Below are 144,179 nucleotides of genomic sequence, written 5' to 3'. Positions count from 1 at the left end.
CCACTATCTTTTAGGGAAAAGAAAGATTATAGGTAATTCGATTAAAAAAACAGTATATTTTGTTTGTTTGTACTTTTGTGCTAGCCCATTCCTCAGTGCTGTAGAGTGTATAGATAAGGGGTTCTTACCTTGACAGCTTTGTGCATATCCTGGCCCTCTTATACAACCTCAGCCCCACTGTGTCAGGAGCCATAATGGGACAAGCTAATAACTAGCAGGTGATCATCCTGAAGCTGCCTCGGATTATTATATAATCTTTGACAGGTGAGCCCTCACTAAGCAAGGCTGTGAGGGACTCATTTTAGGAAAGTTTCCTGCTACTAATATGCTTTTCCTGTTATTAATAAACATATATAACTACCACTAAGTAGCAGCACGTCCCTTGGAGCAGATCTCTGCAGATCCACGGAGGTGCACTATCTCATAGTGATGCGATATAGACAAATAGATGACTTAAGTCTTAATGATGATCCTATAATAATTCCTAAAATTATATCTGTGATTATTAACCTCTTTTTTTTTTTTTGAGACAGGGTTTCTCTGTATAGCCCTGGCTGTCTTGGAACTCACTGTATAGACCAGGCTGGCCTCGAACGAACTCAGAAATCCGCCTGCCTCTGCCTCCCAAGTGCTGGGATTAAAGGCGTGGGCCACTACCGCCTGGCTGTTGTAAACTTTTATTTCAATTTATGATTTGATTTTCTGTGTGAACTTGTGATGACCTTTTTAACATGTGATCATGTATTCTGAATGATGTTTAAGGGCTGAGGACAGAGAGAAGAGTCAGAACTGAGGGACTGGGGTGAGAGGAACGGAGGTGAGAAGAACTGAGCTGAGGGAGGAACTGAGCTGAGGAGAAGTTTTTAGACAGAACACTTTTTAGAGTAGAAGAAAAATGCAGAGTGGAGTAGCTTAGAAATTATAGGTAACATAAAATACTAAGAGAGCAATGTGCAGAATGCAGAGGGAAAGAGGAGAAAAGAAGATGTCGCAGGGAGCAGAAGGAGCAGGCAGACTTCTCCTAACCATAGGATAGATCAGGTGCCATGGTAAGGACAAGGCAGGTTTAATCTTACTAAAAGAAACTGAAAGATCCTGACAGAATGTAAAAGGACACAGAAGCCCTGAAATTGGCAAGATAGATGTCAGTGTTAGCAAAACTAGCTTCACTGATTTAGAAAAATAGAGGATTTAGACAATGCTCTGGCCACTCCTTGAACCTGTGTGTCTGCCAATGTTTTGACTGTTCCTTGAACCCATGTGTGTGCCCACTGATGAAGCCCATTGCCAGGTGTTTGTGATATTGGTTGCTGAGAAAGAGTCAGAAAATCTTCCCAGCAAGCACAGCCCGGCCAATCCTGAGTTGCTATACCTGCACCAGACTCTTTCCTTGTACCCCTCCCATACCCATTTCTTGAGAATAGACATTGTTTAGATCTGGAAATCCCCTACTCCCCCTCCCCCTTCTCCTTTCTCCCCTGAGGGCCTATAAAAACTAGGACCTCTTTCCCCTCGAGGTCGACTCCTCTACCCCTGCATGGGATATGAGTCATCCCCAGAGCTCTGGCTTTCCCCGAATAAAGCCTCATGTGGTTTGCAGCAAGCTCGGTCTATTATGAGTTCTTGGATGTCCGCTATTGTCCTGAGGCCTGAGCGAGGGGCTCCTCTCGGAGTCTTTCAGAACAAAGCTTTTTTCTTACAAACATGGGTTTAATTCATTTAGCATTAAAAAGGTAGAAGCCTTTTCTTTCTCTATGTAATAAAGATTGGAACACATTTTTTTTTTTTTTCATCCAGAATGAGTGAATCCTGGCTGCACCCATGCTTGGTCTTTTGCTCCATATGCATATGTAAGTATGGATGTGTGTGTATAAGTATGTAATTGTGAGAATGTCTGCTTGTGTGTGTGTAAGTATGTTGTTGTGAGAATGTATAAAAGATGGGCCTATCTGGATTTGAATAAAAATGAATAAATGAGCATGAATGAAGCTGAATATGAATTTATGTGAGATTATGCATAATTGCTTATGTAAAAGTTTTTCCTTCTGGGAGTGTTTTCTCTTCTCCTGACTCAATAGAAGTCTATTGCTCTAAACTCCCTCCTAGCCCCACAAGCAGGAGGCATCTGGACAATAGGGGAAAGGGTCTAGCAATTAATCCTTTACTGAATCTCCTGCTGTTTTAGGATGAGGTGCTGAGTGCCAGAAACAGCAGTTTCTGACCTCAGAGGATCACAGAGGGCAGGTCACCTACAACATCATAGTAACTTAGACTTAGATAAGTAAACTTTTTATTATGCAGCAACCCTAAATTTTTGGTAAGACTTTGTCTTACCCCAGAATCTCCTAAGACAAAGTCTTACCCTCCGCTTATGCTCTTCCCCCTCCTCTGCCTCAAGAAGAACCTACAAGAAGGAACAATCACCCCACGCTGGGGCTTAGCCATGGCACAACTGCATCCTTCTCAACTGATCATTAAAGATTTAAGCAAAAATAAATTACACTATGAATATAACAAACCAGAAATTAATAAGCCCATTCATTTCTATAAACTATTGTTTTCCAAAATTTCTCTTTAATTGTTAATTTCCTGGGCACCCTTCTGCTTGTGGGACAGATTAATAAATCCCCTGCAAGTTGAGTAATGGGCTATGCAAGCTCCCTACCTAAATTCCAGGAGGGAGAAGGCAAACAGCTTACTGAGGGAGGGAAGCTCAGGCTGAAGTCAGGCCCTGGTCAGCACAGGGTCACTGCCCACCTAGGGGAGGAGCAAGCAGCTGAGCGGTGGCAGTGGAGTGGTGGGGCCTCCCTGGAGCTGCGCAGGGAGAAAGATGGGTGGGCTATTGGAGGACCTACACAAATACTACAGAAATGCAAATCCCTGTAGATCTGGAAAAGGTTGGGCATTGGAGTTGAAGTTTAGGCTGAGAACCTCTACACTGTGTGCCTTCAGCTCTCTCTAACCCTAAGGGAGGTGCTCGAGTCACTCAAGACTTACTGGCCAATCAGAGCCTTTAGGCGCACCTGCCAGTCAGAGGGGAAGGCGGGTTTTTCCGGGTGCCTTAGTGCCGGTTTCACTTAGTAGCTGAGCAGTCTTGAATGGTCCCATATTCTGTGCTCTGTGTCCTGCCGTTGCATGCTGTGAATCGTGTTCAGGCAAGGTCTGAAGTTGCGACATGGTGAGCACAGGGTCACTGCCAACAATTGGGAGCAGCGCGAGCTGCTGTGGTGGGTCTTTCCCAGGACTGAGTGGGAATAGGCGGCCACTTGTGAGGTCCCCTCAGGTTCTAGCCACTCGGGACCCAGCTGTAGCGTCTGAATAACTTCCCTGTGGGGGCTGCATCTGTGCAGAGCATTTGGCTTGTGTGTAGAAAGATCCTTGGCGTTATTACAAACTTAGAGAGTCCTAGTTTCTACAAATTCTGTTGTTAGCATTTGACATTAAGGTGGACAATCCATTTGGAGTTAATTTTGTGGAGGTTGTAAAAGGCATCTCATGTGCTGGGTAGCAATCCAATATCAAGCTGTGATGTAAAAGTGCAGGATTGATGATGTAAAGGATTTACTAAAGCTTAGGAGATAGTAAGGCACACCAAGTAGAATTTAACTGAGAGGGAACTGCCTATAAAACACCCCACAGATGAATAATATGCTAACCAGGCCTGTTAGAGATTAGGATGTTAGGATACACATGCTTGTTCACCAGCCTTGTCCAGAAATCATAACAATGGAATCAAATTAGATTTACAACCAGCATCTAGGCCCATCTCCATATTAAAGAGCAGGCCTCTAACCAGCTGCTCAATGGGGCATTAGAGGATCACAATCTACAGTAAGGCCTGGTGTGCCATAAACGTTCTGTTTTCTTCTTGAGAAAAGCATAGTTACAACACATGGGCAAGATGACACGTAGTGACAGCCATGTGAAAAGGGAAAAAGTAAAAGGTAAGAAAAGTAAAGAAAGGAAAAGGAAAGAAAAGAAAAGAGAAAAGAAGAGAAAAGAAAAGAAAACTGTTGTTTTGAGTGCAGGCCTGATCCAGCTACACTTTTCCTGAGGTCCCCATGTCTAGAGCAGGACACAACTCCTTCTGAAACCCAGGAACATGCTTGGCAGAGCCAGTCACAGCCTGGTGCCTAGTCCTTGGGAGCTTTCCCTGAGGCCCTGGGTATAGAGAGAAAACAGGGCTCCTTTTCTAAAACCTGGAATATGCTTGGGAGAGCGGTTAATGGTCTGGGGCAGGGCCTTTGGGAGGGGTTGAATCAGATTCCGAGAGCACAACTTCCCACCATATGGGGCTGTGGTTATCAGTTCCAAGGCCACTAGAAGTTTGGTCAGAAATGTTTTTGAGAAACACTGAGTTCCCCTTGTGCAGCAGTGTTTGATTAGCCTTCTCCTGAGTGCGTCCCATTGTCTGATGCTTCTGCCGACTTCATACTTTCTTCATCTTCCTGCTGACTTCAGAGGTGTCTCCCATCTCCTTCCTTTTCCCTCATGTCAATCGTGTACAAGATGGTATTCTTAAGAAGCTGACTTAGCATAAGCCATAGCTTGTGTAAGACCTCCCCACCCCAGCTTTCATACTCTCTACCTTTTCCTTTTCCCATGTTTTTCATCATCTGCAACCTTCCACTTAGGACACTGTCAGTAACCTGTTGTGGTAGGGCACTGGTGTCCTTAAGAGATGATCCTGGAATATGCTTGCTGTGCAAATTTCCCATGTGTCTTAGTGACTAGATTTGCAGTCTCCAGTCTGTGTTTAAGTTGTTCAAAACTTAACCTGGAACCTGAACCTAAAAGAGACTTAAGGGTGGCAGCATATGTGGAATGCAAAATCCATCCTAGTCTGGCTCCTCTTTTAGCCTTAATCAGTGTAGCTGGTCTTTGCTACTTTATGGTTTCTTTTTCCCCTCCCTTAATCCCCTTCCCCTGAAGTCACAACTCCCACCTCCATATTTCACCCCCTACCACCAGATAGGAAAGAAACAGGGATGGAGGAGAAAGAGATCCTTGAATCTAGTTTCTTTCCATTTACTGGACCCCCCAGCATGAGTCAAACAGTCTCTGATGCCCAGAGCAAAGATTAAAGATAGGAAAGGCAGAAAGAAGATGCAAAGCCAAGAGTTAGATTTGGGGAGACTGCTGGTTAGTAATGCTGCAGCAGCAGCCAGCAGCAACCAGAGCCTTGAGTTTATTTTTTGTAGTGTTTTTAAACCCCACAGTATTATCAAAAGGAAAGCCACAAGCAAATAGAAACAATTTCCTGAAATATACATAGAATATCTGTTCTTATCCAAAGGTACCTCCCTTTAGCCTCAGGTGTACCTCCTCTTATAGTTCCATGCCTATCAGGCTGGGGAATCTGCCAACCTTGACTGCCTGGGTACATAGAAGACTAGGGTCAGTTCTAAGCATAAACATAGGAGTCAAGGAACAAAAAAGGTGCAAACAAAGTTTCCTTGCTCACTGAATCAGGGTCTTATCAAGATGGTCAAGATATGAGAAGTCGTGAGGGACACATTCCTCAGCTGTATTTATTTATTTATTTATTTATTTTTGGTTTTTCAAGACAGGATTTCTCTGGGGAGCCCTGGAGCTGTATTTTTTTTTTTTTTTTAAGAGCTACTTTCTTGTCCTAGCCCAGTGTAAAATATTCTGGCCATTTTCCTAGAAGGGGTACCAAGAGCTGCCCTCACCTGGGAGAGTAGAAGATTCTATTAAAATACACATTTACCATACTAGGGCTCTGTCTGCCCCTAGGGTGGGTTGGAAGGGCAGAGCTGGGAAGGCCTGTGCTGTCTGAGTCATTTAATCTCTACTCCTGCAGTAGGAGAGCTGCTACTGTCTGCCCTCTGGGCAGCCTAGCAATCAGGAGGAGCACCAGTGGGAGGTAGCTTGCAGGTTTGTTCCATATTCTCCTCTGATGCAGTTCATCAGCTAGCTGTGAGGGAGACCACAAACCGTGCCACTGTGATTGTGGCAGCCACCAGGAAGAACAGGTTGGCTAAGCAATCACAGTCCAGTCTGATTGGACTGTGATTGACTGGGAACCAGACTGTGTTTCTTTTGGATGATGTGGTGGCCTGGGCAAAGGGTCTTGGCCTCTGAGCCTGCCTGAGTGTGGATTCCCTGGGGGGGAGGAGGTTCTGCAGCTCTGGCCATAGGAAGCTGGGTTGCCTATAATATCACTGCCTAGTGTGTACTGCGTTTTCTTTTTCGTGTGCAGAAGACAGATTTCAAAACTGAAAACCTGTTTTCTAGAAGTTCTGAACATTGCATTGTAAATTCAGTTTTGTGCGATATTTTTTACAAACAGTTTAGAAAGTGGTAGAGATGAGGTTATGGGGATCATCCTTCGGCCATATTTGATTAAAATCCTTTTTCCTCTCCACTATCACCAGTCAAAATGAATGGAGTGATTCAGGGAAATTCAGTCCCAGGGTCGCCAAGGAGTTTCTGAGATGCAGAGGATTTTCAAGTGTGCCTGGTGGTGTGCAGGTGGGTAGGGCAGATACTACATCATGTGCTATAATCCATGTGGCAGGAAGCAGACATTAAATTATTCTTCAACCTTGGTTTGTGTGTGGGCTCAGTGGGGCTGGGTTTGTGTGAGATCATGAGGGGGCATTAGGTGCTGCAGAGCCCTAGCTCAGCTTTCTGATCACCTCCATACAGCGAGAGAGAGAGAGCTCTAGAGCCTCTGTTTGGAAGTGAGGTCAGTAGTGGCTGGAGGGTCAGAAATGTACCAGTTAGGGGTCACTTTGGGTTATTTTTGTGGGAGTTGTGAAGTCTGTGTTCATTCCATTTGTATACATATGCAGTCATGGGTAATATTGGTCATGATTACATTTTTCCTGGCTGAGTTTCTTTAAGTCTTTTGATTGAAACTTGACTATAATTTGGGGCTTATGTTCTTGGCTTTTTTCTCTACATCTCATTATTTTTTCACAAATGTTGTAAAGCTTTGGATTATTGTAGCTCTGTGATAAGTAGGGATCCAATTTACATTTTGCCAATATGTGTACTATTTCTTCATAATCATAATGACAATTCTGAGGTTTTTCACATGGCAGGTAGCTTTGGAATCAGCTTCCTCGTTAGGAATTTTCTTTAGATTGATTTGAATTTATGCTGCAAATTAATCCTACCCAACATCCCTTTTCTTTTTTTTTGAAAACCTCCCTATAATGGTGTTGTTTACAGTTCTAAGTTTGTGAAACTGAAGTGAAATAATGTACAAAGCCATAGAAAGAGGACTTTAGCATAGACTTTAGGAACACAGAATACATTTTTAGGGTCACATAAATAGTACCTACATATAATTTAATTGAAAAAACAAAAAGAGTGAAAAGAAGACATTATCCAGAATTGAACAATGAATATGTATGTGATCCACGATCATGTATTAGGTATAAATTCTGATAGCAGTAGGTTAGTATTTCATAGATATCAACTACAATCAGTTAAGACCAAGTTGTGTTATAGTTGATATAAAATTGCACATATTTAATGTATGTATTCTGATACATTTGGACATAATACCTACACCCAAGCAACCCCATTCACCGAGTTCTCATACAAATGATAGAGTTGCCATGGATCCCAGCAGTCTTCTCAGTGTAGTTTCCATGCACTTGAGATTAGTTTTAAGAAGAACCAGAATTCTCATGTTCACTGCAGTTGTATTATGGTAGCCTAAATATGAGAATTACCTCAGTGCTCATTTGTCGAGGACAAGCTGGGTGCCTCAAGGGGACATTGTGAATGAAGGCAATAGCAATGGTTAAAGGATTAAGTTCTTGTAAAGACTCTCACTGTCAGTGCTGCATTGGTCATAAAAAGTGCATGTAATTATAGCTTAAGCATTGTCAACCCATTCCTTTTTCCTATATAATTTTATCTTTACTGCACTTTTATTGTCAGGTGGATATGAGACCTTGAACCATTTTGTCTACCTTGCAGGGTGACCATTCAGCTCAGTCAGTCAACAGGATCTCAAGGGAGAGTGAGGATTGAAAAGAAAAAGACAGGGGGCTGGTGAGATGGCTCAGCGGTTAAGAGTACCGACTGCTCTTCCAAAGGTCCTGAGTTCAAATCCCATCAACCACATGGTGGCTTACAACCATCCATAACAAAATCTGATGCTCTCTTCTGGAGTGTCTGAAGACAGCTACAGTGTACTTACATATAATAAATAAATAAATATTAAAAAAAAAAGAAAAGAAGACAATTAGACAACACTGTAACATGACTCCAGCCAGTGCTGAGGCTGAAGCAGGTCTATTTTTCTCAAGCCTGCTTTTATACCATTTTAAGTACATGCCAATAATAAGGTCAGTTCTAGGTCAAGGAATATACAAGGCAATAAACCAAGTCCAGGAATCATTGTTTTTAGGGGCTTATCAGCGTGACTTAGATAAAAGGAATGCCACACATTCCTTGGCTTAGTTTACCTGGAGCTTTGTATTAGCCCAAATGTAACTATTCTATTCTGAGCCTACTTCCTAAGTCCTAGTCCAAAGGCAGATTCCTATAGGAGACTACTTCTACATCCTTGTTCAATGTCAAATTCCTGCCAACTCCCTACAGAATGGCAGAAAGCCCAGAATCTAGCTGAAGCAATCTCCTTCAAAGGATTTTTCTCATGTTCATTTAGCATATTATATGGAGAAGAGAAATGAACTATCAAGCTTTCTGTAGCAAGAGTTGTTATAGATGGGAAGCAAATGTGGTATTATAGTATACTGTACAAATGCAGAGAGTGGCTGTATTTGGATGGCAAGAAAGCTTTCTGCCCATGAGTCATACTGCATAAAAAAGTAAAAATGAGTTTAAGAAACAGACTGACTGTTTTCTTTGAATTTAAATACTGATGATACATTACAATTGAACACACATATAATAGTCTTAAATAACTGATTCATTTCTTTATTTTCTCTGCATTAAGTAACTTATCTTCGATGGTAACCCTTTCATTTTTGCTTTGGAGAATGTGTTTAAACATTTAACATTTTTATACATCAGTGTATTTATTCTTTTTTTTTTTTTTTTTTTTTTTTTTTGGTTTTTCAAGACAGGGTTTCTTTGTGTAGCCCTGGCTGTCCTGGAACTCACTCTGTAGACCAGGCTGGCCTCGAACTCAGAAATCTGCCTGCCTCTGCCTCCCAAGTGCTGGGATTAAAGGTGTGTGCCACCACTGCCGGGCCACATAGTTATTTTTATTGAATAGTTATTTATTTAAACATTGTTTTTTCTTGACAACAATCAAGAGTATGCTTTTGGAATGAAATGAGAAGCATTTTAATTCCACATTTCAAACTAGTGAAAGCTAACACAAGAAAATGACTGCTTTCGTTTCCTACACGATATATATTTCACATTGCTGAGAGCAAAACTTCTGATTTCACAGATATAGACTGGGCCCAAGATGAGTTTATCATGAACTCCTGTGTTGCAGGGCATTTGATCACTGTGTACCCAGAGAATATCCAATTTACATTGGGGTGGGGTGGGGTAGGGAAGCTGTTTCTAATTGTGGTGTGGCTTAGCCCTTAGACCACATGTTTGCTGCCAAACGATGAAGATAAAGTTAGTTTTAGAAGGAAGCACTCATGTTTGAAAGCAATGTCTAAATGTGTGGCTGACAAAATGGTGAATTAGAGAAAGATCTGACAGAATAGGATATGCTCAACTCTCAAGAGAAGACAGAGGGAAGAGAGGCAACTTGAGAGGGTGAGAGGAGGAGGCAGTTTTACCTGGAGAGTTTTACAGAGACAGGCTAAAGCTAGACACAAGTGAAGAAAGAAAGAGCCTGAGAATTAGAATGTGCCAGGAGATGAGAATAGATTGCTAGAGTTCATTTGAGGCCAAGCACAGCAATTCAGTCAGAAGTGAAAGAAGCCAGTTTGAATCTGTTAGCATGAAGAGGAGTTAGAGTCAGAACAGCTGAGTTGACCAGCCGGCCAAAGTTCAGAAAGAAAAAGAAAGAGTGATTTTATTCAGCAGTTAAGTCTCAGATGCCCCAAAATGTTCTAGACTTAGATAAGATTGTACAGAGGTTAGAAGCTTTCTGGACTGATTGGAGAGATGGTTCAGCGGGTAAGAGCACTGACTACTCTTCTAGAAGTCCTGAGTTCAATTCCCAGCAACCACATGGTGGCTCACAACCATCTGTAATGGGATCTGATGCCTTCTTCTGGAGTGTCTGAAGAGAGTGACAGTGTACTCACATACATAAAATAAATAAATCTTTTTTTTTTTTTTAAGGAAAAAATAAAAGAAGCTTTCTGGACTAGGTCTAGATGATCAGAAGGAGGAATTGAGTCTCTAAGATATTTTTACACTCCTGTGTGATGGTCACCATCTACAAAAACAAAATGAAAACTGTATCTGTCATAATTATATTGTCCCTGTCTTCACTATTTTGCTTTTCTTTGTAATTATTGCTTACCTTTTTGGCATTTTTATGTAAGCAGTATTGAATTAATCTTTATTTGAAAATAGATTCTCGCTGGACGTGGTGGCGCATGCCTTTAATCCCAGCACTTGGGAGGCAGAGGCAGGCGGGTTTCTGAGTTCGAGGCCAGCCTGGTCTACAAAGTGAGTTCCAGGACAGCCTGGGCTACACAGAGAAACCCTGTCTTGAGGAAAAAAAAAAGATGCTAGATTCTCTCTCATTCAATATATCCTTAGCACTGTTTTTCCTCACTCTACTCTTCCCAGCTACCGCCCCTCCCCAATTTCACCTATCATCCTTTCCCCAAGATCCAATAACCCCCTGCCCTAATTCTTCTTCATAAAGACCTCCAAGAGAGGACAGCCTAAGAGGACAAAACAAGATAGAAAAAGACAAGGTGAAAGCCTTCGTATTGGACAAGGCAACCTGATAGGAGGAAAAGTCTCAATATCAAGCAAAAGAATCAGAATTATACCTGCTCCCACTGTTAGGAGTCCCACAAAAACACCAAGCTAACAACCATAACATAACAGCAGAGGACATGGCCCATGCTGTCTCTATGCTTGCCATTTAAGTCTCTGTAACATTCCTAAAATCAGTGTTATTCATGGGTTCCCTCTCAGGTCAAGCATCTCAAGTTAAACCAAACATTGGTTTGCCACTCAAACAATTTTGTTACCATCATGCGCCGGAACATCTTGTAGGATGGACTAAATGTAGGTGTGTGTGTGTGTGTGTGTGTGTGTGTGTGTGTGCATGTGTGCATGTGTGTAAGGGATGGGAGTCCAGGTTTCTCTTTCTGTAGCCTGTAGAGTGCCTTCTCTCCTCAAAGAGACATAGGGGTGAAGGCTCCAAGCCTGTACCAGCTGGATTTCTGTATTCAGTGAATTGTGTGGAATTTGTCCTAGCGTCAGCATGGATTGTTTAAGGGTTTCCAAGGGACTACCTTGGCCAACAGCTTAACCAAATGTAACCCATTTCCAACACTGAAGCCCTGGCTGGCTACAGAGGATGGTCAGTTCAGACTCCATATTCTCCACTACTTGGAGACTTCCTTAGGGTCACCCTATAGCATCCAGGAAGTTGCTATCGTACTGGGTTTTTACACTAGCCTCCTAATGCCCCCTAATTCCAGCTGTTCCTCTCTGCATTGTACTTTACCCCTGCATTCCTCCAACTGATCCCTCCCACTCCTGTTCCCATCAAACCCCAGTCTACTCACAGAAACTACTCTATTTCCCTTTAGAAGGAGATCTGTGCTTTCCCCTATAGCCCACCTCTACCTAGCCTTTCTGGGTTTGTAGAGTACGGCTTGATTATTATTTACCCAGTAGGTATTGTCATTCTGGGTGTGAGTTACCTCACTTAGGGTGTTTTTTTTGGTATTTCTTTCCCCAAAACAGCTAAGTGATACTCCATGGTAAGAATGTAAAACATTTTGTTTATCCATTCTGCAGTTGAGGTACCTCTAGGTTGTTTCCAGTTTCTGGCTCGGATGAGTAAATGTGCTATGAATCTAGTTGAGCAAATGTCCTTGTGGTAGGGCAGAGCACCTTTTGGATAGATTCCCAAGAGCACTGTAGCTGGGTTTTGGGTAGATGGATTCTCACTGTTGTGAGGAACCACGATTCTGAGGAAATACTGATGTCTATAGAGATGGTATTAGTTTGTACCCACGATTCTGAGGAAATACTGATCTCTATAGGGATGGTATTAGTTTGTATCCCACGATTCTGAGGAAATACTGATGTCTATAGAGATGGTATTAGTTTGTACCCACGATTCTGAGGAAATACTGATGTCTATAGAGATGGTATTAGTTTGTACCCACGATTCTGAGGAAATACTGATGTCTATAGAGATGGTATTAGTTTGTACCCACGATTCTGAGGAAATACTGATGTCTATAGAGATGGTATTAGTTTGTACCCACGATTCTGAGGAAATACTGATGTCTATAGAGATGGTATTAGTTTGTACCCACGATTCTGAGGAAATACTGATCTCTATAGAGATGGTATTAGTTTGTATCCCACGATTCTGAGGAAATACTGATGTCTATAGAGATGGTATTAGTTTGTACCCACGATTCTGAGGAAATACTGATCTCTATAGAGATGGTATTAGTTTGTATCCCACGATTCTGAGGAAATACTGATGTCTATAGAGATGGTATTAGTTTGTACCCACGATTCTGAGGAAATACTGATCTCTATAGAGATGGTATTAGTTTGTACCCACAAGGAGTTGGGGTTTGTTCCCCTTTCTCCACATCCTTGCCAGCATGAGCTGTCACTTGTATTATTGATCTCAACCCTTCTGACTTCTACAAGACAGATGCTCAAAGTAATTTTGATTTGCAGTTCCCTGATGGCTAAGATGGCGATGGTTTCATTAAGTATTTCTCAGCTTTTTGAGACTCCTCTGTTGAGAATTCTGTTTAGATCTATACCACATTATAAATTGAATTTTTTGCTTTGGAAGGTCTAATTTCTTGAGGTCATTATTCATTTTGTATATTAGGCCTGTATAATATGTGAATTTGGTTTAAAAAAAAAAACTCTTCCCATTCCTTAGGCTGCCTCTATATCCAATTGACCAGGTTTTTGCCACTTTTAATCTATTTTCTTTTATTGGCAAAGAAGAGAAACAGAATACACAGGATGAGTATTGGCCTGTAATTTCTTAATTTTTTTATTATGGTCATTTTTAAAATACTTATACATCTGTCTTTCGGTCTCTTTTTATTTGTGGTGCTATCTATATTGTGTGGTTTTATTCACTATAATCTAATTATATTGTTGTTTCTTTGGAAAATGATAGGCCTTCACCTATTTTTGTCTTCTGAAAATTTACAATGAGCTGGGCATGGTGGCTCACGCCTTTAATCCCAGCACTTGGGAGGCAGAGAAGGGAGGATTTCTGAGTTCGAGGCCAGCCTGGTCTACAAAGTGAGTTCCAGGACAGCCAGGGCTATACAGAGAAACCCTGTCTTGAAAAACCAAAAAACCAAAAAAACAAAACAAAACAAAAAATAAAAAAAAAAAACAAAAACAAACAAAAAAACAAAACAAAACAAAATAAAACAAAAACCTGTTTCCCAAATTATCAAAAACTCAAGAAACTCGTAATAAATTTTCTTTTGTTTGTTTGTTTTTTGAGACAGGGTTTCTCTGTGTAGTCCTGGGTGTCCTAGAACTCACTTTGTAGACCAGGCTGGCCTCAAAACTCAGAAATCCATCTGCCTCTGCCTTTCAAGTGCTGGGATTAAAGGCGTGCACCACCATGCCCATCTGGGAAACACTTTTAGTTTGCTCTTTTTGATCCTGAAGGCTTGCCTCTCCTCATTTCTTGTCAACTCTGTCTTCCTGTTGATGCAATCAGCAATTTTTGCGGTTTTGCTACTTAAGTGATTGATATGGTTAACACATTAGATTTGGATTTTTAAAACTTTCTGATATATTATTGTCTGTGTGTCCTAATTAGCTTCAGTTGTCAACACTTTGGAGCCTACACTCATCTGAGAGTCCCTCACTTGAGCTCATGCCCTTACTAAAATGCCTGGATGCTGGGTTAATGAGAGATTGTGATGACTGATGTGGGAAGGGTCTTCCGCTGAGGGTGGCAGGATCCCTAAGCAAGTGGGCCTGGGCTACATAAGAGAGCTAGCTGAGCATGAGACAGTGACCAAACCAGAGGGCAAGGCAGGAAACAATGTTCATCCATGGTTTTGCCTTATTTTCTTGAAGCTTGAGTTTCTATCCTTAGCTCACAAAATGATGGATTGTGATCTGACAGGACCAAACAAGTGAACCCGTTCACTACCTGAGATGCTTTTAGTTAGAGGATTAAATCAAAGTAACAGAGTAGCAAGTTAGAACCAAGAAAAGAAAAGAAAAGAAAAGAAAAGAAAAGAAAAGAAAAGAAAAGAAAAGAAAAGAAAAAAAAAAGCACAAAAAGTGATTTTGTTGCTGGACAGAAACTGCACATGTTCTCCTTTGAAGGAATGTGGGAGATAGCAGGACTTGAGATGGCATACAGCATAGAAAGCTATACTTAGAGCTTAATTGGCTGTTGTTGTAGCATCTGGAAGATTGGAGTATTGCAAGTAATGCAGACAGAAGTTGAGGTCATAGGATTTCAGTTGAAAACAGACTCCATGAAAAATTTAGCTAGAGGTGATTTGTGTGGTAATTTGACCCCAAATCTTTCTTATTCTTCCTGTGCTCTTACAGGTTGAGTAAGGCAGAATTAAAAAATAACTGGCTGTATTTTGTAGATGGAATATAGAATCTGTTGGGTTGGGGGGGAGGGTATGGGGGACTTTTGGGATAGCATTGGAAATGTAAGTGAGGAAAATACCTAATCAAAAAAAAAAAAAAAGAATCTGTTGGGTGATTATTAGTAGTAACTCATTCAGGACTAAAAAGGAAAAAAGCAAGTTGGGCAGAAATTAAAGCAAAGTCTGTGGCTTGTAGAGCAAACCAGCACTGGGTAGTTTCAAATGGCAGCTGAATGCTGAGAAAGCAGACTGAATTCAGGATTGAAAGCCTAAGGTGTCCTGAGAGAAACCCACCCTCCTGCTAAGCCTTCAATGAATGGAAAGGGGGGTGGGTAGGCAAAGTGATTCCTAGTCCCTGGAAGGATCTTCATAGAAAACCTGCTATCACTGTGGTCCAAGCATGGGGGAGATCATCCCAATTTAGAATCCAAACTTGACAGGAGCACCCAAGTTCTGGAAATAAGAAAGATGTAAAATTTAAGGTCGTGGATTCTTCCCCGTGGTTTCAGTTCAGCACTATTCCAGCCAGAGTCAGAGCCCCAGTAAGGAAGGATACTGTGAGAGTGCATTGCATGAACCTGTGAGGATGAAGCCTGAGTTGCATTTTGAGACCACAAGGTGTTGAGATACCTAAGCTATGAGACACCTGCCATGGAGAGCTGCATAGAGCGAGTGCAAGTAACTAAACTGAGAGATGTATGAGAAGTTCCAGCCATAGGGCCATCTAATCCTTTTGAGACTGAGTCCCCTTGTGTCTGAGACAGAGCTGCAGGATGTGGTCTGTGTCCTGCTGGGTTTCCTGCCTTGGTCCAGTCTTCCCTCACTATGTACACATTCCTCTCTATTGGGATGGGAAGGGGCATTCTGTGCTTTCCTATGTTGTAAAGATATAACATATATTTTGATTTTACAAGTTGTAGCAATCTAGAGTGTCAGAAGAGGGGATGTAGAGATGGCTCAGCTCCTAAGAGCACTGTCTGCTTGCTCTTCCAGAGGTCCTGAGTTCAATTCCCAGTAACCACATGGTGGCTCACAACCATATGTAATGGAATCTTATGCCCTCTTTTGGTGTGTCTGAAGACAGCTACAGTATACTCACATGAAATTAATAAATAAATCTTGAAAAAAGAAGTCTCATAAGAGACTTTGAACATTTGAATGGGGTCTGGCAAGATGGCTCAGCAAGTAAGAGCACTGACTGCTCCTCTGAAGGTCCTGAGTTAAAATCCCAGTAACCACATGGTGGCTCACAACCACCTGTAATGAGATCTGACGCCCTCTTCTAGTGCTGTTTGAAGACAGCTACAGTGAATTTATTTATTAAAATAAATAAATCTTTGGGCCCGAGGGAGCAGAGTTCCTAAATTCAATTCCCAGCAACCACATGAAGGCTCATAACCATCTGTATAGCTACAGTGTACTCATACACATAAAATAAATGAATAAGTCCTTTTTGTTTTTTGTTTTTGGTTTTTTGAGACAGGGTTTCTCTGTATAGCCCTGGCTGTCCTAGAACTCACTCTGTAGACCAGGCTGGCCTCGAACTCAGAAATTCGCCTGCCTCTGCCTCCCAAATGCTGGGATTAAAGGTGTGCGCCAACATGCCCAGCTTCCTTTCTTTAAAAATAAATTTTAGGCAGTTTATTTTATTTTTTAAAAGATTTATTTATTATTATACATAACTACACTGTAGCTGGCTTCAGATGCCACCAGAAGAGGGCATCAGATTTTATTACAGGTGGTTGTGAGCCACCATGTGGTTGCTGGGATTTGAACACAGGAACTTCAGAAGAACAGTTAGTGCTCTTAACCACTGAGTCATCTCGACAGCCCGAATAATTTTTTTTTTTTTTTTTAAAGAAAGAACATTTGAACAGTGTATGGGCTGCTGCAGACTATTAGGGTCATTGAAGTTAAATCAGTGCATTTTCATCATGGATGACTGTAATCAGAATGTAGTTGATTGAGTCAAAAAGCTCACAGATAGGGTGATGTCTTTGAACATTTGTTTCTCCTTTGTGGCTTTCTTTGGGAGACCTTATAATGTTAGGGTCCAAGAATCACTGAAGGAAGCCCCCAACTCAAATGGTATGCAAAAGTGTTTTATTTTGGATACAGAAATGTGAGCTTTGCAAGCTCAATTTAAAGCCAGCTAGGGGGATTCCAGGGAGGAGTAGGTGAACATTATTCTGATTGGTTGGCTCAGTTTCCAGGGGTATGGGTGTCTTTGGGATTGGTTAAATTTTGGGGAATTTCCATAACCAATGCTGACTAAGTATTCTTGGTTTAGGGTTGGGTCAGGCCTGGTGGCAGGTGCAGCTCCTGGGGGCTCCTGATTGGCAGTCTGTGAGGGTAGTTTTCCTGGAATTGACTTGTTTGGACTTTTCCAGTTCTAGGAAATAGCAACTTAGACCTAGTCTCCCAAACTGTCAGTTTGCAGCCTGTTATGGAGTCAGCCTGGCTCTGGCCAACTCAGTCTTCTCAATCTTTTGGAGGAGGGAACTTTCTAGATTGCTTATTGGGGATGAAATTTGAGTGCCTATAGATTCAACCCATTTCCTGTGTGCACGTGTGTGTGTGAACTGTGTTGTGGTTGGACTTGATTAGTCATCTTCCTTCTTATGTTCTCTTGTCTTCACCATTATAGACTGTCCCTAAATCACATAAGATGAAGTTGAAGAAATTGTTATTCAGTGCTAAGCTATTTTGCAAGCCTGGTATTTTATAATTTTAATTTTGTTGTTTTTGTCTTTGAGGACATCATTTCTCTGTGTAGCCCCAGCTGTCCTGAAAGTAGGTGTATAGCACATGTGGCCTCAAACTTAAAAGTCCACCTGACTCTGGCTCCAGAGTGCTGGGATTAAATGTGGGCCAACATGCCTAGCATTTTGTTTGTTTGTTTGTTTGTCTTTATATTATTGGCTGATGGGCTAGAATGTAGGTTTTTGTACATGTCAAGCATATGGTGTTGTGCTGATCTTCATCCACGTTGTGAATTTTGAAATTTGGCAGAGAGAATATTCTGTTTCTCAGGATGGCGAGTATTCATGACATTGATTCTGACTGAGCTTTACTGCCTGAGCTTTCTGAGTTGTTGAATTGCAGGTGCATAACATTCTTCTTACTTGTTGTGTTTGTTTTGATTTTTTAAATGAATATGAATATTTGACTCTATGCATGAATATGTACATTATGTATGTCTGGTTACCATCCTAAAAGATGGTAAACAATGCCACTGCGCAGGAGCTAGCTTTGTTGCATCTAACTCGGCCAGCAAGGAAAACACAACCACCGGTTCTTCTTAAAGCAGTTTACTCAGGCAGCTTCTCTCTTCAAATCACCCATGCCTCGGGGTACAAGTGTATCCACTCAAGCCACAACCATGCCTCAACCAATCACCACAGGTCACATCACCTTACCAGGCAGGCTTGCTCAGCCAATCAGGGATTAAGGGCGAGCCATCCACCAAATATGGGCTTGTTTACTGCCTGGCATAGATTTCTGTCCGGCTGGCTAGGGAGTCCGGAATGGCTGGACGAGGTGAGTGCAACAGTTCCCATAGTAGTGAGAAGATGGGTTTAGAATTCCTGAACTTGAAGTAATTGATAGTTGTGAAGCCCCTTAGAAGTACTGGCAATTGAGCCCAATTATTTGGAAGACCAACAAGAGTCCTTCACTTGTGAGCCAGTTCCTGTCCAATGTAGGATCAACATTTTTTCTGTCCTTTTGTATCTGTTCAAAGATGCATCCCCTTTAAATAAGATCTCACTATTGTTACAGATTAAACTGGGACACTTCAGGATTCTGGAAGATGAATAGAGAACTGGAGTGAATGTGTAATTCTTTGTAGGAACTCCAGTAAAAACCTCTGAGTCCTTTCTCTCTTTGTTGTTTGTTTGTTTGATTATTACAGGGCAGAAAGGGTCTTAATATGTACCTCTGGCTGTCCTGGGTAGAACAGAGATATACCTGCTTCTGCCTCCTTTTTGTAGGTAGTAATTGTTCATACAATTTTTCTGATGTGTGCTCTACTACTACTACTACTACCTCTTGTTCTTCTTCTTCTTGTTCTTGTTCTTCTTGTTGTTGTTGTTGTTCTTCTTCTTCTCCTCCTCCTCTTCCTTCTCCTCCTCCTTCTTCTTCTTCTTCCTTCTCTGTCTCTGTCTCTGTCTCTCTCTGTTATTTAACATTCCTCTTGCAAGGCTATATCCTTTCAAGTATATTCAAAGAGCAAAGAAATTTCAGAATTGAACCTTATTACTCAGTTTCCTTCTAAGATGACTTGGTAGAACTTCTTGGTCATGAAATAAGTAGGGGAAGCACCAGAATCATACAAATATATTGTCAACTAAGCATACATTTACAGTGATATCGGTGTCATGGTTTCTGTTGTACACATATATGGAATATTTTAGGATGCACTGACCTATGATGATGTGTATGTGAACTTCACTCAAGAAGAATGGGCTTTGCTGAATGCTTCACAGAAGAGTCTCTACAAAGATGTGATGTTGGAGACCTACAGGAACCTCAATGCTGTAGGTAAGACTGAATTTTCTTTTCTTAAAATGAGGAAACAACTGTTCCTTTGTTATTGATGCTTTTCTGTAATTTCACTTGAGAATGAGGAAGAATGAGGTGAATAAATCAGGCTTACTAAAGATAGTAACTTAAATTTGCCTAATTTCCAATGATATATCATACATTTTCTGGTACTATATTTTAGGCTACAATTTGGAAGACCGTAATATTGAAGAAGATTGTAAAAGTTTCAGAAGACATGGAAGGTAATTTTCATGTGTAGGTTGTTCTGAATTTGCCTCTGAAGAAATGTTAATGTGTCCAGGAACTTAAAAAAAAAATCAACAGTGTAAAAAAAAAAACAAAAAACCACTTCTTTTAGTGTATTGATTATTAAATTCTCACAAGTCGACGTACTTCAGTGTAAAGTGCCTGATATGTGGTTACAGGTATTCCTCTATGAAAGAAGACAAGGAAACAATGCCTTAACTGATATTTCCATTTGAATTATAGCCACGTTGCAGCTACTCTGTAGAACTGCCAATCTAGTCTCACACCACTCACATATTGCCAAAGATATATATTAAGTGATAAGTGTATGTTTCTTTCTCTTTTAAAAATATTTATTTATTTACTTATTTATTATATATAAGTACACTGTAGCTATCTTCAGACACTTCAGAAGATGGCATCAGATTTCATTACGGATGGTTGTGAGCCACAATGTGGTTGCTGGGATTTGAACTCAGTACCTTTGAAAAAGCAGTACCTTTGAAAAACACTCTTAACCTCTAAGCCATCTCACCAGCCCCCAAGTGTATGTTTATAATAAGCAAATATTCCATAGTAAAGCTGGTTACTCATATAGTAACATTTCTAAGTTTAAGTGAGAGGGGTAGATTATGAGAGTCAGGAATGTTGTTGAGGAGACACCTTAATTCCTATACCATATGTCTATGATGAACAAACAGCCAAACTGCGTGAATCTTTTATTTGTTATTCTTTTTAATAGGTATATCCTGTGTCACAATGTATACAAGCCATGTGAGCATAGGGATATTGAAATAAGCAATGTAACTCTATCTCTCCCAGAACAATTGAAATGTATGTAGTAGTCCATATTTAGCAAACTTTCTCAGTGTGATACAAGTTTATAGTTAGTTGGTTTTCCAACTTCAATGGGAATATATCCATAAACTCACACTGCAGAAAATCCCTATGAGTACTAGGATTATGGGAATTCTTTTATGTTTGTCCTGGTTTACTTTGCCAATGTAGTGTGAAAATGTAGTGTATTTCACAATATAGGAAATTTACGAATATACTCAGTGTGGTAAAGGTCTAAGCTCTTGCATTTCCCTCCAAATGTGTGAAATAGCTCAAGCAGAAATAGGAAGCTATAAATGTAAGCCATGTAATAACACTCTTACCATTACAGGCATGCAAAACAACCTATAATGAAGGGAAACCCATGAATGTAAACAAAGTGATAAAAATCTTAAGATGTGACTCCTCTTTACAATTAGACCAAATTATAAAATTAATTCCTACAGATAAATATATTCATGAGTTTAGTGAATGTGGTAAAGTTTTCACATGTGCCAATTACCTTTGCAGGCATGAAAGAAGTCATACTGGAGAGAAACCCTATGAAGGCATTCAGTATGGTAAAGCCTTTCTACATCACAGTAGTCTCCAAATGCAGAAAATAATACATACTGGAGAGAAATGCTACAAATGCAGTCAATGTGGTAAAGTCTTTGCAGGACACCACACTCTCCAAATACATGAAAGAACATCTAATGGATTGAAAACCTATGAATGTAAGCAATGTAGTAAATCCTTTGCCTCTCATGATCAATTTCAAAAACATGAAAGAATTCATACTCGAGGGAAATCTTACAAATGTGATCAATGTGGTAAAGCCTTTGCACAACACAGTCATCTCAAAAAGCATAAAATCACACATACTGGAGAGAAACCTTACAAATGTAATCAGTGTGGTAAAGGCTTTGCATATCATAAAAACTTCCGAATACATAAAAGAACACATACTGGAGAGAAGCCCTATGAATGTAATCAATGTGGCAAAGCCTTTGCATATCAAAGTTCTTTCCAAGTACATAAAAGAATACATACTGGAGAGAAACCTTATAAATGTAATGAATGTGGTAAAGCCTTTGCCTGTAACAGTCAACTTCGAAAACATGAAAGAATTCATACTGGAGAGAAACCTTACAAGTGTAATCAATGTGGTAAACCCTTTGTATGTCAGAATGCTCTTCAAAGACATGAAAGAATTCATACTAGAGTGAAACATTATGAATGTAATCAATGCAGTAAATCTTTTGCTTCTCGTGCTCAACTTCGAAAACATGAAAGAATTCATTCTGGAGAGAAACCTTACACATGTAGTCAATGTGGTAAAGCCTTTGTACGTCAATATGATCTTCAAAGACATGAAAGAATACATAGTGGAGACAAACCCTATGAATGTAAGCAATGTAATAAATCCTTTGCCTCTCATAATCAACTTCGACTACATGAAAGAATTCATACTGGAGAGAAACCTTACAAGTGTAATCAATGTGGTAAAGCCTATGCACAACTTGGTCCTCTCAAAATGCATAAAATAACACATACTGGAGAGAAACCCTATGAATGTAAGCAATGTGGTAAAGCCTTTGCTTATCGTGATCAACTTCGAATACATGAAAGAATTCATACTGGAGAGAAACCCTATGAATGTAATCAATGTAGTAAAACCTTTGCTTCTCATGGTCAACTTCGAATACATGAAAGAATTCATACTGGGGAGAAACCTTACAATTGTAATCAATGCGGTAAAGCCTTTGCACGACATGGTCATCTCAAAATGCATAAAATAACACATACTGAAGAGAAACCTTACAAATGTAATCAGTGTGGTAAAGGCTTTGCCTATCATAGAACTTTCCAAGTACATAAAAGGACACATACTGGAGAGAAGCCCTATGAATGTAATCAATGTGGCAAAGCCTTTGCATATCAAAATTATTTCCAAGTACATAAAAGAATACATACTGGAGAAAAGCCCTATGAATGTAAGCAATGTAATAAGTCCTTTATTTCTCATGCTTCACTTCGAAAACATGAAAGAATTCATACTGGAGAGAAAACTTAAAAATATAGATATGATAAAGCATATTTACAATGAAGTCATCTCCAACTACATAAAAGAACACACACCGAAAGTAACGGTACGAATATAAACAATGTAATCTTAAAAAGTGTGGTGGTTTAAATGTACTTGGCCCTTGGTAAGTGGCAGTATTAGTGAGTATGGCCTTTCTGGAGTAGATGTGGCATTTGAGAAAGTCTGTCACTGTGGGGTTGGACTCTGAGATCCTATGCTTAAGCTCCACCCAGGGCAGAAGAGTCTTCTGGCTGCCTTCTGATCAAGATGTCGAATTCTTGTCTCCTCCAGCACCGTGTCTGCTTAGACACTGATATTTTTTTTAACCTTGATGATAACAGACTGAACCTCTGCATCTATACACTCCTCTCAATTAAATGTTCTTTATAAGAGTTGTCTTGGTCATGGTGTCTTTTCACAGCAATAAAACCCAAATTAAGACAAACAGCATAAAAGATACCACACTGGAGAGAAACTGACAAGCAGATAGTTCTCTGCATGTTTGATAAGAGACATAATGTGTTTTAAATAGTCTATTCCATCTCCTCTTCTCCCCTTCAACTTTTCCTCATCTATATTCTTCTACATCTCCTTTTCCTTGCCATTTCTTTTTTCTTCCCCATGAGGACAGTGATGTAGTAAGGTAGAATCTCACATGTATTCCAGAGTAGTCTTGAATTAAAAATCCTCTTACCTCCACCTCTTGAAGGGTGAGATTATAGTTGTGTATATCATGCCCATGTTTTTCAAGCAGTAATCCATGGATGTGGAACCCTGAGCTAGAAAATAACTGTCTAATCTTTGGGAAATTGCTAAGGTGATGGCAATATTGAGGAGTAAACCTAGCGAGTACAGTCATGCCTCCACTTCTGTTAGCTCTTGGAAGCCCACTACTGTAGGGATTTGGAGTAAGATTAGGCATAATTATAAAGCTGCCTGTTTCACTTGAGACAATAAGAGGCAACAAAATGACCAAGAAGGACTAGAGCTTAAAACACAGTAAAGGCCTTCTTAAGCCAGACAAGGATTCCAGGAGATGCTCTAACAGATTCATTGATCCTTGACCTGAGACTACCAACCCCATTGTGGTAGGAGGTGTATGAGAGGGTTCCAAGGTGCTTCCTTCTAGCTTCAGGTAGTGTTTATTTTATTTAAACACTAGTGTTTCTTTAAACCCAAACACATATTGGGATAGAGTAGTGATGAGTTTCTTTAAGATGGCAGCCTTTCTAGACCATCATCCAAGTCCAAAGAGCATCAGAACATGGGATCTGCTGCTGATGCATTGAAGCAATTCCAGAGAGATCCCTGGTATGCGACTATTAGTTTTTGAAATGTTTAATTCCAAGCTTCGTCAGAATTTGGAAAGCTCATAGGAAGAACACACAGTGACTAGAGTGCATTTGGCTATGTTACTGATTGGCAGGGAAAGGAACATCTTGTGGGTTTTCCTTAAAGGTTTTCTTTCTGAGTTCCTCTACATCATGCAAAGCATGAACTATGATTGGCTCTGAGGTCTTGCACTGTTTCTCCTTGGTAATGTTGCCTGATGATCAGTTAATGATTTCTGGCCTTTACTGTGCATGCAGAGATCAAGATTTCCTAATAATTCAAATGTGTTTTCTTAGAATCAACATTGTATTGAATATGTAAAACATCTAAACTGATTTACAGTGTAAGGAGGATTTGTCTGTGTTCTGTGCTGGTACTACACAATTCTATATGCATTGAGTGTAGTTTAACTCCACTACATTGTTGTGGCTGCTCACTATCACTTACTGACCATCTAACTCCCAGGAAGCACATTATACAGTGAAACTATTCATTCAATGTGTTATTTCCTGAAATTTGCACTAGCAAACATTAAACTAAAAAGTGTTATTTCTCTGGAGTGTGCTCAGTAATTAATTTTGTATCAGGAAATTAAGAGAGCGGCTTTCAGATGCACACATTCACAGTTAACAGAGTCTGCTATTGCAAAATGTTGTCAAGTGCAATGCATATTTCTTCCTTCTAGTTATCTTGATCTACTACAAATTTGTTCATTCTCAGAAAATTAAATTTAAGTAATTAACTAAAGTATGGATATGGTGATATTGGGAAATTATCTTAAGAATAAAAATGCACTGGAGAGATGGCTTAGAGTTTGAATGGACTGACTGTGCTTCCAGAGGTCCTGAATTCAATTCCCAGCAAGCACATGGTGGCTCACAAGTATTTGTAACATGATCTTGGTGCCCTCTTCTGGCGTGCAGGCAGAACACTGAACAGAATAAAGGAATAAATCTTTAATAATAATAATAAAATAAAAATGCCATTGCCCAAAAAAAGGGAGAGTTCTTGTCTTCCCTTTCTAAGAAGGTAGGTGAAATTTATTTGAAATGACAAAAGGCTCTATGACTATTTGAAGAAGATGGTATGTTATCTAGATGCTTTATTAGCACCTATCCTAAAGTACAGATCATAGTATTCCCTTTTGTCTGGGAGGACAGTCATGTAAAATACATGTAAATGAGCAAGTTTGCACATCCTATCCTCCAGCTAGAGTGCTGATCACATTGTAATAGACTACTGAAAATGTCGTTCAAATACTCACCCAGAAACAATTTCTCTTTTAAAATTAAAGACTGTGAAAACTTGTTTTTCTTTTTTTAAAAAAGACTTTTAAATTTATTTTATACACATGAGTACACTATAGCTGTCTTCAGACACATCAGACGAGGGTATGGGATCCCATTATAGATGGTTGGGAGCCACCATGTGGGTGCTGGGATTTGAACTCAGGAATTCTGGAAGAACAGTCATTGCTCTTAACCACTGAGCCATCTCTCCAGCCCCCCCCCTTTTTTTTTTTGTTTTTTGTTTTTGGTTTTTCTTTTTTTTTTTTTTAAAGATTTATTTATTATATGTAAGTACACTGTAGCTGTCTTCAGACACTCCAGAAGAGGGCGCCAGATCTCACTACGGATGGTTGTGAGCCATCATGTGGTTGCTGGGATTTGAACTCTGGACCTTTGGAAGAGCAGTCGGGTGCTCTTACCCACTGAGCCATCTCACCAGCCCCGGTTTTTGGTTTTTCGAGACAGTGTTTCTCTGTATAGCCCTGGCTGTCCTGGAACTCACTTTGTAGACCAGGCTGGCATCGAACTCAGTAATCTGCCTGCCTCTGCCTCCCGAGTGCTGGGATTAAAGGCATGTGCCACCACACCCGGCTGTGTGTTTGTTTTTCAAGACAGGGTTTCTCTGTATAGCCCTGGCTGTCCTGGAACTCACTTTGTAGACCAGGCTGGCCTCGAACTCAGACATCTTTCTGTCTCTGCCTCCCAAGTGCTGGGATTAAAGGAGTGCACCACCACTGTCCGGTGAAACTTTTTTTTAAAGACTTATATATTATTATATCTAAGTACACTGTAGCTGTCCTCAGATGCACCAGAAGAGGTTGTCAGATCTCATTATGGATGGTTGTGAGCCACCATGTGGCTGCTGGGGTTTGAACTCAGGACCTTCGGAAGAGCAGTCGGTGCTCTCAACCACTGAGCCATTTCTCCAGCCCGTGAAAACCTTTTTCAATTTTTATTTTAAATCTTTTATTTTTAAAATGTATTTATATATGTATATTATATAACCATTAAATTACTTATAAAGTTCTTATGAAATTTTTTCTAATAAAATAAGCATCACACATGTCTTAGTCAGGGTTTCTATTCCTGCACAAACATCATGACCAAGAAGCAAGTTGGGGAGGAAAGGGTTTATTTGGCTTACACTTCCATGCTGCTGTTCATCACCAAAGGAAGTCAGGACTGGAACTCAAGCAGGTCAGAAAGCAGGAGCTGATGCAGAGGCCATGGAGGGATGTTCTTTACTGGCTTGCCTCCCCTGGCTTGCTCAGCCTGCTCTCTTATAGAACCCAAGACTACCAGCCCAGAGATGGTCCCACCCACAAGGGGCCTTTCCCCCTTGATCACTAATTGAGAAAATGCCTTACAGTTGGATCTCATGGAGGCATTTCCTCAACTGAAGCTCCTTTCTCTGTGATAACTCCAGCTGTGTCAAGTTGACACAAAAATAGCCAGTACAATTGACCCCTTGTCAACTTGACACACAAACACATCACTAGTAAGCCTCAACCCTTACATTCTTATTCATCCCCAAGATCTAAATAACTTTAAAAGTCCCACAGTCTTTACATATTCTTAAAATTTCAATCTCTTTAAAATATCCATCTCTTTTAAAATCCAAAGTCTTTTTACAATTAAAAGTCTCTTAACTGTGGGCTCCACTAAAACAGTTTCTTCCTTCAAGAGGGAAAATATCAGGGCACAGTCACAATCAAAGCAAAAATCAATCTCCAACTGTCCAACGTCTGGGATCCAACTCACGATCTTCTGGGCTCCTCCAAGGGCTTGGGTCACTTCTCCAGCCATGCCCTTTGTAGCACACATGTCGTCCTCTGGGCTCCAGATGCCTGTACTCCACTGCTGCTGCTGCTCTTGGTGGTCATCTCATGGTACTGGCATCTCCAAAACACTGCATGACCCCTTCAGTCCTGGGCCTTCAATTACAACTGAGGCTGCACCTTCACCAATGGCCTTCCATGGCCTCTCACAGTGCCGAGCCTCAGCTGCTCTGCATGACCCCTTCATGCCTTCAAAACCAGTACCACCTGGGTGACCCTTACACATTACCAAGTCCCGCTGCAGAAGGAGTACAACCTTGCCTATCTCTGGAACACAGCCTCTTTGTGCTTTCAGAAAACACTTCCCAGAAGATGTCACCTCAACGATGCTGGTCTCTTCTTAATCACCGCTAATTTCTTAGCTCCAGCTAACCAGCATCAATAGTCCCAGTAATGCAAAGTTTTTGCTTTAGTAGTTCTGGTATCTTGTTAATCACAGATGATTCTTCAGCCCCAGCTAACCAGAACTACAAAATCTTCACAATCAAAACAGCAACGGCCCTGAAAAGAGTCTTTAATTTTCCCTCTGAAATTTCACAAACCAGACCTCCATCTTCTGCACTGTTCTCAACATTATCTTCCAAGCTCCTACACAACATCTGACAGAGCTCTTAACAACGAATGGATCTTCAAGCCCAAAGTTCCAAAGTCCTTCCACAGTCCTCCCCAAAACATGGTCAGGTTGTCACAGGAATACCCCACTCTGCTGGTACCAATTTGTCTTAGTCAGGGTTTCTATTCCTGCACAAACATCATGACCAAGAAGCAAGTTGGGGAGGAAAGGGTTTATTTGGCTTACACTTCCATGCTGCTGTTCATCACCAAAGGAAGTCAGGACTGGAACTCAAGCAGGTCAGAAAGCAGGAGCTGATGCAGAGGCCATGGAGGGATGTTCTTTACTGGCTTGCCTCCCCTGGCTTGCTCAGCCTGCTCTCTTATAGAACCCAAGACTACCAGCCCAGAGATGGTCCCACCCACAAGGGGCCTTTCCCCCTTGATCACTAATTGAGAAAATGCCTTACAGTTGGATCTCATGGAGGCATTTCCTCAACTGAAGCTCCTTTCTCTGTGATAACTCCAGCTGTGTCAAGTTGACACAAAAATAGCCAGTACAACACATGAACATTTGATTAAAGGAAATTTACTGTACACATTATAGCACCTTTCTTAGAGTTAGACTTTCATCATCATCTCAATGCTGTCTTTCACTTGTGTTCTACTTAAGGTGTCCTGGACACAAGGTAACACTAGAAAATAGACTTCTCTAGGAATGATGCACATTATTCGACAAGTTCAACAGAAAAAAACAAACTTTTAAAAAATATTTATTTATTTATTTATTTATTTATTTAATGTATGTGAATACACTGTTGCTGTCTTCAGACACACCAGAAGAGGACATCTGATCCCATTACAGATGGTTGTGAGCCACCATGTGGTTGCTGGGAATTGAACTCAGGACCTCTGGAAGAGCAGTCAGTGCTCTTAATCACTGAGCCATCTCTCCAGCCCCCAGAACAAAACAAACTTTAACAAAGAGGAAATGAAACAGTGGTAATGAATTATTCAGTACAGTGGAGGAAAAATAGAAATAGAGATCCTGGTGAAGACAAGAGACTGTATCCCTTAATATTTGTTACATCCTGTCTTATTGTTGAGACCACTACTTCTAAGACATTAACCTTTGCCTCCAATTTTTTATCTACAATAAATTGCTCTGACAAGGCTCTTCTACAGCAAATCTTTATTGATGAGGTAGACAAAGAGCCTCAGAAAGGCACTGCTTATATACACCCTAGCTTGGCGTGTCCACACCTGACTGGTTGCTTACCCACAATCTCATAGACACGCCCTGGGGTGGGCTATGACTTGCCACACATTACTCCTAGCGCATGCGCACCATAACTTGTTCTTTCTTTAAGTGGCATAAGGCACTGCGGAAGCCGGCGCCATCTTGTGATGGCAAATGTTATGGCGGCTCTCCACACCAGAGCTGTGTAATATCTGTGGAGACTTTGGAAATTGGACTAAATGTGCATTTTTAATTATGCTATGGCTAGTTGTGGTCCCAATAGAATCATGTATTTCAAAAAGCCTATGAGGGCCAAGGAGTGGAATGTGATGCTCTGTATATGCTTGGCCCAGGGAGTGGCACTATGAGGAGGTGTAGCCTTGTTGGAGTAGGTGTGTCACTGTGGAGGTGGGCTTTAAGACCCCAGTCCCAGGTGCCTGTAAGTTGATCTTCACCTAGCAGCCTTCAGGTGAAGATGTAGAACTCAGCTCCTTCTGCACTACGTGTGCCATGCTCCCACCTTTATAATAATGGAATGAACCTCTGAACCTGTAAGCCAGCCACAATGAAATGTTGTCCTTATAAGTGTTGTCTTGGTCATGGTGGCGGTTCATAGCAGTAAAACCCTAACTAAGACAGTAATCTGAGATGTCATCTGTAGTTTCTTAGAGTCTGTAGCACATGTGTTCAAGCCCTTCTGGGGGCTGGAGTCTACATTACAAAGACAGGAATAATTCTAATAGGTTTCCTTTGATATGTTATTTGATTATTTTGTTGTTATTTTATTTTTCTATTGCAGATTTCCTATTCTTTCTTTGTTCTCTATGTTTTGTGTTTTGATATTATGTGACAAAGGGACTTTTTTCCCCAGTCCAATCTATTTAGTATTGTTCATGCTTCTTGTACCTTGATAGGCATCTTTTTATTTCTTTTCAAAATTTTATTTTGTGATTTTGTTGAATATATTTTCTGGACCCTTGAACTAGTATTCTTCCTCTGTTCCATTAATTCAGTTTTTCTCTTTTCTTAATGTCCCAGATTTCCTGAATGTTTTAAGCCAGAGAACTTTTAGATCTAATGTTATTTTGACCCATGTATCCATGTTTTCTGTGCCTGAGGTTCTCTCTCCCATCTCTATTATGTGGGTGAAGCTTGCCTCTGTAGTTCTTAGTATACAGGCCATTCCATTGGTCTACTCTCGGGGACCTAACAACTGATTATATCATCATGTGCCAGGTCCCTGTTCGGGCACCAAACTGTTGCGAGCCCACCCGTTGCTCACATGGACTGGGGTACACCTGGGAGGCAGACTGGAGCTGAAAGAGAGAGAACTAGACTGTCGAGAGAAAAATGGAGCTAAGTCAAGATTCCTGATCAAAGCTCAAATGTTTAATAGAAAACTGTGCTTATAAAGGGGAGGAGGCCCATCAACACCCCCCACCCCCACTAATCTATTCTTGGAGCCTGGAACCAGCTGCAGGTGATGATGTGCAGGATAGGGTGTAGTCTCCGGAATAGCTCTGGGGCCTCTCAGCAGGTAGCAGTGTCTTGAAGGAGAACAGAGGCAGTGGCTGGACAATAGAGTCATCTAGGCAGAAAGGCTCCACCCTAGGTACTCTCCACCCTAGGTACTCTCCTCAGTGGCAGTCAAGGTCTGGATCAGCCTGTTTCAGGCTGGGGACTTACTAGACTCGTGTAGCCACTTCATTTGGTTTTTTACTGGTCTTAGAGGTGTAATATGCTCTGTGTGTCTTCATCGTAGAGTATTAGCTTATAAGTTATTGGGTCTGATCAAAAAGGCGTAACACTGGTTACTAGAAAGTTAGCTTTAAATTGGTCACTCAGGTTTGGAGTCTTTCCAACACTTGGCATAAGGCAGGCCAAGAGGCTGGGCCTCTAAGGATACTTCTAGTTGACATAATGTGTGATTCTTATCCTAGAAAGTAGAATTAAAGGTAAGATTTAAAGTAATGTCTCTTTAATGAAGCATTAAAATTTGCACTGTCATGCATTCATAGGTATAAATTGGAAGCCAAATTTCATAACGTGATAGTGAAGTTTTGATGTTTATTCTAAGGTGATAAATTGTTTTGAAATTGGGTTTTGCTTTCCCAAGGTTGTAGTTATAGTCTAATATTGCAAAAGAAACTTAAAAATTCTAAAATCTGTCCTCACAGCAAGAGGAACAAAGCTCAGAGCAGCCTCTTCAGGGCTTGTGTGACTTTCTTTTGTGCCTAAAGAAGCTATTGAAACTTGCCTCTCCTTGCCTTCAGGGAAAATTCCTTTTAGCTAAAAGAACACTGTTGCAGATCTATCCAGATGTTGTTCTAAATAAAGTTTAGATTCAAAGTTTATAAAAGGTCAATCAGGCTGTAGAATTTATCAGGACATTGCGATTTGACTTGCCTACTTCATACAAAGTTATTATAGGTTTAAAAGTTTGGTTTTTTTCCTTTGCATTCTGATAATTGCAAAGGATTTTGCTTCTAGTGAACTGGTGATCACTGGAAAATTTTGCCTCTAGGTATGACTTATATAGCTTTACCTCGTGTAAGAGAAATTCTTACTGTCTTTGCTTCAATACAAGAAGCTAAGAGTTTGAATCCTTCAGTGTATATTGTTTCCTAAGTGAAAAGTATTTTATTAGCTAATGCTTTTAAGGAGAAGTTTACTTTAAGTCTTTGCTCTCACACAAGGAGCTTTTAAACTCTGGGGAGTAGCTGTTGCTCCAAAAAGATTCAGAGGCAATATCTTTTTAATATTTAGGGTTTTAGTTATACTATAAAATTGCGGTACAGAAAATCTAAGAACGAAAAATTGATTTGCTTCAAAATTTTATTTTCAAAAGCTTCCAGGAGATGTTAATTGGCTAAGACCTCACCTTAAACTCACCACAGGAGAACTTAAGCCTTTGTTAGGTGCTATTAAGTGAGACACAAATTAACTGGCAAAGAACAAAAGGCTTTGCAGAAAATAAAGAAAGCTTTTATAATTGTTATCAATTATAATCAATGGTAATTAAATATTAACTGCCTATTTTAGTTATGGTTATTAAATGTGCCACAGCAATTCTTTGATAAGAGAAAACATTAATGTAAAATCATCTTTCTTTGCCTCAAAGCAAAGTTTTAACATCCTATTAAGGCTGCTGTGGTGCTAATAAAGAATTGTAAGATAAATCCATACATCCTATTAAGGCTGCTGTGGTGCTAATAAAGAATTGTAAGATAAACTTGTATATTTTAGAAAACCTATAACAAAAATTGTGTCTTAAAAACCTGACAAAGTGTCTGTTCCTTGTTCCAAACAGCAATTAATTTGGTTATTACAGAATATTGATATTTGGCCTATTGCATACCATCATTTTAAATAAAATTGATAATCATTATCCTAAAGATAAGTTTAAAATTATGCATACTTTTTACCTTCTATAAATTCATGCTTGCATGCATCCCATTTACTGTGCTTAAAAACAGCCCTTCTATGGGAGAAAAGTATATGTGAATTGGATCACAGGCTTATTCTTTTGAGTCTCCTCCTGTTTCAACACAGATAATTAAATTGTGTGCTGTAGATGGTGTTTTAAATGTTGAATAATCAAGCTTTAATTTGTATATTTGCCAATATATGTATCTCAGAGCTTACAAATTGCTTAAAATTTTTCATCCCTCAGATACTATAAATTCTCAAATTTGCAATTGTTTATGCATATACAACTCATAAGAAAAAATACTGTTCCTTTAAGAAGACTGTTTTTGTTTTTATTTTTGTTTTTGTTTTTGTTTTTGTTTTTTAAGAAGACTGTTTTTGGACAGTTAAGAATTTGTCCTGGGTTGCCTGGAAAAGACCCCAAGGATTTGCTTTTGTGTTATAGAGATTTACAAAAAGCTTTAGCTGATAAAGGAGTACAGATAGCTCCTGAAAAGATACAAACTCAGTATTCTTATAATTATTTTGGTTTTAGACTTACTAATCAAGATATTTTCCCCCAGAAGATAGTTATTCTCAGAGACAACTTAAGGACTTTGAATGATTTTCAAAAATTGTTAGGTGATATTAATTGGCTTCACCCCTATTTAAAGCTTACTACAAGGAAGTTGAAACCTTTATTTGATATTCTTTTTTTTTTTTTTTTTTTTTTTGGTTTTTTGAGACAGGGTTTCTCTGTATAGCTCTGGCTGTCCTGGAGCTCACTTTGTAGACCAGGCTGGCCTCAAACTCAGAAATCCGCCTGCCTCCGCCTCCTGAGTGCTGGGATTAAAGGAGTGCGCCACCACGCCCGGCTCTTTATTTGATATTCTTAAAGGGAGTTCTGATCTTACCTCCCCTAGATCTTTAACCTCAGAAGGATTGCTGGCCTTACAACTAGTGAGAAAAACTATTGAAGAACAATTTGTCACTTATATAGATTACTCTTTGTCTTTACATCTGTTAATTTTTAATACGATTCATATGCCTACAGGATTGTTATGAAAAAAGTCTCCTCTAATGTGGATACATTCGAGGATTTCTCCTAAACATAATATCTTGCCATATTATGAAGCAGTAGCTCAGATGATTATCCTTGGAAGTAAGCAGGCATTATTTTGGCCGAGAGCCAGATATTATTGTTCAGCCTCACAGCGTAGGTAAGATACTTGGCTGAAACAGCACAGTACAGATAGGTTCCTTGCTCAAATAAGGTTTAAAGGAACTATAGACAACCACTACCCTCAAGATAGGTTGATAAAATTTTTAAAGGTACATGAGGTGATATTTCCTAATATGGCCTCTTTACAACCCTTACACAATGCTTTTCTGGTGTTTACTGATGGTTCCTTTAAAGGGCAAGCTGGATATCTTATAAATAATCAACAGATAATCATAAAGACTCCTGGCATCTCAGCTCAATTAGCAGAATTAACAGCAGTACTAAATGTCTTTCAGTCTGTGAATGAGGCTTTTAATATTTTTACTGATAGTTTATATGTTGCACAATTGGTACTCTTATTGGAGACTTGTGGTACGTTTAACCTAAATACGCCAGCAGGATCCTTGTTTTCACAATTGCAAAACATCATTCTTGCCCGAAAAGACCAGTTCTATATTGGCCACATATGATCTCATTCTGGTTTTCCTAGACCTTTAGCTGAAGGCAATGATTGCATCGACAGAGCTCTAATAGGAGAAGCCTTAATTTCAGATCCTGTTGCTTTGGCCAAACGTGATCATGAAAAAAATTTCATCTCTCTAGCGGTACCTTAAGGCTCCGACATAAGATCACTAAGGAGCAGGCAAGAATGATTGTAAAACAATGTCCTAAATGTATTACATTATTTCCAGTGCCACATTTAGGAGTTAATCCACAAGGTCTTATGCCTAATCATATTTTGCAAATGGATGTAACTCATTATGCAGAATTTGGAAAATTAAAATATATACGTGTTTGTATTGACAATTGTTCAGTATTTCTTTTTGCTTCTCTACATACTGGAGCGGCATCTAGAACTGTAATTGATCATTGCCTCCAAGCCTTTAATGCTATGGGATTGCCCAAACTCATTAAGACAGATAACGGGCCATCCTATTCTAGCAAAAATTTTACTTCATTTTGTAAGGAATTTGGTATCAAACATAAAACGGGAATTCCTTATAACCCCATGGGACAAGGAATAGTTGAACGTGCTCATCGCACTTTAAAAATTTGGCTTTTAAAAACAAAACAGGGGCAGTTATATCCCCCAAGGTCACCAAAGGCACATCTTTTGCTTTATTTGTTCTAAATTTTTTGCAAACTGATGTTACAAGTTAGTCTGCAGCGGATCACCACTGGCATCCAGTTACTTCTAGTTCTTCAGAATTATATAAATATATTGTCATTGAAGCATACATTTACAATGATGTCGGTATCATGGTTTCTGTTGTACACATGTATGGAATATTTTAGGATGCACTGACTTATGATGATGTGTATGTGAACTTCACTGGAGAAGAATGGGCTTTGCTGAATCCTTCACAGAAGAGTCTCTACAAAGATGTGATACTGGACACCTACAGGAACCTCACTGCTATAGGTAAGATAGTGAATTTTCTTTCACTTTTTAAAATACGGGAATAACTGTTTTTTTGTTACTGATGCTTTTCTGTAATTTCAATTGAGAATGAGGAACAATGACATAATAAATCAGGTTCACTAAGGATAGTAACTTAAATTTTGTCTAATTTTCAATAATATATTTATACATTTTCTGGTACTATATCTTAGGTTATAATTGGAAAGACCATAATATTGAAGAACATTGTCAAAGTTGCAGAAGACATGGAAGGTAATTTTCATGTGCAAGTTGCTATGAATATGCCTTTGAAGAAATGTTAATGTGTCCTGGAACTTTTAAAGAAAAGCAAAAGTGTAAAAAAAAAAAAGCACTTCTTTAAGTGTATCGATTAGTATTAAATTCTAACAAATCTATGTACCTCAATGTCAGGTGTCTGAATTGTGTTTGCAAGGCATTCCTTTATGAAAGAAGACAAGGAAACAATGCCTTATCACATATTACCATTTGAATCATAGCCACATTACAGCTACTCTGTAGAAATGCCCATCTATTTAGTCTCACTTCAGTCATACATTGCAAAAGATATATATCTATATCTTATATATCTATATATTATAAGTATATGTTTTTAATAAGCACATATTATATAGTAAAACTGATTTCTCATATAGTAACATTGCTAAGTTTAAGTGAGAGGGACAGTTTATGGGAGTCAAGAGTGTTGTTGGGGAGAAACTTTAATCCCTATACTATATGTCTTTGATGAACAAAACACAAACTGTGTGAATGCAATGTGGAAATCTTTCATTTCTTATTCTTTTAATAGGTATATCATGTGTCACAATGTGACAAACCATGTGAGCATAGGTATATTGAAATAAGCAATGTACCTTTCTCTCTCCCAGAACAATTGAAATGTATGTAGTAGTCCACACTTGAGCAAACTTTCTCAGTGTGATACAAGTTTACAATTAGTTTTCCAACTTCAGTGGGAATATATCCATAAACTCACACTGGAGAAAATCCCTGTGAGTACTAGGATTATGGAAATTCTTTTCTGTTTGTCCTGGTTTACTTTGCCAATGTAGTGTGAAAATGTAGTGTATTTCACGATATAGGAACATTTATGTATGTACTCAGTGTGGTAAAGCTCTGAGCTCTTCCATTTCCCTTCAAATTTGTGAAAAATCTCAGAGAAAAAGGATGCTACAAATGAGAGCCATGTAATAACACTCTTACCATTACAGGTATGCAAAACAACCTATAATGAAGGCGAAACCATGAATGTAAACAAAGTGATAATTTTTTTTTGTTTTTGTTTTTGTTTTTCGAGACAGGGTTTCTCTGTATAGCTCTGACTGTCCTGGAACTCACTCTGTAGACCAGGCTGGCCTCGAACTTAGAAATCCACCTGCCTCTGCCTCCCAAGTGCTGGGATTAAAGGTGTGCGTCACCACGCCCGGCTGTGATAAAAATTTTAAGATGTGATTCCTCTTTACAATTAGACCAAATTGTAAAATTAATTCCTACAGATAAAAGGTTCACTGGTATATAGAATGTGGTAAAGCTTCACATGTGCCAATTATTTTTGCAGGCATAAAAGAAGTCTAACTGGAGAGAAACCCTATGAATATACTCAGTATGGTAAAGCCTTTGCATGTCACAGTTATCCTCAAAGGTATGAAAGAATTCATATTGGAGAGAAACCCTATGGTGAATCCTTTGCACATCTACAAATTTGTAAGATAATTCATACTGGAGAGAAACCCTACAAATGCAATCAGTGTGGTAAAGCCTTTGCACGACTCAGTTACCTCCAAATGCATAAAATAACACATTCTGGAGAGAAAACTTACAAATGTGATCAATGTGGTAAGGCCTTTGCATATCCTGGTTATCTCCAAGTACATAAAAGAACACATACCGGAGAGAAACCCTATGAATGTAAGCAATGTGGCAAAGCCTTTGCATTTCCTGGTCATCTTCAAAGACATGAAAAAATTCATACTGGAGAGAAACCTTACAAATGTAGTGATTGTGGTAAAGCCTTTGCATTTAATACTAATCTCCGAGTACATAAAGCAACACATACTGGAGAGAAACCCTATGAATGTAAGCAGTGCAGTAAATCCTTTGCCTCTCATGGTCAACTTCATTATCATGAAAGAATTCATACCGGAGAGAAACCGTACAAATGTAATCAATGTGGTAAAGCCTTTAAAGAATACATACTGGGGAAAGACCCTATGAATGTAATCAGTGTGGCAAAGCCTTTGTATGTCCTGGTCATCTTCAAAGACATAAAAGAACACATACTGGAGAGAAACCCTATGAATGTAATCAATGTGGTAAAGCCTTTACATATCATGGTCATCTTCAAATACATAAAAGAACACATACTGGAGAGAAACCCTATGAATGTGATCAATGTGGTAAGGCCTTTGCATATCCTAGATATCTCCAAGTACATAAAAGAACACATACTGGAGAGAAACCCTATGAATGTGATCAATGTGGTAAGGACTTTGCATCTCATGGTTATCTCCAAGTACATAAAAGAACACATACCAGAGAGACACCCTATGAATGTGATCAATGTGGTAAGGCCTTTGCATATCCTAGATATCTCCAAGTACATAAAAGAACACATACCGGAGAGAAACCCTATGAATGTGATCAATGTGGTAAGGCCTTTGCATATCCTAGATATCTCCAAGTACATAAAAGAACACATACCAGAGAGAAACCCTATGAATGTGATCAATGTGGTAAAGCCTTTGCAGGTCAGAATGTTCTTAAAAGACATAAAAGAATTCATACTGGAGAGAAACCTTACAAATGTAATGAATGTGGTAAAACCTTTGCATTTAACACTAAGCTTCAAATACATAAAACAACACATACTGGAGAGAAATCCTATGAATATAAGCTATGTAGTAAATCCTTTGCCTCTCATGGTCAACTTCAATATCATGAAAGAATTCATACTGGAGAAAAACTCTACAAATGTAATCAATGTGGTAAAGCCTATTCACAATCAAGTGACCTCCAAGTACATAAAAGAACACATACTAGAATGTAACCCTATGAATGTACCCAATGTGGTAAAGCCTTTACAGGTCAGTGATCTTTAAAGGTGTGGTGGTTGGCCCACAGCCAGGTGGCACTATTTGGAGGTGTGGCCTTTTATAAGGAAGTGTGTCACTGTGGGGGTCGGCTTTGAGATCCTGTGCTTAAGCTCCACCCAGGGCAGAAGAGTCTTCTGGCTGTCTTCTAATCAAGATGTAGAACTTTCAGCTCCTCCAGCACCGTGTTTGGTTGGTCACTGCCATTCTTGATGGTAATAGACTGAATCTGTATACCACCCAGCAATTAAAGGTTGTCCTTTACAAGAGTTGCTTTGGTCATGATACCTTTTCACAGCAATAAAACCCAAATTAAGACAAAAGGCACAAAAGATATCACACTGGAAGGGAACCCTATGAATGTATTAAATATGGTGAAGCCTTTGCACATTTCAATAGTCCTCATTATAACAAAATTATTCACACTTCCATTCACTGAAACCCTGTGAATGGAAGCAATGTACAGCCTTTGCGCTTCACAGTTATTGCCAAATGCACAAAAAAATTATGAATATGCTCAGTGTGGTAAAGTCTTTGTGTTTTGAAATCTGTATAGATCCATAACAATTCAAGCACCTGATCAAAGTAAATGCCAAGAATTTATTGTGATAAGCTGTTAGGGTTAGAAGATTAGGGTTTAAGGTGGTTGGGGTTACAGTTAATATTACAAAGTTAAGGGTTAGGATTAGAGGGTTAGAGGGACAGGGTTAGGCGGTTTAGGCTGAGGCTGAGTTTAGGGATAGGTTAGGGTTGGGGGTTTATGGTTGGGGCATTAGGGTTAGTGTTAGGATCAGGAGCCAACAAGCTATTAACTACCAGGTGATCTTCCTGAGATGGTCTGCTTCAGATTATAAAAATCCATGGCAGATTTGCTCCCATAGGCAAGGCCCAGTAGAAAATCATTTTAGGAAAGATCCTTGCTATTAATATTCTTTTACTGTTATTAAATATATATGACAATCACTAGGTATTAGCTCACCCTTTTGAGCAGATCTACAAAGATGTACTGTTTTGTAGTGATGCTATTTAGACAAATAGATGATTTCTTAGTGATGATCCTATAAGAATTCCTAAAATTATATTAGTGTTTATTAAGATCTTTTATAGCAGGACTGCTACTAGGTCCTTTCTGATAGTCAAAACTGCAGTGAGAATTCTCCCAGTCTCCCATGTGTCAACTGTTACTTGCTCTTAGATGGTAACCAGACTTTCTCCTACTCAGAGCACATTCCAAGAGGTTGTAAAACAATTAACCAAAGGTCATAAAAAGGTAACTAATGATTTATTATAGGTTCTAGGACAGAAGTTAAAATATTGACTGGGTTTATCTATACAAAGCTTCACTAATAACTTAGTCATATGGTTTTTAACTCTTGATGTGAAAGACTCCAAAACTCCCAAAGGGAGGCACTTACTCAAGCCTCGGGTCAGCCGCGCACCCAAGAAGACACTGAGACCGGTACTTAAGATGTATAGGGAGTAAGATTTAATACAGCAACGACAAGAAAGCAAACAAAACAAACAAAAAGCACATATACCAGATATCTGGGGTCGGACCTCATGCAGCCTGCAAGGTGCAGAGGAGATCCGGCCATTAGCCCAAACTTTTCACAAGCTTTTATAGGTAGGAGGCAAGGGGGGGAGCAGGGCAGGGAAAATACAGTTTTTACGTCACTAAGTGATTCAACCAAGGGTTTTTCCAAAGTGCTTTTGCAACCGCGTCCCACACTTTGGCCATGTACTTGATTCATTAGAACTGAGGTTTTTACTCACACCCTTATCTCAAAAATGTCCCTGGCACAGTCCTTAGTTGGGAGGGGTAGGACTGGGTTCGTTCCAGGAGGCCCTTATCTCAGAAATGTCCCCGGAACAGTTTTCATTTGAAAGGGGGTCTGACTCTGGTGTGAGAGTTCAGAATGTACTCTGGGGTGAGAATTCTGGTGGTCAGTAATTTTCCTCTTTCAGATGAACTTGTGGAGCTGTCACAGGTGATGAATGTTTAGCCAGATAAATATTCCTAATGGATATGCTTGTAAACATTCACTGATTTAAACAACTTATTTGATTTATGATTTAAATTTATGTGTAAACTTGTGTTGAACTTTTAAACATGTGATCATGTGTTCTGAAAGATGCATAAATGCTGAGGACAAAGAGGAAAGTGAATTTTTTCCCCTTATCCTCCTTTTTCATTCATTCTGTTTTCCCCCTTTTTCTTAGAGAGCTTTCATAGGAAACTTTGTAGAACTTAGTAATAAATGCTAAAAATCACTATTCAAAGTGTCCCTTTTTCTTCCTGCGCCTTCGACTAGCAGGCTGAAAGAGTCACGCAGTTCCTGCTGAGATAGAACAAAGACTACATCAAAGTCTTAGTCAGGGTTTGTATAACTGCAGAAAACATCATGACCAAGTGCTGAGGCCAGCCAGCGGCTCACATGTCCAGGTTCGAGCCTGGAAGGCATCTTGGAATCTGGAAGAAAAGAGGGAATCTAGGCAGCGTGAGAAAGATGGAGCTAAGACAAGATCCTGATCAAAGCTCAATTTTACTATTCGGAAACAGGGGGGTTATGAAGAAGGGGGAGGGGCCCATTCCCACCAAATCATCTTCAGAGTCCAGCTGCCAGTGACCACGTGAATACTCTGGAACAGCTAGGCTGCAGGTAGCAGCGGTGGGAGTGGCAGAATGATAGGGTGGCAGACTCCACCCCTGATGATCTCCTGGTGATAACAGTCAAGCCTGATCAGCCAGATTTCAGGCTGGGGCGGGGGGAGATTACATCTCCTCCCTGTTGTTAATATAAAAAAGGAAGGCTGGACTGAGGCATAAAATTTATGCTCTATAGTTCTGCCTGAATTCTTAGGGCCTAATGAAGAAACCTGTCTCAGTGGGATTCCCTAAGTTTTCTCATGGTAAACCCTTATTTGGTTAAGACTGTCCTTTATGTCCTGATAAACATTTTGCAGACTAGCCCTGAGCTGTTGGCTCTGTCTTTTGTAATGCTAATTAGTTACTGAATAGGTAACTTCCTTGCTGAAGTCCTACTGAATTCCAAGTAGTTAGCTACACTGTCTTTCTAGGAAGTTGGAACACTGGCAAAGACTTAACTATATCAGGATTCAATTTTAAAAGGCACTATAGTAAGATAACACTAAAGGAGAGTACTTGGATCCTCCTTAACAGCCTTGGGTGACAAGCAGGGAACAGATAGGAGGGGGTGACGACCAGCTCCTTAGCACAAGGCCATTTGACTTGTTAGGGTGGGAGACTGTGAAGGGCTTGCCTTTTCACTGTATGGTCTCCAACCTCTCTTCCCCCCTTTGAATTAAAATTAATAAGGCCACACTTAACTGAAGTGATCAAATGATCTTCTCATCCTTGGATGAGCAGGCATTAACCATGGCTGGGGGAGCATTGACCTGATTCCTCCCGTGGGTGCTGTCACGACCCACAATCATGGCTTTTGGTATCTTTTTGGGAGGGGAGGCAGAGCCTTAGAAAGATACTTTTGGTTGTAACTGGAACTAGATACCAACCTCCATCCAAACCGGGTGTGTCTATCAGGGAACTCAGAAATGGTCAAGTTGGACCTTCCCCTGCAATGCTTAGCCTCGTACCCACGCTGGTGCCCATATTGGATTCGTATTATCATGAACCAGCATGCACAGCTCTGAGTACTGTGCAGTTCCCAAGGGAGAATTGTCAACCTCAGATTCAGCAAGGCCTCTACAAGAATTATGCCACTTGTGTAACACCACAATTTGTGGCTCTTAGGCTATATTAAGAGCTGGAGGTCACTCTCCTCATCCCTAATATCTCCACAGCCTGAGGAACCAAGGGGACCTTGCATTAGCAGCAAGGGTGGAAGAAAACTGGAGATCAGCTAAGAGACTAAGCCTGTCTTATCAGAATAAAACCAACATTCTTCTAATATCTGAAATTTCCGCCTTTCTAGCCCTCATAGCAAACCTTAATCTCAAATCAGACCGAAGGCCACAATATGTGCTGGAATGCTTTTAGAATGAAAAGGAATGCCACCTGCATGTTCTTGGGGGCAGGGATGCATGCCCACCGAAGTCAGGCTGAAGTTGTTGTGCCACGGCACTCCAGTGGAGTCAGCCTGTCAGGCAGAGATGCCTAAAAGCTGTTCACGAGGAAAAGAGTTTCAAGGAAGCTCTCCTCCTGGAGTCTGACGAAAGCCAGCTCTCCAGTTGGGTCAGCTTGACAAGCAAAAGCTTGGAAGCTGCCCACGAGGAAAAGAGTTCCATGGAAATTCCCTCCTGGAGTTTGGCGTTTTCCCTAACCCATAAAATTAATTTTCCACTCCCGAGTTAGTCTAGTGTATGGATCCACGTGTTCTCTATTTAGTATTACCTTATTGTAAATGCCTTTTAAGATTGTATTCTGAATTAGCTAAAGCCTCTCCCAGTGTTCCAAGATCCCAGATAGCAGCAAGGAGCTTAACCTATTCAGTAACTAATTAAGCACTACAATAAATCACAGCCATTACTCAGTTGTCTGCAGAAAGAGACAAAAATCCTCACTGAGATAGAAATCTTTACTACAGGCTACATTCCACGTCAAGAGCATGTTGATATACTATCCTGATAAAGGGGGAATTCTCCAGACAAGATAAAGTTTTACAAGACCTAAGAATTTAGAGCTCCGTGATACCACATTATTCTTGAGGCCTGTCAAGAGTTAAAACCCCCTGGTGCTATTAACACTAAAGTGTGAAATTCTTGCCTGGCATTAGGCTGACCTTAGGCAGGGCTTGTTATCCCTAATGTAAACATTTAATTAGTTCCTGCAAATTCTTTTCTGTTGTATCTGGTAAATTTCAGTGTACCTTGTCTTATTTGTGATTTGTAGCTCCTGATAATTCTCTGTATTATAAAAAGTCTGATGCTCAACCAGAAAATTACATTCAGATTCAACACCTCTCCTGTGTGTGTCTCTGTTTGTCAAATTAATCCTAAGCTTTGCCCACCTACTCTAGAGACCCGTTTTATGCAGACACAGGGACCCAGAGGGTCTGTGGCAGTGTTGATTGACCTGCTTGAAAAACAAAATCCAGACAGTGAAAGGTAACAGTACAATGCTTCTTTTGGGGGAAGTCCAGGTACTTTATTCAGTTGCAAATTAGCAAGGCTCAAGCTCAGTCTCCGGCCCCCTTTTGGGCAGGCTGGCTTTGAGAATTGCAGGAAGACCGCAGCTTCTCTGGGAATGAAGGCTGTGCTCTGAATTAACTTTGCTAGGTAATTAAGAATTTTAGCTATCTACAATAGGACTCTTAATATTGGACTTAATATTAGACCAGTCCAAGATTGAGTTAGAATAACTGGTCACATTGAAGAAAAGAGAAAAATCATTATGACTCTATTAAATGACTAATCTTACTAAGTCTTGAAGCAAGACAGCTTCACTAGTCCAAATTGGAAAAATGGCAAGAAAGGATGGGTCAAAAACATGTACCCAATTTAGCTTCCTTGTCACTTCAGTCACACGAATTAACCATCATGCTTCTGCAGCATTCTGTGGAGAGAACCTATGTTTTTCCCTTCCCTAATAAGGTAGCTGTTTAGGATCAAACCATATGCCAATAAGTAGATCCTTTTACGATACTATAAAGCATTTATTAAATTCTTTGACATCCAAATTTCAAAATTCTAAATAAAAGTATGATTTAAATAGTGTGCACGGGAATGCACTAAATAATATGCATGGGGATATAATTCACCCCTTCTTTGTCTTTTAAGAAGTTAAAGTTTTAAAGTTCCACAATATTTTGTCCTTTAGAATTAATAACTTGTTGACAAAACATCTCAAATACTTAACTGTTATAGTCAGTATTCATGTAACAAGGGCAGTGACTAATTTCACTTTCAATTGTTTCTCTTAAGGAGTGGTTGTAACTAGAAAACTTGAAAAGTTATTAATAGTCACATGTGCATAATTTATTTATTAACTTAGAAATAAGAGTATTTATTTGTAGCAATTTATTAAGTATAAGTCCTCAAGAATTAACACTATTATGTGGAAACAAGTAGTAACTGAGGACGCTAATAGCAGAAATTGACATGCACACTTTCTAAGATTGTTAAAATATTATCTTAAACCATAACTGTTATGAATATATAAAGAACAAGATTATATATCTAATCTATCTTATATGTACAACCTATAGACTGTCTGAGATATAAATCCAGCATGGCATTGCTTTAAGATGTCTAGGCAATCTAGAACAATTTATTAAATGTCTAAAAACCGCCTTCTTAAAAGGAAAGCATTTTTTTATAAGTTGTATATGCATAAGAAATTGCAAATTTGAGAATTAATAGCATCTGAGGGACGAACAATCTTAAGCAATTGTGAGCGCTGAGATATAACATTGACTATTAATATACAAATTAAGGTTTGATTGTTCAGCTTTCTAAAACACCATCTACAGCATACAATTATCTGTGCTTAAACAAGGGGAAACTCAAAGAATAAATGTGATCCAATTCACTTGTACTTGTTTCCCATAGAGGGGTTGTTTTCAAACACAATAATTGGGATATATACATGCATGAATTTATGAAGAAGAGGGAGGGGCCCATTCCCTCCAAATCATCTTCGGAGTCCAGCTGCAGGTGACCACGTGAATACTCTGGAACAGCTAGGCAGCAGGTAGCAGCGGTGGGAGTGGCAAAACGATAGGGTGGCAGACTCCACCCCCCCATGATCTCCTGGTGATAACAGTCAAGCCTGATCAGCCAGATTTCAGGCTGGGGGGGGGAGGGGGGAGGTTACAACCAAGAAGCAAGTTGGGGAGGAAAGGATTTACTGAGTTTACACTTCTACATTGCTGTTCATCACCAATTGAAGTCAGGACAGGAACTCATACAGGTCAGGAACTTGGAGGCAGGAGCTGATGCAGAAGCCATGGAGGAGTGCTGCTTACTGGCTTGCTTCCTCTGGCTTGCTCCCCCTGGCTAGCTTAGCTTGCTTTCTTATAGAGCAGCCCAGGGTTGGCACCACCCGAAATGGGCTAGGCCTTTCCACACTTGATCACTAATTGAGAAAATACCTTACAGCTGGATCTCATGGAGGTATTTCCTCAAGGGAGGCTCCTTTCTCTGTAATAACTCCAGTTTGTCTGAGGTTGACACACAAAACCAGCCAGTACAATTACTTAGTTAGGCCTCCCCCACTTTTAGGCTACATGTGTTAATCAACTAAGCCAGCTGCTTTTAACCCTCAGATTTATAATAGAACATCTGGAGACCATCAGTCTTTAAATTCACACCAGAGTCCTTGTCTTAGTCAGGATTTTACTGCTGTGAACAGACACCATGACCAAGGCAGCTCTTAAAAGAACAACATATAACTGGGACTGGTTTACAGGTTCAGAGTTTCAGTCCATTATTGGGAACATGAGCAGCATCCAGGCAGGCATGGTGCAGGATGAACTGAGCGTTCTATATCTCCATCTGAAGGCTGCTAGCAGAATACTGGCTTCTAGGCAGTTAGGATGAGAGTCTTAAAGCCCACACTCACAGTGACATAACTCCTTCAACAAGGCCACACCTACTCTAACAGGGCCACACCTTCTAATACTGCCACTTCCTGGGCCAAGCATATACAAGCCATCACATTTTACTTCTGGTCCCCATAGGCTTGTTCAAACACATATGTTTAGGGCCATACCTAAACATAGCAAAATGCAAGATGTATTTAATCCAACTCCCAAAGTCCCCATAGTCTATAGCAGTCTCAACAATGTTAAAAGTTCAAAGTCTCTTCTGAGAGTCATCCAATCACTTAATTGTAATCCCCAAAGCTAGACAGGAAACCAGCTGGGAAAACTCCAAAGTCTGCACCTCCATGTCTGGGTTAGGGTTAGGGTTATAGGGTTATAGGGTTATAGGGTTATAGGGCTAGAAAGAAGGAGAGAGAGAGGGGGAGAGAGAGGGAGAGAGAGAGAAGAGAGAGAGAGAGAGAGAGAGAGAGAGAGAAAGGAAGGAAGGAAGGAAGGAAGAAAAGAAAGAAAAAGAAAAGAAAAAGAAAAGGTGTCAATTTTAGGGAATAAATGGGAGGAGGTTGATTGGGGGAAATGGAGGGATGAAAATTATCTAAATATAATATTCACACATAAAATTCTCAAAACAATTAAATTAAAAAAATCAAGGTGAAAAGTCTCAAAGTAAATAACTGCAGGGTAAGGAGAGCTACACACATTAATGAAACTCAGAAAAATTGTTAGGTCTTACCCTAAAAATCTTATATTACAATGAATTGGAAAACTCTAAAATACATAGATTTCTAGATATATATGACCTACGCAAAGTAAATTTAAAAATTGATCAGCTTTGTAGAAAACAATAAAAGTGAGCAGTAATCCAATATCTACCAACTAAAGAAAATTACCAAACCTTCAATGAAATATTAACATAAATGCTTCTCAGACTATTCTATTAAATAGCAAAACAAGGGTACATTATCAAACTCTTTTTTTTTTTCCTTTTGGTTTTTCGAGACAGGGTTTCTCTGTGTAGCCCTGGCTGTCCTGGAACTCACTCTGTAGACCAGGATGGCCTCGAACTCAGAAATCTGCCTGCCTCTGCCTCCTGAGTGCTGGGATTAAAGGCATGCACCACCACGCCCGGCTAGAACTCAAACTCTTTATGAAGCTAGTATTATCCTGGTACTAAAACCAGATTAAAAAACAAAATAAAAAATTACTGACCAGTCTCATTCATATATATATATATATATATATATACACACACACATACATATACACACATATATATGCAAATTTCTTTAAAATAGACATGGAAGGCTTTTGACAAAGCTAACAATAATCATCTCAAACATCCCACAGAAACTCAAAATATAAGAAACATATCTCACCATAATAATATATATGGCAAGCCTATAGCTGACATTATATTAAACGGAGAAAACAAGGGTTCCCACTTTCAAGATGGTTCTGAAAAAATCTTAGCTAGAAGAATATAAAGCAAATAAAAGGTATATATTAGGGAAAGAAAGAAGTCAAAGTATCTCTATTTGCAGATAATATAATTCTAAACATCAAAGACTCTAAAGACCTCATCAGAAAACCTAAAGAATGGATAAATATTTGCAACAAAATGTCAGAAGACAAAGGTGACATATAAAAGTCAGTAGCCTTCTTATAAACCAATGAAAAATATATTGAGAAAGAAATCAGGGGAATAATCCCATTCATAAGACTTTAAAAATCCAAGCAAAAAATCTCTCGAATTAAACCTGACCAAGGAAGTGAAAGACCTTTATAATGAAAACTTTAGATACTGAAGAAAGAAATTAAAGAAGATACTAGAAGATGGCAAGACCTTGGGTGCTCAAGGGATGGCCATAATTGTAAAGTCAATGTACAGATTCAATGCAACCCCAAGAGAAATTAGGTGTTTGGGGAATATTGTCAAAATACATTACACACATGCATGGAAACACTATAATAAATCCCAATATTCTGTATAATAAATACTTATTAAAACGTTTTGGAAAACTTTACTGTAGATCCAAGCTGTTTTTAGACACACACACACACACACACACACACACACACACACACAATCACATACATGCATATGACAAAACTCCAGAACACTAGTCAGGCATATGAAGTTCTTCCAGTAATCTCAGCTCTGGTGAGGTGGAGACAGGTGGAGCCCTGGGATTCATTGTCAAGACAGCCTAGCCTGAATTATTGATCTTAAGTGAGAGACCTGGCTTCAAAAATAAGGTGGATATTACCTGAGGGACAATATCCAAGATCAGCATTTGGTCAATAGATGCATACATACATGAACACACACTAGGTACAAATGGAACATAATTCAGACTAAACGCTGTGGCACATGCCAGAACATAGATGTCCCAAAAATTTTACACAAAAAGAAATAACCTGGTTGCCAAGAGATAAATATTATATGATTTTATTTGATCAAGGAGCCTAGAGACATCAAATTGGTGGCAATGGAAAGTAGCATGGTGGTTGCCAAGGGCTATGAGAGGGAGAAGTGAAGAGTTAGTATTTACTGAGTATGGAATTTCAGTTTAAAATGGTAATAGAATTATGGTGATGGATGGGAATCATATTCCCACAATACTGTGAATGTATGTAATGCCACTCAACTATCAACATAAAAATATAAAAATGGGAGAGTGCCAACTGCTCTTTCGAAGGTCCCGAGTTCAAATCCCAGCAACTATATGGTGGCTCACAACCATCCGTAACGAAATCTGATGCCCTCTTCTGGAGTATCTGAGGACAGCTACGGTGTACTTACATATAATAAATAAATAAATCTTAAAAAACAAAACAAAACAAAAGAAGATCATATTGGACCAAATTTTAAAAAAAGGATAAAAATGATAGCTTTCATATTATGTATATTTTACAGTAATAATAAAAAATAAAAGGCCCCCTCTCACCATAAAGGGAAGACTGTGCTCTGTATAGCTGCAACTCAGCAACAGCAATGCTAATCTACTTTGGTCAGTTTCTTAACTGTTTCCCTGCATTTATATATATGTATCTTAAAAACAAAGTAGCATTAAAATGTCTACCACTGTCATTTCTAAGGTATCTGTTGAAATCTCAAAGCAAACTCCTCTGAGTGACTTAGTGCAGTAGAGGCAGCTGTTGGCTCTGAAGTGCTGAGAAGAAGACAGAATCCTAGTGAAGCCTGAGTGCTCTGCACAGCACCAACTCCCCAGCAGTACTTAGTTTACAGCACCAACTCCCAGGCAGTACTTAGTTTACAGCACCAACTCCCCAGCAGTACTTAGTTTACTGCACTAACTCCCAGGCAGTACTTAGTTTACTGCACTAACTCTCAGGCAGTACTTAGTTTACTGCACTAACTCTCAGGCAGTACTTAATTAGTTTACTTTCCTTTATAAAACTTTACAGAATAAGATTTTATGACTATCTGTTTGGGTTGGTTAAGCACATGTACTTTCACAAGAAGTTTTTAAAGGTATGTCACTGAGGCTAGGGTGTGTGAAACCCCTGGCTGCACTGGCGGTGGCCTGCAGTATGCAGGGAGTTTTTTCTTCACTGAATGTTTGTGTCATCTTTGGCTGTGAAGAGATGTTTAAATTCATGCTGGCATAAGAAAAGATGCTCAGTGCTTCTCTAGATATTTAGACTAAATTTCATGGAGCAAGCATCAGTTTATTACTCCTAGAATGGCAAGCCACCTCAAGACAGGATAAGCAGTAAACAACACAACACTTAGCATTCAATAATGATGACTCAGATTCCAGCTCTTCATGTGTAAAACTGACCGAATAGCACATACTGCAAAATTAGGAGTGAAATATGTAAAACTGTGCAGGCCCTGTCACCTAACGAACACTAAATAAACAAACATTAGTTACTATTTCTGTCACTGGTGTTAGTGTTCTTAGGGAGCCTATGAAGGATAGGTGACAACCTACCTAACACTACTAAACTTTTTTCCCCATCATTAGGAAATATTGAGAGATTGAAAGTAAGACAACTCTGCAATTAGCATTTTGGGTTGATTTCAATGGCACCCTCTTCACTTGGTCTTGGTAACTCTGAACTTTGCTAATATTCAACCCACTTTTTAAAAACAGAGAAATACATATAAAATACATATACATATAAAATACATATAAAATACAATAGTACGGCAACCTGACAATTGCTTTTCTTTTTTAATTAGTTAATTATTTATTTGTTTTTAGTGTTTGTGTGGGAGTGTGGGGCACCCTTTGAGACTAGAAGTGTCTGGGCCCCTGGAGCCGGAGTTATAAGCCGTTGTGAACCTTCCAATGTGGGTGCTGGGAACCAGGTCTCAGTCCTCTTCAATGGTAATCTGTGCTCTTAACCACTGAGCCATCTCTCCAGCCCCATAACTGCTTCTCTTAGTGAAGAAAGGAATACCTGTTTTAAAATTGTATCATATTACTTGGTAAGGCAAAAACAACAGATGCTGTTAAAAAAAAATACAGGTTGTGATTTAAGAGCTAGAAGACATGACAGTGCAACAGGTGGTTGCTCTAACTGTCCTCAGCTTTCTGTCAGATTTGCATCAGATGTAGTAATGGAGCCAGTCTTCATGTGGGATACTCTCAAAGATTGGACATAATATTGCCCACCACGTTTGCAGAGCAAATACTGGTTGTTCCAAACTATTGTATATTCTTCACGCCTGTGAATCCCTAAATGATTTTTACTATTTGTTCTAATTTGTTTTTGATGCTGTGATAAACATCACAATCAACACCAGCTTGAGGGTTTTACTTATTCTGTCTCACAACTTATAGTCTTTCATGAAGGGAAATCGGAGCAGCAACCCTGGCGAGCAGGAAGCTGGAAGCAGGAAATATAGCAGAGACCATGGAGGAATTCTGTTTGCTTGCTTGCTTGCTCAGCTCGTTTTTTTCATATGACCAAGGACTACCTACCCAGGGGTCACACTGCCCACAATTTCTTGGGCTTTTTCTTTTTTTTCTTTTCTTTTTTCTTTGGAGACAGGGTTTCTCTGTATAGCCCTGGCTGTCCTGGAACTCACTCTGTAGACCAGGCTGGCCTCGAACTCAGAAATCCCTCTGTCTCTGCCTCCCAAGTGCTGGGATTAAAGGCCTTCGCTACCATTGCCCGGCTGGGCTTTTTCACATCAATAATTAATCAAGAAAATGCCCAATATATTTGCCCATCGGCCAGTCTAATGAGGCCTTTTCTCAATTAAGAGGTCCTCTTGGAAGATGAGTCTCACTTGTGTAATGTTGACAATAAAAAATAATCTCAACAATAACAACAACAACAATAAAGAGAAAACCCCAGCACACTGTTTTCTGACATTTCCTGTGTTTCACTTCCCCTAGAAAGAGTGGCGCCCCAAAGCTTCTGAATAATGTTGGGCTGCACTTACGGACACTAATGCAGTTGCACACTTTTCTCCCAACTGACTTATCTTAGACATTTTATTCCAGGAAATCTTCAGAGGGCAGAGAGGAAATTCCATTCACCTCTATCATATTCTACCCAGCCCTGCTGCACATCAGTTCACTGGGTTACCAATGACAAAGTTTTAGTGCAGGGTTTGTTTTTTTTGTGTTTTCTTTTAAAGTTCAGGGGTACAGTGTTTCTGAATAAAAAGAACTGCACTAAGTCCATTATTAGACACCAAATAGCTTTGAGAATAGGTTTGATAATGTTTCTTTTTTTCTAAAGAACATTTTAAAAGGTTTATTTATTTATTTTATGCATATGAGTACACTGTAGTTGTCTTCAGAAGAGAGCATTGGATCCCATTACAGATGGCTGTGAGCCACCATGTGGTTGCTGGGATTTGAACTCAGGACCTCCGGAAGAGAAGTCCGTGCTCCTAACCCCTGACCCATTTCTCCAGCCCTTGATTATGTTTCCTAATGAATCCATTCTAAAATTACAGGAGAGAACAACACTTGCTTTCAAAACTTAAACAGTTGCGAAGCCATTCAATAACAACTAATAATTCATTCATGGTTTGTCAGGCTGCTTGTGCATGTCTCATGATGTCATGTTTAAAAGAAGAAAAGATGCTTTTACTTCCATACAAGTTGTAGTAGGGACATTTTTTGAACTGAAAATCTAGTGATGACTGTATTTATCAGACTTCAAGGCAAAGGAAAAGGAGACTCATACCTTTCAATTTCTTTTTAATAAGAAGCTTTAGTTTAGAAATTGTTAACATATTCCAAGAAAAGACTCAGACAGGCTTCAGGGAGTGTCCCCTAAGAAATGGGTAGTCCCATTAAAGTCATAGGCTCATGGATTTATGTCAGCATTTTATAGTTCCTGTCTGCATAAAATATATTCTAGTGATAAAATGTATGCCATTATCAGGTAAGTATTTGCAACTGGGTCTTTTTTTTTAAAGTTTTTTTGAGACAGGGTTTCTCTGTGTAGCCCTAGCTGTCCTGGAACTCACTCTGTAGACCAGGCTGGTCTCGAACTCAGAAATTCTCCTGCCTCTGCCCCCACCCCCATGTGCTGGGATTAAAGGTGTGTGCCACCATGTCCAGCTAGGTCTTGTTTTGGCTGTAAAGTAAGCAAAAGAATTAGGAATTAAGAATCCTGTTGTAGCCAGGTGCTGTCGTGCACATCTTTAATCCCAGCACTCTGTAGGAAGAGGCAGGTGGATCTCTCTGAGTTGAAGGCCACCGTGCTCTACAAAGTGAGTTCCAGAAAGTCATGTTACACAGTGAAATCCTGTCTTGGAAAAAAAAAGTCCTGGTGCAATAAAGTGTTTAATCGGGGACAGCAAGGTGGCTCAGCTGAAACCATTTGCCACCAAGTCTAATGACCTGAGTTCAATTCCTGGGACACTTATGGTGGAAAGAGAGAACGAACTTACTCAAATTGACTTCTGATCTCAACATGGCCTTCTGAGGGTCACACACACACACACACACCCCGAGGGGGGGACACTCATACATGTATACACAAAGAAGTGAAATTAACATGGAGCATAGATACACAGAAATATGAAATGGATAACAAAACACATAAAATAAAGAGAAGACTCAATATAATAAGAGGATAGCAAGGAATGAGAAAAAGCAATGTTTGAAGAAACTATGTCATAATATTTCAAACTGCAATCAAACCATGAGTCATTTATAAACAAAACTAAAAGTCCAAAGTGAGTTGCTCTTATCAGAGAAATAACAAAACATCAGATTCAAAGAGAAACATCCAGGAGCTTCAAATTAGGGGTATAAAAAAGACATACTTCTTTATAAAAAAGGCTTCAAGTAAGTATATCTATTACACAATATGGAAATCAGACTATAATGGACACCTAAGGGAAGAATAACAGCTAACCTGAATGTATTCTTGGTAGGAAATCATTCGCTTGCCTTTATCTTCTATCTCTTTCTACTCTCTACTTTTAGTAATATTTATATTTTACCTTATTCAGCAGGGATTTGTCCAGTTTTTATTGTTTTTAAAAAATTTACCCACATTTGGGGTGGAGAAATGACTAGAAATTTAAGAGCAGTTGCTGATCTTTCAGAGGGTCTGTGTTCTGTTCTCAGCACCCAAGTTAAGAAGCTCAATGGTTTGTCCTTATGATCATTAGCAATGACTAAATCCTATGCCCACTATTTTGTTTTTCCTCTCTTAAAGTTTACTCATTAGGAATAAGCATCTAATGTCAAGTCTAATGTCACTACAAAGATTCACAATGTAGAAGGCGATCACCACTAAATTATTTTGGACATTTATCTCTGGAAACACCTTCATTATCTTCAGTATCGTCAGTTTAGGGTGCTAACAGAGGCCACTTGAGAAATTACTTAAAAACAGAAAAAGGAAATCCCCTTAGAAAGGGTTAATAATCAGTATAAGGACCTCACACTGGAACTGTTGAAAGTCACTGTACACAGACTTTAAATATCAATTAAGAAAGGGGGTACGGGCGGTGGTGGCACATGCCTTTAATCCCAGCACTTGGGAGGCATAGGCAGGCAGATTTCTGAGTTTGAGTCCAGCCTGGTCTACAAAGTGAGTTTCAGGACAGCCAGGGCTATGCAGAGAAACCTTGTCTCGAAAAAAACAACAAAAAAAAAACCCCCAAAAAACATCCAACCCCCCCCCCCAAAAAAACAAAAAACAAAAAAAAAAAAAAAAGGAAAGAAAGAAAGGGGGTAAAGGGGGTAACTGTTCAAATTCTAAAGCATACAATAGGATCAATGAAAAAAATCATCTCTCCTAGTCAATCATAAGGTAGAAGCTTATGATTAGAGGTCATTTTCCAGTCAATGGAAGCTTGTAGTTTGAACTTGTTTTATAGTTGGCATGGCCACAGCCTTCAATAGGTCAGAACCAAAAGTCATGCACTTTAGACTGCTTGTAAGAGGCTCAACATTGACAGTGGGAATTATAAAAATACCTATAGCCAAGAGTCACATGCAAAGTTAATGTAAACCTGGACACAAAAGTAGAAAAAGTAATATTATTGAATGAATATAGTACTGCATGTGTTTTATGATACAGTGTAGCTAAATCAATAAATATATTTATTAGTATTGTTGAGTTATACATTACAAAATAAAATAACTTTAAAATATTGATTTACTTGTGTGGGTGGGTGTGAGTATTTGCACACATGTGAGTACCATGGTGCACACAGAAAGACAAGAGGGCAACATTCAGAAGTTATTTCTCTCCTTCCACCATATCTATTCTGGGGCTAAAACTCAGATCATTGATCCACTGAGACATCTCACTGGCCCTAAATAAATTCTTTAAATCTATATTTATATCCTTCAAAGTTTCTATACTCACATTGACTAGAAAACAAAACAAAAGATACTATCTTAATTTGTTTTCTGTAATTATAACCACATGCCACAGCCTGGGTAATTTTTTAGAGAAAATGGATTTGTTGGGCTCATGACTCTGGAGACTGGGAGTTTCAAGAACACAGCAACAGTATCTGATGAGGGTCCTCTTGCTACATCATAACATGATGAGGGTGTGATCTAGTGAGGCAGAGCAAATGGGATAATGAGGTTTCTCTGTTTGTCCTTATAAAGCCAGTTGTGCAATCATAGGGATCCTGCGGGAAGCAGGTGTGGTCGCATGGGCCAAGATGGTGCCCTGGCCCATTGCCAGGCCCCATGAAACCCACATGTTTACTGCCTTTCCCGAACATGCGCAGTGAAACTGCATGTGTAAGCTGCCTGCCAAGTTCCGGACCTGTCAGCCTATCTGTGACTGACCTGAGCTCGTCCCTGGAGCATGTGTGATTCTGATTGAATGAGGTGGTGTGGAGCCAGATGAGGTCAGTTGCCGCTACTGTATAAATATAGTCCTTGCCCTAAGTAAAGGAGAAAGCTGCGGAAGCTGAAGAAGCTGCAAGTAAAGCGTGAACCCGTCTTGGTTTCTGTGTCATTCTTGTGTCTGCGGGTCAGAGACAGCGGCAGGGTCCTATTCATGATCATATCTAAACTCAAATTAATGGGTGGGCAGGTATTGAAAACACTGAGCAAGGGCTGGAGAGATGTCTGACTGTTCTTCCAGAGGTCCTGAGTTCAATTCCCAGCAACCACATGGTGGTTCACAACCATCTGTAATGTGATCTGATGCCCTCTTCTGGTGTGTCTGAAGACAATGACTGTGCTAGCATACATAAAGTAAATAGAATCTTTAAAAAAAGAAAACACTGGCCGGGCAGTGGTGGCACACACCTTTAATCCCAGCACTCGGAAGGCAGAGGCAGGCGGATTACTGCGTTCCAGTCCAGCCTAGTCTACAGAGTTAGTTCCAGGATGGCCAGGGCAACACAGAAAAACCCTGTCTCGACCCCCCTCCCCCCCAAATGCTTTACATCAATCCTGATCTTTTGTTGCCAAACAGATTTGGTCTTTCTGACAGTTTCTGTCTCTACTGTTGGTTCATTTAGTTATATTTCCCTGTGTAATAGTTATATATGGCTTTATTTGAATTACCATGTGGTTGCTGAGAATTGAAATCAGGACCTCTGGAAGTGCAGTCCGTGCTCTTAACTGCTGAGCCATCTCTCCAGTCCAGTATTTACAAATTTTTATCTTCTTGAGTTCAGGGGCTTTGTCACAAGTCCATGTACTCCTTACCTATCCATGAGGATGTGTCTTTTGAGGGTTCTGGGTACCTAAATTTCATATTACAAACTGAAAATATCCTTTACCATTCTCTGAATCTTGCTGACCATTGTCCTGTCTGCTGCTGTTTCCATGCTAGTAAATAGCAGGTGGTGAGCTGCATTGAGACACTGACATGGAAGGACTCCAACCCTCTTTCAAAACCCTGACCTGCCACTAAGTTCTGTCTTTAACTCATGTCTCATTCTGGGGAAAACAGATTCCATTATGACATTAGTATTCATACTATAGCATTTTACTTATTTTATTGCACTATGGAAAACCAGTAAGTGTCACTATCTCATGTGGACATTAGATCATGTTATAATGTAACTTGGTGCAGATAGCCTACCTGTATGCAGGATACTGTCGTGGGGTAGAATCTGAAGTACAATTTAGACATTGTTGTGCCTGCCACTTGGTGTCCCTTAAAAAAGATGGTCTTGTTTGTTTCTCTTCCCTTTTAAACCTTTAAAAGTGATTTGCTCCTACCCTGAGCTTTTTCTTAGGCTGTTTTCTTTCCATTTCTCTCTTCATGGTCATCTACCTTACAGTTGTCTATGTGGTCGTGTTCAATGGCCTTTTCCCTCAATCATTTCCCCAAAAGCTTAGCTAAAATTTTTAGGTAGGGTAAGGTAATTTCTTTTACATGAGGCATCCTTTGTGATAGTAAAAGTCATGTAATTCTCTTTTTAAAAAAATTTAACAAATATATGATGGATATAATCAGCACTGTAACCAATACCATATTGAGGATATTGGTTTACATTCTTCTACTCTAGACAAAAGTAAAATCTTTTCATTTCTTACCTATAGCTAATGATGGTGTGAGGAGCAGTGTATATATGAAGCTATTATTTGATAAATATTAAGTAGTTGCTCCTTTTTCTTCATCCATATGATATAATGTGTAAGGAGAGAGTCATTTTACCCAACAAGCATTTCAAACATGAAACATTCCACCTTCTCATCTTCATAAAATATGTAAAGAATAAAATTAAAGAACAATATGGCATAAGTTCCTGTACTCAGAGCAACCTGCTGCCAAGACATGGAAGGAAGCAGAGCATGAACAGAGTGGATCACAGAACATGCTCTCTTAAGTAAATCTAAATGATTTCAAAGTGAAAATTAGTTTAGTTCTTACAAAACATGAAAATAATGTTTTGTTGCGTGCAGGTTTCAGGCTGAGGGGGGGAGGTTACAATGTTTGTCCTAAGGAAAAATGACTACCACTATCTTTTAGGGAAAAGAAAGATTATAGGTAATTCGATTAAAAAAACAGTATATTTTGTTTGTTTGTACTTTTGTGCTAGCCCATTCCTCAGTGCTGTAGAGTGTATAGATAAGGGGTTCTTACCTTGACAGCTTTGTGCATATCCTGGCCCTCTTATACAACCTCAGCCCCACTGTGTCAGGAGCCATAATGGGACAAGCTAATAACTAGCAGGTGATCATCCTGAAGCTGCCTCGGATTATTATATAATCTTTGACAGGTGAGCCCTCACTAAGCAAGGCTGTGAGGGACTCATTTTAGGAAAGTTTCCTGCTACTAATATGCTTTTCCTGTTATTAATAAACATATATAACTACCACTAAGTAGCAGCACGTCCCTTGGAGCAGATCTCTGCAGATCCACGGAGGTGCACTATCTCATAGTGATGCGATATAGACAAATAGATGACTTAAGTCTTAATGATGATCCTATAATAATTCCTAAAATTATATCTGTGATTATTAACCTCTTTTTTTTTTTTTGAGACAGGGTTTCTCTGTATAGCCCTGGCTGTCTTGGAACTCACTGTATAGACCAGGCTGGCCTCGAACGAACTCAGAAATCCGCCTGCCTCTGCCTCCCAAGTGCTGGGATTAAAGGCGTGGGCCACTACCGCCTGGCTGTTGTAAACTTTTATTTCAATTTATGATTTGATTTTCTGTGTGAACTTGTGATGACCTTTTTAACATGTGATCATGTATTCTGAATGATGTTTAAGGGCTGAGGACAGAGAGAAGAGTCAGAACTGAGGGACTGGGGTGAGAGGAACGGAGGTGAGAAGAACTGAGCTGAGGGAGGAACTGAGCTGAGGAGAAGTTTTTAGACAGAACACTTTTTAGAGTAGAAGAAAAATGCAGAGTGGAGTAGCTTAGAAATTATAGGTAACATAAAATACTAAGAGAGCAATGTGCAGAATGCAGAGGGAAAGAGGAGAAAAGAAGATGTCGCAGGGAGCAGAAGGAGCAGGCAGACTTCTCCTAACCATAGGATAGATCAGGTGCCATGGTAAGGACAAGGCAGGTTTAATCTTACTAAAAGAAACTGAAAGATCCTGACAGAATGTAAAAGGACACAGAAGCCCTGAAATTGGCAAGATAGATGTCAGTGTTAGCAAAACTAGCTTCACTGATTTAGAAAAATAGAGGATTTAGACAATGCTCTGGCCACTCCTTGAACCTGTGTGTCTGCCAATGTTTTGACTGTTCCTTGAACCCATGTGTGTGCCCACTGATGAAGCCCATTGCCAGGTGTTTGTGATATTGGTTGCTGAGAAAGAGTCAGAAAATCTTCCCAGCAAGCACAGCCCGGCCAATCCTGAGTTGCTATACCTGCACCAGACTCTTTCCTTGTACCCCTCCCATACCCATTTCTTGAGAATAGACATTGTTTAGATCTGGAAATCCCCTACTCCCCCTCCCCCTTCTCCTTTCTCCCCTGAGGGCCTATAAAAACTAGGACCTCTTTCCCCTCGAGGTCGACTCCTCTACCCCTGCATGGGATATGAGTCATCCCCAGAGCTCTGGCTTTCCCCGAATAAAGCCTCATGTGGTTTGCAGCAAGCTCGGTCTATTATGAGTTCTTGGATGTCCGCTATTGTCCTGAGGCCTGAGCGAGGGGCTCCTCTCGGAGTCTTTCAGAACAAAGCTTTTTTCTTACAAACATGGGTTTAATTCATTTAGCATTAAAAAGGTAGAAGCCTTTTCTTTCTCTATGTAATAAAGATTGGAACACATTTTTTTTTTTTTTCATCCAGAATGAGTGAATCCTGGCTGCACCCATGCTTGGTCTTTTGCTCCATATGCATATGTAAGTATGGATGTGTGTGTATAAGTATGTAATTGTGAGAATGTCTGCTTGTGTGTGTGTAAGTATGTTGTTGTGAGAATGTATAAAAGATGGGCCTATCTGGATTTGAATAAAAATGAATAAATGAGCATGAATGAAGCTGAATATGAATTTATGTGAGATTATGCATAATTGCTTATGTAAAAGTTTTTCCTTCTGGGAGTGTTTTCTCTTCTCCTGACTCAATAGAAGTCTATTGCTCTAAACTCCCTCCTAGCCCCACAAGCAGGAGGCATCTGGACAATAGGGGAAAGGGTCTAGCAATTAATCCTTTACTGAATCTCCTGCTGTTTTAGGATGAGGTGCTGAGTGCCAGAAACAGCAGTTTCTGACCTCAGAGGATCACAGAGGGCAGGTCACCTACAACATCATAGTAACTTAGACTTAGATAAGTAAACTTTTTATTATGCAGCAACCCTAAATTTTTGGTAAGACTTTGTCTTACCCCAGAATCTCCTAAGACAAAGTCTTACCCTCCGCTTATGCTCTTCCCCCTCCTCTGCCTCAAGAAGAACCTACAAGAAGGAACAATCACCCCACGCTGGGGCTTAGCCATGGCACAACTGCATCCTTCTCAACTGATCATTAAAGATTTAAGCAAAAATAAATTACACTATGAATATAACAAACCAGAAATTAATAAGCCCATTCATTTCTATAAACTATTGTTTTCCAAAATTTCTCTTTAATTGTTAATTTCCTGGGCACCCTTCTGCTTGTGGGACAGATTAATAAATCCCCTGCAAGTTGAGTAATGGGCTATGCAAGCTCCCTACCTAAATTCCAGGAGGGAGAAGGCAAACAGCTTACTGAGGGAGGGAAGCTCAGGCTGAAGTCAGGCCCTGGTCAGCACAGGGTCACTGCCCACCTAGGGGAGGAGCAAGCAGCTGAGCGGTGGCAGTGGAGTGGTGGGGCCTCCCTGGAGCTGCGCAGGGAGAAAGATGGGTGGGCTATTGGAGGACCTACACAAATACTACAGAAATGCAAATCCCTGTAGATCTGGAAAAGGTTGGGCATTGGAGTTGAAGTTTAGGCTGAGAACCTCTACACTGTGTGCCTTCAGCTCTCTCTAACCCTAAGGGAGGTGCTCGAGTCACTCAAGACTTACTGGCCAATCAGAGCCTTTAGGCGCACCTGCCAGTCAGAGGGGAAGGCGGGTTTTTCCGGGTGCCTTAGTGCCGGTTTCACTTAGTAGCTGAGCAGTCTTGAATGGTCCCATATTCTGTGCTCTGTGTCCTGCCGTTGCATGCTGTGAATCGTGTTCAGGCAAGGTCTGAAGTTGCGACATGGTGAGCACAGGGTCACTGCCAACAATTGGGAGCAGCGCGAGCTGCTGTGGTGGGTCTTTCCCAGGACTGAGTGGGAATAGGCGGCCACTTGTGAGGTCCCCTCAGGTTCTAGCCACTCGGGACCCAGCTGTAGCGTCTGAATAACTTCCCTGTGGGGGCTGCATCTGTGCAGAGCATTTGGCTTGTGTGTAGAAAGATCCTTGGCGTTATTACAAACTTAGAGAGTCCTAGTTTCTACAAATTCTGTTGTTAGCATTTGACATTAAGGTGGACAATCCATTTGGAGTTAATTTTGTGGAGGTTGTAAAAGGCATCTCATGTGCTGGGTAGCAATCCAATATCAAGCTGTGATGTAAAAGTGCAGGATTGATGATGTAAAGGATTTACTAAAGCTTAGGAGATAGTAAGGCACACCAAGTAGAATTTAACTGAGAGGGAACTGCCTATAAAACACCCCACAGATGAATAATATGCTAACCAGGCCTGTTAGAGATTAGGATGTTAGGATACACATGCTTGTTCACCAGCCTTGTCCAGAAATCATAACAATGGAATCAAATTAGATTTACAACCAGCATCTGTATTTTTTTTTTTTTTTTAAGAGCTACTTTCTTGTCCTAGCCCAGTGTAAAATATTCTGGCCATTTTCCTAGAAGGGGTACCAAGAGCTGCCCTCACCTGGGAGAGTAGAAGATTCTATTAAAATACACATTTACCATACTAGGGCTCTGTCTGCCCCTAGGGTGGGTTGGAAGGGCAGAGCTGGGAAGGCCTGTGCTGTCTGAGTCATTTAATCTCTACTCCTGCAGTAGGAGAGCTGCTACTGTCTGCCCTCTGGGCAGCCTAGCAATCAGGAGGAGCACCAGTGGGAGGTAGCTTGCAGGTTTGTTCCATATTCTCCTCTGATGCAGTTCATCAGCTAGCTGTGAGGGAGACCACAAACCGTGCCACTGTGATTGTGGCAGCCACCAGGAAGAACAGGTTGGCTAAGCAATCACAGTCCAGTCTGATTGGACTGTGATTGACTGGGAACCAGACTGTGTTTCTTTTGGATGATGTGGTGGCCTGGGCAAAGGGTCTTGGCCTCTGAGCCTGCCTGAGTGTGGATTCCCTGGGGGGGAGGAGGTTCTGCAGCTCTGGCCATAGGAAGCTGGGTTGCCTATAATATCACTGCCTAGTGTGTACTGCGTTTTCTTTTTCGTGTGCAGAAGACAGATTTCAAAACTGAAAACCTGTTTTCTAGAAGTTCTGAACATTGCATTGTAAATTCAGTTTTGTGCGATATTTTTTACAAACAGTTTAGAAAGTGGTAGAGATGAGGTTATGGGGATCATCCTTCGGCCATATTTGATTAAAATCCTTTTTCCTCTCCACTATCACCAGTCAAAATGAATGGAGTGATTCAGGGAAATTCAGTCCCAGGGTCGCCAAGGAGTTTCTGAGATGCAGAGGATTTTCAAGTGTGCCTGGTGGTGTGCAGGTGGGTAGGGCAGATACTACATCATGTGCTATAATCCATGTGGCAGGAAGCAGACATTAAATTATTCTTCAACCTTGGTTTGTGTGTGGGCTCAGTGGGGCTGGGTTTGTGTGAGATCATGAGGGGGCATTAGGTGCTGCAGAGCCCTAGCTCAGCTTTCTGATCACCTCCATACAGCGAGAGAGAGAGAGCTCTAGAGCCTCTGTTTGGAAGTGAGGTCAGTAGTGGCTGGAGGGTCAGAAATGTACCAGTTAGGGGTCACTTTGGGTTATTTTTGTGGGAGTTGTGAAGTCTGTGTTCATTCCATTTGTATACATATGCAGTCATGGGTAATATTGGTCATGATTACATTTTTCCTGGCTGAGTTTCTTTAAGTCTTTTGATTGAAACTTGACTATAATTTGGGGCTTATGTTCTTGGCTTTTTTCTCTACATCTCATTATTTTTTCACAAATGTTGTAAAGCTTTGGATTATTGTAGCTCTGTGATAAGTAGGGATCCAATTTACATTTTGCCAATATGTGTACTATTTCTTCATAATCATAATGACAATTCTGAGGTTTTTCACATGGCAGGTAGCTTTGGAATCAGCTTCCTCGTTAGGAATTTTCTTTAGATTGATTTGAATTTATGCTGCAAATTAATCCTACCCAACATCCCTTTTCTTTTTTTTTGAAAACCTCCCTATAATGGTGTTGTTTACAGTTCTAAGTTTGTGAAACTGAAGTGAAATAATGTACAAAGCCATAGAAAGAGGACTTTAGCATAGACTTTAGGAACACAGAATACATTTTTAGGGTCACATAAATAGTACCTACATATAATTTAATTGAAAAAACAAAAAGAGTGAAAAGAAGACATTATCCAGAATTGAACAATGAATATGTATGTGATCCACGATCATGTATTAGGTATAAATTCTGATAGCAGTAGGTTAGTATTTCATAGATATCAACTACAATCAGTTAAGACCAAGTTGTGTTATAGTTGATATAAAATTGCACATATTTAATGTATGTATTCTGATACATTTGGACATAATACCTACACCCAAGCAACCCCATTCACCGAGTTCTCATACAAATGATAGAGTTGCCATGGATCCCAGCAGTCTTCTCAGTGTAGTTTCCATGCACTTGAGATTAGTTTTAAGAAGAACCAGAATTCTCATGTTCACTGCAGTTGTATTATGGTAGCCTAAATATGAGAATTACCTCAGTGCTCATTTGTCGAGGACAAGCTGGGTGCCTCAAGGGGACATTGTGAATGAAGGCAATAGCAATGGTTAAAGGATTAAGTTCTTGTAAAGACTCTCACTGTCAGTGCTGCATTGGTCATAAAAAGTGCATGTAATTATAGCTTAAGCATTGTCAACCCATTCCTTTTTCCTATATAATTTTATCTTTACTGCACTTTTATTGTCAGGTGGATATGAGACCTTGAACCATTTTGTCTACCTTGCAGGGTGACCATTCAGCTCAGTCAGTCAACAGGATCTCAAGGGAGAGTGAGGATTGAAAAGAAAAAGACAGGGGGCTGGTGAGATGGCTCAGCGGTTAAGAGTACCGACTGCTCTTCCAAAGGTCCTGAGTTCAAATCCCATCAACCACATGGTGGCTTACAACCATCCATAACAAAATCTGATGCTCTCTTCTGGAGTGTCTGAAGACAGCTACAGTGTACTTACATATAATAAATAAATAAATATTAAAAAAAAAAGAAAAGAAGACAATTAGACAACACTGTAACATGACTCCAGCCAGTGCTGAGGCTGAAGCAGGTCTATTTTTCTCAAGCCTGCTTTTATACCATTTTAAGTACATGCCAATAATAAGGTCAGTTCTAGGTCAAGGAATATACAAGGCAATAAACCAAGTCCAGGAATCATTGTTTTTAGGGGCTTATCAGCGTGACTTAGATAAAAGGAATGCCACACATTCCTTGGCTTAGTTTACCTGGAGCTTTGTATTAGCCCAAATGTAACTATTCTATTCTGAGCCTACTTCCTAAGTCCTAGTCCAAAGGCAGATTCCTATAGGAGACTACTTCTACATCCTTGTTCAATGTCAAATTCCTGCCAACTCCCTACAGAATGGCAGAAAGCCCAGAATCTAGCTGAAGCAATCTCCTTCAAAGGATTTTTCTCATGTTCATTTAGCATATTATATGGAGAAGAGAAATGAACTATCAAGCTTTCTGTAGCAAGAGTTGTTATAGATGGGAAGCAAATGTGGTATTATAGTATACTGTACAAATGCAGAGAGTGGCTGTATTTGGATGGCAAGAAAGCTTTCTGCCCATGAGTCATACTGCATAAAAAAGTAAAAATGAGTTTAAGAAACAGACTGACTGTTTTCTTTGAATTTAAATACTGATGATACATTACAATTGAACACACATATAATAGTCTTAAATAACTGATTCATTTCTTTATTTTCTCTGCATTAAGTAACTTATCTTCGATGGTAACCCTTTCATTTTTGCTTTGGAGAATGTGTTTAAACATTTAACATTTTTATACATCAGTGTATTTATTCTTTTTTTTTTTTTTTTTTTTTTTTTTTGGTTTTTCAAGACAGGGTTTCTTTGTGTAGCCCTGGCTGTCCTGGAACTCACTCTGTAGACCAGGCTGGCCTCGAACTCAGAAATCTGCCTGCCTCTGCCTCCCAAGTGCTGGGATTAAAGGTGTGTGCCACCACTGCCGGGCCACATAGTTATTTTTATTGAATAGTTATTTATTTAAACATTGTTTTTTCTTGACAACAATCAAGAGTATGCTTTTGGAATGAAATGAGAAGCATTTTAATTCCACATTTCAAACTAGTGAAAGCTAACACAAGAAAATGACTGCTTTCGTTTCCTACACGATATATATTTCACATTGCTGAGAGCAAAACTTCTGATTTCACAGATATAGACTGGGCCCAAGATGAGTTTATCATGAACTCCTGTGTTGCAGGGCATTTGATCACTGTGTACCCAGAGAATATCCAATTTACATTGGGGTGGGGTGGGGTAGGGAAGCTGTTTCTAATTGTGGTGTGGCTTAGCCCTTAGACCACATGTTTGCTGCCAAACGATGAAGATAAAGTTAGTTTTAGAAGGAAGCACTCATGTTTGAAAGCAATGTCTAAATGTGTGGCTGACAAAATGGTGAATTAGAGAAAGATCTGACAGAATAGGATATGCTCAACTCTCAAGAGAAGACAGAGGGAAGAGAGGCAACTTGAGAGGGTGAGAGGAGGAGGCAGTTTTACCTGGAGAGTTTTACAGAGACAGGCTAAAGCTAGACACAAGTGAAGAAAGAAAGAGCCTGAGAATTAGAATGTGCCAGGAGATGAGAATAGATTGCTAGAGTTCATTTGAGGCCAAGCACAGCAATTCAGTCAGAAGTGAAAGAAGCCAGTTTGAATCTGTTAGCATGAAGAGGAGTTAGAGTCAGAACAGCTGAGTTGACCAGCCGGCCAAAGTTCAGAAAGAAAAAGAAAGAGTGATTTTATTCAGCAGTTAAGTCTCAGATGCCCCAAAATGTTCTAGACTTAGATAAGATTGTACAGAGGTTAGAAGCTTTCTGGACTGATTGGAGAGATGGTTCAGCGGGTAAGAGCACTGACTACTCTTCTAGAAGTCCTGAGTTCAATTCCCAGCAACCACATGGTGGCTCACAACCATCTGTAATGGGATCTGATGCCTTCTTCTGGAGTGTCTGAAGAGAGTGACAGTGTACTCACATACATAAAATAAATAAATCTTTTTTTTTTTTTTAAGGAAAAAATAAAAGAAGCTTTCTGGACTAGGTCTAGATGATCAGAAGGAGGAATTGAGTCTCTAAGATATTTTTACACTCCTGTGTGATGGTCACCATCTACAAAAACAAAATGAAAACTGTATCTGTCATAATTATATTGTCCCTGTCTTCACTATTTTGCTTTTCTTTGTAATTATTGCTTACCTTTTTGGCATTTTTATGTAAGCAGTATTGAATTAATCTTTATTTGAAAATAGATTCTCGCTGGACGTGGTGGCGCATGCCTTTAATCCCAGCACTTGGGAGGCAGAGGCAGGCGGGTTTCTGAGTTCGAGGCCAGCCTGGTCTACAAAGTGAGTTCCAGGACAGCCTGGGCTACACAGAGAAACCCTGTCTTGAGGAAAAAAAAAAGATGCTAGATTCTCTCTCATTCAATATATCCTTAGCACTGTTTTTCCTCACTCTACTCTTCCCAGCTACCGCCCCTCCCCAATTTCACCTATCATCCTTTCCCCAAGATCCAATAACCCCCTGCCCTAATTCTTCTTCATAAAGACCTCCAAGAGAGGACAGCCTAAGAGGACAAAACAAGATAGAAAAAGACAAGGTGAAAGCCTTCGTATTGGACAAGGCAACCTGATAGGAGGAAAAGTCTCAATATCAAGCAAAAGAATCAGAATTATACCTGCTCCCACTGTTAGGAGTCCCACAAAAACACCAAGCTAACAACCATAACATAACAGCAGAGGACATGGCCCATGCTGTCTCTATGCTTGCCATTTAAGTCTCTGTAACATTCCTAAAATCAGTGTTATTCATGGGTTCCCTCTCAGGTCAAGCATCTCAAGTTAAACCAAACATTGGTTTGCCACTCAAACAATTTTGTTACCATCATGCGCCGGAACATCTTGTAGGATGGACTAAATGTAGGTGTGTGTGTGTGTGTGTGTGTGTGTGTGTGTGTGCATGTGTGCATGTGTGTAAGGGATGGGAGTCCAGGTTTCTCTTTCTGTAGCCTGTAGAGTGCCTTCTCTCCTCAAAGAGACATAGGGGTGAAGGCTCCAAGCCTGTACCAGCTGGATTTCTGTATTCAGTGAATTGTGTGGAATTTGTCCTAGCGTCAGCATGGATTGTTTAAGGGTTTCCAAGGGACTACCTTGGCCAACAGCTTAACCAAATGTAACCCATTTCCAACACTGAAGCCCTGGCTGGCTACAGAGGATGGTCAGTTCAGACTCCATATTCTCCACTACTTGGAGACTTCCTTAGGGTCACCCTATAGCATCCAGGAAGTTGCTATCGTACTGGGTTTTTACACTAGCCTCCTAATGCCCCCTAATTCCAGCTGTTCCTCTCTGCATTGTACTTTACCCCTGCATTCCTCCAACTGATCCCTCCCACTCCTGTTCCCATCAAACCCCAGTCTACTCACAGAAACTACTCTATTTCCCTTTAGAAGGAGATCTGTGCTTTCCCCTATAGCCCACCTCTACCTAGCCTTTCTGGGTTTGTAGAGTACGGCTTGATTATTATTTACCCAGTAGGTATTGTCATTCTGGGTGTGAGTTACCTCACTTAGGGTGTTTTTTTTGGTATTTCTTTCCCCAAAACAGCTAAGTGATACTCCATGGTAAGAATGTAAAACATTTTGTTTATCCATTCTGCAGTTGAGGTACCTCTAGGTTGTTTCCAGTTTCTGGCTCGGATGAGTAAATGTGCTATGAATCTAGTTGAGCAAATGTCCTTGTGGTAGGGCAGAGCACCTTTTGGATAGATTCCCAAGAGCACTGTAGCTGGGTTTTGGGTAGATGGATTCTCACTGTTGTGAGGAACCACGATTCTGAGGAAATACTGATGTCTATAGAGATGGTATTAGTTTGTACCCACGATTCTGAGGAAATACTGATCTCTATAGGGATGGTATTAGTTTGTATCCCACGATTCTGAGGAAATACTGATGTCTATAGAGATGGTATTAGTTTGTACCCACGATTCTGAGGAAATACTGATGTCTATAGAGATGGTATTAGTTTGTACCCACGATTCTGAGGAAATACTGATGTCTATAGAGATGGTATTAGTTTGTACCCACGATTCTGAGGAAATACTGATGTCTATAGAGATGGTATTAGTTTGTACCCACGATTCTGAGGAAATACTGATGTCTATAGAGATGGTATTAGTTTGTACCCACGATTCTGAGGAAATACTGATCTCTATAGAGATGGTATTAGTTTGTATCCCACGATTCTGAGGAAATACTGATGTCTATAGAGATGGTATTAGTTTGTACCCACGATTCTGAGGAAATACTGATCTCTATAGAGATGGTATTAGTTTGTATCCCACGATTCTGAGGAAATACTGATGTCTATAGAGATGGTATTAGTTTGTACCCACGATTCTGAGGAAATACTGATCTCTATAGAGATGGTATTAGTTTGTACCCACAAGGAGTTGGGGTTTGTTCCCCTTTCTCCACATCCTTGCCAGCATGAGCTGTCACTTGTATTATTGATCTCAACCCTTCTGACTTCTACAAGACAGATGCTCAAAGTAATTTTGATTTGCAGTTCCCTGATGGCTAAGATGGCGATGGTTTCATTAAGTATTTCTCAGCTTTTTGAGACTCCTCTGTTGAGAATTCTGTTTAGATCTATACCACATTATAAATTGAATTTTTTGCTTTGGAAGGTCTAATTTCTTGAGGTCATTATTCATTTTGTATATTAGGCCTGTATAATATGTGAATTTGGTTTAAAAAAAAAAACTCTTCCCATTCCTTAGGCTGCCTCTATATCCAATTGACCAGGTTTTTGCCACTTTTAATCTATTTTCTTTTATTGGCAAAGAAGAGAAACAGAATACACAGGATGAGTATTGGCCTGTAATTTCTTAATTTTTTTATTATGGTCATTTTTAAAATACTTATACATCTGTCTTTCGGTCTCTTTTTATTTGTGGTGCTATCTATATTGTGTGGTTTTATTCACTATAATCTAATTATATTGTTGTTTCTTTGGAAAATGATAGGCCTTCACCTATTTTTGTCTTCTGAAAATTTACAATGAGCTGGGCATGGTGGCTCACGCCTTTAATCCCAGCACTTGGGAGGCAGAGAAGGGAGGATTTCTGAGTTCGAGGCCAGCCTGGTCTACAAAGTGAGTTCCAGGACAGCCAGGGCTATACAGAGAAACCCTGTCTTGAAAAACCAAAAAACCAAAAAAACAAAACAAAACAAAAAATAAAAAAAAAAAACAAAAACAAACAAAAAAACAAAACAAAACAAAATAAAACAAAAACCTGTTTCCCAAATTATCAAAAACTCAAGAAACTCGTAATAAATTTTCTTTTGTTTGTTTGTTTTTTGAGACAGGGTTTCTCTGTGTAGTCCTGGGTGTCCTAGAACTCACTTTGTAGACCAGGCTGGCCTCAAAACTCAGAAATCCATCTGCCTCTGCCTTTCAAGTGCTGGGATTAAAGGCGTGCACCACCATGCCCATCTGGGAAACACTTTTAGTTTGCTCTTTTTGATCCTGAAGGCTTGCCTCTCCTCATTTCTTGTCAACTCTGTCTTCCTGTTGATGCAATCAGCAATTTTTGCGGTTTTGCTACTTAAGTGATTGATATGGTTAACACATTAGATTTGGATTTTTAAAACTTTCTGATATATTATTGTCTGTGTGTCCTAATTAGCTTCAGTTGTCAACACTTTGGAGCCTACACTCATCTGAGAGTCCCTCACTTGAGCTCATGCCCTTACTAAAATGCCTGGATGCTGGGTTAATGAGAGATTGTGATGACTGATGTGGGAAGGGTCTTCCGCTGAGGGTGGCAGGATCCCTAAGCAAGTGGGCCTGGGCTACATAAGAGAGCTAGCTGAGCATGAGACAGTGACCAAACCAGAGGGCAAGGCAGGAAACAATGTTCATCCATGGTTTTGCCTTATTTTCTTGAAGCTTGAGTTTCTATCCTTAGCTCACAAAATGATGGATTGTGATCTGACAGGACCAAACAAGTGAACCCGTTCACTACCTGAGATGCTTTTAGTTAGAGGATTAAATCAAAGTAACAGAGTAGCAAGTTAGAACCAAGAAAAGAAAAGAAAAGAAAAGAAAAGAAAAGAAAAGAAAAGAAAAGAAAAGAAAAGAAAAAAAAAAGCACAAAAAGTGATTTTGTTGCTGGACAGAAACTGCACATGTTCTCCTTTGAAGGAATGTGGGAGATAGCAGGACTTGAGATGGCATACAGCATAGAAAGCTATACTTAGAGCTTAATTGGCTGTTGTTGTAGCATCTGGAAGATTGGAGTATTGCAAGTAATGCAGACAGAAGTTGAGGTCATAGGATTTCAGTTGAAAACAGACTCCATGAAAAATTTAGCTAGAGGTGATTTGTGTGGTAATTTGACCCCAAATCTTTCTTATTCTTCCTGTGCTCTTACAGGTTGAGTAAGGCAGAATTAAAAAATAACTGGCTGTATTTTGTAGATGGAATATAGAATCTGTTGGGTTGGGGGGGAGGGTATGGGGGACTTTTGGGATAGCATTGGAAATGTAAGTGAGGAAAATACCTAATCAAAAAAAAAAAAAAAGAATCTGTTGGGTGATTATTAGTAGTAACTCATTCAGGACTAAAAAGGAAAAAAGCAAGTTGGGCAGAAATTAAAGCAAAGTCTGTGGCTTGTAGAGCAAACCAGCACTGGGTAGTTTCAAATGGCAGCTGAATGCTGAGAAAGCAGACTGAATTCAGGATTGAAAGCCTAAGGTGTCCTGAGAGAAACCCACCCTCCTGCTAAGCCTTCAATGAATGGAAAGGGGGGTGGGTAGGCAAAGTGATTCCTAGTCCCTGGAAGGATCTTCATAGAAAACCTGCTATCACTGTGGTCCAAGCATGGGGGAGATCATCCCAATTTAGAATCCAAACTTGACAGGAGCACCCAAGTTCTGGAAATAAGAAAGATGTAAAATTTAAGGTCGTGGATTCTTCCCCGTGGTTTCAGTTCAGCACTATTCCAGCCAGAGTCAGAGCCCCAGTAAGGAAGGATACTGTGAGAGTGCATTGCATGAACCTGTGAGGATGAAGCCTGAGTTGCATTTTGAGACCACAAGGTGTTGAGATACCTAAGCTATGAGACACCTGCCATGGAGAGCTGCATAGAGCGAGTGCAAGTAACTAAACTGAGAGATGTATGAGAAGTTCCAGCCATAGGGCCATCTAATCCTTTTGAGACTGAGTCCCCTTGTGTCTGAGACAGAGCTGCAGGATGTGGTCTGTGTCCTGCTGGGTTTCCTGCCTTGGTCCAGTCTTCCCTCACTATGTACACATTCCTCTCTATTGGGATGGGAAGGGGCATTCTGTGCTTTCCTATGTTGTAAAGATATAACATATATTTTGATTTTACAAGTTGTAGCAATCTAGAGTGTCAGAAGAGGGGATGTAGAGATGGCTCAGCTCCTAAGAGCACTGTCTGCTTGCTCTTCCAGAGGTCCTGAGTTCAATTCCCAGTAACCACATGGTGGCTCACAACCATATGTAATGGAATCTTATGCCCTCTTTTGGTGTGTCTGAAGACAGCTACAGTATACTCACATGAAATTAATAAATAAATCTTGAAAAAAGAAGTCTCATAAGAGACTTTGAACATTTGAATGGGGTCTGGCAAGATGGCTCAGCAAGTAAGAGCACTGACTGCTCCTCTGAAGGTCCTGAGTTAAAATCCCAGTAACCACATGGTGGCTCACAACCACCTGTAATGAGATCTGACGCCCTCTTCTAGTGCTGTTTGAAGACAGCTACAGTGAATTTATTTATTAAAATAAATAAATCTTTGGGCCCGAGGGAGCAGAGTTCCTAAATTCAATTCCCAGCAACCACATGAAGGCTCATAACCATCTGTATAGCTACAGTGTACTCATACACATAAAATAAATGAATAAGTCCTTTTTGTTTTTTGTTTTTGGTTTTTTGAGACAGGGTTTCTCTGTATAGCCCTGGCTGTCCTAGAACTCACTCTGTAGACCAGGCTGGCCTCGAACTCAGAAATTCGCCTGCCTCTGCCTCCCAAATGCTGGGATTAAAGGTGTGCGCCAACATGCCCAGCTTCCTTTCTTTAAAAATAAATTTTAGGCAGTTTATTTTATTTTTTAAAAGATTTATTTATTATTATACATAACTACACTGTAGCTGGCTTCAGATGCCACCAGAAGAGGGCATCAGATTTTATTACAGGTGGTTGTGAGCCACCATGTGGTTGCTGGGATTTGAACACAGGAACTTCAGAAGAACAGTTAGTGCTCTTAACCACTGAGTCATCTCGACAGCCCGAATAATTTTTTTTTTTTTTTTTAAAGAAAGAACATTTGAACAGTGTATGGGCTGCTGCAGACTATTAGGGTCATTGAAGTTAAATCAGTGCATTTTCATCATGGATGACTGTAATCAGAATGTAGTTGATTGAGTCAAAAAGCTCACAGATAGGGTGATGTCTTTGAACATTTGTTTCTCCTTTGTGGCTTTCTTTGGGAGACCTTATAATGTTAGGGTCCAAGAATCACTGAAGGAAGCCCCCAACTCAAATGGTATGCAAAAGTGTTTTATTTTGGATACAGAAATGTGAGCTTTGCAAGCTCAATTTAAAGCCAGCTAGGGGGATTCCAGGGAGGAGTAGGTGAACATTATTCTGATTGGTTGGCTCAGTTTCCAGGGGTATGGGTGTCTTTGGGATTGGTTAAATTTTGGGGAATTTCCATAACCAATGCTGACTAAGTATTCTTGGTTTAGGGTTGGGTCAGGCCTGGTGGCAGGTGCAGCTCCTGGGGGCTCCTGATTGGCAGTCTGTGAGGGTAGTTTTCCTGGAATTGACTTGTTTGGACTTTTCCAGTTCTAGGAAATAGCAACTTAGACCTAGTCTCCCAAACTGTCAGTTTGCAGCCTGTTATGGAGTCAGCCTGGCTCTGGCCAACTCAGTCTTCTCAATCTTTTGGAGGAGGGAACTTTCTAGATTGCTTATTGGGGATGAAATTTGAGTGCCTATAGATTCAACCCATTTCCTGTGTGCACGTGTGTGTGTGAACTGTGTTGTGGTTGGACTTGATTAGTCATCTTCCTTCTTATGTTCTCTTGTCTTCACCATTATAGACTGTCCCTAAATCACATAAGATGAAGTTGAAGAAATTGTTATTCAGTGCTAAGCTATTTTGCAAGCCTGGTATTTTATAATTTTAATTTTGTTGTTTTTGTCTTTGAGGACATCATTTCTCTGTGTAGCCCCAGCTGTCCTGAAAGTAGGTGTATAGCACATGTGGCCTCAAACTTAAAAGTCCACCTGACTCTGGCTCCAGAGTGCTGGGATTAAATGTGGGCCAACATGCCTAGCATTTTGTTTGTTTGTTTGTTTGTCTTTATATTATTGGCTGATGGGCTAGAATGTAGGTTTTTGTACATGTCAAGCATATGGTGTTGTGCTGATCTTCATCCACGTTGTGAATTTTGAAATTTGGCAGAGAGAATATTCTGTTTCTCAGGATGGCGAGTATTCATGACATTGATTCTGACTGAGCTTTACTGCCTGAGCTTTCTGAGTTGTTGAATTGCAGGTGCATAACATTCTTCTTACTTGTTGTGTTTGTTTTGATTTTTTAAATGAATATGAATATTTGACTCTATGCATGAATATGTACATTATGTATGTCTGGTTACCATCCTAAAAGATGGTAAACAATGCCACTGCGCAGGAGCTAGCTTTGTTGCATCTAACTCGGCCAGCAAGGAAAACACAACCACCGGTTCTTCTTAAAGCAGTTTACTCAGGCAGCTTCTCTCTTCAAATCACCCATGCCTCGGGGTACAAGTGTATCCACTCAAGCCACAACCATGCCTCAACCAATCACCACAGGTCACATCACCTTACCAGGCAGGCTTGCTCAGCCAATCAGGGATTAAGGGCGAGCCATCCACCAAATATGGGCTTGTTTACTGCCTGGCATAGATTTCTGTCCGGCTGGCTAGGGAGTCCGGAATGGCTGGACGAGGTGAGTGCAACAGTTCCCATAGTAGTGAGAAGATGGGTTTAGAATTCCTGAACTTGAAGTAATTGATAGTTGTGAAGCCCCTTAGAAGTACTGGCAATTGAGCCCAATTATTTGGAAGACCAACAAGAGTCCTTCACTTGTGAGCCAGTTCCTGTCCAATGTAGGATCAACATTTTTTCTGTCCTTTTGTATCTGTTCAAAGATGCATCCCCTTTAAATAAGATCTCACTATTGTTACAGATTAAACTGGGACACTTCAGGATTCTGGAAGATGAATAGAGAACTGGAGTGAATGTGTAATTCTTTGTAGGAACTCCAGTAAAAACCTCTGAGTCCTTTCTCTCTTTGTTGTTTGTTTGTTTGATTATTACAGGGCAGAAAGGGTCTTAATATGTACCTCTGGCTGTCCTGGGTAGAACAGAGATATACCTGCTTCTGCCTCCTTTTTGTAGGTAGTAATTGTTCATACAATTTTTCTGATGTGTGCTCTACTACTACTACTACTACCTCTTGTTCTTCTTCTTCTTGTTCTTGTTCTTCTTGTTGTTGTTGTTGTTCTTCTTCTTCTCCTCCTCCTCTTCCTTCTCCTCCTCCTTCTTCTTCTTCTTCCTTCTCTGTCTCTGTCTCTGTCTCTCTCTGTTATTTAACATTCCTCTTGCAAGGCTATATCCTTTCAAGTATATTCAAAGAGCAAAGAAATTTCAGAATTGAACCTTATTACTCAGTTTCCTTCTAAGATGACTTGGTAGAACTTCTTGGTCATGAAATAAGTAGGGGAAGCACCAGAATCATACAAATATATTGTCAACTAAGCATACATTTACAGTGATATCGGTGTCATGGTTTCTGTTGTACACATATATGGAATATTTTAGGATGCACTGACCTATGATGATGTGTATGTGAACTTCACTCAAGAAGAATGGGCTTTGCTGAATGCTTCACAGAAGAGTCTCTACAAAGATGTGATGTTGGAGACCTACAGGAACCTCAATGCTGTAGGTAAGACTGAATTTTCTTTTCTTAAAATGAGGAAACAACTGTTCCTTTGTTATTGATGCTTTTCTGTAATTTCACTTGAGAATGAGGAAGAATGAGGTGAATAAATCAGGCTTACTAAAGATAGTAACTTAAATTTGCCTAATTTCCAATGATATATCATACATTTTCTGGTACTATATTTTAGGCTACAATTTGGAAGACCGTAATATTGAAGAAGATTGTAAAAGTTTCAGAAGACATGGAAGGTAATTTTCATGTGTAGGTTGTTCTGAATTTGCCTCTGAAGAAATGTTAATGTGTCCAGGAACTTAAAAAAAAAATCAACAGTGTAAAAAAAAAAACAAAAAACCACTTCTTTTAGTGTATTGATTATTAAATTCTCACAAGTCGACGTACTTCAGTGTAAAGTGCCTGATATGTGGTTACAGGTATTCCTCTATGAAAGAAGACAAGGAAACAATGCCTTAACTGATATTTCCATTTGAATTATAGCCACGTTGCAGCTACTCTGTAGAACTGCCAATCTAGTCTCACACCACTCACATATTGCCAAAGATATATATTAAGTGATAAGTGTATGTTTCTTTCTCTTTTAAAAATATTTATTTATTTACTTATTTATTATATATAAGTACACTGTAGCTATCTTCAGACACTTCAGAAGATGGCATCAGATTTCATTACGGATGGTTGTGAGCCACAATGTGGTTGCTGGGATTTGAACTCAGTACCTTTGAAAAAGCAGTACCTTTGAAAAACACTCTTAACCTCTAAGCCATCTCACCAGCCCCCAAGTGTATGTTTATAATAAGCAAATATTCCATAGTAAAGCTGGTTACTCATATAGTAACATTTCTAAGTTTAAGTGAGAGGGGTAGATTATGAGAGTCAGGAATGTTGTTGAGGAGACACCTTAATTCCTATACCATATGTCTATGATGAACAAACAGCCAAACTGCGTGAATCTTTTATTTGTTATTCTTTTTAATAGGTATATCCTGTGTCACAATGTATACAAGCCATGTGAGCATAGGGATATTGAAATAAGCAATGTAACTCTATCTCTCCCAGAACAATTGAAATGTATGTAGTAGTCCATATTTAGCAAACTTTCTCAGTGTGATACAAGTTTATAGTTAGTTGGTTTTCCAACTTCAATGGGAATATATCCATAAACTCACACTGCAGAAAATCCCTATGAGTACTAGGATTATGGGAATTCTTTTATGTTTGTCCTGGTTTACTTTGCCAATGTAGTGTGAAAATGTAGTGTATTTCACAATATAGGAAATTTACGAATATACTCAGTGTGGTAAAGGTCTAAGCTCTTGCATTTCCCTCCAAATGTGTGAAATAGCTCAAGCAGAAATAGGAAGCTATAAATGTAAGCCATGTAATAACACTCTTACCATTACAGGCATGCAAAACAACCTATAATGAAGGGAAACCCATGAATGTAAACAAAGTGATAAAAATCTTAAGATGTGACTCCTCTTTACAATTAGACCAAATTATAAAATTAATTCCTACAGATAAATATATTCATGAGTTTAGTGAATGTGGTAAAGTTTTCACATGTGCCAATTACCTTTGCAGGCATGAAAGAAGTCATACTGGAGAGAAACCCTATGAAGGCATTCAGTATGGTAAAGCCTTTCTACATCACAGTAGTCTCCAAATGCAGAAAATAATACATACTGGAGAGAAATGCTACAAATGCAGTCAATGTGGTAAAGTCTTTGCAGGACACCACACTCTCCAAATACATGAAAGAACATCTAATGGATTGAAAACCTATGAATGTAAGCAATGTAGTAAATCCTTTGCCTCTCATGATCAATTTCAAAAACATGAAAGAATTCATACTCGAGGGAAATCTTACAAATGTGATCAATGTGGTAAAGCCTTTGCACAACACAGTCATCTCAAAAAGCATAAAATCACACATACTGGAGAGAAACCTTACAAATGTAATCAGTGTGGTAAAGGCTTTGCATATCATAAAAACTTCCGAATACATAAAAGAACACATACTGGAGAGAAGCCCTATGAATGTAATCAATGTGGCAAAGCCTTTGCATATCAAAGTTCTTTCCAAGTACATAAAAGAATACATACTGGAGAGAAACCTTATAAATGTAATGAATGTGGTAAAGCCTTTGCCTGTAACAGTCAACTTCGAAAACATGAAAGAATTCATACTGGAGAGAAACCTTACAAGTGTAATCAATGTGGTAAACCCTTTGTATGTCAGAATGCTCTTCAAAGACATGAAAGAATTCATACTAGAGTGAAACATTATGAATGTAATCAATGCAGTAAATCTTTTGCTTCTCGTGCTCAACTTCGAAAACATGAAAGAATTCATTCTGGAGAGAAACCTTACACATGTAGTCAATGTGGTAAAGCCTTTGTACGTCAATATGATCTTCAAAGACATGAAAGAATACATAGTGGAGACAAACCCTATGAATGTAAGCAATGTAATAAATCCTTTGCCTCTCATAATCAACTTCGACTACATGAAAGAATTCATACTGGAGAGAAACCTTACAAGTGTAATCAATGTGGTAAAGCCTATGCTCAACTTGGTCCTCTCAAAATGCATAAAATAACACATACTGGAGAGAAACCCTATGAATGTAAGCAATGTGGTAAAGCCTTTGCTTATCGTGATCAACTTCGAATACATGAAAGAATTCATACTGGAGAGAAACCCTATGAATGTAATCAATGTAGTAAAACCTTTGCTTCTCATGGTCAACTTCGAATACATGAAAGAATTCATACTGGGGAGAAACCTTACAATTGTAATCAATGCGGTAAAGCCTTTGCACGACATGGTCATCTCAAAATGCATAAAATAACACATACTGAAGAGAAACCTTACAAATGTAATCAGTGTGGTAAAGGCTTTGCCTATCATAGAACTTTCCAAGTACATAAAAGGACACATACTGGAGAGAAGCCCTATGAATGTAATCAATGTGGCAAAGCCTTTGCATATCAAAATTATTTCCAAGTACATAAAAGAATACATACTGGAGAAAAGCCCTATGAATGTAAGCAATGTAATAAGTCCTTTATTTCTCATGCTTCACTTCGAAAACATGAAAGAATTCATACTGGAGAGAAAACTTAAAAATATAGATATGATAAAGCATATTTACAATGAAGTCATCTCCAACTACATAAAAGAACACACACCGAAAGTAACGGTACGAATATAAACAATGTAATCTTAAAAAGTGTGGTGGTTTAAATGTACTTGGCCCATGGTAAGTGGCAGTATTAGTGAGTATGGCCTTTCTGGAGTAGATGTGGCATTTGAGAAAGTCTGTCACTGTGGGGTTGGACTCTGAGATCCTATGCTTAAGCTCCACCCAGGGCAGAAGAGTCTTCTGGCTGCCTTCTGATCAAGATGTCGAATTCTTGTCTCCTCCAGCACCGTGTCTGCTTAGACACTGATATTTTTTTTAACCTTGATGATAACAGACTGAACCTCTGCATCTATACACTCCTCTCAATTAAATGTTCTTTATAAGAGTTGTCTTGGTCATGGTGTCTTTTCACAGCAATAAAACCCAAATTAAGACAAACAGCATAAAAGATACCACACTGGAGAGAAACTGACAAGCAGATAGTTCTCTGCATGTTTGATAAGAGACATAATGTGTTTTAAATAGTCTATTCCATCTCCTCTTCTCCCCTTCAACTTTTCCTCATCTATATTCTTCTACATCTCCTTTTCCTTGCCATTTCTTTTTTCTTCCCCATGAGGACAGTGATGTAGTAAGGTAGAATCTCACATGTATTCCAGAGTAGTCTTGAATTAAAAATCCTCTTACCTCCACCTCTTGAAGGGTGAGATTATAGTTGTGTATATCATGCCCATGTTTTTCAAGCAGTAATCCATGGATGTGGAACCCTGAGCTAGAAAATAACTGTCTAATCTTTGGGAAATTGCTAAGGTGATGGCAATATTGAGGAGTAAACCTAGCGAGTACAGTCATGCCTCCACTTCTGTTAGCTCTTGGAAGCCCACTACTGTAGGGATTTGGAGTAAGATTAGGCATAATTATAAAGCTGCCTGTTTCACTTGAGACAATAAGAGGCAACAAAATGACCAAGAAGGACTAGAGCTTAAAACACAGTAAAGGCCTTCTTAAGCCAGACAAGGATTCCAGGAGATGCTCTAACAGATTCATTGATCCTTGACCTGAGACTACCAACCCCATTGTGGTAGGAGGTGTATGAGAGGGTTCCAAGGTGCTTCCTTCTAGCTTCAGGTAGTGTTTATTTTATTTAAACACTAGTGTTTCTTTAAACCCAAACACATATTGGGATAGAGTAGTGATGAGTTTCTTTAAGATGGCAGCCTTTCTAGACCATCATCCAAGTCCAAAGAGCATCAGAACATGGGATCTGCTGCTGATGCATTGAAGCAATTCCAGAGAGATCCCTGGTATGCGACTATTAGTTTTTGAAATGTTTAATTCCAAGCTTCGTCAGAATTTGGAAAGCTCATAGGAAGAACACACAGTGACTAGAGTGCATTTGGCTATGTTACTGATTGGCAGGGAAAGGAACATCTTGTGGGTTTTCCTTAAAGGTTTTCTTTCTGAGTTCCTCTACATCATGCAAAGCATGAACTATGATTGGTCTCTGAGGTCTTGCACTGTTTCTCCTTGGTAATGTTGCCTGATGATCAGTTAATGATTTCTGGCCTTTACTGTGCATGCAGAGATCAAGATTTCCTAATAATTCAAATGTGTTTTCTTAGAATCAACATTGTATTGAATATGTAAAACATCTAAACTGATTTACAGTGTAAGGAGGATTTGTCTGTGTTCTGTGCTGGTACTACACAATTCTATATGCATTGAGTGTAGTTTAACTCCACTACATTGTTGTGGCTGCTCACTATCACTTACTGACCATCTAACTCCCAGGAAGCACATTATACAGTGAAACTATTCATTCAATGTGTTATTTCCTGAAATTTGCACTAGCAAACATTAAACTAAAAAGTGTTATTTCTCTGGAGTGTGCTCAGTAATTAATTTTGTATCAGGAAATTAAGAGAGCGGCTTTCAGATGCACACATTCACAGTTAACAGAGTCTGCTATTGCAAAATGTTGTCAAGTGCAATGCATATTTCTTCCTTCTAGTTATCTTGATCTACTACAAATTTGTTCATTCTCAGAAAATTAAATTTAAGTAATTAACTAAAGTATGGATATGGTGATATTGGGAAATTATCTTAAGAATAAAAATGCACTGGAGAGATGGCTTAGAGTTTGAATGGACTGACTGTGCTTCCAGAGGTCCTGAATTCAATTCCCAGCAAGCACATGGTGGCTCACAAGTATTTGTAACATGATCTTGGTGCCCTTTTCTGGCGTGCAGGCAGAACACTGAACAGAATAAAGGAATAAATCTTTAATAATAATAATAAAAGAATAAAAATGCCATTGCCCAAAAAAGGGAGAGTTCTTGTCTTCCCTTCCTAAGAAGGTAGGTGAAATTTATTTGAAATGACAAAAGGCTCTATGGCTATTTGAAGAAGATGGTATGTTATCTAGATGCTTTATTAGCACCTATCCTAAAGTACAGATCATAGTATTCCCTTTTGTCTGGGAGGACAGTCATGTAAAATACATGTAAATGAGCAAGTTTGCACATCCTATCCTCCAGCTAGAGTGCTGATCACATTGTAATAGACTACTGAAAATGTGTTTCAAATACTCACTCACCCAGAAACAATTTCTCTTTTAAAATTAAAGACTGTGAAAACTTGTTTTTCTTTTTTTAAAAAAGACTTTTAATTTTATACACATGAGTACACTATAGCTGTCTTCAGACACATCAGACGAGGGTATGGGATCCCATTATAGATGGTTGGGAGCCACCATGTGGGTGCTGGGATTTGAACTCAGGACTTCTGGAAGAACAGTCATTGCTCTTAACCACTGAGCCATCTCTCCAGCTCCCCCCCCCCCTTTTTTTTTTTTTTTGGTTTTTGGTTTTTCTTTTTTTTTTTTTTTAAGATTTATTTATTATATGTAAGTACACTGTAGCTGTCTTCAGACACTCCAGAAGAGGGCGCCAGATCTCACTACGGATGGTTGTGAGCCATCATGTGGTTGCTGGGATTTGAACTCTGGACCTTTGGAAGAGCAGTCGGGTGCTCTTACCCACTGAGCCATCTCACCAGCCCCGGTTTTTGGTTTTTCGAGACAGTGTTTCTCTGTATAGCCCTGGCTGTACTGGAACTCACTTTGTAGACCAGGCTGGCATCGAACTCAGTAATCTGCCTGCCTCTGCCTCCCGAGTGCTGGGATTAAAGGCATGTGCCACCACACCCGGCTGTGTGTTTGTTTTTCAAGACAGGGTTTCTCTGTATAGCCCTGGCTGTCCTGGAACTCACTTTGTAGACCAGGCTGGCCTCGAACTCAGACATCTTTCTGTCTCTGCCTCCCAAGTGCTGGGATTAAAGGAGTGCACCACCACTGTCCGGTGAAACTTTTTTTTAAAGACTTATATATTATTATATCTAAGTACACTGTAGCTGTCCTCAGATGCACCAGAAGAGGTTGTCAGATCTCATTATGGATGGTTGTGAGCCACCATGTGGCTGCTGGGGTTTGAACTCAGGACCTTCGGAAGAGCAGTCGGTGCTCTCAACCACTGAGCCATTTCTCCAGCCCGTGAAAACTTTTTTTAATTTTTATTTTAAATCTTTTATTTTTAAAATGTATTTATATATGTATATTATATAACCATTAAATTACTTATAAAGTTCTTATGAAATTTTTTCTAATAAAATAAGCATCACACATGTCTTAGTCAGGGTTTCTATTCCTGCACAAACATCATGACCAAGAAGCAAGTTGGGGAGGAAAGGGTTTATTTGGCTTACACTTCCATGCTGCTGTTCATCACCAAAGGAAGTCAGGACTGGAACTCAAGCAGGTCAGAAAGCAGGAGCTGATGCAGAGGCCATGGAGGGATGTTCTTTACTGGCTTGCCTCCCCTGGCTTGCTCAGCCTGCTCTCTTATAGAACCCAAGACTACCAGCCCAGAGATGGTCCCACCCACAAGGGGCCTTTCCCCCTTGATCACTAATTGAGAAAATGCCTTACAGTTGGATCTCATGGAGGCATTTCCTCAACTGAAGCTCCTTTCTCTGTGATAACTCCAGCTGTGTCAAGTTGACACAAAAATAGCCAGTACAATTGACCCCTTGTCAACTTGACACACAAACACATCACTAGTAAGCCTCAACCCTTACATTCTTATTCTTCCCCAAGATCTAAATAACTTTAAAAGTCCCACAGTCTTTACATATTCTTAAAATTTCAATCTCTTTAAAATATCCATCTCTTTTAAAATCCAAAGTCTTTTTACAATTAAAAGTCTCTTAACTGTGGGCTCCACTAAAACAGTTTCTTCCTTCAAGAGGGAAAATATCAGGGCACAGTCACAATCAAAGCAAAAATCAATCTCCAACTGTCCAACGTCTGGGATCCAACTCACGATCTTCTGGGCTCCTCCAAGGGCTTGGGTCACTTCTCCAGCCATGCCCTTTGTAGCACACATGTCGTCCTCTGGGCTCCAGATGCCTGTACTCCACTGCTGCTGCTGCTCTTGGTGGTCATCTCATGGTACTGGCATCTCCAAAACACTGCATGACCCCTTCAGTCCTGGGCCTTCAATTACAACTGAGGCTGCACCTTCACCAATGGCCTTCCATGGCCTCTCACAGTGCCGAGCCTCAGCTGCTCTGCATGACCCCTTCATGCCTTCAAAACCAGTACCACCTGGGTGACCCTTACACATTACCAAGTCCCGCTGCAGAAGGAGTACAACCTTGCCTATCTCTGGAACACAGCCTCTTTGTGCTTTCAGAAAACACTTCCCAGAAGATGTCACCTCAACGATGCTGGTCTCTTCTTAATCACCGCTAATTTCTTAGCTCCAGCTAACCAGCATCAATAGTCCCAGTAATGCAAAGTTTTTGCTTTAGTAGTTCTGGTATCTTGTTAATCACAGATGATTCTTCAGCCCCAGCTAACCAGAACTACAAAATCTTCACAATCAAAACAGCAACGGCCCTGAAAAGAGTCTTTAATTTTCCCTCTGAAATTTCACAAACCAGACCTCCATCTTCTGCACTGTTCTCAACATTATCTTCCAAGCTCCTACACAACATCTGACAGAGCTCTTAACAACGAATGGATCTTCAAGCCCAAAGTTCCAAAGTCCTTCTACAGTCCTCCCCAAAACATGGTCAGGTTGTCACAGGAATACCCCACTCTGCTGGTACCAATTTGTCTTAGTCAGGGTTTCTATTCCTGCACAAACATCATGACCAAGAAGCAAGTTGGGGAGGAAAGGGTTTATTTGGCTTACACTTCCATGCTGCTGTTCATCACCAAAGGAAGTCAGGACTGGAACTCAAGCAGGTCAGGGAGCAGGAGCTGATGCAGAGGCCATGGAGGGATGTTCTTTACTGGCTTGCCTCCCCTGGCTTGCTCAGCCTACTCTCTTATAGAACCCAAGACTACCAGTCCAGGGGTGGTCCCACCCACAAGGGGCCTTTCCCCCTTGATCACTAATTGAGAAAATGCCTTACAGTTGGATCTCATGGAGGCATTTCCTCAACTGAAGCTCCTTTCTCTGTGATAACTCAGCTGTGTCAAGTTGACACAAAAATAGCCAGTACAACACATGAACATTTGATTAAAGGAAATTTACTGTACACATTATAGCACCTTTCTTAGAGTTAGACTTTCATCATCATCTCAATGCTGTCTTTCACTTGTGTTCTACTTAAGGTGTCCTGGACACAAGGTAACACTAGAAAATAGACTTCTCTAGGAATGATGCACATTATTCGACAAGTTCAACAGAAAAAAACAAACTTTTAAAAAATATTTATTTATTTATTTAATGTATGTGAATACACTGTTGCTGTCTTCAGACACACCAGAAGAGGACATCTGATCCCATTACAGATGGTTGTGAGCCACCATGTGGTTGCTGGGAATTGAACTCAGGACCTCTGGAAGAGCAGTCAGTGCTCTTAATCACTGAGCCATCTCTCCAGCCCCCAGAACAAAACAAACTTTAACAAAGAGGAAATGAAACAGTGGTAATGAATTATTCAGTACAGTGGAGGAAAAATAGAAATAGAGATCCTGGTGAAGACAAGAGACTGTATCCCTTAATATTTGTTACATCCTGTCTTATTGTTGAGACCACTACTTCTAAGACATTAACCTTTGCCTCCAATTTTTTATCTACAATAAATTGCTCTGACAAGGCTATGGAAATATTCTTATGCATATCATTAACAAAATGAGCAGTATGCAGCTGTTGAGTGCCCTGGCAGTGATGACAAGAAAGCTGTGTTGAGCACACAGAGAAAGAGGAATAAGGGAGAGCAGCCACTTGCACCCGTCTGGTCCTGGGCTTTTTTTAGTTGGGAGACTATCAATGACTGCTTCTATTTCTTTGGGGGATATAGGGCTGTTTAGATCATTAACCTGATCTTGATTCAACTTTGGTACCTGGTATCTGTCTAGGAACTTCTCCATTTCATCCAGCTTCTCCAGTTTTGTTGAGTATAGCCTTTGGTAGAAGGATCTGATGGTGTTTTGGATGTCTTCAGGATCTGTTGTTATGTCTCCTTTTTCATTTCTGATTTTGTTAATTAGGATGCTTTCCCTGTGCCCTCTAGTGAGTCTGGCTAAGGGTTTATCCATCTTGTTGATTTTCTCAAAGAACCAGCTCCTTGATTGGTTGATTCTTTGAATAGTTCTTCTTGTTTCCACTTGGTTGATTTCGCCCCTGAGTTTGATTATTTCCTGCCGTCTACTCCTCTTGGGTGAATTTGCTTCCTTTTGTTCTAGTGCTTTTAGGTATGTTGTCAAGCTGCTAATGTGTGCTCTCTCTAGTTTCCTTTTGGAGGCACTCAGAGCTATGAGTTTTCCTCTTAGAAATGCTTTCATTGCGTCCCATAAGTTTGGGTATGTTGTGGCTTCATTTTCATTGAACTCTAAAAAGTCCTTAATTTCTTTCTTCATTCCTTCCTTGACCAAGGTATCATTGAGAAGAGTGTTGTTCAGTTTCCACGTGAAGGTTGGCTTTCTATTATTTATTTTGTTATTGAAGATCAGCCTTAGTCCATGGTGATCTGATAGGATGCATGGGACAATTTCAATATTTTTGTATCTGTTGAGGCCTGTTTTGTGTCCAATTATGTGGTCAATTTCAGAGAAGGTACCATGAGGTGCTGAGAAGAAGGTATATCCTTTTGTTTTAGGATAGAATGTTCTGTAGATATCTGCCAGATCCATTTGATTCATAATTTCTGTTAGTTTCACTGTGTCCCTGTTTAGTTTCTGTTTCCATGATCTGTCCATTGGTGAAAGTGGTGTGTTGAAGTCTCCCACTATTATTGTATGAGGTGCAATGTGTGCTTTGAGATTTACTAAAGTTTCTTTAATGAATGTGGCTGCCTTTGTATTTGGAGCATAGATATTCAGGATTGATAGTTCCTCTTGGAGGATTTTACCTTTGATGAGTATGAAGTGTCCCTCCCTGTCTTTTTTAATGACTTTGGGTTGGAAGTCAATCTTATCAGATATTAGAATGGCTACTCCAGCTTGTTTCTTCCTACCATTTGCTTGGAAAATTGTTTTCCAGCCTTTCATTCTGAGGTAGTGTCTATCTTTTTCTCTGAGATGAGTTTCCTGTAAGCAGCAAAATGTTGGGTCTTGTTTGTGTAGCCAGTTTGTTAGTCTATGTCTTTTTATCGGGGAGTTGAGTCCATTGATATTAAGAGATATTAAGGAAAAGTAATTGTTGTTTCCTGTTATTTTTGTTGTTAAAGTTGGCATTCTGTTCTTGTGGCTGTCTTCTTTTAGGTTTGTTGAGGGATTACCTTCTTGTTGTTTCTAGGGCGTGGTTCCTGTCCTTGTATTGGTTTTTTTCTGTTATTATCCTTTGAAGGGCTGGATTCGTGGAGAGATAATGTGTGAATTTGGTTTTGTCGTGGAATACTTTGGTTTCTCCATCTATGTTAATTGAGAGTTTGCCTGGGTATAGTAGCCTGGGCTGGAGTTTGTGTTCTTTTAGTGTCTGTATAACATCCGTCCAGGATCTTCTGGCTTTCATAGTCTCTGGTGAGAAATCTGGTGTAATTCTGATAGGCTTGCCTTTATATGTTACTTGGCCTTTTTCTCTTACTGCTTTTAGTATTCTGTCTTTATTTAGAGCATTTGTTGTTCTGATTATTATGTGTCGGGAGGTATTTCTTTTCTGGTCCAGTCTATTTGGAGTTCTGTAGGCTTCTTGTATGTTCATGGGCATCTCTTTCTTTAGATTTGGGAAGTTTTCTTCTATAATTTTGTTGAAGATGTTTGCTGGTCCTTTGAGTTGAAAATCTTCATTCTCATCAACTCCTATTATCCGTAGGTTTGGTCTTCTCATTGTGTCCTGTATTTCTTGGATGTTTTGAGTTAGGATCTTTTTGCATTTTACATTTTCCTTGATTGTTGTGCCGATGTTCTCTATGGAATCTTCTGCACCTGAGATTCTCTCTTCCATCTCTTGTATTCTGTTGCTGATGCTCGTATCTATGGTTCCAGATTTCTTTCCTAGGGTTTCTATCTCCAGTGTTGCCTCATTTTGGGTTTTCTTTATTGTGTCTACTTCCCTTTTTAGGTCTAGTATGGTTTTGTTCAATTCCATCATCTGATTGGATGTGTTTTCCTGTTTTTCTGTAAGGACTTCTACCCGTTTGATTATGTTATCCTGTTTTTCTTTAAGGATTTGTAACTCTTTAGCAGTGTTCTCCTGCAATTCTTTAAGGGGTTTTTGTGCTTCCTCTTTAATGTCTTCTACCTGTTTACCAGTGTTCCTTTGTATTTCTTTAAGTGTGTTATTAAAGTCCTTCTTGAAGTCCTCTACCATCATCATGAGATATGCTTTTAGATCCGTGTCTAGCTTTTTCGGTGTGTTGAGGTGCCCTGGACTGGGCGAGTGGGAGTGCTGGGTTCTGATGATGGTGAGTGGTCTTGGTTTCTGTTAGTAAGATTATTACGTTTACCTTTCGCCATCTGGTAATCTCTAGGGTTAGTTGTTGTCGTTGTCACTGTTTAAAGATTGAAGCAGAAGCTGTGTTCCACTCACCAGCAGTCTCAAAATCCTGTGGCGGGGGTCGTGGGTAGCTGGCGGGTGTCAGCCGACCCTGCGCTCTAGCTACCCTGGCGCTTTTCCGACCGGAGAGGCTTGTGGCCCTACTGAGGCCGGATTTCTGCCTCCCCAACCAAAGCAGTCTCAGGTCCCGCGTGATTGGACTGGAGCAGAAGCTGTGTTCCACTCACCAGCAGTCTCAAAATCCTGTGGCGGGGGTCCTGGGTAGCTGGCGGGTGTCAGCCGACCCTGCACTCTAGCTACCCTGGTGCTGCGGGTACTTTCTCTAGCTCCTTCATTAGGGGTCCTGTGTTCCATCCAATAGATGACTGTGAGCATACACTTCTGTATTTGCCAGGCACTGGGATAGCCTCACAAGAGATAGCTATATCAGGGTCCTGTCAGCAAAATCTTTCTGGCATATTAAATGGAAATTCTTACATCGCTAGCTGAGTGGCTCCTCTGGCTTTTCTATCTTTGATGTTCTTATTTACATGTTTCAGAATTCTGTATGAGCTTGCATTTTTAAGTATATGTTGTATTTAATTTTTTTTTAATTTTTAATATTATTTATTTATTTTATTTATATGAGTACACTGTAGCTGTCTTCAGACACATACCAGAAGAGGGCATCAGGTCCCATTACAGATGGCTTTGAGCCACCATGTGGTTGCTAGAATTAAACTCAGGACTTGGAAGAGCAGTCAGGCCTCTGGGTACCTAAATTTCATATCTCCAACTGAAAACATCTATCACTACTTGCTGAATCTTATCCTGTCTGCTGCTGTTTCCATGCTAGTAAATAGCAGGTGGTGAGCTGCATTGAGACCCTGAGAGGGAAGGACTCCAACCCTCTTTCTTTTTCTTTTTTTTTAATTACATATTTTCCTCAATTACATTTCCAATGCTATCCCAAAAGTCCCCCATACCCTCCCCCCCACTTCCCTACCCACCCATTCCCATTTTTTTGGTCCTGGCGTTCCCCTGTACTGGGGCATATAAAGTTTGTGTGTCCAATGGGCCTCTCTTTCCAGTGATGGCCGACTAGGCCATCTTTTGATACATACGCAGCTAGAGTCAAGAGCTCCGGGTTACTGGTTAGTTCATAATGTTGTTCCATCTATAGGGTTGCACATCCCTTTAGTCCAACCCTTTTTCAAAACACTGACCTGCACTAAATTCTGTCTTTAATGTGTGTCTCTTTCTGGAGAAAACAGATTCCTTTATGACATTAGTATTCATACAATAGCATTTTGCTTATTTTATTGTACTATGGAAAACCAGCAAAGGTCACTATCTCATGTGGATATTAGATCATGTTATAATGTAACTTGGTGCAGATAGCCTACCTGTATGCAGGATACTGTCGTGAGTATTTTTCTATTTGATGGTGTTTAATGATTTAGGTTATCAATAATTTAGGCTTGCCTACTAGCTATTTACTGACAAACAGAAAAACAGGTGCTTAAATGTACTGATAGGGCTCAAAATTTTTAGGTAAGGTAAGGTAATTTCTTTTACATAAGGCATCCTTTGTGATATTAAAAGTCACATAATTCTCTTTTTTGCAAAATTTAACAAATATATGATGGTTATAATCAGCACTATAACCAATACTATATTGAGGATGTTGGTTCACATTCTTCTACTCTAGACAAAAGTAAAATCTTTTCATTTCTTATCTATAGCTAATGATGGTGTGAGGAGCAGTGTATATATGAAGATATTTAATTGATAAAAATTAATAGTTGCTCATTTTTCTTCATCCATATTATGTAATGTGTAAGGACAAAGTCATCTTGCAAACAAGCATTCCAAACATGAAACATTCCACCTTCTCATCTTCAGAAAATATATAAAGAATAAAATTAAAGAAAAACATGGCATAAGTTCCTATACTCAGAGCAACCTGCTGCCAAGACATGGAAGGAAGCACAACATGATCACAGTGAATCACAGAACATGATCTCTTAAGTAAATCATTTAAAATTTGAAAGTGAAAATTTGTTTAGTTCTTAGAAAACATGAAATTAATGTTTGTCCCAAGGAAAAATGACTACCCTTACCTCTTTAAGCTAAAAGAAAGATTAAAGGTAATTCCATTTGAAAAAAACACTATATTTTGAGAGCAAAGATGTGCTAGCACACATCTGCAGTGCTGTAGAGTGCTATAGACAAGGGGTTCTGCAGTGCTATAGACAAGGGGTTCTTACCTGGACAGCTTTGTCCGTCTCCTGGACCTCTTATACAACCTCAGCCCCACTGTGTCAGGAGCCATAATGGGACAAGCTAATAACTAGCAGGTGATCATCCTGAAGTGGCCTGCCTCAGATTATTATATAATCTATGACAGGTGGGCCCTCACTAAGCAAGGCTGTGGGGGACTCATTTTAGGAAAGTTTCCTGCTACTAATATGCTTTTCCTGTTTTTAATAAACATATATAACTACCACTAAGTAGCAGCACATCCCTTTGGAGCAGATCTCTGCAGATCCACGGAGATGCACTATCTTGTAGTGATGCTATATAGACAAATAGATGACTTAAGTCTTAATGATGTTCCTATAATAATTCCTAAAATTATATTTGTGATTATTAAGCTCTTTTATAATGGGACTGCTATTAGGTCCTTTCCTGATAATCAAAGTTTCAAAGAGAACTCTCCCAGACTCTCAAGTGTCACCAGGTCATTGTTCATAGATAGTAACCAGACTTTCTCCTACTCAGAGCACATTCCAAGAAGTTGTAAAAAATAAAATAAAATAAAAAATTGACCAAAGGGAACTAATGATTTATTATAGGAGCTAGGACAGAAGGTAAAATACTGACTGGGTTTATCTATACAGAACTTCACTTATAACTTAGTTATGGTTTTAAGCCTTCTGTGAACCTGTGGAGCTGAGACAGGTGATGGATGTTTAGCCAGATAATCACTCCTTATGGATATGCCTGTGTTGCGCTCACCTCAGCCGGCAAGGAAGACACAACATGGTTGGATTCTTCTCAACAGCCTTTATTGCAGGAACGCCTCAATGCTGCTATGGGGACCCCGTGAACCCAGGGAGGTCTGCTTATATACTCTCAGGCCCCATCCACTCTTGGCAGGGCACGCCACCTCACCAGGCACACAGCTTCAGCCAATCAGGGAGGCAGGGGCATGTCTCCACCAAATATGGACTTGTTTACACCACCAGCATTATGGTGCACCTGTGCAGCTCTCACAATGGTCGATGGTCGTCGTGGCTTATTTTCAAGTGTATGGGCGCCAGCATCATGGTGCACCTGCACAGCTCTCACGATGGTCATGGCTTATTCTCATGTGTATGAGGAAGTCAGGTGCAAGTCATGAGACTTAGCTGTAGTCCCAGGAGCCATCTTGGGACTGCTGCCACACCCACTCCTCACATGCCTGTAAACATTCTCTGTTGTAAACTTCTATTTCAGTTTATGATTTAATTTTAGGTGTAAACTTTTGATGAACTTTTTAACGTGATCATGTATGCTGAAAGATGTTTAAGGGCTGAGGACAAAGAGAAGTGTCAGAACTGGGGGACAGGGATGATAGATTAATAAGCCTATTAATTTCTATAAACTATTGTTACCCAAAATCTGTCTTGGATTGTTAATATCTTGTGCACCCTTCCGCTTGTGGGACAGATTGATAACTCCCCTGCAATTCAAGTAGTGGGCTATGCAAGCTACCTACCTGGATTCCAGGAGTAAGAAGGCAAACAGCCTACAGAGGGAGGGAAGCTCAGGCTGAAGTCAAGACCTGGTCAGCACAGGGTTACTGCCCACCTAGGGGAGGAGCAAGCGGCTGAGCAGCGGCAGGTGGAGTGGTGGAGCCTCCCTGGGGCTGCGCGGGGAGACAGATGGGTAGGCTATTGGAGGACAGGCACAGATACTACAGAAATGCAAATCCCTGTAGATATGGAAAAAGTCAGGCACTGGACTTGAAGCTAGGGCTGAGAATCTCTACACAGTGTACCTTCAGCACACCCTAACCCTAAGGGAGGTGCTCGAGTCACTCAAGACTTACTGGCCAATCAGAGCCTCTAAGCGGACCTGCCAGTCAGAAGGGAAGGCGGGTTTTTCCGGGTGCCTTGGTGCCGGTTTCGCTTAGTAGCTGAGCAGACTTGAATGGTCCCTTATGCTGTGCTCTCTGTCCTGCCACTGGATGCTGTGGAAGGTGCTCAGGCAAGCTCCGAAGTTGCGACATGGTGAGTACAGGGTCACTGAAAACAATGGGGAGAAACCGGGGTCTGAGCAGCGCGAGCTGCTGCGGTGGGTCTTTCCCCGGACTCAGTGAGAATCGGCGGCCATGTGCGATGTCCCCTGAGGTCCTAGCTACTCGCGGGACCCAGCTGTAGCCTCTGAATAACTTCACTGTGGGGGCTGCATCTGTGCAGAGCATTTGGCTTGTGTGTAGAAAGATCTTTGGCGTGATCCCAAACTCGGGGAGTCCTAGATTCTACAAATTGTGTTGTTAGCATTTGACATTAAGGTGGACAATCCATTTGGAGTTAATTTTGTGGAGATTGTAAAAGGGATCTCATGTGCTGGGTAGCAAATCAGTGTCAAGCTGTGATGTTAAAGAGTAGAATTTATGATGTAAAGGATATACTAAAGCTTACCGGATAGAAAGACACAGCAAGTAGAATTTATCTAACGGTGGACTACATGTAACATATCCCACAGATAAGTAATGTGCTAACCAGGGCATTTAGAGTTTAGGATGTTAGGATACACAGGCTTGTTCACCAGGATTGCCCAGAAATATGGCTCCTAACCACAACAAATGAATCAAACTTCATTTACAGCAAGCATCTAGGCCCATCTCCATATCAAAGAGCAGGCCTGTAACCAGCTGCTCAATGGGGCATTAGAAGATCACAATCTACAGTAAGGCCTGGTGTGCCATAAACGTTCTGTTTTCTTCTTGAGAAAAGCATAGTTCTGACACATTGGCAAGATGACACATAGTGACAGCCACGTGAAAAGGGGAAAAGGAAAGACAAGAGAAGACAAGACTGTTGTATTGAGTGCAAGCCTGATCCAGGTACAGTTTCCCTGAGGTCCCCATGTCTGGAGCAGGACAGCTCCTTCTGAAGCCCAGAGCCAGTCACAGCCTGGGCCTAGTCCTTGGGAGCTTTCCCTGAGGCCCTGGGTACAGAGGAAACAGAGCTCCTTTTCTAAAACCTGGAATATGCTTGGGAGAGTGGTTAATGGTCTGGGGCCAGGGCTTTGGGAGGGGTTGAATCAGATTCTGAGAGCACAACTTCCCACCATATGGGGCTGTGGTTATCAGTTCCAAGGCCACTAGAAGTTTGGTCAAAAATGTTTTTGATTTACACTGAGTTCCCCTTGTGCAGCAGTGTTTGATTAGCCTTCTCCTGTGTGCATCCCATTGTCTGATGCTTCTGCGGACTTCCTACTTTCTTGATCTTCCTGCTGACTTCAGAGGTGTCTCCCATCTCCTTCCTTTTCCCTCATGTCAATCGTGTACAAATGGTATTCTTAAGAAGCTGACTTAGCATAAGCCATAGCTTGTGTGTGACCTCCCCACCCCAGCTTTCATACTCTCTACCTTTTCCTTTTCCGATGTTTTTCATCATCTGCAACCTTCCACTTAGGACACTGTCACTAACTTGCTGTGGTAGGGCACTGGTGTCCTTAAGAGATGATCCTGGAATATGCTTGCTGTGCAAATTTCCCATGTGTCTTAGTGGCTAGACTTGCAGTGTCCAGTCTGTATTTAAGTTGTTCAAAACTTAACCTGGAACCTGAACCTAAAAGAGACTTAAGGGTGGCAGCATATGTGGAATGCAAAATCCATCCTAGTCTGGCTCCTCTTTTAGCCTTAATCAGTGTAGCTGGTCTTTGCTACTTTATGGTTTCTTCTTTTTCTCCACACTTGCGTCTTCCCTATCCTCCCCAATTTTACCCCCTACCACCAGACAGGAGAGAAACAGGGATGGAGGAGAAAGAGATCCTTGAATCTGGTTTCTTTCCTTGTACTGGACCCCCCAGCATGAGTCAAACAGTCTCTGATGCCCAGAGCAAGGATTTTAGGTAGGAAAGGTAGAAAGAAGATGCAAAGCCAAGAGTTAGATTTGGGAGGACTGCTGGTTAATACTGCTGCAGCAGCAGCCAGCAGCAACCAGAATCTTAAGTTTACTTTTTGTATTCTTTTTATACCCCACAATACCGTAGAAAGCAAAGCCACAAGCTTACAGAAACAATTTCCTGAAACATACATAGAATATCTGTTCTTATCCAAAGATACCTCCCTTTAGGCTCGGGTGTACCCCCTTTTATTGTTCCATGCCTCATCAGGCTGGGAAATCTGCCAACAGACCCTGACCCATCTTGACTGCCTGGGTACATAGAAGACTAGGGTCAGTTCTAAGCATAAACATAGGAGTCAAGGAAGAAAAAAGGTGCAAACAAAGTTCCCTTGCTTACTGAATTCAGGTCTCATCAAGATGATCAAGATATGAGAAGGCAGGAGGAACACATTCCTCAGCTGTATTTCCGTTTGTTTGTTTTTGAGCTTACTTCCTTGTCCTAGCCCAGTTCAGATATTCTTGTAATTTTCCTAAAAGTGATACCAAAAGCTCTCCACACCTGGGAGAGTAGAAGATTCTATTAAAATACACATTTCCCATACTAGGGCTCTGTCTGCCCCTAGGGTGGGGTGGAATGGCAGAGCTGAGAAGGCCTGTGCTGTCTGAGTCATTTAATCTCTACTCCTGCAGTAGGAGAGCTGCTACTGTCTGCCCTCTGGGCAGCCTAGCAATCAGGAGGAGCACCAGTGGGAGGTAGTTTGCTGGTTCCTTCCAAATTCTCCTCTGATGCAGTTCATCGGCTAGCTGTGAGGGAGACCACAAACCATGCCACTGTGATTGTGGCAGCCACCAAGAAGAACAAGTTGGCTAAAAAATCAGAGTCCAATCTCATTGGACTGTGATTGACTGGGAACCAGACTGTGTTTCTTTTGGACCATGTGGTGGCCTGGGTAAAGGGTCTTGGCCTCTGAGCCTGCCTGAGTGTGGATTCCCTGAGGGGGGAGGAGGTTCTGCAGCTCTGGGCATAGGAAGCTGGGTTGCCCAGTGTCACAGAGAAGCAGTGCTTTGGGTGTGCAGAAGACAGATTTCAAAACTGAAAATCTGGTTTCTAGAAAGAAGTTCTGAACATTGCATTGCAAATTCAGTTTTGTGTAGTAAATTTTACAAATAGTTTAGAAACTGATAGAGATGAGGTTGTGGGGATCATCAGTCAGTTATATTTGATTAAAATCCATTTACCTTTCCACTATCACCAGTCACAATGAATGGAGTGATTCAGAGATAATCAGTTCCAGGGTCCAAAAGGAGTTTCTGAGATGCAGAGGATTTTCAAGTGTGCATGGTGGTGTGCAGGTGGCTAGGGCAGATTCTACATCATGTGCTATAATCCATGTGGCAGGAGGCAGACATTAAATTATTCTTCAACCTTGGTTTGTGTGTGGACTCACTGAGGCTGGGTTTGTGTGAGATCACAAGGGGGCATTAGGTGCTGCAGAGCCCTAGCCCAGCTTTCTGATCACCTCCATACAGCGAGAGAGAGAGCTCTAGAGCCTCTGTTTGGAAGTGAGGTCAGTAGTGGCTGGAGGGTCAGAAATGTACCAGTTAGGGGTCACTTTGGGTTATTTTTGTGGGAGTTGTGAAGTCTGTGTTTATTCTATTTATATACACATGTAATCATGGGTAATATTGGTCATGTTCACATTTTCCTGGCTGAGTTTCCTTAGGTCTTTTAATTGAAGCTTGACTATAATTTGGGGCTTATGTTCTTGGGTTTTTTCTCTACATCTCATTATTTTTCACAAATGTTGTAAAGTTTTGATTGTTGTAGCTCTGTGATAAGTACGGGTGGAATTTACATTGTGTCAAAATGTGAACTATTTCTTCATAATCCTAGTGACAATTCTGAGGTTTTTCACATGGCAGGTAGTTTTGGAATCAGCTTTCCCTTTAGGAGTTTTCTTTAGATTGTTTTGACTTTATGCTGCAAATTAAACATATCCAACATTTCTTCACCGCCCCCCACCAGCTTTTAAAAAAAAAAAAAGAAAAACATCACCATAATGGTGTTGTTTATAGTTGTAAATGTGTGAAACTTAAACTGGTTTGAAATAATGTACAAAGACATAGACAGAGGAATTTAGCATAGAATTTAGTGACACAGAATACATTTCTAGTATCACATAAATGATATCTCACTACATTTAACTTAATTGAGAAAACAAAAAGAGTTAAAATAAAACATTGTCCAGAATTGAACAATGAATATGTATGTGACACAGGATTGTGTATTAGCAGTAAATTCTGATAGCAGTATTTTGGGATTTTCCCTAGGTATCAACTGAAATTAGTTTAGACCATGTTGTGTTCTAGTTGATATAAAATTGCACATATTTAATATATGTATTCTGATACATTTGGACATAATACCTACACCCAAGCAACCCCATTCTACGGAGTTCTCATAAATGACAGAATTGCCATGGATCCCAGCAGTCTTCTCAGTATAGTTTCCATGAACTTGAAATTAGTATTATGAAGAACAAGAATCCTCCTGTTCATTGCAGTTGTATTCATGGTAGCCTAAATATGAGAATTACCTCTAGACTCATTTGTTGAGGAAGAGGTGCCTCAAGGGGACCTTGTGCTAAAGGAATGAAGACAATAGCAATGGTTAAAGGACTAAGTACTTGTAAAGACTCTCAGTCCGTGCTGTATTGGTCCTAAAACAACATGGAATTACAGCTTAAGCATTGCCAACCTATTTCTTTTTCCTATAAAATTTTAATCTTTAGTGTACTCTTATTGTCAGATGGATATGAGAATTTAAACCATCTTCTCTACCTTGCAGGTAGCAATAGAAAATGAAGGGTGACCAAGCCAGCTCAGTCAGTTAACAGTATATCAAGGGAGAATGAGGACTGACAAGAAGACTGTAATTAGACAACACTGTAACATTAGTCCAGCCATTGCTTAGGCTGAAGCAGGTTTGTTTGTTTCTTTCTTTGTTTCCTTGGTTGGTTGGTTGGTTTTTTCAAGACAGGGTTTCCCTGTATAGCTCTGTTTGTCCTTGAACTCACTTTGTAGACCAGGCTGGCCTCGAACTCAGAAATCCATCTGCCTCTGCCTCCCAAGTGCTGGGATTGAAGGCGTACGCCACCACTGCCCAGCCAGATCTTTGCTTTTAGGGGCTTATCAGGATGACCAAGATAAAGGAATGCCACACAATCCTTGGCTGAGTTTACCTGGAGCTTTGTATTAGCCCAAATGTGTATATTCCTTTCTGAGCCTACTTCCATGTCCTAGCTCAATGTCAAATTCCTGCCAAATTCCTACAGAAAGGCAGAAAGCACAGAATCTAGCTGAAGCAATCTCCTCAAAGAGTTTTTCTAATGTTTATTTAGATCATTATGTGGAGAAGAGAAATGAACTATCAAGCTTTCTGTAGCAAGAGTTGTTATAGATGGGAAGCAAATGTGGTATTATAGTATACTGTACAAATGCAAAGAGGGGCTGTATTTGGATGGCATGAAAGCTTTCTGCCCATGAGTCATGCTCCATGAAAAAGTAAAAATGAGTTTAAGAAACAGACTGACTGTTTTGTTTGAATTTAAATACTGATGATACATTACAATCGAACAATAGTCTTAAATAACTGACTCATCTCTGTGATGTCTCTGCATTAAGTAACTTAGCTGGTAACACTTTGATTTTTGCTTTAGAGAATGTGTTTAAATATTTAACAATTGTATACATTGGTTTTTTTATTTTTAATTGTACAAAATTGCTACATTATTATAATTAATGCAGGAGTTTTGTACAACATCACATATTTATTTTTATTGACTAGTTATTTAAACATTGTTCTTTCTTAACAACAATCAAGCTTATTCGTTTGGAATGAAGTGAGAAGCATTGTAATTCCACATTTCAAACTAGTGAAAGCTAACACAAGAAAATGACTCATTTTGTTTCCTACTTGATATATATTTCACATTGTTAAGAGCAAAACTTCTGATTTCGCAGATATAGACTGGGCCCAAGATGAGCTTATCATGAACTCCTGTGTTGCAGGGTATTTGATCACATTGTGAACCAGAGACTATCCAATTTACTCAGGGGTCAGGGGTTGGGGGGGGGTGTTTCTAATTGTGGTGTGTCTCTGCCCTTAGTTTGCTAAAATGAAGATAAAGTTCGTTTTAGAAGGAAGCACTCATGTTTGAAAGCAGTGGATAATTGAGTGGCTGACAAAATGATGAATCAGGGAAAGATCTGACAGGATAGGATATGCTCAACTCTCAAGAGAAGACACAGGGAAGAGAGGCAACATAAGAGGGAGCAGCTGAGAGGGTGAGAGGAGGAGGCAGTTTTACCTGGAGAATTTTACAGAGACAGGCTAAAGCAGACACAAGTGAAGAAAGAAGGAGCCTGAGAATTAGAATGTGCCAGGAGATGAGAACGGAGTGCTAGAGTTCATTTGAGGCCAAGTACAGCAATTCAGTCAGAAGTGAAAAAACCCCATTTGAATAGGTTAGCATGAAAAGGAGTATGAGTCAGAACTGCTTAGTTGACCAACCAGTCAAAATTCAGAAAGAAAGGCTGATTTTATTCAGCAGTTAAGTCTCAGATGCCCAAAACATTCTACCTAGATAAGATTGTACAGAGGCTAAAAGCTTCCAGGACTAGGTCAACATTATGATAAGAAAGAAGTAAGCCTCCAAGATGATATTTTTACACTATTATGTGATGGTCACTGTCTACAAAATCAAAACGAGAACTGTATCTGTCACAATCATACTGTCCCTGTCTTCACTATTTTGCTCTTCTTTGTTGATTATTGCTTCCCTTTTTTTGCTTTTTCATTTAAGCAATATTATATTAATTTTTAAATTGAAGATAGATTTCCTTCCTACACTCTTTGCAGCTACCCCCTCCCACTTCACCTATCCACCTCTCCCCTAGATCCAACACCCCCTTGCCCTGTGTCCTCTTCAAAAAGGAGCAGACCTCCAAGAGAGGACAGCCTAACAGGGCAGAACAAGATAGAAAAAGACAAGGTGAAAGCCTTCATATTGGACAAGGTAACCTGCTAGGAGGAAAAGTCTCAAGATCAAGCTAAGGAATCAGAGTTATACCTGCTCCCACTGTTAGGAGTCCCACAAAGACACCAAGCCAACAACCATAACATAACAGCAGAGGACCTGGCCCATGCTGTCTCTATGCTTGCCATTTAAGTCTCTGTAACATTCCTAAAATCCAGTCAGTGTTAGTCATGGGTTCCCTCTCATGTCAAGGATCTCAAGCTAAACTAAACATTGGTTGGCCACTCAAACAAGTTTGTTATCATCATGCCCCAGCACATCATGCAAAAAGGACCAATTGTAGGGATGTGTGTATGTGTGTGTCTATTTGTCTGTCTGTCCATCCAGGTTTCTGTTTCTGTAGCCTATAGAGTATCTTCTCTTCTCAAAGAGACTAGAACATAGGGATGAAGGCTCCAAGCCTGTGCCACCAGCTTGATTTCTGCATTCAGTGAACTGTGTGGAATTTGTCCTTGTTGATGGACAAATTATCAGTTATCTGAGATCACAGTTTTGTCCTAGCATCAGCATGGGTTGTTTAAGGATCTCCAGGGAACCACCTTGGCCAACACCAAAACCAAATGTAACCCATTCCCAACACTGAATCCCTGGCTGGCTACAAAGGATGGTCAGTTCAGACTCCATATTCTCCACTACTTGGAGACTTCCTTAGGGTCACCCTATAGCATCCAGGAAGTTGCTATTATATTGGGTCATTACGCTAACCCCCAAATGACCCCTAATCCAGCTGTTTCTCCCTGCATTGTACTTTACCCCTGCATTCCTCCAACTAATCCCTCCCACTCCTGTTCCCATCAAACCCCAGTCTGCTCACAGAAACTACTCTATTTCCCCTTTAGAAGGAGATCTGTGCTTCCCCCTATAGCCCATCTCTACCTAGCCTCTCTGGGTTTGTGGAGTACAGCTTGATTATTATTTACCTAGTAGGTAATATCTACTTATAAGTGAATGCATGACATGTTTGTCATTCTGGATGCGGGTTACCTCACTTAGGGTGGTTTTGTTTTGTATTTTTTTAGTTGCATTTACTTGCCTGTAAAATCATGATGGCATTTTTTTAAACAGCTGAGTGATACTCCATTGTATCAATGTAAAACATTTTTTGTTTATCCATTCTGCAGTTGAGGTACCTCTAGGTTGTTTCCAGTTTCTGGCTAGGATGAATAACTATGCTATGAACCCAGTTGAGCAAATGTCCCTGTGGTAGGGAGGAACACCTTTTGGATAGATTCCCAAGAGCACTGTAGCTGGGTTTTGGGTAGATGGATTCTCAGTGTTCTGAGGAACCACGATTCTGAAGAAATACTGATTTCCAAAGTGGCTATATTAGGTTACACCCCACAAGCAGTGGAGAGTTGTTCCCCTTTCTCCATATCTTTGCCAGCATGAGCTATCTCTTCTATTATTGATTTTAACCATTGTGACTTGTACAAGGTAGATTCTCAAAGTAGTTTTGATTTGCGTTTCCTTGATGGCTAAGAATGTGATGATTTCATTAAGTATTTCTCAACTTTTTGAGATTCCTATGTTGAGAATTCTCTGTTTAGATCTATACCCTATTTTTTAATTGAATTTCTTTCTTTGGAAAGCCTGGTTTCTTGAGGTCTTTATATATTTTGTATATTAGGCCTCTATAAGATGTGGACTTGGTTAAAAAAATGTTTTCCCTCTCTTTAGGCTGCCTCTATGTCCATCTGACCGGGTTTTTGCCACTTCTATTTTACTTTCTACTACTGGCAAAGAGGACTAATAGAGTATACAGGATAAGTATTACCCTGTAATTTCTTAATTTTTTTATTATAGTGTTGTACTTCATATTTTTAAAAGACTTATACATCTGTCTGTCTTTCTGTCTCCTTTTATTTGTTGTGCTATCTATGTTATGTGATTTTATTCATCATAATCTAATCATAGTGTTGTTTTGCTGGAAAATGATAGACCACCTATTTTTAATTTTGAAAATTTACTATGAGTTTCTTGAATTTTTGATAGTTTGGGAAACAGTTTTAGTTTGCTCTTCTTGATCCTGAAAGCTTGCCTCTCCTCATTTCTTGGCAACTCTGTTTTCCAGTTGATGCAATCAGTAATTTTGGGGTTTTGCTACTGAAGTGATTGATATGGTTAACAAATTAGATTTGGCTTTTTAAAACTCTCTGATATATTAATGTCTGTGTGTCCTAATTAGCTTCAGTTGTCAACATTTTGGAGCCTACAGTCATCTTAGGGAGCCTCATTTGAGGCTATGTCCTCATTAAAATGCTTGGATGCTGGGTTAGTGAGAGATTGTGATGACTAATGTGGGAAGGGTCTTCCACCAAGGGTGGCATACATAAGAGAGCTAGCTGAGCATGAGATAGTGACCAAGCCAGAGGGCAAGGCAGAAAACAGTTTGTCCATGGTTTTTGCTTTAATTTCTTGAAACTTGAGTTTCTATACTAAGTTCTCAAAATGATAGACTGTAATCTGAGATGCTTCTGCTTAGAGGATTTAATTAAATCAGAGCAGCAAATCAGAATCCCCCCCCCCTAAAAAAATGTGGGAGATATCAAGAATGGGAAGGGGCATTCTGTGCCTTTGTATATTGGGAAGATATAGCTTGCTTTTTTATTTTACAAGATGTAGCAATCAAGAGTATTCTAAGAGGGGATGGAGAGATGGGTTAGTGGTTAAGAGCACTGTCTGCTTGCTGCTTGCTCTTCCAGAGGTCCTGAGTTCAATTCCCAGCAACATGGTGGTTCACAGTCATCTATAATGGGATCCAATGTCCTCTTCTGGGGTGTCTGAAGACAGCTACAGTGTACTTATTTAAACTCTGCATTTTCATCATGGATGACCGTGATCAGAATGTAGTCAATTGAGTCAAAAAGCTCACAGATAGGGTGATGTCTTTCAACATTTGTTTCTCCTTTGTGGCTTTCTTTTTTTGTTTGTTTGGTTTTGTGTTTTGTTTTATTTTTTCGAGACAGGGTTTCTCTGTATAGCCGTGGCTGTCCTGGAACTCACTTTGTAGACCAGGCTGGCCTCGAACTCAGAAATCTGCCTGCCTCTGCCTCCCAAGTGCTGAGATTAAAAGCGTGTACCACCACTGCCTGGCCTTTATGGCTTTCTTTAGGGGAACTTATAATGTTAGGGTCCAAGAATCAGTGAAGGAAGTCCCCAACTCAAATAGTATGCAAAAGTGTTTTATTCTGCTGAATTCTATCATGCAGGGGTCTACCATTCACTAGGATGGAGACAGACATGTGAGCTTTGCAAGCTGTCTTAGTTAGGGTTTTACTTCTGTGAACAGACACCATGACCAAGGCAAGTCTTATAAAAAACAACATTTAATTGGGGGTGGCTTACAGGTTCAGAGCTTCAATCCATTATCATCAAGGTGAGAGCATGGCAGTATCCAGGCAGGCATGGTGTAGGAGGAGCTAAGAGTTCTACGTCTTCATCCAAAGGCTGCTAGTGGAAGATTGACTTCCAGGCAACTAGGGTGAGGATCTTATACCCACACCCACAGTGACACACCCATTCCAACCAGGTCACACCTATTCCAACAAGGCCACACCTTCAGATGGTGCCACTCCCTGGTCCAAGGATATACAAACCATCACACAAGCTCAATTCAAAGCCAGTTAGGGGAATTCCAGAAATGAGAAAGTGAACTTTATTCTGATAGGTTGGTTCAATTTCCAAAAGTATGGGTGTCTTTGGGATTGGTTGAAGTTTGGGGGTGTGGGTGGGACGGACTTTCCGGAACCAATACTGGCTGACTATTCTTGGTTTTGATTTGCTCAGGCCTGGTGGTAGGCACAGCTCCTGGAAGCTCCTGATTGGCTGCCTGTGAAGGTGGTTTTCTTGTAATAAACATTTTTGGACTTTTCCAGATCTAGGAAACAGAAACTTAGGCCTAGTCTCCCATACTGTCAGTTTGCAGCCTGTCATGGAGTCAGTGTGGCTCTGGCCAACTCAGTCCTCTCAATTGAAGCTTTTGTAGATTGCTTATTGGGGATGATATTTGAATGTCTATAGACTCAATACATTTCTTGTGTGTGTGTGTGTGTGTGTGTGTGTGTGTATTACTGTGTTGTGATTGGATCTGATTAGTCAGCTTCCTTCTTATGTTGTCTTGCCTTCACCATTGTAGACTAACCCTGAATCACGTAAGATGCAGCTGAAGCAGTTGTAATTCAGTGCTAAGCTATTTTGAAAGATTGATGTTTTTATAATTTTAATTTTCTTGGTTTTGTTTTTGAGGAAAAGTTCTTCTGTGCAGCCCTGGCTGTCCTGAAATTATGTGTGTAGAACGTGGAACCTCAAACTTAAAAGTCACCTGACTCTGGCTCCAGAGTGATGGGATTAAGTGTGAGCCAACATGCCTAGCTTTGTTTGTTTGTTTGTTTTTATTTGTTTGTTTGTTTGCTTGCTTATTTGTTTTTATATTATTGGCATCAGCAATAATATAGAAATGTAGGTTTGGTATATATCAAGCATGTGCTGTTGTGTTGATCTTCATGCACGTTTTGAATTTTGAAATTTTGCAGAGAGAATATTCTGTTTCTCAGGATGGCGTGTATTCATGTATTGATACTGCCTGAGCTTTACTGCCTGAGCTTTCTGAGTCATTGGATTGCAGGTGCATAGCATTCTTCCTACCTGTTGTGGGTGTTTTGAATTTTTAAATGAATATGAGTATTTGACTGTATGCATGAATATGCACATCATGTATACCTGGTCCCCATAGTAGTGAGAAGATGGGTTCAGAATTCCTGAACTTGAAGTAATTGATCGTTGTGAAGCCCCCTTGAAGGTACTGGCCATTGAGCCCAATTATTTGCAAGACCAGGAAGAGCTCTTCACTACTGAGTCATCTCCTGTCCTATGTAGCATCAACATTTACATTGCCAATATTTTCATCTGTCTATTTGTATCTGTTTAAAGATACATCCCCTTTTAGTAAGATCTTGTTACTGTTACAGATTAAACTGGGACACCTGGAAGATGAATAGAGAACTGGAGTGAATGTGTAATTCTTTCTAGGAACTCCAGTAAAAACCTTTGAGTCCTTTCTCTCTTTGTTGTTTGTTTGATTGATTATCACAGGGGAGACAGGGTCATAATATGTACCTTTGGCTGTCCTGGATAGACCAGAGATATACCTGCTTCTGCCTCTTGAGTGCTGGGATTAAAGGCATGAACTAATATGTTCAGCTTGCCCATCATCTTTTTGTAGTTAGTAATTGTTCACATTTTCTCTGATGTGTTCTCAGTACTTCTCTCTCTCTCTGTTTCTCTCTCTCTCTCCCCCTCCCTCTCTCTCTCTGTCCCTCCCTCTCTCTGTTAATTAGCATTTCTCTTGCAACATATATCCTATACAAAGAGCAAAAAAATGACAGAAGTGAACCTTATTACTCAGTTTCCTTCTAAGATGACTTGGTAATTACATTAGAACTTCTTAGTCATGAAATAAGTGCGGGAAATACCAGAATCACAGGAATATATTGTCATTGAAGCATACATTTACAGTGATGTTGGTATCATGGTTTCTGTTGTACACATGTATGGAATATTTTAGGATGCATTGACCTATGATGATGTGTATGTGAACTTCACTCAAGAAGAATGGGCTTTGCTGAATCCTTCACAGAAGAGCCTCTACAAAGATGTGATGTTGGAGACCTACAGGAACCTCAATGCTGTAGGTAAGACTGAATTTTCTTTCACTTTTTAAAATAAGGGAACAACTGTTTCCTTGTTATTGATGTTTTTCTATAATTTCACTTGAGAATGAGGAAGAATGAGGTGAATAAATCAGGTTTACTAAAGATAGTAACTTAAATTTGCCTAATTTCCAATAATATATCATACATTTTCTGGTATCATATTTTAGGCTACAATTGGGAAGACACTAATATTGAAGAATGTTGTGAAAGCTCCAGAAGACATGGAAGGTAATTTTCATGTGCAAGTGCTATGAATTGGCCTCTGAAGAAATGTTCATGTGTCCTGGTACTTTAAAACAAAAGCAACAGTGAGAAAAAAAAACAAAACAAAACACTTCTTTAAGTGTATTGATTATTAAAATTTTACAAATGCCCGTACCTCAATGCCAGGTGTCTGATTTGTGTTTTCAAGGCATTTTTCTTTAAGAGAAGACAAGGAAACAATACCTTAACTAATATTACCATTTGACTAATAGCCACACTCCAGCTACTCTGTTGAATTGCCAATCTAGTCTCATACCACTCACATATTGCCATATATATATTGCCAAGATATGTATTTCGTGATAAGTATATGTTCCCAATAAGCAAATGTCCCATAGTAAAGCTGATTACTCATATAATAACATTGCTAAGTTTAAGTGAGAGGGGCAGTTTATGAGAGTCAGGAATGTTGTTGAAGAGAAACCTAAATTCCTATACCATATCTCCATGATGAACAAACAGCCAACTTGCTTGAATGCAATGTGGAAATCTTTCATTGGCTATTCTTTTTTTTAATAGGTATATCCTGTGTCACAATGGATACAAGCCGTGTGAGCATAGGGATATTGAAATAAGCAATGTACCCCTCTCTCTCCCAGAATAATTGAAATGAATGTAGTAGTCCACACTTGATTTCTCAGTGTGATACAAGTTTATAAACAGTTGGTTTTCCATCTTTAGTGGGACTATATCCATAAACTGGCACTGTAGAAAATCCCTCTGAGTACTAGGATTCTGGACCTTATTATCTGTTTGTCCTGGTATTACTTTACCAATATAGTGTGAAAATGTAGTGTATTTCACAGTATAGGATATTTATGTATATACTCAGTATGGTAAAGTTCTGAGCTCTTGCATTTCTCTTAAAATTTGTGAAAAATCTCATAGAGAAAATTGACGCACAAAAAAACCCAAAAACCCAGATGGTGGTGGTGCACGCCTTTAATCCCAGCACTTGGGAGGCAGAGGCAGGTGGATTTCTGAGTTCGAGGACAGCCAGGGCTATACAGAGAAACCCTCTCTCAAAAAAAAAAAAAAAAAAAAAATGATACTACAAATGTGAGCCATGTAATAATTTACCATTACAGGTATGCAAGGGAACCCATAATGAAGGGGAAACAAAGAATATAAACAAAGTGATAAAAATCTTAAGATATGGCTCCTCTTTACAATTAGACCAAAGTGTAAAATTAATTTCTACAGATAAAAATATTCATGAGTTGAGTGAATGTGGCAAAGCTTTCACATGTGCCAATTATCTTTGCAGGCATGAAAGAAGTCATACTGGAGAGAAACCCTATGAAAGTATTCAATATGGTGAAGCCTTTGTTCATCACAGTAGTCTACAAATGCGTAAAATAATACATACTAGAGAGAAACGCTACAAATGCAATCAATGTGATAAAGCCTATTCACGACCCAGCATTCTACAAATACATAAAAGAACACATAGTGGAGAGAAACCCTATGAATGTAATCAATGTGGTAAAGCCTTTGCACGACATAGTCATCTCAAAATACATATGATTACACATACTGGAGAGAAACCTTACAAATGTGATCAATGTGGTAAAGCCTTTGCATTCCATAGTACCCTCCAAGTACATAAAAGAACACATACTGGAGAGAAACCTTATGAATGTAATCAGTGTAGTAAAGCCTTTGCACATCGTTGTCACCTCCGAGTACATAAAAGAATACACACTGGAGAGAAACCTTACAAATGTGATCAATGTGGTAAAGCCTTTGTAGGTCAGAATGATCTTAAGAGACATGAAAGAGTTCATACTGGAGAGAAACCTTACAAATGCAATGAATGCGGTAAAGCCTTTGGATGTAATGCCAGTCTCCGTACACATAAAACAACACATACTGGAGTGAAACCTTATGAATGTAAGCAGTGTACTAAATCCTTTGCCTCTCATGGTCAACTTCAAAAACATGAAAGAATTCATACTGGAGAGAAACCTTACAAATGTAATCACTGTGGTAAAGCCTTTGCCTCTCATGATAAAGTTCAAAAACATGAAAAAATTCATACTGGAGAGAAACCTTACAAATGTAAGCAATGTACTAAATCTTTTGCCTCTCATGATAAACTTCAAAAACATGAAAGAATTCATACTGGAGAGAAACCTTATGAATGTAAGCAATGTAGTAAATCCTTTGCCTCTTCTAATAAACTTCAAAAACATGAAAGAATTCATACTGGAGAGAAACCTTACAAGTGTGATCAATGTAGTAAAGCCTTTGCATATGAAAGTTATTTACAAGTTCATAAAAAAACACATACTGGAGAGAAACCGTACAAATGTAATGAATGTGGTAAAGCCTTTGCACGACATAGTCATCTCAAACTGCATAAAATAACACATACTGGAGAGAAACCTTATAAATGTAATCAATGTGGTAAAGCCCTTGCATATCATAGTACACTCCAAGTACATAAAAGAACACATACTGGAGAGAAGCCCTATGAATGTGAGCAATGTGGCAAAGCCTTTGCATATCAAAGTTCTTTCCAAGTACATAAAAGAATACATACTGGAGAGAAACCCTACAAATGTGATCAATGTGGTAAAGCCTTTGTAGGTTCAAGTGATCTTAAAAGACATGAAAGATTTCATCCTGGGAGAGAAACCTCACAAATGTGATCAATGTTTTAAAGCCTTTTCATACCATTGTCATCCTCGAATGCATAAAAGAATGCATACTAAAGAGTAACCCTATGAATATAACCAATGTGGTAAAGCCTTTACAGTGATCTTGAAAGGTGTGGTGGACTAAATATACTTGTCACATGACAAGTGGCAGTAATAGGGAGTATGGCCTTTCTGGAGTAGATGTGGTGTTTGAGAAAGTCTGGCACTGTGTGCTTGGACCTTGAGATCCTATGCTTGGACCTTGAAATCCACACAGGGCAGAAGAGTCTTCTGGCTTCTGATCAAGATGTAGAACTCTTGTCTCCTCCAGCACCATGTCTGCTTGGACACTGCCATTCTTTTCACCTTGATGATAATAGACTGAACCTCTGAATCTAGACCCAATTAAATGTCCTTTATAAGAGTTGCCTTGGTCATGGTATCTTTTCACAGCAATAAAACCCAAATTAAGACAGACAGCCTAAAAGATATCACACTGGGGCTGGTGAGATGACTCAGCAGGTAAGAGCACTGACTGTTTTACAGAAGGTCCTGAGTTCAAATCCCAGCAACCACATGGTGGCTTACAACCACCTGTAATGAGATCTGACACCCTCCTCTGGTGTGTCTGAAGATAGCTATGGTGTGTACTTATGAATAATAATAAATCTTAAAAACAAAAAAAAAGATACCACACTGGAGAGAAACTGACAAGTAGATAGTTCTCTGCATGTTTGGTAAATAACATGTTTTAAATAGTCTCTTTTTCCTTCTCCTCTTCTATTTATCCTCATCTATAGTCTACATCTCCTTTTCCTTTGCATTTTCCCCCCATGAGGACAGTGATGTATTAAGATAGAATCTCACATATAGTCCCGAGTAGTCTTGAATTAAATATCCTCCTACCTCTACCTCTTGAAGGCTCAGATTAAACGTGTATATGTCATGCTTAGGATTTTCAAACAGAAATCCATGGCAGTAGAACCCTGAGCTAGAAAATAACTGTCTAATCTTGGGGAATTGCTAAGGTGATGACAATGTTGAGGAGTAGATCTAGAGAGTACAGTCATGTCTCCATTTCTGTTAGCTCCTGGAAGTCCACTACTATAGGGACATGGAGTAAGCCTAGGCATTATAAAGCAGCCTGTTTCACTTGAGACAATTAAGAGGCCCCAGAATGACCAAGAGGGACTAGAGCTTAAAGCACAGTAAAGGTCTTCTCAAGCCAGACAAGGACTCCAGGAGATGCTCTAACAGATTCAATGATCGTTTGCCAGCGAGGACCAACTGCATTGTATTAGGAGGTGTAAGAGAGGGTTCCAAGATGCTTTCTACTAGCTTCACATATTTTATTTAAGCACTAGTGTTTATTTAAACCCAGACACTCATTTAATAGAATACACTATCTTTAACATTCATGTGACATTGTTTCTAGGCCATCATCCATGTCCAAAGAGCATCAGCACATGGTATCTGCTGCTGATACCTTGAAGCAATTCCAGAAAGATCACTGTTATGTGACTATTTTGAAATGTTTAATTCCAAGCTTCTTCACAATTTGGAAGGTTCATAGGAAGAACACATAATGACCAGAGTGCCTTTAGCTATCTTAGTGATGGGCAGGGAAAGAAAAGTCTTGTGGGTTTTCATTAAAGGTTTCCCTCCTGTGTTTACATCATGCAAAGCATGAACCATGATTGGTCTCTGAGGTCTTGCACTGTTTCTCCTTGGTAATGTTGCCTGATGAGCAGGTAATGAATTCTGGTCTTCAATGCACATGCAGAGATCAAGATTTTCTAATTACTCAATGTGTTTTCTTAGAGTCAACATTGTATTGAATATGTAAAACATCTAAACTGATATATAGTGTAAGGAGGTTGAATCTGGCTTCTGTGCTGTTACATTCTACATGCAGTGAGTGTAGTTTAACTCCACTACATTGTTGTGGCTGCTCACTATCACTTATTGACCATCTAACTCCAAGGAAGCACATTATACATTGAAACTACTTTTTCATTATGTTATTTCATGAAATGTGCACTAGCAAACATTAAATTAAAAAGTGTTATTTCTCTGGAGTGTGCTCAGCAATTAATTTTGTATCAGGAAATTAAGAGAACAGCTTTCAGATGCACACATTCACAGTTAACAGAGTCTGCTAATGATAAATGTTATCAAGTGCAATGCTGATTTTTTTCCTTCTAGTCATCTTGACCTACTACAAATTTGTTCATTATCAGAAATTAAATAAGCAATTAACTAAATTATGGATATAGTGTTACTGGGAAATTATTATTATTATTTTGGTTCTTTTCGAGGCAGGGTTTCTCTGTGCAGCCCAGGCTGTCCTAGAACTCACTTTGTAGACCAGGCTGGCCTGGAACTCATAAATCCACCTGCCTCTGCCTCCCAAGTGGGATTAAAGGCATGCGCCACCACCGCCTGGTTTGGGAAATTATCTTAAGAATAAATATGCACTGGAGAGATGGATCAGAGGTTAGGAACACTGACTGTTCTTCCAAGGTCCTGAGTTCAATCCCCAGCAACCACATGGTTGCTCACAACCATCTGTAATGGAATTTGATGCCCTCTCCTGGTGTGTCTAAAGACAGATACAGTCTACTCACATATATAAAATAAATAGATCTTTAAAATGAAAAGTGGGCTGGAGTGATGGCTCAGAGGTTGCATGCACTGACTGCGCTTCCAGAAGTCCTGAGTTCAAATCCCATAACCCCATGGTGGTTCACAACTACCTGTACTGTGATCTTGGTGCCCTCTTCTGGCATGCAAGCAGAACACTGTACATAATAAATAAATCTTTAATAATAATAGAAAAGAATAAAAATGCAAAACCCTTGACCAAAAAAGGTAGAACTCTTCTCTCCCCTCCCTAAAAGGTAGGTGAAATTTATTTGAGATGGCAAAAGGCTCTATGGGTATTTGAAGAAGATGACATGTTACCCAGATGCTTAAATTAGCACCTAAAATACAGATCACAGTATTCCCTTTTGTGTGGGAGGTCATGCAAAATATGTGTAAACGGGCAAGTTTGCACATCCTATCCTCCAGCCCGAAGACTGATAATATTGGGAATAGGCTACTGAAAATGTGCTTGAAAGACTCACTCAGAAACAATTTTTATTTTAAATCTTTTACTTTTAAAATGTGTTTACATGGGCTGGCAAGATGGCTCAGCGGTTAAGAGCATTAACTGCTCTTCCGAAGGTCCTAGTTCAAATCCCAGCAACCACATGGTGACTCACAACCACCCATAATGAGATCTGACACCCTCTTCTGGTGCATCTGAAGACAGCTACAGTGTACTAATGAATAATAATAAATCTTTTTTTAATGTGTTTACATGTAATATACCTATTAAATTATTTATAAAACTATTATAAAATTTTTCTAATAAAATATGCATCACACATAAACATTTGTTTATAGGAAATTTACTGTACACAGTGTAGCACCTTTCTCAGAGTTAGTCCTTCATCATCATCTTATATGAAATTGGCTCAGTAGAAGCCACAGGGGGGGGTACCCTCAGCTCTGACTTCCATTTGTGTCCTACTAAAGGTGTCCTGGACTCAAGGTGATACTGGAAAGTAGACTTCTCAAGGAATCCTGCACCCTATTTGACAAGTCCAACAGGGAAAAACAAACTTTAATACAGAGGAAATGAAACAGTGGGAATGAGTCATTCAGTACTGTGGAAGGAAAATAGAAATAAAGATCCTGGTGGAAACAAGAGACTGTGATTCTCACACCTAAAATACCATCCTCAGGAGGAACAGAAATGACGAGGCCCCACACCACTCCTACCAACAATAATGGGCCTGTTCTCCACTGACAGACACCACTGCCCTTCCTCCTTTCTGCCTGTGCCTGGGTGATATCAAAACAAACAAATGATCAGGCATGGTGGTGCACGCCTTTAATCCCAGCACTCAGGAGGCAGAGGCAGGCGGATTTCTGAGTTCAAGACCAGCCTGGTCTACAAAGTGAGTTCCAGGACAGCCATGGCTATAAAGAGAAACCCTGTCTGAAAAGAAAAAAATTAAAAGAAGGAAAGGGGGGAGAGAGAGAGAGAGAGAAGACCAATCAAATGCCTAAGTCTTTTCTCAGAAAATGAGATTTAAAGAATGTGGATGAAACAATAAGAGAAAAGGGTGGGGTAGGCAAGCATCTACCACAAATGCAGCATGGCAGTATGGGCTTTAATGTCTAGAATCTTGATTAAATGTCAACTCTGCATTCTAAAGAGTAGAGACAAAGGAAGAGACCCGTGGACATTTGAGCAAACTGTTTACTTAAAGCATTTCTAGTCTTGAAGTCATACCTGCCCAGAAACATTAAGTCTGCACTTTCTCCACTCTGTGCCTCCCTCCTACCTGGACAGTGGCTAACAATCACACACTTTTTCTTTCTACATGTGAGAGTCTGAATGAAAATGCCCCAATAAGGAGTGGCACTATTACCAGATGAGACCTTTTTGGAGGAAATTTTTCACTGTGGGGTTGGCTTTGAGATTCAAATGATCAAGCCAGGCCTACTTGCTCCCTTTTACTTTTTGATGCCTGCTAATCCAGATGTAGAACTCTAGGCTATCTCTTCAGCACCATGTCTGGTTGCATTCCATTGTGCTTCCCAACGTGATGATAATGGACTACACCTACGAACTGTAAGCCATCCCTAAGTAAATATTTTACTTTATAAGAGATGCTATGTCCATGGTGTCTCTTCATGACATTAGAAACCCCAACTAAGATATGACCCATTTTATTTTGGGGACCTTCTGGGATCCAAACTGAGGGTTTGGGAAAGTTCTGAGGGCAGGAGGGCCTCTTACCTGTTCCTTTATTTTATTTTATGAGGCAGAGAGTATTACTATGTAGTTCATGCTGGCCTCAAGTTTGCAATCCTGCCTCCGCTTCTTTATTGCTGTTTTCATAGGTATTCAGCATTGCACCTAGTTAGACTCACAGACTTCACCCTGGAAACATGGTTTCTGAAAAATCAGGAAATGGGTTGAGGTAAGTAAAATAGATCAGTTCTTATTTGTATGTATTTCCAATATTTGATTGGCTCAGTGTCTGAAATCAAAGATTCTTAGTGTTAGGAAATTGTGAGGTGAGAAATAGCCAGTGCAGGCACATTGACAGCCATAAGAACTGACACCTTGATAGACTGAGTAGTAGTTAGCTGACAACCAGTCCTACCATTAGCCATCCTTCACATTATAGCTGTTTTCTGTGGGAGCCAATAACCCCATTAATGCTATAGTACATTTAATTAACATCAAAAATTACTAACACTTATTGAACTCTATATGCCAGGACTTGTGTTCTATGCTTTATAGGGATTATCTCACTGTAGAAATATTCCCATAGGAAACAGCATTAACTAAATATATTTTGGGACTTAAGCTTTAGTTGGCTGAAAATTGTACATATATGGAAAACTAGTTTACTAAGTGACTTTGATTAAATGAGGCTTCCATTTTCTCTAATTGGACTATGTGTGTGCACATACATTAAGTCTGCTAAGTGTGTTCAGTATGTACTTTTGTACTGTGCTCTGTCCTTCAGTAGACTAGTAATCCTTTATCCATGGGAAATGAATGACGAGACTCCAGTGGAATAGCACCAAGCCTTATGCATGCTGTTTTCTGTTCATGAATGTTGATGATAACCTTTAGCCTATAAATTAAACACAATAACAGGTTAACAGCAATGCTTAACTGTATGTTACAGTAAAAGTGACTGATGAAGAAAATGCCTTACAGGCTTGCCTACACCCCAGTCTTATGGAACATTTTGTAAGTTGTGATTCTTTCTCTCCTCTGAGATGACTCCAGTTTGTGTCAAATTGACATAAAACTAGCCAGAACATAAATGTTGACCAAAAAAATTTCTGAAGAATAAACTGATAATGAAAATCTGGGGGCTGGCTCAGTAGTTCAGATAACTGACTGCTCTTCCAGAGGTCCCAAGTTCAAATGCCAGCAACCACACGATTGCTCACAGCCGTCTGTAATGGGATCCAATGCTGCCTTCTGGTGTGTCTGAAGTCAGTGACTCTGTACTCACATATATAAAATAAACAAATTTTAAAAGAAAAAGAAAATCTGATTTCTTAACTTCCGATCTTAAGTACTAAATTTTCATATCTAATTCAGTATTCTTGGATCTTAGTGTGGGAGTCTTTCATGAAGGGATTTATAATATTTTTTAGTAGTTTAGTGTTAGACTGAGACACATAAAATTAATGTTTTTGAGAGTTAAAGACAGCTTAATATGTATAATGTATGGTTTATTCTATTACCAAAGTACAGATGACATGATCTACATTGAACAGTTATTGTACACACAAGGCCCTGTGTAAAACTAAAGAGGATGTTGTGATATTATGAAGATAGAATTGAGCAAGAGGAGTTCATGGTGGTGAGAATGGATAGCAAGCTGCTTGGGTCTCCCGCTTGAGAGTTGAACTGCTTCCTCACATATCTGCAGTACAGAGGTGAGGCAAGTGTCCTCTCTCAGTGCACATGCCTCACTCTCCCTCTCCCCCTCCCCCTCTCCCCCATCCCCCATCCTCCTCCCCCTCCCCCTCCCTCTCCCTCTCCCTCCCTTTCCCCATGGCTACTTCCTTGGCCTTGGTCCTTGTGGCCACCTTGTGGCCAGTGAACTTGCCCACCAGAAAGCATCTTCCCGATGAACCTGCCATACACACACACATATATATATATATATGAATGAAATATTTCAAGAAGCAATTGCTGAAAAATTTTTAAATTAAGATTGATACCAGCTACATAACTTAAAAATTCATATAATGTTAAAATGATAAATAGATCTGCAAATTAAAAATATAAAGACCTATAAATCTGAAGTCCAACCAGCTACATCTGTAACCAAAACAACAAGCCTGTCAAAAGCCTAGTTGTACCATATTTGAATTTCTGAGAAGAAAAGATTTTGAAGGCAACCAGAGAAATAATAGCAACATTAATGAAGAAAGTAAAAATAAGAACTATAGTCATGTTTTCTGAGAAACCTCCAGACTAATTTCCAGAGTAGTTGTACAAGCTTGCAGTCCCACCAGCAATGGAGAAGTGTTCCTCTTTTTCCACATCCTCGCCAGCATCTGCTGTCACCTGAATTTTTGATCCTAGCCATTATGACTGGTGTGAGATGGAATCTCAGGGTTGCTTTGATTTGCATTTTCCTGATGATTAAGGATGTTGAACATTTTTTCAACTGCTTCTCAGCCCTTCAGTATTCCTCAGGTGAGAATTCTTTGTTTAGCTCTGTACCCCATTTTCTAACGGGGTTATTTGAATTTCTGGAGTTCAGCTTCTTGAGCTCTTTGTATACATTGGATATTAGTCCCCTATCAGATTTAGGATTGGTAAAAATTCTTTCCCAATCTGTTGGTGGCCTTTTTGTCTTATTGACAGTATCTTTTGCCTTACAGAAGCTTTGCAATTTTATGAGGTCCCATTTGTTGATTCTTGATCTTACAGCACAGGCCAGTGCTGTTCTGTTTAGGAATTTTACTCCTGTGCCCACATCTTCAAGGCTTTTCCCCACTTTCTCCTCTATAAATTTCAGTGTCTCTGGTTTTATGTGGAGTTCTTTGATCCACTTAGACTTGAGCTTTGTACAAGGAGATAAGAATGGATCAATTTGCATTTTTCTACATGATAACTGCCAGTTATGCCAGCACCATTTGTTGAAAATGCTGTTTTTTTCCACCAGATGGTTTTAGCTCCCTTGTCAAAGATCAAGTAGCCATAGGTGTTGGGTTCATTTCTGGGTCTTCAATTCTATTCCATTGATCTACCTGTCTATCACTGTACCAGTACTATGCAGTTTTTATCACAATTGTTCTGTAGTAAAGCTTGAGGTCAGGCATGGCGATTCCCCCAGAGGTTCTTTTATTGTTGAGAATAGTTTTTGCTATCCTAGGTGTTTTGTTATTCCAGATGAATTTGCAAATTGCCCTTTCTAACACAGTGAAGAATTGTACTACCGGCAGATCCAGCAATACCTCTCCTGGGCATATACCCAGAAGATGCTCCAACTGGTAATGAGGACACATGCTCCACTATGTTCATAGCAGCCCTATTTATAATAGCCAGAAGCTGGAAAGAACCCAGATATCCCTCAACAGAGGAATGGATACAGAAAATGTGGTACATTTACATAATGGAGTACTACTCAGCTATTAAAAACGATGAATTTATGAAATTCTTAGGCAAATGGATGTATCTGGAGGATATCATCCTGAGTGAGGTAACCCAATCACAAAAGAAGTCAGTTGATATGCACTCACTGATAAGTGTATATTAGCCCAGAAACCTAGAATACCCATGATACGATTTCCAAAACACAAGAAAATCAAGAAGAAGGAAGACCAATGCGTGGATACTTCATTCCTCCCTAGAATAGGGAATAAAATACTCATGGAAGGAGTTGCAGAGACAAAGTTTGGAGCTAAGGCAAAAGGATAGACCATCCAGAGACTGCCCCACCCAGGAGTCCATCCCATAATCAGCCACCAAACACAGACACTATTGCATATGCCATCAAGATTTTGCTGACATGACCCTGATATAGCTGTCTCTTGTGAGGCTATGCCTGGCAAATACAGAAGTAGATGATCACAGTCATCTATAGGATGGAACACAGGGCCCCCAATGGAGGAGCTAGAGAAAGTACCCAAGGAGCTGAAGGAGTCTGCAACCCTATAGGTGGAACAACAATATGAACTAATCAGTACCCCCAAAACTCATGTCTCTAGCTGCATATGTAGCAGAACAAGCACTGGAATCTCCTGGGAAGTCAGAGTAGAACTGGCTGCATCACCTCAGGATCAAGTTTAGCAGATGTCTTGTCATTTACTTTGTGCAAGTTAGTATAAGATAGAACTGGATAAATGATGGAATTCATTTGGCAGGCAGACATGAGTAAATACTGCCAAAATCAAGTCTGTGTCTATTCCCATTTGATGTGGTATAATCAGATGACTACACTGTTCTGAAAGAAAAAAAAATTCTCAGATGCACTATCATCATGAAGGACATTTGTTTTGCAAAGAGCTAAAGAAAGATTAAAGTGGGTGTGAGGGTTTGAATACGATGGGTCCATGGGAAGTGACACTATTAGAGGGTGTTGCCTTGAAGGAGTGGGTTTGGTCTTGTTGGAGGCAATGTATCACTGTAGAGGTAGGCTTTGATGTCTCGTGCTTAAGCTCCGCCCAGGGTGGAGGAAGCCCTTTCTATCTGCCTGCAGGTTGCCATGCTTCCTGCTAAAATAATAATGGATTGAACATTATCTGAAACTACAAGCCAGCCCCAATTAAATATTTACCTTTATAAGAATTGCTTTGGTCATGGTAACTCTTCACAGTAAAGAAACCCTAACTCAGACAGTGGATCTTGATGGCTTGAAGTCTAATGTAGGGAAATTCATTCAATGTTAACAAATGCTTTTAAAAGAGAATGACAAGGAATGAGTAATAATTCAACAGTAATGATAAAGAGAATAATAAAAATGTTCAATTTATAGCTAGAAATGCCACAGATTTTTATATTAAACACATAGAAATACATTAAAATGAATGGCTTAAACACACCAATTAAAAGACAGCAAGTATTCAACTAGTTAAAAAGCAATATTAAACTTTGTACTGTCTACAAGAATATTTATGGTGTGCCGGACAGTGGTGGCACATGCCTTTAATCCCAGCACTTGGGAGGCAGAGGCAGGCAAATTTCTGAGTTCTGGGTCCCTTTGAGACATCAAGTTCTATTCCCTGTCTGTCTATTGTCTGTTTTTGGTGCACCAAATTGTCCATATGTCTGTCTATATTTGCTTTTGTTTTGTTGTTTGAATGATTGTTGTTCTGTGTTTCATGTTGAAAATTATAAATGGTTAAAACGTTTTCTGCTGGCTGTCCATCCTTTGATTTAGTTTAAAAAGAAGTCTCAATTTGCACAGCAGAAACTGATAAGTTACACTGTACTGTGGCTGGGAGTCAGGTACAGCTGGAAAAGCCCTGATGAGAGCCGATTGCAAACGGAGCTCTTAAAGGGGCAGGCAGCCTTTTGCTTGTAACAAAAAGTTAGCTTAAAATTAGGAACTCAGGGATGGAGTCATTCTAAACAACATACAGCATGAACGAACCCAGGAAAACAGGTCTTTAAAGATACTTCAAAATAGGGATAATCTTTATGCCAGGACTCTGGCAGAATGCTCAGATTGAGAAATGTTTGTGTTTGGGTTGATGCTGAGCTTGGAGGGGAGCAGCCTCAGCGAGGCTTGTGTGGCACTTCTTTTGTTTCGCAAACCATGACTAGGGAAACCTGGGACTTCAGCTCTCCCTTCCTTTTAGCTAAAAGAGCCTTGTTGCAGACCTAGCCAAATGTTGTTCTAAATAAAGTTTAAATTCAAAGTTTATAAAAAGGTCAATCAGGCTGTGGAATTTATCAGGACATTGCAATTTGACTTGCCTACTTTATATAAAGTTATAGTGTACAGAGTTTGCTTATATGTATATGTATATTGTATCCTAAGTGAAAAGTATTTTAGTTCCTAATGCTTTTAGGGGGAAGTTAACTTTAAATCCTTGCTCTCATACAATGAGCTTTTGAGTTCTGGGGAGTAACCGTAACTCCAGATGAGATTCAGAGGCAATATCTTTAAGTACTTAGGGTTTTTTTTAGCTATATTAGAAAATCGTGGTACAGAAAATCTAAGAAGGAAAAATTGATTTGCTTCAAATTTTTATTTTCAAAAGCTTCCAGGAGATGTTAGTTGGCTAAGACCTCACCTTGAGGCCTTAAAGCGACTTAAACCTTTGTTAGGTGTTATCTAGTGAGATTCAAAATTACTGGTGAGAAACAAAAGGTTTCACAGACAGCAGAGGAAACTTCTGTGATCAATTGTTATCAATTATAATCAATGGTAAGTAAATATTACCTGCTCATTTTATTTATGTGCTCACGACAAATCTTCATCAAGAGAAAACATTGTTGTAAAACTCATCCTTCTTCACCTCAATGTGAAGTTTTTATAAAGCCACGGTGGTGCTGATAAAGAATTGTAAGATTGCCGGGCATGGTGGTGCATGCCTTTAATCCCAGCACTTGGGAGGCAGAGGCAGGTGAATTTCTGAGTTCAAGGCCAGCCTGGTCTACAGAGTGAATTCCAAGATAGCCAGGGCTACACAGAGAAACTCTGTCTCAAAAAAAAAAAAAGAAAAGAAAAAGAATTGTAAGATAAATTCATATATTTTAGAAAAACTATAACAAAAATTGTGTCTTAAGAACCTGACTAAGTGTCTGTTCCTTGTTCCAAACAGCCAAATTTGTTTATTACAGAATATTGATGTTTGATCTATTGCACACCATCATATTAAATAAAATTGATAATCATTATCCCAAAGATAAGTTAAAAATTGTTTTTATGCATGCTTCTATATCTTCTATAAATTCATGCATGCATGCATCCCAATTACTGTGTTTAAAAACAGCCTTTCTATGGGAGAAAAGTATATGTGAATTGGATCACACGCTTATTCTTTTTTGAGTTTTTTCCTGCTTCAGCACAGATAATTCAACTGTGTGCTGTAGATGGTGTTTTAAAATGTTGAACAATCAAACTTTAAGCTGTATATTAATAGTCAATATTATATCTCAGAGCTTACAATTGCTTAAAATTGTTCATCCCTCAGATGCTATTAATTCTCAAGCTTGCAATTGCTTATGAAACTTATAAGAAAAAATACTGTTCCTTTAAGAAGACTGTTTTTAGTCAGTTAAGAAATTGTCCTGGTTTTCCCTTCCAAATCAGGTCAATGTCCACCCAAGCCAAAGTTAAAAGCCCCTCATCTACGGATGAAAAAATCATTTGATCACCTCAGTTAAGCGTTGCCTTATTAAACTTAATTAATAGGGGGAAGAGAGGTTGGAGACCGTACTTTTGGAAGGGCAAGCCCTTCACTGCCTCCCACCCAAATAATAAGCCAATTGGCCTTGTACTACGGAGCCATTTGTCACCCCCTTCTCCCTGTTTCCTGACTGTCATCCAAAATGCAGAGGAATACCAACTCAGTGTTATTCTTAATATAGTGTATCTCAAATTTGTTCAAACTTCCGCCAGGGTTCCAACGCCCTACTGAAAATTCAACTAGGAAATTGCCTATTCAGCACTATTTAGCATTATAAAGTCAGAACCTACAGCTCAGGGCTTTTCTGTTAGTTATTTACTAGGATAAAAAGGACAGTCTTAGCCAGATATATTTTACCATAAGAAAAGTTAGGGAATCCCACGGAAACAGTTTTTTTTCTTTCTTTAGCCCTAAAATTCAGGCAGAACTATTGAGCATAGATAAATTTTTTGCCTCAGGCCAGCCTTTTCTTTTTTATTTTTTTATTTTTTGTTAACAACAGGGAGGAGATGTAGTCTCCCCTCCCCCAGCCTGAAACCTGCTTGCTCAGGGGTGGAGCTTCCTGCTCCACCCACTGCTGGACTGTGCCCCTTTGCTGTTTGGAGCCACACACGTGCTCACCCTGCTACTAGACCCTGAGATTATTTGGCGGGAATCAGGTCCCCTCCCCCTTCCTTCATAACTGAGTGTCAGCACAAGTAAAATTGAGCTTTGATCAGAATGCCTGTCTTAGCTGCATTTCTTTCTCTCGCCGCCTAGCCCCTCTTCCCTTCCAGGTTTCCAAAATGACTTTCCAGGCTAGAACCCAGGCTGTGACCCACTGGCCGGACACAACAACACATGTTTTAAAAATAAAAGAAAAATTTAAAATAAAAATTGCATTCAAAAAAAGTTTTCATGGTCTTTAATTTTAAAGAAAATTTTTTTTCCGAGTGAGTGAGTCTTTGAAGCACATTTCCAGTAGCCTATTGCTAATGTGATCATTACACTAGCTGGAGGACAGGATGTGCAAACATGTATTTTACATGAATGTACTCCTAAACAAGAGTATCTGATCTGTAGTATAAGTGCTAATTAAAGAATCTAGGTAACATGCCATATTCTTCAAATAGCCATAAAACCTTTTGCCATCTCAAATAAGTTTAACCTACCTTCTTAGGAAGTAGAGACAAGAATTCTTCCCTTTTTGAACAAGGGTTTTGCATATTTATTCTTTTTTATTATTATTAAAGATTTATTTATTTATTATGTACAGTGTCCTAGTAGCAAGCCAGAAGAGGACGCCAAGATTACATTAAAGATGGTTGTCAGCCACCATGTGTTTGCTGGAATTGAACTCAGAGACCAATCACAGATCATGCTTTGCATGATGCAGAAGAACAAAAAGGAAAAACTTTAAGGAAAACCTACAGGTTTTCTTTCCCTGCCCATCATTAACATAGCCAATAATACTCTGGTCATTGTCTGTTCTTCCTGTGAACCTTCCAAATTCTGACGAAGCTTGGAATTAAACATTTCAAAAACTAATAGTCACACAACAGGGATCTCTCTGAATTACTTCAGTGCATCAGCAGCAGATCCCATGTTCTGATGCTCTGTTGAATGGCAAGGAGGTGGATATGGAGGATGGTTTAGAAAAACTGCCATGTGAATCTTAAAGATACTCATCTCAACTCTATCCAATATATGTCTGTGTTTAATAAACACTAGAAGGAATCACCTCGGAACCCTCTCTTACAACTCATAATGCAATGGGGTTCATCCCCTCTGGCCAAAGATCACTAGTTCTGTTAGAGCATCTCCTGGAGTTCTTGTCTGGCTTGAGAAGGCCTTTATGGTGCTTTAAGTACTAGTCCCTGTTGGTCTTTTTTTTTTTTACTAGGAATTAAACTCACGACCTCTGGAAAAGCAGCCAGTGCTCTTAGCCGATGAACTCATCTCTCCAGCCCCTAGTCATGATTTCGTAATTATTCAACGTGTCTTCTTAGAATCAACACTGTATTGAATATTGCAAAACACTAAGTTGATTTACGGTGTAAGGAGTATGTGTCTGAGTTTTATGCTATTTCTACTCAATTTTACATAGGAGACCTGGCCATCCCAAGATGTGATATTGATGTGGGGGCCTGGAACCAAAGTCCCATGTATACAGAGAACTGCCTGTATGCTGACTGGTAACTACACTTTTGAGAAAGTGTCAAGGTGATATTCAGAATCGTGGGTAAGATACATTAATACAGATGAGTCTGGCCCATGTATGGTTAGACAGAGTCAGTGTGGAGACGGTGGCACAGACTCAAACAGTGATCACCAAGAGCCCTCCCATCTTGTCTCTTAACTTGCCTGTTCTATGACAAGAGCTGTCCAGAGAAAAAACAAGGTAAACCCCAAAGATAATAACCTTCATTGCTCTCTGCTTTTTAACTTGTTTCTGAAGATATCTGTTGGGAGGCCATCTACAGGAAGTACATTAAACAGCATCTAACATAAACCTGACCAGTCTCTCCCCTTCGGTGCCACCAAGTACCCATTACTCACAGGCACAATAGAAGTCTTCAAAGGAGGATAAAGGAAGAAAGGTGGGATCCACTTCTGCTGCTGGTCATTGGTCACCATGTTTGTGGTATGATGAAGGAAGATTTTTTTTCTGTTCAAAGCAATAAAACATCTATTGCTGTGTGGTAAGAATCAGAGTTTTGCTCAGTGTTTTCTTCTTTTCTTTTTTTAAAAAGATTTTATTTGCTTTACGTATGCTAGTACAGTCATTGTCTTCAGACACACAAGAAGAGGGCATCAGATCACACTACAGATGGTTGTGAGCTGCCATGTGTTGCTGGGAATTGAACTCAGGACCTCTGCAAGAACAGTCAGTGCTCTTAACTTCCAAGCCATCTCTCTAGCCTTTGCTCAGTCTTTTCAATACCTGCCCAGTAACTTGAGCTAAGATATGATCATGAATAGAATCCCCGTAATGGCACAAGTGGCTTTATAAGGACAAACAGAGAAACCTCATTATCACATTTGCTCTACCTCACTAGATGACGCCCTTATCATGTTATGATGTAGCAAGAGGACCCTCATCAGTGACTGTTGCTGTGTTCTTGAAACTCCCAGTCTCCAGAGTCATGAGCCCAACAAATCTATTTTCTTTTAAAAAAATTACCCAGGCTATGGCATGTGGTTATAATTACAGAAAGCAAACTATATATCTTTTACTTTGTTTTCTAGTCAATGTGAGTATAGAAACTTTGAGGGATATAAATATAGATTTAAAGAATTTATTTAGGGCCAGTGAGATGTCTCAGTGGATCAATGATCTGAGTTTTAGCCCCAGAATAGATATGGTGGAAGGAGAGAACTAACTTCTGAATGTTGCCCTCTTGTCTCTATGTGTGCACCATGGTACTCATGTGTGCAAGTACGCACACCCACCCACACAAGTAAATATATAAATTTTTTTCTTTTTCTTTTTTTTTTTTTTTGGTGTTTTTGAGACAGGGTTTCTCTGTGTAGCCCTGGCTGTCCTGGAACTCACTCTGTAGACCAGTCTGGCCTTGAACTTAGAAATTCACCTGCCTCTGCCTCCCAAGTGCTGGGATTAAAGGCCTGTGCCACCATGCCAATCATCAGTAAATATTTTAAAGTTATTTTGTAATATATAACTCAACAATATGAACAAACATATTAATTGATATAGCTACACTGTATCATCATAAAGCACATGCAGTACTGTATTCATTCAATAATATTACTTTTTCTACTTTTGTGTCCAGGTTTACATTAACTTTGCATGTGACTATTGGATATAGGCATTTCTTTAATTCTTACTGTCAATGTTGAGCCTTTTACAAGCATCCTAATGTGCATGACTTTTGGTTCTGACCTTTTGAAGGCTGTGGCCATGCCAGCTATAAAACAAGTTCAAACTACAAACTTTCATTGACTGGAAAATGACCTATAATCATAAGCTTCTACCTTATGATTGACTAGGAGTGATGATTTTTTTTTCATTGATCCAACCATAAGCTTCAGAAATTGAACAATTACCCCTTTCTTTGTTGATATTTAAAGTTTGTGTACAGTGACTTTTCAAGAGTTCCAATGTGAGGTCCTTATACTCATTATTAACCCTTTCTCAAGTGGATTTTCTTTTTCTGTTTTTAAATGATTTCTCAAGTGGCCTCTGTTAGCACCCTAAACTGACGATACTGAAGATAATGAAGGTGTTTCCAGAGTTAAATGTCCAAAATAATTTAGTGGTGATCACCTTCTACATTGTGAATCTTTGTAGTGACATTACACTTGACATTAGATGCTTCTTCCTAATGAGTAAACTTTAAGACAGGAAAAACAAAGTAGTGGGCATAGGATGTAGTCATTGTTGATGATCACAAGGACAAACCATTGAGCTTCTTAACTTGGGTGCTGAGAACAGAACACAGACCCTCTGAAAGATCAGCAACTGCTCTTAACTTTCTAGTCATTTCTCCAGCCCCAAAATGTGGGTATATTTTTTATAAATAATAAAAACTGGACAAATCCCTGCTGAATAAGGTAAAATAAAAATATTACTAAAAGTAAAGTAGAGAGTAGAAAGAGATAGAAGATAAAGGCAAGTGAATGATTTCCTACCAAGAATACATTCAGGTTAGCTGTTATTCTTCCCTTAGGTGTCCATTATAGTCTGCTTTCCATATTGTGTAATAGATATACTTACTTGAGGCCTTTTTTATAAAGAAGTATGTCTTTTTTATCCCCCTGATTTGAAGCTCCTGGATGTTTTTCTTTGAATCTGATGTTTTATTATTTCTGTGATAAGAGCTGCTCACTTTGGACTTTATTTTAGTTTTGTTTATAAATGGCTCACAGTTTGTTTGCAGTCTGAAATATTATGACATAGTTTCTTCAAACATTACTTTTACTCATTCCTTGCTATCCTCTTATTATATTGAGTCTTCTCTTTATTTTATGTGTTTTGTTATCCATTTCATATTTCTATGTATCTATCCTCCATGTTAATTTCACTTATGTGTGCATACATGTTTGATTGCCCCCCCTCCTGTGTGTGTGTGTGTGTGTGTGTGACCCTCAGAAGGCCATGTTTAGATCAGGAGTCAATTTGAGTAATTTTATATCCAGCTACTTCACCGAAGCTGTTTATCAGGTTTAGGAGTTCTCTGGTGGAATTTTTAGGGTCACTTATATATACTATCATATCATCTGCAAAAAGTGATAGTTTGAGTTCATCTTTTCCAATTTGTATCCCCTTGATCTCCTTTTGTTGTCGAATTGCTCTGGCTAGGACTTTAAGTACAATGTTGAATAGGTATGGGGAGAGTGGACAGCCTTGTCTAGTCCCTGATTTTAGTGGGGTTGCTTCAAGCTTCTCACCATTTATTTTGATGTTGGCTACTGGTTTGCTGTAGATTGTTTTTATCATGTTTAGGTATGGGCCTTAAATTCCTGACCTTTCCAAGACTTTTATCATGAATGGGTGTTGGATCTTGTGGAATGCTTTTTCTGCATCTAACGAGATGATCATGTGTTTTTTGTCTTTGAGTTTGTTTATATAATGGATTACATTGATGGATTTCCGTATATTAAACCATCCCTGCATCCCTGGAATAAAACCTACTTGGTCAGGATGGATGATTGCTTTAATGTGTTCTTGGATTCGGTTAGCAAGAATTTTATTGAGGATTTTTGCATCAATATTCATAAGGGAAATTGGTCTGAAGTTCTCTCTTTGTTGGATCTTTCTGTGGTTAGGTATCAGAGTAATTGTGGCTTTAAAGAATGAGTTGGGTAGAGTTCCTTCTACTTCTATTTTGTGGAATAGTTTGTGCAGAACTGGAATTAGATCTTCTTTGAAGGTCTGGTAGAACTCTGCACTAAACCCATCTGGTCCTGGGCTTTTTTGGCTGGGAGACTATTAATGACTGCTTCTATTTCTTTAGGGGATATAGGACTGTTTAGCTCATTAACTTGATCCTGATTTAATTTTGGTATCTGGTATCTGTCCAGAAATTTGTCCATTTCGTCCAGGTTTTCAAGTTTTGTTGAGTATAGCCTTTTGTAGAAGGATCTGATGGTGTTTTGGATTTCTTCAGGATCTGTTGTTATGTCTCCCTTTTCATTTCTGATTTTGTTAATTAGGATGTTGTCCCTGTGCCCTCTAGTGGGTCTAGCTAAGGGTTTAATCTATCTTGTTGATTTTCTCAAAGAACCAACTCCTCGTTTGGTTAATTCTTTGAATAGTTCTTCTTGTTTCCACTTGGTTGATTTCACCCCTGAGTTTGATTATTTCCTGCCGTCTACTCCTCTTGGGTGAATTTTCTTCCTTTTTTTCTAGAGCTTTTAGATGTGTTGTCAAGCTGCTAGTGTGTGCTCTCTCTAGTTTCTTTTTGGAGGCACTCAGAGCTATGAGTTTCCCTCTTCGAAATGCTTTCATTGTGTCCCATAGATTTGGGTAAGTTGTGGCTTCATTTTCATTAAACTGTAAAAAGTCTTTAATTTCTTTCTTTGTTCCATCCTTGACCAAGGTATCATTGAGAAGAGTGTTATTCAGTTTCCACGTGAATGTTGGCTTTCTATGATTTATGTTGTTATTGAAGATCAGCCTTAGTCCATGGTGGTCTGAGGGGATGCATGGGACAATTTCAATATTTTTGTATCTGTTGAGGCCTGTTTTGTGACCAATTATATGGTATTTTGGAAAAGGGCCCGTGAGATGCTGAGAAGAAGGTATATCCTTTTCTTTTAGGATAAAATGTTCTGTAGATATCTGTTAAGTCCATTTGTTTCATAACTTCTGTTAGTTTCACTGTGTCCCTGTTTAGTTTCTGTTTCCAGGATCTGTCCATTGATGAAAGTGGTGTGTTGAAGTCTCCCACTATTATTGTGTGAGGTGCAATGTGTGCTTTGAGCTTTACTAACGTGTCTTTAATGAATGTGGCTGCCCTTGCATTTGCGGCATAGATATTTAGAATTGAGAGTTCCTCTTGGAGGATTTTACCTTTGATGAGTATGAAGTGTCCCTCCTTGTCTTTTTTGATAACTTTGGGTTGGAAGTCTATTTTATTCGATATCAGAATGGCTACTCCAGCTTGTTTCTTCAGACCATTTGCTTGGAAAATTGTTTTCCTGCCTTTCACTCTGAGGTAGTGTCTGTCTTTTTCCTGAGATGGGTTTCCTGTAAGCAGCAGAATGTTGGATCCTGTTTGTGTAGCCAGTCTGTTAGTCTATGTCTTTTTATTGGGGAATTGAGTCCATTGATATTAAGAGATATTAAGGAAAAGTAATTGTTGCTTCCTTTTATTTTTGTTGTTAGAGTTGGCATTCTGTTCTTGTGGCAGTCTTCTTTTAGGTTCGTTGAGGGATTACTTTCTTGCTTTTTCTAGGGCGTGATTTCCGTCCTTGTATTGGTTTTTTTTTTTTTTTTTCTGTTATTATCCGTTGAAGGTCTGGATTCGTGGAAAGATAATGTGTGAATTTGGTTTTGTCGTGGAATACTTTGGTTTCTCCATCTATGGTAATTGAGAGTTTTGCCGGGTATAGTAACCTGGGATGGCATTTGTGTTCTCTTAGTGTCTGTATAACATCTGTCCAGGCTCTTCTGGCTTTCATAGTCTCTGGTGAAAAGTCTGGTGTAATTCTGATAGGCCTGCCTTTATATGTTACTTGACCTTTCTCCTGTACTGCTTTTAATATTCTATCTTTATTTAGTGCTTTTGTTGTTCTGATTATTATGTGTCGGGAGGAATTTCTTTTCTGATCCAGTCTATTTGGAGTTCTGTAGGCTTCTTGTATGATCATGGGCATCTCTTTCTTTAGGATTGGGAAGTTTTCTTCTATTATTTTGTTGAAGATATTTGCTGGCCCTTTAAGTTGAAAATCTTCATTCTCATCAACTCCTATTATCCGTAGGTTTGGTCTTCTCATTGTGTCCTGTATTTCCTGGATGTTTTGAGTTAGGATCCTTTTGCATTTTGTATTTTCTTTGATTGTTGTGCCGATGTTCTCTATGGAATCTTCTGCACCTGAGATTCTCTCTTCCATCTCTTGTATTCTGTTGCTGATGCTTGCATCGATGGTTCCAGATTTCTTTCCTAGGGTTTCTATCTCCAGCGTTGCCTCACTTTGGGTTTTCTTTATTGTGTCTACTTCCCTTTTTAGGTCTAGTATGGTTTTGTTCATTTCCATCACCTGTTTGGATGTGTTTTCCTGTTTTTCTTTAAGGACTTCTACCAGTTTTGTTGTGCTTTCCTGTTTTTCTTTAAGGACCTGTAACTCTTTAGCAGTGCTCTCCTGTATTTCTTTAAGTGAGTTATGAAAGTCCTTCTTGATGTCCTCTACCATCATCATGAGATATGCTTTTAAATCTGGGTCTAGATTTTTGGCTGTGTTGGGGTGCCCAGGACTAGGTGGGGTGGGAGTGCTGAGTTCTGATGATGGTGAGTGGTCTTGATTTCTGTTAGTAGGATTCTTACGTTTGCATTTCGCCATCTGGTAATCTCTGAAGCTAGCTGTTATAGTTGTCTCTGATTAGAGCTTGTTCCTCAGGAGACTCTGTTAGCCTCTAGCAGCAGACCTGGGAGGCTGGCTCTCTCCTTAGTTTCAGTGGTCAGAGTATTCTCTGCAGGCAAGCTCTATTCTTGCAGGGAAGGTGCCCAGATATCTGGTGTTCGAACCTGCCTCCTGGCAGAAGTTGTGTTCCAATCACCAGAAGTCTTAGGATCCCGTGGGGAATCCTGTGTGGGTCCTGGAGGGTGTACGGAGACTCCACTGGCAAGGCATCCTGGTGCTCGAGTGGACCGGAAGGGACTTGTGTCCCAGCAGAGGCCAGGTTGCCCGCTTCCCTAGTTAATGCAGTCTCAGGTTCCGCGAGATTGGATTGGAGCACACACTGTGTTCCACTCACCAGAGGTCTTAGGATCCCATGGGGAATCCTGTGCGGTTCCTTGCAGGTGTCCGGAGACTCCTCTGGCAAGGCACCCCGATACTCGAGTGGACCGGAAGGGACTTGTGCCTCAGCAGAGGCCAGGTTGCCTGCTTCCCTAGTTAATGCAGTCTCAGGTTCTGCATGATTGGATTGGAGCAGACGCTGTGTTCCACTCACCAGAGGTCTTAGGATCCCGTGGGGAGTCCTGTGCGGGTCCTTGCGGGTGTCCGGAGACTCCTCTGGCAAGGCACCCTGATACTCGAGTAAACTAAAGCTTCTTATTAAAAAGAAATTGAAAGACATGAGTCTCCTTTTCCCTTGCCTTAAAGTCTGATGAATACAGTTGACCCGTCCAGCAGGTCCAGTTATTCGAGGGTCACGAGGACCTCCTCATAAGAACCAAATGGGGGGTAGAGAGAGACGAGGGCCTTGTGCGAATAACGACACGGAAACGTTCTGGAATGCATCAAAGCTCCAAATGTATTGAGAAAGGCCCAAGGCTTAAATGCACAAGCAAAAGGGTAAGTACAGATACTTATCAGTGGGAGGGGTAGGGCAATACAAGCAAAAGGAGAAGTACTTATGGGAGGGGGGCAATAGAAATTCTTTCTTTTGGCTGCTACAGGGGGAAGCAGGAACTTGGTGGTATCAGGGTGTGGTCAGGACATCAGCGATGACTTAGGGCTGGAACATTCTCGGAATTGGTAGGGCTGGAACATTCTCGAAAATCGGTAGGGCTGGAACATTCTCAGAATCGGTGTGTTGGTGGCCCGCTTTTGTCCCCCTTTTCTTCTTGGGGGAAGAGGCCCAATTCAGAGATCAAGAGTTGTCTTAATAGCTCCCAACATACAGTCATCACTAGATTTTTCAGTTCAAAAAATGTACCTACTACAATTTGTATGGAAGTAAAAACCTCTTTTCTTCTTTTAAACATAGCATCATGAGACATGCACAAGCAGCCTGACAAAGCATGACTGAAATATTAGTTGTTATTGAATGGCTTCACAACTGTTTACATTTTGAATGCAAGTGTTGTTCTCTCCTGTAATTTTAGAATGGATTCATTAGGAAATATAATCAAGGGCTAGAGAAATGGGTCAGGGGTTAGGAGCACTGACTTCTCTTCCAGAGGTCCTGAGTTCAATTCCCAGCAACCACATGGTCGCTCACAGCCATCTGTAATGTTTTCCAGTGCTCTCTTTGGTGTGTCTGAAGACAGCTACAGTGTACTCATATGCCTAAAACAAATACATAAATCTTTTTAAAAAATGTTCTTTATAAAAAAGATCAGACCACATAACAAATCTGGTGCAAAAGAGGTTCAGTTGGGATTGAGGAACCGGGGAAGGGATAAAGGCAAGCAAGAGAAAATGTAGCTAGGTAGACATAAAGCAGAGAGCGAGAAAGGCAGAGAGGTGTAGTCTGTAGAGAAGAGAGACTGCAGAGAGACAGAGAGAGACAGAGACAGAAGTGGGGTGGCTGGCAGTCCTTTTACATGCAGCATGCTCCTAGAGTGTTGGCAGCTGACCTGCTGCTCACAAGAAACAGGGTACACCTGGGATGCAGACTGTAGCTGAAAGAGAGAGAACTAGACGGTCAAGAGAAAAATGGAGCTAAGTCAAGATTCCTGATCAAAGCTCAAATGTTTAATAGAAAACTGTGCTTATAAAGGGGAGGAGGCCCATCCCTCCCCTGCTAATCCATTCTTGGAGCCTGGAACCAGCTGCAGGTGATGACATGCAGGATTGGGTGTAGTCTCCGGAATAGCTCTGGGGCCTCTCAGCAGGTAGCAGTGTCTTGAAGGAGAACAGAGGCAGTGGCTGGACAATAGAGTCATCTAGGCAGGAAAGCTCCACCCTAGGTAATCTCCTTAGTGGCATCATGGTCAAGGTCTGGATCAGCCTGTTTCAGGCGGGGGGGGGGGGGGTGTTACATTTTCCCCCTATTTATAATAATAAAAATAGCTGGACTGGGGCATAAAATTTATTTATGCTCTATAGTCCTGCCTGGGTGGCTGGCGGCCCTGCCTGACTCAGGAAATCTTAGATCTTCCCGAACCATCCAAATTCTGTCATGGAGGCTATGTGCAGCTTGTTTGTGTTTATTTCACACAGTACATGTCTCTGTGGTGTGTTATTAACAGCCACGGCCTCTTGGCATGTACCTCTGTCTTAGACTGGTATGGTTCGGAGATCTGGGTGCCCGTCTTTGACTGTCCGGCCCTCATAGCACACCTTATTCCCAATTCAGACCAAAGCCACAATATGTACTGAAAATGCTTCTTCATATAGATTAATAACTGCCACCTGCACTGTTGGAGGCGAGGCTGCACAACCTGCTACAGTCAGGCTGAAGGGCATTGACTAACCTGCTTGAAAAACAATGGGAGACAGTGAAAAGCAACAGTACAAAAGCTTCTTTGGGGAAGTCCAGGTACTCCATTCAATTGCAAATTAGCAACAATCAAGCTTAGACTATGAGCTGTTGGTGTGGGGTAGGTGGCTTTGAGAATCACAGAAAGGCTGTAACTTTTATGGGAGAGGAGGCTGTGCTCCAAATTAACTTTTCTGCTAAAGAGGGTCTTTTGCCATAATCAAGGTTAGAGTCATACTTACTAGAAGATTCAGGATCTGTGACCAGTTGACAAACTAATCTCTCAGGCAGCCATGGCGCTCCGTCTTTTTGTGAAAAAACACAGACTGAGCCCCTTCCCCAGGTTAGGACCAGGTCTGGACCCTTCCATTCATTAGTTAATGTGTCTTGCCACTTTACCATGGCATAAGAACTAGAAGTAACTGGTTGACATCAGTTTGCAAAAAATTTAGAACAAATAAAGCAAAAGATGTGCCTTTGGTAACCTTGGGGGATATAACTGCCCCTGTTTTTTTTTTTTTTTTTTAATATTTTTATTACATATTTTCCTCAATTACATTTCCAATACTATCCCAAAAGTCCCCCATAGCGCCCCCCACTTCCCTACCCACCCATTCCCATTCTTTTGGCCCTGGCATTCCCCTATATTGGGGCATATAAAGTTTGCAAGTCCACCCTGTTTTGTTTTTAAAAGCCAATTTTTTAAAGTGCGATGAGCACATTCAACTATTCCTTGTCCCATGGGGTTATAAGGAATTCCCATTTTATGTTTGATACCAAATTCCTGAAGTGAGGATACTTGAATCTCACTTAGAAGGGGGAACAAAATAATCATAGAAGACAGAGAAAGGGAGGAACGGTGGGTGGGATAAGGAAGGAGGAGGGTATAGGTATCTTGCTCGAGTTCAACCTGACCAGCAAGAACGACGCTGCAACAGGATCCTTCTGCACACGTTTATTGGGAGAGCTTGATTGTAGAGGCGAAGAGACCCCGAGCCCAGAACTGGTGCTGCTTATATAGGCCTAGGAGAGGCGAGTTTCACACCCGGATTGGTTATGCACTATGCTTCATTTGCATGTTCCTCATCTGATTGGCTACTCTCTCTCAGTATCTCACAGTACCTCATTAACATACCTCATTTGCATGTCTCACATCTGATTGGTTATTCTCTCAGTACTTCATTATCATACCTCATTTGCATGTCTCACATCTGATTGATTAACTCTTTTTTTTTAATTTTTAATATTTTTATTACATATTTTCCTCAATTACATTTCCAATGCTATCCCAAAAGTCCCCCATAGCGCCCCCCACTTCCCTACCCACCCATTCCCATTCTTTTGGCCCTGGCATTCCCCTATATTGGGGCATATAAAGTTTGCAAGTCCAATGGGCCTCTCTTTCCATTGATGGCCGACTAGGTCATCTTTCGATACATATGCAGCTAGAGACAAGAGCTCCGGGGTTCTGGTTAGTACATCATGTTGTTCCGACAATAGGGTTGCAGATCCCTTAGTACTTTGCAGAGCCTCATTATCATGCCCGGGCCAGGCAGTGTTTTGGCGAAAAACTTTACTGCATAAGTAAGCATTGGTTGTTTGCCCAAACTTATGCGTGGTGGATAGCAGTAGCCTGTGCCACTCTGCAACGGCACATGTGGCTTCCCACAATGGTGGCCAGGATCAGGTGTGCTTATAGACAGGAGAGAGACCCAGAAGGCTAGGAGAATGAACAGGAATCTGCAGCTGCAGGGAGTGGGAAGGTTGGGACAATCTTTAGGAAATTCGAGAGACCTGAGATTGGGGAGGATCCCAGGAGCCAATGGAGGGGTCCTTAGCTGAAATGCCTAACAGTGGAGACAAGGAAGTGAAGAGGCCACCTCCTGTAGCCAGGCAGGACCCCTGAGGGATAAGGACATCTAACCACCTCCAAAACTTTCGACCCAAAATATGTCCTGTCTAAAATCAATGCAGGGACAACAATGGAGTAGAGACTAAAGGATTGACCAAGCAGCCTAACTTAAAACCCATCCCCTGGGCAAACACCAATCCCTGACCTGTTATGCTTGCAGACAGGAGCCTAGGATAACTGCTCTAACCCAGGAGCTGACTGAAACAGATGCAGATTTCCATAGCCAAGCATTGGATAGAGGTAGGGGAGTCTTAGGGAAGAGATGGGAAAAGGATAGAGGCCCTGAATGGAAATGGGAACCCCACAATAGAACCAACAGACTCACCTATCCTGGACCTCTGGGAACTCACAGAAACTGAGTCACCAAACAAGGAACCCACACAGGCTAGAACAACCCCCCACCCCACACATACATAGCACATGCGCACCTTAGTCTCCATGTGGAACCCCGTACAACTGAAGCATAGGCTCTCTGTTCTCCAACAGGGCTGCTTTGTAGGAGAGGATGTGCCTATTCTTATGGAGACTTGATGAACCAGAGTAGGGAGATAGCCAGGTGAGGCCCTACCCTCTCAGAAAAGGAGAGGGGAAGTGGGGGAAGGGCCTCTAGTGAGGATGGCGACTGGGAGAGGGACAACATTTGGGATGTACATAAATAAATATTATTAAAAAGACCCCAACTGCTCCGCAAAAATCAGACAAACAAGATAGAACTCAGAAATCTTTACAGAAATTCCTACAAAGAATTATATACTCACTCCAATTCTATATTCATCTTGCATAAACCTGAAGTATATCAGTTTAAATTGTAATATTAATAAGATCTTACTAAAATGGAATGCATGTTTAAATAGTTACAAGTGGACAAATGAAAATATTAGCAATGTAAATGTTGATCATAAATAGGGATCACAGGGCAGGGGAGATGGATCAGCCGTTAAGAGCACTTGCTGGTCTTGCAATTACTTACATGGGGCTCACAAATATCCATCATTCCAAGTTCAGGAGTTCTGAGGCAATCTTCTGTCAAGGACCATGTGAGAGGAATAGAAAACAGATTTAGAGCTCATGGAGTATGAACCACTGGTTAGCACAACCATGATGGATGTGCCTTAGAGAGACACATGATGCCTAGGACTGGGTCTTAAGGACTTCACGCTGTTATGGAGTTTTGCTCTGCTTGTCCTTGTAGTCATCACGTCCCTCCTAATCTATGAGTTATATGACAATTCTAAGGGTTTCCAGCCCCTCATTGGGCAGTGTCATCAGCACTCACAGTAATAGTAATTGATCTTGTTCAAGCATTGCTACTAAAATAAGTTAATGATTCAACTACCATCCTCAGAGAGAACTTAGAGGTTAAGATTGTTATTAATAACCACATCCTTACAGAGTTTGGAGATGCAGATTGTTAGTAAAGGTATGTTAAGATGATTGCCCTGAGCTATTGTTCTTACTGGCAAGAACACACTCGGACAACCGGATTCTTCTGCAGCAAGCTTTATTGCTTCTTCAGGAGGGAAGACCCAGAACCCGGAAAATGGTGCTGCTTATATAGCCCTCAGCGTTGGCGTGTCATCACCTGATTTGTTGCTCGCCCATCACCTCATTACTACGCCCCGAGATAGGCAGTGACTTGGCATGAATTCACTCTCGCACCTGCGCACAAGGCTTGTTTACTGGTTGGGCACAGTGGAAACCAGCGCCATCTTGTAATGGCGATTGCTCACGGCACTGCTCTCCACATCTCCCCCTTTTTGTTTTATTAAAATGAGACTTGAGTGTACGGTGGGCACGTTCCACAATGCCTTGTCCTTGAGGAGTATAAGGAAGGCCAGTCAGGTGAGTGACATCCATTTGATGACAAAATTGCTGAAATTTAGCAGAGGTATATGCTGGCCCATTATCAGTTTTAAGGATTGTGGGCTTGCCCCAAGCACTCCAAGCTTCTAAACAGTGCTGTATGAGAGGCTTTTTCACCTGTTAAAGGTGTAGCAAATATTACACCGGAGCAGGTGTCAATGGAAACATGTAAATATTGATTTCTTCCAAAGGAGGAAATATGAGTGACATCCATTTGCCAGACCTGTAATGGCCTGATGCCTCAGGGGTTTACCCCTACATGAGGAGTAGGCAAAAATTGACAACAATTTTGACACTGGGTGACAATATCACAAGCTTCTTTTCTGGTTAAAGTGAAATGTCGGCGTAAAGTTTCAGCCGTCACGTGGAAGCATTTATGAAATTCTCTTGCAGCCTCTGCCTGTGAGGACAGAGCAGCAGCCATGATTCTAGTGGCTTTGTCTGCTAAGTCATTTCCAGAGACATGGGGCCAGGAAGGCCAGAATGAGCCCTGACATGAGTAATATACACAAGATGTCTTCTATGTAACAGGGCTGACTGAATTTGCTGAAAAATGTGAACAAGCTTGCTAGAGGGTCTAATTAAACCAGCAACTTCAAGCGTATAACTGCATTAACCACATATAAGGAATCAGATACAATATTGAGCGGTCCCGGGAAAGTTTCAAGGACCTCCAGAACCACCAAACACTCTACAACCTGGGGTGATGTCTCATTATATTGTTTAAATGTTACTTGGCCATTTACTACATATGCACCTGTGCCAGATTTGGATCCATCTGTATACACTACTACCCCATCCAGAAGTGGGTGTTTGGCTGTTATTACTAGAAACACTATGGCTTGGCTTAAGGCAAACTGTAAAATTGGATGTTTTAGATAATGATTATCAATTTGTCCTGAATAGGAGGCAACCAAGACTGCCCAGTCATTAGTTGTTGCTGCCAGGGTTTGAACTTGAGCAGAGGTATAAGGCACAATTAGCATATGAGGTTCTTTCCCAAAATGAGTAATGGCTGCTTTTATCCCCCAAAGTGCAAGTTGAGCAACTGCATTAGGATACCACTCAGTGATTTTTGCAGGGGAGGCATTAGGGTGGACCCACAATAAGGGTCCATTTTGCCACAAGACTGCTGTTGGTAAATGTGCAGTTTTTAATATGCACAATTCAAATGACTTTGACTCGTCAATGCATTGTAATTGAGCATCTTGTAAGGCCTTTTCTATAGTTTGTAAAGCTTGACATGCAGCTGGGGTAAGTGCTCTGTGGGAGGAGATGTGGGTATCTCCCTCTAATATATCAAATAAGGGCTTTAATTCTGCTGATGGAATTTTCAAAAATGGTCTTAGCCAATTAATATCTCCCAGCAATTTTTGGAAATCATTCAAGGTATGTAGTTGATCTTTGCGAATCTCTAATTTTTGAGGAACAATTTTGTCAGGATAAATGAGTGACCCTAGGAAGGCTCCCATTCAAGCAACTTGCACCTTTTCGGTGGCCACCTGCAATCCCCATTGCCCTAACGTTTTTATTAATATAGGGTATGCATTTTGCAATAACTGTGAATTTTTATGGCAAATCAATATGTCATCCATATAAAGTATTACAAGTAATGATGGAAAATGCTCTCTAACTGACTTAAAGTGCCAATTGCACATACAGTTGACAGTGGTGGGGCTATTTGCCATCCTCTGAGGTAGGACCTTCCATTGGTATCTTTGATCAGGCTCTAAATGATTAATGGCTGGGATGGTAAATGCAAATCTTTGCCTACCTTGAGGGCATAAAGGTATAGAGAAAAAACAATCTTTAATATCTATAATTATAATTTCCGAATTTTTAGGTAAGGCAGAAAGCAATGGTAGCCCTCGCTGAACTGGCCCAAACAGGCGCATTTGTGCATTAATTGCTCTAAGATCATGTAATAAGCGCCATTTGCCAGATTTTTTCTTAATTACGAAAATAGGTGTATTTCAGGGTGATATAGAGGGCTCTAAATGACCGAAGCATAGCTGTTCAGAGATCAGTTTTGTGGCTGCTTCTAATTTTTCAGAGGAGCAAGGCCATTGAGGAACCCATACAGCTTCCTCTGTAAGCCATGGTATGGGCATGGAGCCCTCAACGGCCCCTAGGAAAAACCCAAACCTTGTCTCCCATAATTACCTTCTTGAGGGATAGGTTCCAGTCTACCCTTCTCTCCTTTCCCTAATCCTCTTCCTTCTTTATAGCCCATTTTCTTCATCATTTGAACATCTTGTGGCGAGTATTCATTAGTCAAGGTCATTCCCAGTGCCTATAAAATGTCTCTCCCCCAGAGATTTACTGGGAGTGGTAAAACATAGGGAGTGAATCGTCCCATTTGACCTTCAGGCGCTTGCCAGCTCAAAGAACAGGAGCTAACAGTGGGGCAGGACTGATAGCCTAGCCCTTGCAAAGAATGTGATGACTGAGTGATGGGCCAGGCTTTTGGCCACCAGTGTGAAGAGATGATACTTTTATCTGCTCCTGTATCTAAAATCCCTTTAAATTGTTTCCCTTCTATAACTAATTCTAAGGATGGCCTGGAGTCAAGAGGCATTATTAAGTAAGCAGAATCATTTCCAGTAGAACCAATCCCTCTGGCAGCTCAAGGGAAACCAGAGGAAGGAAAACAGCCATGTAGGCTTGGCAAAATTATTAACTGAGCTATTCTATCCCCTTGTGAAATCAAAAAGACACCCTGAGGACAGGAACAGAGAACTTGAAGTTCCCCTTCATAATCTTGATTTATGACTCCAGGGTGAACAATAAGGCCTTGTAAGGTAAGGGAGGCCCGGCCCAATATTAGGCCGACACTTCCGGATGGCAGAGGCCCTTTGTAGTCAGTAGGAACGGGCTGCACCCCCATTTGGGGCAACAGCATGAATCGGGTGGTGGCACGGAGGTCCAATCCAGCTGATCCTTCTGTTGCCCTGCGGACTGTGGGGTCCACCTTTTGCCTGCCGGGATCGCATATGTTTTGGGGCCCTGAGACCTGGGGCCCGGATTCCCGTTTTTTTGGAATGGCCTCATTCTCTACTGCTTGAGGAAATCCTGACTGCAGGGGCCTGCCTCAAATGTCCTTGACTGAGCGACAATCTCTGGCCCAATGATACCCTTCCCCACACTTAGTACACAGTCCTGGCACTCTCCTTTTGACAAGGGCTCTACAGTCCTTTTTTAAGTGTCCTGGTTTACCACAATTATAGCAGAGTTTGAGCTCAGCTGTGTCAGGGCGCTTCTGCCCTAGTAGAATGGCAGCTGCCAAACTGGCATTAGTGAGTGGCCCTCCAAGCTCACGGCAAACCTTCAACCAGTCCTGCAATCCCTTGCACTTTCTGGGTGTAATGGCTGCCCTGCATTCCTGCATAGCCTGTTCATAGACCAACTGTTCAATTAAAGGCATAGCTGCCTCTGGGTCTCCAAAAATTCTCCCTGCCACTTCTGTCATTCTAGCCACAAAGTCTGAGAACAACTCCTGGGTGCCCTGAGTAATCTTTGTCAAATGTCCACTTGCCTCTCCCTTCCTAGAGAGTGCCTTCTATGCCTTAACGGCGGCAGCTGAGATCTGGGCATAAACTCCCCAATGGTAATTTGTCTGGTTAGTAGCGTGTTGTCCCTGACCTTTAAGCAACTCAAAAGTCCATGTTCTTTGGTCCCCTTCAACGGAGGCATTGGCCCTTGCCTGTGCTTGGCAGGAGTCTTGCCACAAAGCTTTCCATTCTAGATACATTCCCATGTTAGGAGCTGCAGCTTTCAGTACAGTCATCCAATCCCCGGGAGTCATTGCCAGAGTAGCAAGCCTTTCAAATTGCGCTATAGTAAAATTGGCGTTGACTCCATAGTTACAGACTGACTCAGCAAGCTCTTTAATCTGTATATACTCCACCGGAGCGTAAACGGGTCTGCCATCCGCGCCTTCAAAGACTGGAAACGCTTGCTGCACTTTTCTCTGTTCCTCTTTTGGAATGAATGAGTCTGAATGATACCTCTGCAGATAGGGCGGAGGTGAATGATACCTCTGCATATAGGGCGGAGGTGCACTAGGACCCAGAGGTCAAGGGCCCAGAGACCGCGCAGCGAGCTGACATTTGTCTCTAGCTGCTTTTGTCTTATTCTGTTTCTGATTAGCTCATCTTTCATCTGGCTGGTATCTTTCTCCCTCATAGCGAGCCGAGCCGCTTCTTCCTCTAAGTCTGTTTCCTCAGAGGGGCTAAGTTCCTCATCCGATTCTGAGCTACTAACAGCTAGTACCTTGAACTCGTCTAATGGCAGATAGAGGCTCCTTCCCTTATGTGCCTCCCCAGCTCGATCTCTCTTCTTCTCTCCCTTTCCATCCCTTTTTCTAAGCTCTCCCAGGGCATTCTTTCCCTTATTTCTCTTTTCCTCGGGCTCAAGACCCGTGGAAAGGCTTTTATTCTTCGGTGCACCTTGTTTCCTCTCAACTCTTACCTCTCTCCCCGCTCTGGCTCTGATAGACTGTCTTGGACCTCCTCCAGGACCCTCTGCCCGCCCCCCCAACCATTTGCTGACAATCCTCGTCTTTTAAGCACGATCTTACCAGCTTCCACAACGGCATGGTCCCTGCTTTAAGTTTGCTGTTCTGCTGTTCCATAACTAGATCTCCTTTCAGTTTCTCCCAAGAGGCGATAGTTAATGACCCTGAGCACACATACCACGGTGCTACGCGATCTATCTCTTTAACAAAACCCTCTATAGTCTTAGTGGCGATTTTTAGGCCACACTGCATCAAGACAAAACCGTAAGGCGGTCTCCACGGAGTGGGAGGTTCCCATACTGCTCGCTGTCCTTTTATCTAACCGTGCCTGACCGCGACTGTGAACCAGTTAGCAGTTCCAGAGGTGGAAGCAGTACGTAATCAAAAGAAAAAGAACGAGCCCCATGAAAACATACAAAAAGGCCTCTAACACTGGAGAAATTTCAAGACCGAACATACCTTACAGAGCCTTACGTGTCCTGCAGTTCTGAACCCGCCCCGAGAACGGAGGATCTCCCTTGCGCTGGTGATGGTATGAAGTTCTCAGGTTCTCGGTGCCACTTGTCCTGAGCTAATGTTCTCACCGACAAGAACACACTCGGACAACCGGATTCTTCTGCAGCAAGCTTTATTGCTTCTTCAGGAGGGAAGACCCAAAACCCGGAAAATGGTGCTGCTTATATACCCCTCAGCGTTGGCGTGTCAGCACCTGATTTGTTGCTCGCCCATCACCTCATTACTACGCCCCGAGACGGGCAGTGACTTGGCGTGAATTTATGCATTTGATTGGTCTTCTTTCTCTCTCTCTCTCTCTCTCTCTCTCTCTCTCTCCCTTCTTTCCTTCTTTCTTTTTTTTCTTTTGAGACAGGGTTTCTCTGTATAGCCCTGGCTGTCCTGGAACTCACTTTGTAGACCAGGCTGGTCTTGAACTCAGAAATCCGCCTGCCTCTGCCTCCTGAGTGCTGGGATTAAAGGCGTGCACCACCATGCCTGATCATTTGTTTGTTTTGATATCACCCAGGCACAGGCAGAAAGGAGGAAGGGCAGTGGTGTCTGTCAGTGGAGAACAGGCCCATTATTGTTGGTAGGAGTGGTGTGGGGCCTCGTCATTTCTGTTCCTCCTGAGGATGGTATTTTAGGTGTGAGAATCACAGTCTCTTGTTTCCACCAGGATCTTTATTTCTATTTTCCTTCCACAGTACTGAATGACTCATTCCCACTGTTTCATTTCCTCTGTATTAAAGTTTGTTTTTCCCTGTTGGACTTGTCAAATAGGGTGCAGGATTCCTTGAGAAGTCTACTTTCCAGTATCACCTTGAGTCCAGGACACCTTTAGTAGGACACAAATGGAAGTCAGAGCTGAGGGTACCCCCCCCCCCATGGCTTCTACTGAGCCAATTTCATATAAGATGATGATGAAAGACTAACTCTGAGAAAGGTGCTACACTGTGTACAGTAAATTTCCTATAAACAAATGTTCATGTGTGATGCATATTTTATTAGAAAAATTTCATAATAGTTTTATAAATAATTTAATAGGTATATTACATGTAAACACATTAAAAAAAGATTTATTATTATTCATTAGTACACTGTAGCTGTCTTCAGATGCACCAGAAGAGGGTGTCAGATCTCATTATGGGTGGTTGTAAGCCACCATGTGGTTGCTGGGATTTGAACTCAGGACCTTCTGTAAAACAGTCAATGCTCTTACCTCCTGAGTCATCTCACCAGCCCCAGTGTGGTATATTTTATGCTGTCTGTCTTAATTTGGGTTTTATTGCTGTGAAAACATACCATAACCAAGGCAACTCTTTTTTTTTTTTTTTTTTTTTTTGGTTTTTCGAGACAGGGTTTCTCTGTATAGCCCTGGCTGTCCTGGAACTCACTTTGTAGACCAGGCTGGCCTCGAACTCAGAAATCCGCCTGCCTCTGCCTCCCGAGTGCTGGGATTAAAGGCGTGCGCCACCACGCCCGGCAAGGCAACTCTTATAAAGGACATTTGATTGGGTCTAGATATAGAGGTTCAGTCTGTTATCAGCAAGGCAAAAAGAATGGCAGTGTCCAAGCAGACATGGTGCTGAAGGAGACAAGAGTTCTACATCTTGATCAGAAGCCAGAAGACTCTTCTGTCCTGTGTGGATCTCAAGGTCCAAGCACACAGTGCCAGACTTTCTCAAACACCACATCTACTCCAGAAAGGCCATACTCCCTATTACTGCCACTTGTCATGGGACAAGTATATTTAGTCCACCACACCTTTCAAGATCACTGTAAAGGCTTTACCACAATGGTTATATTCATAGGGTTACTCTTTAGTATGCGTTCTTTTATGCGTTCGAGGATGACAATGGTATGAAAAGGCTTTACCACATTGATCACATTTGTAAGGTTTCTCTCCCAGTATGAACTCTTTCATGTCTTTTAAGGTCACTTGAACCTACAAAGGCTTTACCACATTGATCACATTTGTAGGGTTTCTCTCCAGTATGTATTCTTTTATGTACTTGGAAATAACTTTGATTTGCAAAGGCTTTGCCACATTGCTCACACTCATAGGGCTTCTCTCCAGTATGTGTTCTTTTATGTACTTGGAGTGTACTATGATATGCAAGGGCTTTACCACATTGATTACATTTATAAGGTTTCTCTCCAGTATGTGTTATTTTATGCACTTTGAGATGACTGTGTCGTGCAAAGGCTTTACCACATTCATTACATTTGTAAGGTTTCTCTCCAGTATGTGTTTTTTTATGAACTTGTAAATAACTTTCATATGCAAAGGCTTTACTACATTGATCACACTTGTAAGGTTTCTCTCCAGTATGAATTCTTTCATGTTTTTGAAGTTTATTATGAGAGGCAAAGGATTTAGTACATTGCTTACATTCATAAGGTTTCTCTCCAGTATGAATTCTTTCATGTTTTTGAAGTTTATTATAAGAGGCAAAGGATTTAGTACATTGCTTACATTCATAAGGTTTCTCTCCAGTATGAATTCTTTCATGTTTTTGAAGTTTATCATGAGAGGCAAAGGCTTTACCACAGTGATTACATTTGTAAGGTTTCTCTCCAGTATGAATTCTTTCATGTTTTTGAAGTTGACCATGAGAGGCAAAGGATTTAGTACACTGCTTACATTCATAAGGTTTCACTCCAGTATGTGTTGTTTTATGTGTACGGAGACTGGCATTACATCCAAAGGCTTTACCGCATTCATTGCATTTGTAAGGTTTCTCTCCAGTATGAACTCTTTCATGTCTCTTAAGATCATTCTGACCTACAAAGGCTTTACCACATTGATCACATTTGTAAGGTTTCTCTCCAGTGTGTATTCTTTTATGTACTCGGAGATGACAACGATGTGCAAAGGCTTTACTACACTGATTACATTCATAGGGTTTCTCTCCAGTGTGTGTTCTTTTATGTACTTGGAGGGTACTATGGAATGAAAAGGCTTTACCACATTGATCACATTTGTAAGGTTTCTCTCCAGTATGTGTAATCATATGTATTTTGAGATGACTATGTTGTGCAAAGGCTTTACCACATTGATTACATTCATAGGGTTTCTCTCCACTATGTGTTCTTTTATGTATTTGTAGAATGCTGGGTCGTGAATAGGCTTTATCACATTGATTGCATTTGTAGCGTTTCTCTCCAGTATGTATTATTTTACACATTTGTAGACTATTGTGATGAACAAAGGCTTTACCATATTGAATACTTTCATAGGGTTTCTCTCCAGTATGACTTCTTTCATGCCTGCAAAGATAATTGGCACATGTGAAAGCTTTACCACATTCACTAAACTCATGAATATTTTTATCTGTAGGAATTAATTTTACAATTTGGTCTAATTGTAAAGAGGAGTCACATCTTAAGATTTTTATCACATGCCGGGCGTGGTGGCGCACGCCTTTAATCCCAGCACTCGGGAGGCAGAGGCAGGCGGATTTCTGAGTTCGAGGCCAGCCTGGTCTACAAAGTGAGTGCCAGGACAGCCAGGGCTACACAGAGAAACCCTGTCTCGAAAAAAACAAAAAAAACAAAACAAACAAACAAACAAAAAAAAACAAAAAGATTTTTATCACTTTGTTTATATTCTTTGTTTCCCCTTCATTATGGGTTCCCTTGCATACCTGTAATGGTAAATTATTACATGGCTCACATTTGTAGCATCATTTTTTTTTTCCAAGACAGGGTTTCTCTGTATAGCTCTGGCTGTCCTCGAACTCAGAAATCCACCTGCCTCTGCCTCCGAAGTGCTGGGATTAAAGGCGTGCACCACCACCATCTGGGTTTTTGTTTTTTTCCTTTGTCATTTTTCTCTATGAGACTTTTCACAAATTTTAAGAGAAATGCAAGAGCTTAGAACTTTACCATACTGAGTATATACATAAATTTCCTATACTGTGAAATACACTACATTTTCACACTATATTGGTAAAGTAATACCAGGACAAACAGATAATAAGGTCCAGAATCCTAGTACTCAGAGGGATTTTCTACAGTGCCAGTTTATGGATATAGTCCCACTAAAGATGGAAAACCAACTGTTTATAAACTTGTATCACACTGAGAAATCAAGTGTGGACTACTACATTCATTTCAATTATTCTGGGAGAGAGAGAGGTACATTGCTTATTTCAATATCCCTATGCTCACACAGCTTGTATCCATTGTGACACAGGATATACCTATTAAAAAAAAGAATAGCCAATGAAAGATTTCCACATTGCATTCAAGCAAGTTGGCTGTTTGTTCATCATGGAGATATGGTATAGGAATTTAGGTTTCTCTTCAACAACATTCCTGACTCTCATAAACTGCCCCTCTCACTTAAACTTAGCAATGTTATTATATGAGTAATCAGCTTTACTATGGGACATTTGCTTATTGGGAACATATACTTATCACGAAATACATATCTTGGCAATATATATATGGCAATATGTGAGTGGTATGAGACTAGATTGGCAATTCAACAGAGTAGCTGGAGTGTGGCTATTAGTCAAATGGTAATATTAGTTAAGGTATTGTTTCCTTGTCTTCTCTTAAAGAAAAATGCCTTGAAAACACAAATCAGACACCTGGCATTGAGGTACGGGCATTTGTAAAATTTTAATAATCAATACACTTAAAGAAGTGTTTTGTTTTGTTTTTTTTTCTCACTGTTGCTTTTGTTTTAAAGTACCAGGACACATGAACATTTCTTCAGAGGCCAATTCATAGCACTTGCACATGAAAATTACCTTCCATGTCTTCTGGAGCTTTCACAACATTCTTCAATATTAGTGTCTTCCCAATTGTAGCCTAAAATATGATACCAGAAAATGTATGATATATTATTGGAAATTAGGCAAATTTAAGTTACTATCTTTAGTAAACCTGATTTATTCACCTCATTCTTCCTCATTCTCAAGTGAAATTATAGAAAAACATCAATAACAAGGAAACAGTTGTTCCCTTATTTTAAAAAGTGAAAGAAAATTCAGTCTTACCTACAGCATTGAGGTTCCTGTAGGTCTCCAACATCACATCTTTGTAGAGGCTCTTCTGTGAAGGATTCAGCAAAGCCCATTCTTCTTGAGTGAAGTTCACATACACATCATCATAGGTCAATGCATCCTAAAATATTCCATACATGTGTACAACAGAAACCATGATACCAACATCACTGTAAATGTATGCTTCAATGACAATATATTCCTGTGATTCTGGTATTTCCCGCACTTATTTCATGACTAAGAAGTTCTAATGTAATTACCAAGTCATCTTAGAAGGAAACTGAGTAATAAGGTTCACTTCTGTCATTTTTTTGCTCTTTGTATAGGATATATGTTGCAAGAGAAATGCTAATTAACAGAGAGAGGGAGGGACAGAGAGAGAGAGGGAGGGGGAGAGAGAGAGAGAAACAGAGAGAGAGAGAAGTACTGAGAACACATCAGAGAAAATGTGAACAATTACTAACTACAAAAAGATGATGGGCAAGCTGAACATATTAGTTCATGCCTTTAATCCCAGCACTCAAGAGGCAGAAGCAGGTATATCTCTGGTCTATCCAGGACAGCCAAAGGTACATATTATGACCCTGTCTCCCCTGTGATAATCAATCAAACAAACAACAAAGAGAGAAAGGACTCAAAGGTTTTTACTGGAGTTCCTAGAAAGAATTACACATTCACTCCAGTTCTCTATTCATCTTCCAGGTGTCCCAGTTTAATCTGTAACAGTAACAAGATCTTACTAAAAGGGGATGTATCTTTAAACAGATACAAATAGACAGATGAAAATATTGGCAATGTAAATGTTGATGCTACATAGGACAGGAGATGACTCAGTAGTGAAGAGCTCTTCCTGGTCTTGCAAATAATTGGGCTCAATGGCCAGTACCTTCAAGGGGGCTTCACAACGATCAATTACT

At 40.2% G+C, this 144,179-nt stretch overlaps 4 protein-coding genes, 1 long non-coding RNA gene and 2 pseudogenes across 7 annotated transcripts in view; 6 read left to right on the top strand and 1 right to left on the bottom strand.

The window, feature by feature from the left end:
- Window positions 1–3,074: 3,074 nt before the first annotated feature.
- On the top strand, window positions 3,075–22,504 carry LOC147005333 (uncharacterized). The gene is made up of 4 exons (XM_085837011.1): window positions 3,075–3,178; window positions 19,151–19,277; window positions 19,462–19,522; window positions 20,874–22,504. Exons 1-4 carry the CDS (start codon window positions 3,176–3,178, stop codon window positions 22,417–22,419), a joined length of 1,737 nt encoding a protein of 578 aa, XP_085693137.1. The 5' UTR covers window positions 3,075–3,175; the 3' UTR covers window positions 22,420–22,504.
- Window positions 22,505–34,572: 12,068 nt separating this feature from the next.
- LOC147005332 (zinc finger protein 431-like) lies at window positions 34,573–35,007 on the top strand (annotated as a pseudogene). The gene is made up of 2 exons (XR_015046972.1): window positions 34,573–34,735; window positions 34,927–35,007. The product of XR_015046972.1 is annotated as a zinc finger protein 431-like (transcript).
- A 1,530-nt stretch (window positions 35,008–36,537) lies between these two features.
- LOC110288129 (uncharacterized) lies at window positions 36,538–37,909 on the top strand (annotated as a pseudogene).
- Window positions 37,910–59,831: 21,922 nt separating this feature from the next.
- Window positions 59,832–77,433, top strand: LOC147005331 (zinc finger protein 431-like). Of its 2 annotated transcripts, XM_085837009.1 has the most exons (4): window positions 59,832–59,935; window positions 74,071–74,197; window positions 74,382–74,442; window positions 75,794–77,433. In XM_085837009.1, the coding sequence occupies exons 1-4, from the start codon at window positions 59,933–59,935 to the stop codon at window positions 77,337–77,339; spliced, it is 1,737 nt and encodes a 578-aa protein (XP_085693135.1). In that variant the 5' UTR covers window positions 59,832–59,932; the 3' UTR covers window positions 77,340–77,433. The 2 variants fall into 2 exon arrangements, with proteins under 2 accessions (XP_085693135.1, XP_085693136.1); XM_085837010.1 differs by lacking the exons at window positions 59,832–59,935; window positions 75,794–77,433 and having other exon boundaries at window positions 74,052–74,197; window positions 74,382–74,446.
- Window positions 77,434–90,481: 13,048 nt separating this feature from the next.
- On the top strand, window positions 90,482–106,610 carry LOC110311402 (uncharacterized). The gene is given in 7 exon segments (XM_085837012.1): window positions 90,482–90,622; window positions 95,319–95,454; window positions 99,247–101,922; window positions 103,133–103,259; window positions 103,448–103,508; window positions 104,812–106,171; window positions 106,173–106,610. Coding segments are annotated over 5 exon segments (1,656 nt in total). The 5' UTR covers window positions 90,482–90,622; window positions 95,319–95,454; window positions 99,247–101,910; the 3' UTR covers window positions 106,269–106,610.
- A 3,686-nt stretch (window positions 106,611–110,296) lies between these two features.
- LOC147005330 (uncharacterized) lies at window positions 110,297–112,271 on the top strand. The gene is made up of 3 exons (XR_015046973.1): window positions 110,297–110,873; window positions 111,146–111,225; window positions 111,946–112,271. It is a non-coding gene; the product is annotated as an uncharacterized LOC147005330 (long non-coding RNA).
- A 27,434-nt stretch (window positions 112,272–139,705) lies between these two features.
- The window catches only part of LOC110289068 (uncharacterized), a 16,623-nt gene continuing 12,149 nt past the window's right edge, over window positions 139,706–144,179 (bottom strand). Inside the window, 4 exon segments of the mRNA XM_085837013.1 lie at window positions 139,706–140,147; window positions 140,149–141,517; window positions 143,008–143,068; window positions 143,257–143,383. Coding sequence (XP_085693139.1) covers window positions 140,061–140,147; window positions 140,149–141,517; window positions 143,008–143,068; window positions 143,257–143,383 — 1,644 coding nt within the window. The 3' untranslated portion in view covers window positions 139,706–140,060.

Source organism: Mus caroli, unplaced genomic scaffold, assembly GCF_978045245.1.
Source record: "Mus caroli unplaced genomic scaffold, Mus_caroli_1 scaffold_4, whole genome shotgun sequence".
Taxonomy (NCBI): domain Eukaryota; kingdom Metazoa; phylum Chordata; class Mammalia; order Rodentia; family Muridae; genus Mus; species Mus caroli.
The sequence above is the reverse complement of the archived record's forward strand: the minus strand, read 5'-3'. Positions and strand labels throughout refer to the sequence as shown.

Coding starts and splice junctions, on each gene's coding strand:
- LOC147005331 (XM_085837009.1), top strand. Junction 74,198..74,381: donor CAGGAACCTCAATGCTGTAG/GTAAGACTGAAT, acceptor ACTATATTTTAG/GCTACAATTTGGAAGACCGT. Junction 74,443..75,793: donor AGTTTCAGAAGACATGGAAG/GTAATTTTCATG, acceptor TTACCTTTGCAG/GCATGAAAGAAGTCATACTG.
- LOC147005333 (XM_085837011.1), top strand. Junction 19,278..19,461: donor CAGGAACCTCAATGCTGTAG/GTAAGACTGAAT, acceptor ACTATATTTTAG/GCTACAATTTGGAAGACCGT. Junction 19,523..20,873: donor AGTTTCAGAAGACATGGAAG/GTAATTTTCATG, acceptor TTACCTTTGCAG/GCATGAAAGAAGTCATACTG.